At 36.7% G+C, this 144,179-nt stretch overlaps 2 protein-coding genes and 1 pseudogene across 2 annotated transcripts; all 3 read right to left on the bottom strand.

Moving 5' to 3' along the window:
- Positions 1 to 27,912: 27,912 nt before the first annotated feature.
- LOC131052987 (pentatricopeptide repeat-containing protein At2g03880, mitochondrial-like) lies at positions 27,913 to 28,437 on the bottom strand. Its single transcript, XM_057987603.2, has one exon. The coding sequence runs from the start codon at positions 28,435 to 28,437 to the stop codon at positions 27,913 to 27,915; it is 525 nt and encodes a 174-aa protein (XP_057843586.2).
- Positions 28,438 to 57,890: 29,453 nt separating this feature from the next.
- LOC131052735 (origin of replication complex subunit 2) lies at positions 57,891 to 112,998 on the bottom strand. Its single transcript, XM_057987330.2, has 8 exons — positions 112,928 to 112,998; positions 112,411 to 112,643; positions 111,951 to 112,121; positions 111,639 to 111,745; positions 83,958 to 84,090; positions 62,760 to 63,054; positions 58,459 to 58,686; positions 57,891 to 58,352 (listed from the first exon to the last, which is right to left on the bottom strand). The coding sequence occupies exons 2-8, from the start codon at positions 112,537 to 112,539 to the stop codon at positions 58,153 to 58,155; spliced, it is 1,263 nt and encodes a 420-aa protein (XP_057843313.2). The 5' UTR covers positions 112,540 to 112,643; positions 112,928 to 112,998; the 3' UTR covers positions 57,891 to 58,152.
- Positions 112,999 to 130,873: 17,875 nt separating this feature from the next.
- On the bottom strand, positions 130,874 to 131,624 carry LOC131052982 (BTB/POZ domain-containing protein At4g08455-like; annotated as a pseudogene).
- Positions 131,625 to 144,179: the final 12,555 nt, after the last annotated feature.

Below are 144,179 nucleotides of genomic sequence, written 5' to 3'. Positions count from 1 at the left end.
TGAATAGAAGAATGACACAGCATCAGTGAATGGTAAAGACCAAACTCACAATAAGGAGGCACGTTAAAAAGGGGAGACACAAATGTTGGTCAATTTTTAGTGTCTACAGTATTAATAGTAAAATATTAAAAAAATAATACAATATATGAGGAAACAGAGAAGCGATATCAGATTTATACAATTATATCATTTTTTATATACTCACTAATTGGGTTTAATATCTCCTTTCAAACTAATGATATTTCTTAAACTAGTTACAATCTGGACATATTTATCTTAGAGATATGACAATACAAAATACCATTCCAAATGATGGATACACATCTGACTATTAACAAAAAAAATTAGGATTTGTTATGTTTCCCCTTATGTACTACATCGATTCTCTTACAAATCTTGGGAAAACTAAGACTATTTTATGCCATGAAAAAATTGCCTAGAGATAACAAAAATAATCTCCAAAATTTAATCTTTCATAGAGCATCTATGAAATCACTTTAAACCAGAGAAAGACATAAAAGTAAGAAATATTCTATATAAAAGTAATTTTAATCCACCATATTCATGTCCACTATAATATTGGAATCTTACACTTCCTCTTCTTCATCGGTTCCAAAGACAACTTCAAGGCCAAAGGCATGATCATTGTCTACACCCATGTTCTTGAGGGCATCTCCAGCAAATGCATTGGCAAATACATCATTTGGCACACACTCCCCACTACTAAGACCAACATCACCTTTAATACCACAAGCATTTTTATTAACTCCAAGTGCTTCCTCGGCTCTACCTACTACATTGTTCAGGTGGCTATCATGTGTTACATGCAGGTTCTGATTGTTTTGAGGGTTGTTTTTCTTCCTCCTCGTAGAGGAGATTGTAAGGTCCATCTAGAGGGTGGTTGTTGTGGGTAGTGAGAAGAAATAGAGCTTCATACTTGTCAAATACTTTTTTACATAGGCATTCTCTCAATTCCAATTTATGTGTTCATATAGCATCCAAGAGAAGCCTGTCATCCCTAGAAATTAGTGACCTCTTGAGAGTAGTATATACATATAGAAAGCCAAAATTTCTTACAAAATATTTTCTACAAAATAGTCCACACCCACTAATGATTTACCTGAATGTTGGTTGTATCCCTTGATAGGAGAGGCTAAGTGTTTTGTGGGCAGTCCCTTAAGTAGTTGGTGGCCAATTTAGTTACAATAGGAAATGATTGGGTAAGGTCCATGGCATTAGAAACAAACACACTGGCCATCTTGGTAGGATATAGCAGGAAGGGGTAGGCATCAAGAAAATTAACCCAAATTATAACTCTAATGGCACGCTCAACTCTATGGCATTACAAGAAGAAAATTATTAATATATATAATATTTGATATTATAAATGTATCCTTCTCTCTCTCTCTCTCTCTCTCTCTCTCTCTCTCTCTCTCTCTCTCTCTCTCTCTCTCTCTCTCTCTCTCTCTGCCCTTCACTACTTTGGGTATGACTGCTCAGGTTTCAGTCACCCTTTCTAGTTTGCCTCGATTCTTAGTTCTTGTTCACCTCCTCCTAGTCTCACTTGATTTTTATAGGTTTTTGTTTTTTCATTTACCATAGACGATGAAGAAATGGGGGAGATTTTTATACCATGTGTTTCCAATGAGGAAAATACCCTTGATTCTTAAGTAGTGGTTGAAAATCAAAGAAAAAGGAAATCATCATCACATGGTACAAGCAAAAATTTTATCCAAAAATATAGATAGAGCTTGGTCTATTTATAAGTTCCTTAACTATCTTATGGAGTTGGCATTTGAATTATATTTTATAAAAGAATTGGTAGAACTTGATAAAATGAATTTTGTTATAGGCAATTCATCTAAGAACCCTACACATTGTTTCTCCTCTCATAAGCACAAGAAAATAGACTCTATTTCTCTCAAAGCTCTCTCTATCTCTTAGGTATCTCCCTCATGCCCTCTTTCTACCTATATCTCACTCTATCCCTCCCACCTTACCTATGCCTCTCTCTCTCCCCTTCTCTTTGTACTTCTCTCTTAAGTATTGGTCACCCTGTCTAGTTTGTATTGATTCGTATTTATTTCTCACCTTCTCCTAGTATTTGTTGGTCATTTGGAGCAACTGATTATGTGTTGCATTATTTTTTTATCATTGATGTCAACACTAGTTGTTTTGGATGTTTTATCGGCACCCTTTTGGTCCCAGTAGGTTGTGTGGTTTCTGGTTGGTTTGGATACGACATGATCTAGTATGCTTCGGTATGATTTGGTTATGGAATTGTCTTACTCATGTTCATATTCAGTAAGTTAGTTTTGGTCTGGTGATCAAACGCTATCATGTTTGCTTGGAAGCTTGGTTTGTGGTTCCGGCAAGGGTTTCACTGGCAGAGCTTTGATGATATGCATAAGTGGTTTTGGTGTGGATTTTGGTGGGGATTCAGGATGCTGATGGTGATCATGTTCCAGACTTGGCAAATTGGGATCATTTCTTCAGCGTGTGGACCTATATTGGGTCCCGATTGATCTAGGTTATGGACCGGCTTAATGTAACGTGTGGATTGGACCTCTCGATGTGTTTTCAAGATGTCTTATGGGTTGGATATTATTTGTTTGGTCTAAGGATGACATGTTTTGTAATTATGTAATTGGTTTATTGTCTGATGGCCGACCTAATTGCTTATGGTTGAGGGTTTGTATATATATGATATAAGATCTCATTGTAGATCATGGGATATGGATATGTAATGTGTGAATAATGTAATATCATTCAGTTAGAAGATTTGGTTGATCATTACAGATTGAGCTGGGTTTATGTAAGAGGATTTAGTCCTCCGGTATTGAGCTTAACTGGAACTATACTCAGCCATAGGAGATGTTTTCTTTGCAGTTCATTGATTCTTCCAGATTGTAGTTTGGATTTATACTTAGTCAGTGAGACTCCTTTTGTGATGAGCAATGCACTCTGGGTTGTTGGCCTTCCTGCAAGTGCAAGACCCTCAATTGTAATTCACATACTTACTACAGGAGTATTATCTGACTGTGGATAGGCTTCCCACTGTGGTTTTCCCCTTTACCGGGTTTTCCATGTTTAAATATTGGTGTCATGTGGATGGTATCTATTCTCTGATTATTGTTTATGCTTAATTGGTTTAACTATTATTCTGATATTTGGTTTAAGCATTTCGATATTAATGTTTTGGGTTTCGGTATTAAAGTGTTAATTTTTAAATGTTTTGGTAATCTGTGACAACTGATTCACCCCCCCCCCCTCTCAGTTGTCTTTCAGTTATTTGAAATATCTAACAATTGGTATCAGAGCTCTAGTCCTCTCTGTAGAAAGCTTAACCACTTGAGGAAGATCCTATGGTGACTAACAGTTCAAGTTCATCTAGTTCATCTGGAGCTATCTTTCAGAGAGATATTCCTACGCTTGATGGAACAAATTACATAGTATGGAAGATTTGGATGGAGACTCATCTGAGATGTATTGGTAAGGAGATTTGGGAGATCACACAAAATGGTGTTACACCTCATAATCTGGCATCTGGAAATCCTCCTCTGGAAAACTTGGATAAGGAGCTTGAGAATGATCATAGAGAACAAGAAGCCCTCTTGTGTGCACTTTCTGATCAGCAAATAATGGGATTAACTGACAAATCATCTGGAAAGGCTATATGGGATAAGTTGGAGACTCTTAATGAAGGTGGCCATACTGTGAAGATTGCTAAAATTGATGGTTACCGGGTGAGATATGAAAACCTGAAGATGGAAGAAGATGAAAGGATTATTGCATTCATGGAAAGGGTAAATGAGATTGTTATGGGAATTCAATGTTGTGGTGGAACTCTGAGTGAAGATGAAATAATTTCTAAAGTTCTGAGAGCCCTACCACAGGCTTACAAGATGAAGGCTACTGTAATTAATGAATTGACAAAAATGGCTAATACTTATGTCAACGGAGATACCTTGGTTGGGAAATTATCTTCTTTTGAGCTTGAATAATCTGGACCTTCTAGAGTTATGAAGTCTGAACTTGCTTTTCATGAATATTCATCATCAATCGGTAAGCAAGATTGGACAATTTTATATGCAAAGGAACTAGATGATATGAAGAGAGAATATGATGAGTTTGAGCAACTTGAAGCACTATTTGCTAGAAGAGTACCTTAAGGACCGGTAGGAAGTAAGTATGAAGGAAAAGAACCTTTTAGATGTTTTGCATGTAATAAGATTGGTCATTTTGCATCTACATGTACTAAAAGGAATTCAAGATTTGAAGAAAGAGTTAGAAGATCTTTTAAGATTAACCCTGGATATCAGAACAAGTATAAGTATAGAAAAAATAGAGACAATTCATGCTACATAGCGGATGAGGAAGGTGTTACTGATCTGATGATGAACCAGCAGAAGACTCTGCTAATGGTTCTGGCAATGGGAAGGAATGGGTGTTCTTGGCTATCAAGGAAGATGTTCCAGCACTAGAAAAGAATGTACATGAAGAGAAAGCACTTGCTACTAAAATTGAAGACAATGATGAATGGGTAATTAGCAGTGGTTGTTCACATCATATGACTAGAGATAAACGGAAGTTTCTATCTTTGCAAGAATTTGATGGCGATCTGATTAGATTCGGAGATGACAAAGAATTTATGATCAAAGGAAAAGGAACTATATCATTGGATGGTAAGAAAAATAATAATAATTTTTATTTTGTTGAAGGTTTAAGGCATAATCTTTTGAGTGTAGGAAAATTGGTGGATAAGGGATTTCAATTACAGTTCAAGGATGAAAAATACAAAATCATTAACAGATCTAGTTTGGAGATTATAACCGGTACATAAACGAAAGGTAATATATTTCATTTGAATTCTAGTCAGAAGACATGTAGAAATTGATGTGAGTTGGCTATGGCATAAGAGGAGATGTCATGTGAATTTTGATTGCATTGTGAAGATTAGTTCAACTAAGGCAGTTAGAGATATGCCTAAGATTGTGAAGCCCTATAATCCCGTATGTAAAGAATATCAAATGGGTAAATAGGTCAAAACCTCTTTTAGGATTATACAAGATAAATTGAATGATGTTCTTGATCTTCTTCATACTGATTTGTGTGGTCCTGCTAGAGTTAAAAGTTTTCAAGGTGATAGATATTATATGCTAATCATTGATGATTATTCTAGAATGATGTGGGTTACTTTTCTAAGGGAGAAATCAGAGGCTTTTGAAAAGTTTAAAATCTTTAAAGCTAAAGTTGAGACAAAGACAGGATTGAAGATTAAATGTTTGAGGTCAGATCATGGTGGAGGATTCACATCTGGTGAGTTTAATAACTTTTGTGAGAAGCATGGTATAAGGAGACAATTTTCTGCTCCCCAGACACCTCAACAGAATGGATTTGTGGAAAGGCAGAATAGAACTATCTTGGATGTTGCTAGAATAATGATGATGGAAGATAGTCTACCTCATATCTACTAGAGAGAAGCAATGAGAACGGCTATTTATACATTTAACAGAGTACATATCAAAGGAGAAACCAGTAAGACACCTTATGAATTATGGTTTGGCAATACACCTATAGTTAAATATTTCAGAATATTTGGTAGTAAATGTTATATCAGGAGAGATGATATCATTGGCAAATTTAAACCTAGATATGATGAAGGCATATTTATTGGTTATTCTAATGAAAGCAAGCTATATAGATGTCATAACAAGAGATTGCAGAGAATTGTGGAGAGTGCTAATGTCAAGGTGGATGAGTTGAATAGAAGTCAAATTAGAGTTTATGAGCAAGAACCAGTGGTGGAAATGATTATATTTGAACCGGTAGCACCTTTACTGGAACAGAGTGTTGAACCAATTACTCTGGCAGTATCAAAAAATTCAACAGTGACTGAAGATCTGAGAAGAGGAACAGAGAGTCAGAAGACTCCTAGGTATGTGACATTGAATCATTCAGAAGATTAGATCATTGGGGATAAGAACAATTAAGTGATGACAATAAGAAGACTGGCAACTAATGAGGTATGTTTAATTTCTCGAGTTGAACTAGTATCAGTAATTGAAACATGTAAAAATAAATGTTGGTTGAAAGCTATGGAAGAAGAATTAGATCAGATTGAGAAGAATAACACATGGACTTTAGTTTCCCAGCCTAAAAATGAGAATGTTATTGGAACTAAATGGGTTTTTATGAAAAATTGAATGAAGATGGTCAAGTTGTAAGGAATAAGGCTAGATTGGTTTGTAAAGGGTATTCTCATAAGGAAGGAATTGATTATGGTGATACTTTTGCACCTACAGCTAGGATTGAAGCTGTAAGATTATTTCTTACCTATGCTACCCATAAAACTACAAGGTTTATCATATGGATGTTAACTGTACATTTTTGAATGGGGATCTTGATGAGGAAGTTTATATTGATCAACCTGATGGTTTTTCACTTTCAGATGATACAAACATGGTTTGCAGGTTAAGGAAAGCTTTATATGGATTGAAATAGGCAACTAGAGCTTGGTATGAAAGGTTGGATAAATATCTTTTGAAGCTTGGTTTTACTAAGGGTAATGCTGACAGTAATTTATATTATAAGGTCATTGATGATGATATACTGATTATTGAAGTATTTGTTGATGACATCATTTTTGGAGGTGAAGATAAGTTGTGAATGGAATTTATTTGATTTAATTCACTTAACCAAATCCAGACCATTAATCAAATAAATAAATCATATTTATTTAATTAAATCTTCTCTCACATTTAAATAAATTAATATTTATTTAAAATCCCCCAAAATCCCACCTCTCACATTTAAATAAATTAACATTTATTTAAATCACCTTTATCCTCTACCCACTTGCATTTTCCTACAAATGCAAGTTGCACAATTATTTTAAATAAATAATTTATTTAAATCACCTTTATCCTCCACCCACTTGTATTTTCCTACAAAAGCAAGTTGCACAACTATTTTAAATAAATTATTTATTTAAAATCCTATTTATCCTCACCCACTTGAAACCTTTAATGGTTTCCCTTAAAGTATTCAAACTTGATGGCTTTAAAGTCTTCAAACTTGATGGCTTCCTTCTATAGTCTTCTTAAGACTTTAATGGTTTTCCTTAAAGTCTTCAAGCCTTTAATGGTTTCCCTCAAAGTCTTCAAGCATTTTAATGCTTTATCTTCATTTTTCTCATTTAAATAAATTAATATTTATTTGAATATTTATCCAAATGCAAATTACACCATTTAATTGAAATAAATGATTTTATTTTAATTGAAAATACCAAAATTTATCCCACTTGCATTTTCCTACAAAATCCACTTGCATGCCTAAACCCCTTCTAGAATTTTCTAATCACTTCTAAATAACCTAACCCCTTCTCTAAACTTTGTCACATTCCTAAGCAAAAGGGAAGTCACTTCTCAAACCCTCAAAGTCTTTGATAACCATTAAAGGCTTTCAACCTTCAACCACTAAATGGCTCAAAGTCTTTGATAACCATTGAAGGCTTTCAACCTTCAACCACTTAATCCCCAAAGTCTCCAATAACCATTAATGGTTACCTCAAACCCTCCCACATGGTTAAAACATTTGTTTTGACTCAACCTCTACCCAACCCAAAGGTCTCATCAGGCCATTAATGCTTTGAGCATGATTATCTCTTAAACATTTGCACAAAGGTTTATCCTTGGATTAACTCTTAATCCAGTGGGTAATCTTAATTTGGACTTGACCCTTAGCCTCTAGATAACCATGAGGTCTTCTCAGGCCTTTAATGCCTCCAACCTCTTCTCTCAACCCAATCCTATGTTGACACTTGTCACCATTTTATTGGTGCCAATTGTGCACATGGATCCCCAACTTTCAAACTTGGCCCTTGATTAAACCATTCAATCTTAACCCTTCATTTCCCCATTTCTTCTATAAATAGAACCCTTCTCCTCAAGCAAATAGAAGCATTAGAGTATTGTTGTTATACTGGCATTAGCATAGAGCTTTTTCATAGCATCACTATCTACACTTGCATAGCATTTGCTTATCATATTCAACCATCTTGAATCTCCATATGGCATCCATGGCTAGTGCTAAAAGCTGAGAGCTACACTCATTTGGGACTTGGAGAGAAGAGGAACAAGGGAGGAGCAACTATGAGCATCTTGATTAGCTATTTTATTCTATGTTTATATGCTTTTTATTTCATGCTTCATATCTCTCTTGATATGCCTGTTTAGGATAATCTTTTGTTGCTAACAATAACGTTTGTTTCTTGTGCTCTTGTGTGTGTTGCCATCAAACAGATTTTCTAATCCTTTTTGCAGAGCATCATTTGGTGAACCCAACGTGAATCCAAACACCAAAAAGATCAACTTTTTTTTTTTAACCAAGAACATGTTTGAATGTTGAAAATGTCACACAGGTTGCGCTTTTGACACTGTTTTGGTGCGTTTGACATTATTTTGGCACTATTCACCCTGTTTCAGTGTTTTTTCCTTCTCTGTCTTTCCCTTTCTTTTAGTGCGTTTGTGTTAAATAGTGCCTCTGTTCAAACGCAGACTAGCGCTATTGTAATAAAACATTGTACAAATCACCTTGTAACCAAATTAAAAAAAAAAAAAATTAGGCTTGTAGAAGCCCACCAAATAGGTGGATTTTACTAACTATTTTTCTCTTTTGTGCAGATTTAAATTAGATTAAAAAGTAGATTTATATTTTTTACTAACTTGTTTTTTGAAGTTGGTTTTAAAAATGAATTCACTTTTTATTTTGGTTTAAAATTAACTTCACATTTCAAATTTGGGCTTTTAAAAAAGAATCACACATTTGTTTGGGGCTCTTAAAAAGAATTTCATTGTTCCAAGGTAAAAAGAACCACAAACTTATACAAAAACAACTTTATTTTTTTTGCAAGTTAGGAAACAAACTTCGTTTTGGAGCTTAAAATCAACAAGGCAAATTTTATTTCTTGCATCAAGATAAAACTCACAATCCACACTTCCATTTTTGGTGCAAATAAAATTCACAATCAACTTGTCTCATTTTTAAAGCAATTTTACTTCATGCAAACGTTTTTTTCATTAAGTTGACCAGGATTTTCAAATTCTAGTTTACTCAAATATTTTGCCTTTGAAGTTAAAAAGAACACCATGATTGTTGGAGCAACATCTCCAAATAGTTAGATCACATTGCAATGACAGATTAAAAAGAACAAGTGTTTTTCGTGCTTGGCACACTTGTGCAAAGAGTTGGTCGAGTGGTCCTACTTCTAACACACACTATCCTCTCCCTTGGCTTTCGTGGTCCTAGGTGCAAGAGAAAAGTGTTAGTAACACTCAAAATTTTATCTTCTTAAGAGAGGCCTGCCAAGGGATCGATACTCTTGGGAACGACCTTGAGCGGTAAATCCTTCGAGCCGCTATAAAAATCAGGTGAGAGCGAAAGTTGTAGCCTTGGGTATAGCTGTTCCTACAGTGTAACTGGCCGAAAGGACAAATGGGCCCCACCACCAGTTACAAGGCTCTTAAGTGAGTCACTGCAGAATGAACTTATGTCCAAAAACATCGAACATGACTAAACACCTTTAAGTAGTAGCCCACCCGTTCTATTGATTGAGGATATTTGAGATATAATTTAGTGAGATATAATTTAGTTCAAGAAGCACTTGGAGGAAATATAAATGATGAAAACCCAAGTACTCCCACTCCTTCAACAACCGAAAGGGTTCAGCATAACCCTCACTTTAACAGATTGTTTGATGAAATACTCGGGAGCAATGCGGATGCTCACTTCTTAAAACTCGCTCAAGAAGGAGCCAAACTCCCCTCTGACTTTGATCTTGCCCAATTAAGACAAGCATCAGAAAGACAAAGTCACCATGAGGAGGAAAGAGGTAGAGATCCCATCAGATATAACATTCCTAGAGGTAACCCACCACCTCCTCCTCCAAATGAAATAGAGATGTTGCGGCAACAAGTCGAGAATCTCACCCAACAACTTCATAGTGGTGTTAAGACCAATCAATTCTCACTTAACGACATTTGTCCCTATCCTTTTGATAGGAATCTTTATATGCCACCTTTTCCACGTGGGTTCGAAACACCAAAATTCAAAAAATATAGAGGAAAGGGAGATCCTCGTGATCATGTCAGAGAATTTCATTCCGCTTGTCTTGAAGTGGCATATGAAGACACATACCTAATGCGCCTTTTTCCCCAAAGCTTGGGAGGAACAACCACATCATGGTTTTCCCGACTACCAGGTGGCATTAGAACATTTGAGGAACTTATCCAAAAATTCCTCGCTCATTACTCTCATAACATTGAACGCGACATCACCATGGCTGATCTGTGCAACACCAAACAAAAACCAGGTGAACTATTCTCAGTATTCCTGCAACGATGGCGCCAAATGTCTAGCAGACGTTCTCTTCAGTTACCTGAATGAGAACTAGTGGAAATATTCATTTCCAACTTGAACGAAGAAATGGAATTTCACCTGGATGTCAAAGACACAGACTCTTTTAACGATATGATCACCAAGGGTTTGAAGTGTGAACGGGCACTCATCAAGAAAGGACTCATCAAAATCTTTAATGAACCAAAAGATGGTCCTCGCCCGCGCTTCAATAGCGATAAACCGAACTTCTGGAACAAGAACAAGAATATCGTCAACGATGGGGTTGTGGATGCTCGGACTATCCAAAATGCACAACCTGTGGTTCGTTTTGTAGGACAAAATCCTCCACCTCAGAATAACACAAATGTTCCTTCCAATCAAGGTCGCATCACGTCTCATGATGAACCAAGACCTCGTCAGCAAAAACAAAAATGAGCATACACTCCCTTAGGGGAACCCATTGAAACAGTATTGCGACAACTCATTTCTCAAACTTTGATCACTCTACCTAAGCTATCAAACTATGAGCCTCAAGTCAAACCGGCATGGTGGAGAGATACTGAACACTGTGAATTCCATCAAGGAAGAGGACACAAGACAAATAATTGTCACCGATTGAAAGATCTCATTCAGGATCTTATTGATCAAGGAGAAATTGAAATTGAAGGACATGACCCAAAAACAACCAATAATGATCATCTAATGTTCAAAAATCCACTTCCATCATAAGATCAAAGGGGTCCTTTCACTTCCAAGCGAGGCACTGATACCACTGATTATACACAGGCTGCGTATAATTACACTGTAAATCATCTGTATGATGCCAATGAACAAGTTGCAACCATAACCTTCAAAAATCCCAACTCAGATTGCAATGTTGTTATGCGTTGCGGCAAAGTTACCATCAAGGTAGCTCCACAAGGCACCACCTCCACCCCAAAGCAGTACAATCTTGTGGAACAATTAGACAAAAACCCTGCGCTTATATCCATTTTAGAGCTTTTGCGTCTATCGCCATCTCATAAAACTATCTTGGATCAAGCACTCCAAGAGGCGTCAGTCCCTGCAAACCTGAATACAGACCAATTTCAAGCAATGGTTGGAAGTCTAAAGTCATCACCTTGTCTCACTTTTTCTGAAAGTGACAACTGTTCCTTCCAACAACCGCATAACGCCTCACTCCACATCGAAGGATTTATTAACCAGCATCGGATCAAGCGAGTCTTGATCGATAATGGAGCAGGCCTAAATATTTGCACACTACAGTTGGTCATAGCATTGGGATATGTGGTAGAATCAGTGGATCCTCGTCAGAAGATCACAATCAAAGCCTATGACGATGCGGAGCGTTCATCCAAAGGAGTTGTGGTACTACCAATCCGAGTGGGCCCCGTGGTAAAGCACATCATCTGTCAGGTTTTGGACCTTCCTCTGCCATACAATCTATTGTTAGGAAGACCTTGGATACATGCCATGCAAGCCGTTCCATCTACCTACCATCAATGTATCAAGTTCCCACATAATGGTGTAGAGATCACAATCCTGGGTGATGCAAATCCCTTTGCATACTGTCATAATATCAGCCATCAACTAGAGATTACTGTCCCTAATAATAGAGAAGCCATTTCCTCTACATCATATACAAGCCCAACCTCTCTTGCCAGTTCGAACACCACTATACCAAAGCAAGAAAAGCTTAAGATGAAAATCACAGAGGAAGGTCCCGGGGAATATAACTTAAGTCAACTCTTTTGTGTGGGACAAATGCCCACTTCTCCTAGAACACATGGTAAACCACAGCAGTTACTCTAGCAACCACTAATCACGCCAGCATGTGCCTTGATGCCTTTCGTCCTTGGAAAGAGTCAAGAGGAAGAGACACAAGATGAGGACCTAGCGGAATGGATCTATAAAGATCCCATCACCATTGATAAACTGCAAGTTACACTTCCTACGGAAAAGTATGGCAAAGGCCTCCTCATTATGCAAAGAATGGGATATGATGGTCAGAGTGCTTTGGGATACTGCAAACAAGGATGACATGAACCTCTACTACCAGAATTCAATCCCAAAGGTAATACAGGCCTAGGCTTTGAAAAAGAGATCCTTCCTAAACTCAGATTCAAAGGAAAACCCAGCAAACCATTTTGCCCACATACTGCAAAGAGGACACCTTTCATAATCAAAGCACCATCAATCACTATCCCCACTGCCCCATCAAGGCTCACAACTCCACCGCAACCATCACCAATGCCAAACATCCCACCAATCGAACCAATAATCCCATCCGCGGCAGCCATCACATCAATAAAACCATTCGCAGCAACAACTGTATCCGAACCCGCAGCAGCATCTATGGCACCAGCCGTTCTAGCAGAAACCACTGAGTCAACACTGTCGATACTTCCAGTACCAAATCCTTTAATCCCCATCAAAATTCCTGCACCACCGATCACTACAAAGATACATAAACCAATCACACCAATCGTGTTTAACTCCAAAGACATCCCGGTATGGTATAGCAATCGAATGCTGGAAAGTGATTCAGAGACTGACTCACATGAGTGGGAGTTTGATTCTGTACAGCTTAACACTTCAGATGAGGAAGACACATCACCACCTCCGCCACGCAAAGACATCACTGTTTACGGAGAAGCACAGATAAAGATCACTTGGGTACCTGAGCTGGAAACATCTTCCACAAACCCTACGTCTCATCTTACGCCTGATTCTGACAGGGAGAGTACCATCAACGACCTTCACCATAATGTCTTAACCCTCATTGATACATCTAACGCACTTAACCTAATCGATGAAGTAATGCCCATTATCCACCCTGAACTCATCGAATGGAACCAACCAACTCCCCCATGTCTTGACTTCTTCCAAAACGATGAGGCCATCATTGACTTTTTGGAATTAAGGGATAACCTACCAAGCGGAGATCACAAAGCTGGATTCGCCATTGAACTTAATAGCGCAGCATACTTCGGGGCGGATGCCAAACCTTTTAGCTGCAAAAATATAACAATAAAACATGGATCTTCCAGTGAAAACCACACTGTGGCGTTGTTTGATCTGACAAAAGTAAAAAGAAAGAGCGTATACAACGGTGAAAACCTCTCTAAGGCGCCTGAAGATGAAGGGTTTGACATTCTCCCTGCTAATATACAACAAGAACGATCAACGATTCTCATTGAGGAAACCAAAGAATACAATGTGGGGACTCCTAAAAATCCTCATATCATACATCTAGCATCTCTTCATACTCCAGAGGAACAGCCTCAATTTATAGAGTTCTTCCAGAAGCGTCAGATCAACTTTGCATGGTCATATGCAGACATGCCTGGGCTTGATCCTGATTTAGTCATGCATCACCTCACCGTAGCAGAAGGAGCCAAACTTGTCAAGCAGAAGCTTCTTAAGATGCATCCCCAGATTGCAGTGCTAGTCAAAACAGAACTCAAGAAACTCCTAGATGTTGGTTTCATTAGGCCAATTGATTATGCAGAATGAATCTCCAACATTGTGCCTGTCGGCAAACCAAAAGGGGGCATCTGCATTTGTACTGACTTCAGAGATCTGAATAAGGCATGTCCTAAGGATGACTTTCCCCTACCAAATATTGACATCATAGTGGATCTAACCGCAGGACATGCGATGCTTTCACTCATGGATGGCTTTTTCGGCTACAATCAGATAAAGATCACACCCGAAGATCAACATAAAACAGCCTTCACATGTCCATGGGGCACATACTGCTGGAATGTAATGCCTTTTGGTCTAAAGAATGCAGGAGCAACCTATCAAAGAGCGATGACCACCATCTTCCATGACATGATGCATACTATGATGGAAGATTATGTGGATGACTTACTAGCAAAATCACTCACCAGAGAAGGGCATCTCCACATCTTAGATAAAATCTTTGATAGACTGGAACAATACCATGTTTGACTCAACCCAAAGAAATGTGTCTTTGGAGTGACCTCCGGGAAGCTTCTAGGATACATTGTCTCAAGCAAAGGCATTGAGGTTGATCCAGCAAAGGTTAAGGCAATAATGGACATGCCACCACGAAAGAATATCAGTCAACTAAGGACATTACAAGGACGGCTGCAATCCATCCGAAGATTCATTGCACAATTGGCTAATAAGTGTCACCCATTCACACATTTGCTACACAAGAACATCCACTTTCAGTGGGATGCCCGATGCCAGCAAGCATTTGAGGCGCTTAAAGACTATCTCATGAATCCACCATTGTTGATGCCACCAGATCCAAGTAGACCGTTGTTACTTTATATCTCAGCGATAAGTACAGCATTAGGTGTATTACTGGCACAACATAATGCAGAAGGCAAAGAGTGTGTTGTATACTACATCTCTCGTACACTGGTTGGCTATGAACTCAATTACACATCTATTGAGCGAGCTTGCCTAGTAGTAATCTTAGCAGCCACTAAATTGCGGCACTATCTATTGACACACAAGGTACAACTCATCACAAAGATTGATCCACTCAAGTATTTACTCAGCAAAGCAGCATTGACAAACCGCTTGGCTAAATGGGTAACGATTCTAAGTGAATTTGACATTGAGTATGTGGACCGTAAGGCTATCAAAGGGCAAGTTATTTCAGATCAGTTGGCTGATGCACCACTCATAGGCGATCATCCCCTCATTTCCAATTTTTCAGATGAAGAGATATTCATGATCACAAAAGTACAATCATGGAAACTATATTTTGATGGCTCATACACTAGGCATGGCTCGGGGGCAGGCATTCTGTTTATCACACCTCAAGGTGATAGCATCCTGAAGTTTTACAGGCTCACATTTCCATGCACAAACAACATAGCAGAGTATGACGCCTTGATCACAGGACTCGGGTTAGCCGTACAATGGAAATTACAAGAACTACAAGTATATGGCGATTCCCAACTAGTCATTCAACAAGCAACAGATGAATATCAAACCAAAGATGATAAACTCATGCCATATAAGCAAATGGTGGACACTCTAAAGACATCATTTACTACTATCACTTTTGAGCAGATACCAAGAGATCAGAATTGAGCTTCTGACGCTATGGCTACCATCACATCTCTCCTAGATCTTCCACAAAATTCAACACGCTACGAGTTCTTGGTAAAACAGCTTTGGATCCCCGCTTATGATATCCCTGAATCCGAGATGATATGTCACCTTGTCGGTTCTAAATCCTCATGGTACGGTGAGTTCTACACCTATCTCCACGATCACACCCTTCCTCCCAACCAATCAAATAACCAACATAAAACCTTCATTCGCCAAACTGCTCGATATACCATTATTGCCAAAACCCTATACCGACGTGGTCTTGATGGTACTCTCCTTCGATGTCTAGACCAAGATGAGATAACAAAGGCTTTGGAAGAGGTACATGAAGGAATCTGTGGAACCCATGCAAGTGGTCCGTCACTAGCCAAGAAACTCATGCGAGCTGGATATTATTGGCCATCTATGGAAAAGGATTCCTACTACTTTGTCAAAAAATGCAAGAAATGTCAAGTTCATGGTGACCTGATACATGCACCGGCCCAGGAACTGCAACCAATCACGACACCATGGCCTTTCTGTCAATGGGGCCTTGACCTTGTGGGTAAGATTCATCCATCTTCATCCAATGGCCATAAATTCATTATTACCGCCACTGAATATTTCACAAAGTGGATCGAAGCTGTTCCACTTACCCAAGTCACCGGCAAGCAGATCGCCTCATTCGTCCTCAACTACATCATCTACCGGTATGGTGTGCCCATGTCCATCATCACAGGTAATGGTCTTCCTTTCAAAAATCAGGATGTCCGTGAACTTTGTGAGAAATTTCATATCCAACACCGCTTTTCCACTTCCTATTACCCACAAGGAAATGGTCAGGCCGAAGCATCAAATAAGAACATATTAAGAATCCTCAAGAAGACAGTCAATGATGTCGGCCGTGATTGGCATGTTCAACTAAATCCAGTGCTATGGGCATATCGAACTAGCATTCTAACCCCTACAGGTGCAACTCCTTATTCGTTGGTCTATGGTGCAGAAGCTATCTTGCCTATTGAGATCGAGATACCAACATTACGGGTTTCCTTGCACAATCTCATCGATGATGAAGCCTACAGAGTATCCCGTCTTCAGGACTTAGAGTTACTTGATGAGAAGCGACAAGCTGCGTACAATCATCTCAAAGCCTATCAGCAGCACATGAGCAGAAGCTACAATCACCGAGTTAGACCTCGTACATTTGAGGTAGGTGATCTTCTTCTACGAGAGAATCCTCGCAATCAACCAAACAAAGAACATCAGGGCAAGTTTGAATCAAACTGGCTGGGCCCATATGTTGTCACTGCTGTGTTCAGGTCCGGGGCATATCAGTTGGCTACATCAAAAGGAGAACTGCTTGCAGATCCAATCAACAACATGCACCTAAAACGGTTTTATACCTAAGCTGTACAGAGCATCAGGCTCCCCTACATATCAGAAAATATCAAAAACATTCAGAAAATGTCCTAAAGAAAATACAAAAACATTCAAAAAAAGTAAAGAAAAATCATGCATCCAAATGGTGAACAACCACTCCGGTGGCACCTTGGGTAAGTGCGATGGTGAAAACCTGGCAAACAAGCGCCACTCGTAAGGGCTATGGCTCCATTATCTTTTCAGACTTGTTGCGATCACATTTACTTCATACATACATCCATCCATCCAAAGCCATGGCTTGTTATTCATCTGTCATTAAGAAAGTACTCCATGCGTCTAGCATCCCACCTTTTCATAGTCAGGTCTAAAAACTGGGGGCAGTACCCTTAACCTATTGATGGAAGTGGATTCTACATTGTCTTATGTGTCATTACGCTCTTCATTCAGGCAATCATCAAAAATATCAAAAACATTCAAAAATGTCCCAGAAAATATCAAAAACATTCAAAAACAATACAAAATCCAAAAACATTCAAAAATGTTTCACAAAATCCAAAAACATCGGAAAAACCATCGAAAATCACCCAAAAACATGACAACACCTTGTACATATTCATCCGATCAGATACAAAACAAACATTGACAACATACTTAACAAAATGACCATTTATCAATCAAACCAAACAACATCAACACTCAAAACTGTCTTCAACAAGGATGCATCCTTCCTTATCAAAACAAAGACAAGATGACGTTTTCTTTGACAAGAAAATTATGTTAAGCTATCGAATACTTAGTTGATTTATGAGTACAATCATTTGTTTATCCGTATCGGGATCTTTCAGCATTGTTTTGTATCGCTTGCGCATTACTTCCGATGAAGTTCTGGGGCATGTACTAATGGTGTCTACGTGGGAAGTTCACTAAGCTACGTGATCTTATGCAAAATGCAGTCATAGATCACTACGGCTTGCTGACTACAGCGTATACCTCGACCATATGAGCATGAACCATTACCAAGGATCCATATTCTTTATTCTTTATGTATATACTATTTGTTTGTAGGTACAATGCTCTTTCTTTGGTTCCTCCTACCTCAACCAAACTGGATAAAGGTTTTATTCTTATTATGGTATGCACTTATCTCAGGATATGATCAACCTAAGATCAAGGAGGACGATCCAAGTCATGCATGAAAGGAGATAATCCTTGTCTGTTCCACAAGCAATACTCAAGTCAACTTGATCCATTATATCAAGTTGCTTGTATTAACTTGCTATATAAAATCCATGTAAGAAATACTCTGGTCATCTTGAATCTTTATGTCAAGTTGCTTGTATTTTCTTACAACATTTTAAAGCTCAATGATGAAAAATAAAGCACCATGGATCGTCATTCCATCTCATCTGTATATATTGCATTTCGTTGCATTCCACCCAGTCCTACATTCATAATAACTGCATATCATGCATACATAGTCATAATAATGCATACTCTATGTTACTTATCTTCTTCCATAAGACTCGGTCCTAGTCCTCCATATCTTCTATTTAACATCAAATCCCCCCTCACCCTCCCTATCTTGATCATCAACATCATCCTAATCCCTTCATCGCTTCCCATCCTCACTCATCCAAAAAAATTAAGCCAGTTACTCTGTCTACACAGATACATCAACTCACGCACACCTAGACTATCAACAGATACTCTGATCAAGTATCTTTGGGTCTCAACAGGTAATCGATTATGGCAATCCTAGACTACATCAGGCATTTATCATAATGACCTAGTCTCAACGGGGCTGCCATGATTCCCCACAACCATCCATCACATGCACACACTATCAATTGATCAACCAATCAAACACAATCCAACAGACAATTACATCAATTGTCTACATCTCAATGAGTATTTTGCTTCATATACCTTGACTTCATTGGACAATTACATCAATTTTCTAAGTCACCATCAGGTCAGTTTGATTCACTTACTCAGACTTTATCATGTTCAAGCGACCAACTGACATCAACTGTCATGCTTTGACTTGACCGGGGCAATTCAACCGATTGCACCAGATTGTCCAACCAATTTTGATCAATTGTATAGCATCAATCAAAACCCCACACTACATCTGCTATGTATCTCTTGCATGACCTCAGGGTACTCACTGGCTTGTTGTTTCTTCATATTCACTCCATTTTCTCCCATTCTTTCATCATTAGTTCCAATTTCTTCTATTCTACATCCCCTCCACTTTTCATTCTTTTTCGAGAGACCGCCCGATTTTTCACAAAAAATAATAATAAAATTCGGCCCATCTCTCGAGGGGGCATACCACCCATTAAATTTACATTTTATGGGGCATTTCTTCACACCTATTTTTCTTTCTTTGAAACGACGCGATAAACCGCACCGTCTCAAAGAGGGGCAAATGTAATCACATAAATCTGTCCACTTAATTAAATGAATACTTAGTATTTATTTGATTATTTAACCATCAATTAATAATTAATTAAATTAATATTTAATTAATTCATCTTAACCCTCTTCTCCTATTAATTAAATAAATTATTCAATTTATTTGATTTAATTCACTTAACCAAATTCAGACCATTAATCAAATAAATAAATCATATTTATTTAATTAAATCTTCTCTCACATTTAAATAAATTAATATTTATTTAAAATCCCCCAAAATCCCACCTCTCACATTTAAATAAATTAACATTTATTTAAATCACCTTTATCCTCTACCCACTTGCATTTTCCTACAAATGCAAGTTGCACAATTATTTTAAATAAATAATTTATTTAAATCACCTTTATCCTCCACCCACTTGTATTTTCCTACAAAAGCAAGTTGCACAACTATTTTAAATAAATTATTTATTTAAAATCCTATTTATCCTCACCCACTTGAAACCTTTAATGGTTTCCCTTAAAGTATTCAAACTTGATGGCTTTAAAGTCTTCAAACTTGATGGCTTCCTTCTATAGTCTTCTTAAGACTTTAATGGTTTTCCTTAAAGTCTTCAAGCCTTTTAATGGTTTCCCTCAAAGTCTTCAAGCATTTTAATGCTTTATCTTCATTTTTCTCATTTAAATAAATTAATATTTATTTGAATATTTATCCAAATGCAAATTACACCATTTAATTGAAATAAATGATTTTATTTTAATTGAAAATACCAAAATTTCTCCCACTTGCATTTTCCTACAAAATCCACTTGCATGCCTAAATCCCTTCTAGAATTTTCTAATCACTTCTAAATAACCTAACCCCTTCTCTAAACTTTGTCACATTCCTAAGCAAAAGGGAAGTCACTTCTCAAACCCTCAAAGTCTTTGATAACCATTAAAGGCTTTCAACCTTCAACCACTAAATGGCTCAAAGTCTTTGATAACCATTGAAGGCTTTCAACCTTCAACCACTTAATCCCCAAAGTCTCCAATAACCATTAATGGTTACCTCAAACCCTCCCACATGGTTAAAACATTTGTTTTGACTCAACCTCTACCCAACCCAAAGGTCTCATCAGGCCATTAATGCTTTGACCATGATTATCTCTTAAACATTTGCACAAAGGTTTATCCTTGGATTAACTCTTAATCCAGTGGGTAATCTTAATTTGGACTTGACCCTTAGCCTCTAGATAACCATGAGGTCTTCTCAGGCCTTTAATGCCTCCAACCTCTTCTCTCAACCCAATCCTATGTTGACACTTGTCACCATTTTATTGGTGCCAATTGTGCACATGGATCCCCAACTTTCAAACTTGGCCCTTGATTAAACCATTCAATCTTAACCCTTCATTTCCCCATTTCTTCTATAAATAGAACCCTTCTCCTCAAGCAAATAGAAGCATTGGAGTATTGTTGTTATACTGGCATTAGCATAGAGCTTTTTCATAGCATCACTATCTACACTTGCATAGCATTTGCTTATCATATTCAACCATCTTGAATCTCCATATGGCATCCATGGCTAGTGCTAAAAGCTGAGAGCTACACTCATTTGGGACTTGGAGAGAAGAGGAACAAGGGAGGAGCAACTATGAGCATCTTGATTAGCTATTTTATTCTATGTTTATATGCTTTTTATTTCATGCTTCATATCTCTCTTGATATGCCTGTTTAGGATAATCTTTTGTTGCTAACACTAACGTTTGTTTCTTGTGCTCTTGTGTGTGTTGCCATCAAACAAATTTTCTAATCCTTTTTGCAGAGCATCAGGACTATTGGTTGGAAAAATGTGTACATGGAAAGTAGAAGCTAATATAACTGATGATAGATGATGATGGTTTCATGTATCCTATAGGTTCAATTGTTGTTGTTGGAACTTGGTTGCAAACACATATGATTAGAAAGAGTGGCATATCTGCATTTGAAGACTACAAGAAACACAAAACCATTATTCTTTATTTGGACCTTGTTATAACAACAACTATTAAGTTATTGATTCATCATTCCAAACCAAGGACAAAACAATTATACACATTTATTAGTGTCAATCATGAAGCAATACAGGATACTCTGAACCTAAGAGATGACCCTTCTAGTGTACCATATGGGGCAGGTATGATAATTTTCATGTTGTATTCATATTCATGTTTAATTTTAACCAATGTTGAGTGAAAATTATGTTGGATTTTTTGTTTCTCTTATTAATTCTTAACAAATGTAAGTATTTTTGGTGGACAACACTATTGCATCCACATTGTTCTTAAACATTTTAGGTACATTCAATTTGATTCATAAGGAGGTATCTTCTTGATTTATTATATTGCAATTCATTTCAAATAATGATCATTTGACTTTGTTGTTCACATTGTTTATGTTTCTTAACAATTCTTAATGAATGTAGATCTTTTTGGTGGACAATATTATTGCCTCAAAAAATTTCTTGAACATTGTAGATACATTTAATGTAATTCATAAGGAGGTATCTTCTTGATACACTTCTACCTCTTGATTTATTATCTTGCATTTCATTTTAAAGAATGATCATTTTACTTTGTTGTTCATGTTGTTTATAATCCATACTTTTCTAATATATATATGTAGGAAGTGCTCTACACAAGCTTGGTTACAATGGAAATGCATCCAACATTGGATTTCATGTTAATTTCATTGTTCAATTACTTTCAAATAGTCAATAGTTTTTCTTTAATACTAATTTTTTTGGTAATATTACAATGTAAGTGTCTTTGAGAGTAGAAATCGTTAGAGCTCTATGTTAAAAAACAAGGATATAAAAGGCATGTTTATTACTTTTGCATCTAGGATAGCTTGATAGCAGGATGAATTGATTTATTTGTACATGAGGACATGGACAAAATTATATGGCCATTATTAGTTGTATTAATAATATATTTATACATGATGTATATGTACATAAGTACATGAAAAATATGATACATTGGAATTCATAAGGATATATTTATGGTGGATATATGATGTCAATTATGATGATTATGATGAAAATGATGCATAGGCTATCAAATCTTATGCGTATGCACCTACTTATGTATGTTCACAGATGTCACATGTATTTGTAATGTTGATTGTGTCTAGAATGTGTGTAAATTATGATGATTATGATGAAAAGATATATATAATAACAAATCTTATGCATATGCACCTACTTATGTATGTTCATGAATGTCACGTGTATGAGTAATGTTGATTAATTGTCTACAACGTATGTAAATTATGATGATTATGATGAAAAGATGCATAGAATAACAAATTTTGTGTGTATGCACCTACTTATATATGTTCACTAATATCATGTGTATGATATTGAAATTAAGTGTCTAGAATGTATGTAAATTATGTTGATTAGGATTAAAAGATGCATAGACTAACAAATCTTATGTTTACATTCATTAAGGTTGTCATATTTTATTAGGGTGTCCCATTTTCATTAGGATTGTCTTGGGTTCATCCTATATTCATTAGGATTGTCCTATTTTTATTGGGATTATCTTGGGTTCATCCTACACTCATTAGGATTGTCCTATTTTTATTAGGACTGTCTTGGGTTCATCCTAGGATCATTAGGACATTGATTAGGATTGTCATGGGTTCATTAGAATTGTCCTACATTCATTAGGGTTGTCCTAGGTTCATTAGGACTACTCTTTTTTCATTGGGACTATCCTAGGATCATTAGGAAGTTCATTAGGACTATCCTTGGATCATTAGTACAATCCTAGGTTCATTGGAACAATCCTAGGCTCATTAAGACTATCCTTCATTAGTTAGGGTTGTCCTGGGTTCCACAAAACACACTTCTTCCCATCATTGCACTGCTTCCCACTGACATTTTTTATAAGAATGCATTTGATGCTAGAATGCTCAAATGGTGTTCAGTTGATCACAACCAAAAGAGGTTGGTTTGAAGGAATTCAATATCTGCTCATAGATATAGATAAAACATTCTTAAGTGCCACAAGCTTTGAGAATGACTTCATCATAGTTTAAATAAAAGTGGCATCTCCTAGCATTTACCTCCCTATCTCAATGTGTCCACACTGCCCATTTGTCAAAAATATTAAAACTTGTACAATTTTGTACTTCTTTAATCTCAAGTCTCTTTAGAGATGACACCGAATTAGTGCACCTTGGAATGATCGGGTGACTTGGGAAATGAAAAGATACCTTCCCTAGAAGTTACTTACCTGCCTCGACATATCCACGTTGCCCATTTGTCAAAAATACTAACAATATTACAATTGTCCATTTTGGCTCTCAAAGCTCTTTAGAGATGACCCTAGATTAGTGCAACCCAGAATGATCAAGTAACTTGATAGATTAAATGATGAATTCCCTAGCATAAACCCACCCACATAGACGTGTTGGCACTAATAGTTCAGCCCTACGATGAACAGAACAAAAATTAGGCAACATTCCAACTTTTCATTGCATGAACCTTACACTTTTTGCTTCAATAGAAAAATTATTGCCTCGATAAAATGAATTTGAGTATTGAAAATGTGAGAGAGGTTATTGTATATGGACCTCACATAACCCTATAGAATCAAATGATGTATTTGCATGTGTCATGAATTCCAAGAAATGACCTATCAAAGCTTGGCATTATTTTGTGCTTAGGGCTCTTAAGGGAAAGTGTCAGTAAGGAATGAAATAGGATCATTCTTAGCATAAATACACCCACCTAGATGTGTTGGCATCAATGGTTCATGCCTACTATTGGTACCCAAAACCACAAATTGAAAAACCTAAAGACTTGCCAAATCCTCAAGCAGTCCAATCAGCCTTGGCCAACGAACAGGGATAGTCAAAGACTAAATCCCGCTGCACTTTAGGCTCCACTGAACCTAGGTGGGTATACCTCCCCCTCTCAAGCACAACAAGAGTTATTTAAAGTGGATTTAAACTTTTCTAAGACACCTCTTTGCAAGAATGGCAATGATTTCCTGCTACTGCTGAGTGCTTTTATTTGAATGCTTTTGAAATTGAAAACTGAATGTAAAGATAATTGTGTATAAAGATTGTTGTATTTTGGAAATAAAATGCTTTCAAGACATATCAAGAAATATGCAATAGATTAGTTCAAAAAGCTTTAGAATAATGTTTCTCTCTCAAAGACCTTATGCTTATCAAATCAGAATCTCAGAGAATGAATAACAGACCAATGCCTCTATCCAAGAATATATATATGATACTTTGTGGACAAATAACTTTATCAACTCAGGAGACAATGTTAATCATCACTATAAAGGTTCAGTATGTGTCACATAAACAATAAGAACCCAATCTCACATTTAATGTAACAGCATGTGACTCACATTATAGCAAATCCTTAAACGGATTTATCAAGAGGACAAAGAATATTTCATCCACACAAAAGTATACACTATATTTGAAGCAGAAACAACGAACCTTGTATATTAATCTATGAGAAATGACAGCACACAAAAGCTACACTTGGAGATACTTCATTACAATTTGCTTGGACAAAATGATACTTCTTCTTCCTATAGACTTCCCTAATACAAATGACTTTCAGTCCTTACAGCAACATGATGTTCTATGGAAAGTCCCTCCTCTCCCAAACAAAATTACTCCCTATAAGTATGTCCATGAAAAGGCATATATGAAAGGACACACCCTTTCATACACAAGAGGGAGTTACAGACAGTTGCATTCCCAAAGGACACACCCTTTGGTTTGAAAAATAATTACAAGTAATAACCCTAAAATCAAACTAAAAAAATGCTTTAATAATGTTCTTTTATTTTCTTCCTTGATGAAGTTCCTCCGTAAATCTTTAAATATTTATTATCTTCCCAAAATCTCCTGCACATAAGATAAACCAATCAAATCCCTTGGTTTGGAAATTAAATATATCTCACCTTCAATTAGGTTTTAATTTGAAGAATCAATATCTTTATTCCCTTATATAAATACTTGTTTAAAATAATTCATTAAAACCAAAGTATTTACACTTTTAAGAAAATAATTTGCAAACATAACATCCATTGATATAATAATTTACCCTAATAATAGTTTTTTTATTAAATAACATAAGGTAAAATATTTTTATATCAAATATAAAAGAAAATACTTCCTTTAAAAATGATATCCGTGAACAAATATTCCAACCATGTGATAAGAATACATTTTCACATTTTTAGGGCAACTCCAATCCTTGGGGATATATACTTGCAAAAAACCAATCCAACCATTATTATATGAGAAAATAATTTACCCTAATGAACATATTCAATTTATTAACTTAGGGTAAATAACATGAAAATATTATGTTACTCATATAATAATTTTCACCTTAATATGTGTTCAAATAATAACATAAGGTAATGTGATAAAAAATATACTTCCCTTTAAGAAAAATCACCTTGGGTAAAAATTTCAACCCTTCAAGAAAATATATTTTCACCTTTCAATTTGGTTAGAAAATATTGTTTGTAAAATCAATCAAACTCTTATTCATAGGATATAAATAATTTACCCTAAAGAACATTTTAAATATATGGACTTAGGGTAAATAGAATATGAATAGATTTCCTCATAACACTAAATCCATTTTAATAAATGTTACTCGTCATTTTGCCTTCAGTAAAAAGAAAATAAAATACATTTTTTCTTTTAACAAAATAATAATCACATTTTGATTCCTCACATACATTATAAATATTTACCCGGACATGTATTCAATTAAGATTTATGGGTAAAAATATTAATGTAGAAATAATGATAAATAATATATCAAAATGATATTAATTATGTAATACAGTTTCCCTTTTGGCAAAACATATATACCTTTATAATTCCTCAAAGGAAAATAAAATATTATCATAATTATGTCAAATGCTATAAATGATATTTACTTTCCATAATGTTATTGCAAGTAAATAAAGATTGTTAGTGAGAAATACTCTCTCCTCAATATGTGCTTTTAAGAATAAATGTAGACTTTCATATGTGAACATCCTGCACATTAAATAATGTAATCACTTTATTGATTTATCAAAAACTCATATTGCTAGGGATATTTAATAATTTGCTCCTAAGAATAAAATTCCAGGGCAAATGTTCACGTAAATAATAATCCCTAATATTCACATGATTTTCAAATATACTTTTCAAAAGTAACATTAACCACATAAATTTCCCTTTGGAAATAATCACTTTGGAAAAGTATTCCATCTTTGCAATAATATATTTTCACTTTTCAATTTGATTAGGAAAGCATATCATCATAAAAGTGAATCAAACTCTTTATAATTTATCCTAATGTACATATTTTTATTTTAATGAATTAGGGTAAAAAAGATCATTCAAATGAAAATAATATAAGATGAAATGCTAAATATTTAAAGGTCACTCAAGTCAAGTATGTCAAATGCATTTTTCTTTTTTGACAAAATGAACACCTTAGTATTATCTGAAAAGTAATAATATTAAAATATTATTTACATCAAAATATAATAAACAAAGTTACTTTCCAAAATGCTTTTACAAATGATAAAGTTATATCCCAAATCATAATATCAGAACATTATATTAAATCTAGGTAAGAAATACTTCATGTTGTCGTGTTGTCATGATTTCCTTCTTGGCAGAATATATTTCTTAATACTCTCTATAAGGCAATAACATTGAAACATTATCATGACTATGTTATAAATAAATTTTCCTCAAAATATTTTTGCAAATAGTAAACATTATATCCAAAATAGAAATTCAAAACATTATGATTGGATAAGGAATACTCCCTCAGAAAATCTATTTACTTTCGCGTGTAACATCTTCCACTTGATTTCTGTCGGTGTAGCTTTCCACTGTCAGGATAGCATGTTTTTAATTATGTCGATACCCAATGGGTTTTTCTTTTGTTACTTTATCGGTATAATTCACACCGATATCCCTGTAGGCGCTTTTATCTTCATCGGGGGTCGGAATAGCCTTTTTCTATTCCTCCCAAAGTCCTGATGTTTTTTTTTTTAGCTTACACTTTGCAAAGTTTCATCCGAATAGCCACTCCATCAAGATATCGGGGAAATGAGTTTTTAGTCACCCCGATACCCGATAGGGTTAGGGTTAGGGTGTGGCAGTGTGCGTCTGTCAACTTTTGCGATCTCTAACTACGCATGTACAAACACCTTTTGGCTTTTCTATGTCGCATCTTCTCATCAAAATTCAGACAAACTTCAATCTTCGGCTAGCAATTCAAAACATTGCATTCTTAAGGATTGCACTAAGGAAAACAATCTTCCCTATATGCTTGCTAAAACAGTCTCTGCCTCTGTGGACTAGCTAATATTTGGAGAATACGTGACGGCCAGCATTCACGCCTACACTCCAAAGCTATATTAGCAAAGTTAATTTCCCTCTAGAATGGAAGTTAGCAGGCTCTCAAAATCTAGCCAATGTATTTCACATTGTTTTGACATGTTGAATTACATCCAAGTCACTTCCAACGTGGATTTAGGACTATAGAGAGTCATCTAGCCCTCCCATCTTGAACTACTACTACCTGCCTTTCCCTAACCTTTCAGATCTCCTTAGTATGCCATGGATGAATCATTTGATAGCAACACATAAGATGCTAGATCTTCAGAGTCCAATTGAAAAAGGTGTTCTGCTACAAGTTCCCCTAGACCTACATCGGCATGTATTCTACAAGCACCAAGGAAAGACTTCCTTATTGAAGCGTCTGGAATTATTGGCATTTCATTGGTGAATCTTTTAGCCTCAGCCAGATTCCCAGCACGGCCAAGAAGATCAACCATGCAGCCGTAAATCCGCATTGTAGGTGTGATCTGATAATAATCCCTCATGCATTTGAAATAATGCCATCCTTTGTCCACTAGACCTGCATGGCAGCATGCGGGCAGAACACCAACAAAAGTGATATGATCTGGGTCGATGCCAGATTGCTCCATCTGATTGAAAATTTTAAGGGCCTCCATGTCAAAGCCATGCATGGCATATCCCATGATCATTGCATTCCACAAGACCACACCACGATGAGGCATTTTGTCAAATATACTGCGTGCATCCTCTATGTTCCCACATTTAGCATACATGTCTACAAGACCGCTGCTGATAAAAATGCCTACATCGATACCCAATGGGTGAAACCCATCAGGCCCCACTTCGCATTTTTCCTTCAACACATTTTTATAATCATTTATTTAAAATGATTTAAAAGCCTTTTTCTATAGGACTTCTCTTATTTTGCTTTATAATGTTTTAATTCTTTTATTCAAAAGATTTAAATAATATCTCCAAAAGATGCTCTCTAATGCATATTTTAAATCATTTATAAAAATTTGAAAGCCAATAACATATAATTGAAACATCTCTTACCCCTGCAATAACCACACTCAAAGATGTATTAATTTTGAAAAATATCATTTAACCTTTTATAACACAAGATATTTAATGAATATATTATAATATTATGATATCAACCTAAAGGGAATTAACATATAAATTAAGACGTTGAACTTAATATATTGAGGCAAAAAAAATTGAGATAAGATGTAAATAAAAAGGCTGTCATGAACGCATATGGCTTCAACATTTTGTATTAGGTTAGATATAAACATTTTGTAACACGATCTGCTCATTGAAATATTCCTGCACGAATGGAATATCCAACATGTCTTCAAAATATCGTATATTACATTTGGATTTATTCAAAAGACATAGTGAATATTAAAATTGAAATACTTGAATATAAACAAATTTAAAAAGCATCCTACTTTTAGACAAAATAATTAGGGCTTGAGAGCGCGCACCTAGAAATTCAAATTTGTGCAATACATACTTACCTCAAGTTTTGATTGCATAATAGGTTCCTGAGGGCTAATCATAGGTGATACACACAATCGCATGGAAAAATTTGCCTTCTGACTGAATATGGAACTCTAGAATTTTAAAAGTTTATTGTTCCAACACCCACGATGAAAAGAATGAAATTTATGCAATATTATAACTTTTCATTAAATAAAATTGACACTTTTGCAACATTTGAAAATGTGTCATTGTGATCAACTAGATTGATACTTTAACAAGGTCAAGGATAGCCCCACATAAAAAAAAACTAACACCACCTATCTAAAGCCTAAAGGAAAATAGTTCAAAAGTTAGGAAAGAAAAAATATTTATAAGACCTAAGCTCTTTGGCAAAGAAGATAATGGTTTAATTTTCACATAGGTAATGAATCATTCCTTGGAATAATCCCAATCATAGAAAACAATTAATAAAATAATAATTTCCTAACACATTACATTTTTTATCATTAGGTTGGTCAAGGCATGGATCACATGCACTTCTAATATGTTGGAAATCAAGAGCACATCCACAAGGACAAATGAACCACAGTTCTCCATCAGACACATAACATGGTGAATATCCACCAACTTGTAAAAATAATGAAGCTCGTTGTAATAATATATTTATACCATTTAATATTTAATATTCTAGCTTGTAATAATTTTAAATTAACTTGGGTGTTTATTGATATCTAATGTATTATCATTTTGGGTATCAATCGCAAATGTCACAAAATAGTATTATTTCATATATAAATATGATTTATGATGGATGAATGTTATTTTCACCTAAAAAATATATGTTAGTATAAATTTGTGTTTTGCAATTATATTTTGACTTGTATATGATTTATATGATATTGATTTGATAAGAATATCACTTTTGACTAATCTACTATTTGACTTTGCATGTTTTTGTGTGAGGTTCATCCCTAGCATAGGAGAGCATAATAGAAGATATTATCACATCAAAGTAAGGCCAAGGATAGAGACTTGGCCCATATTCAAAGAGTTCATGTAATTTTTCTTTATGATATATGTGTCTTGTATATGATCTTTGGTCATACATATATGAGTATGTATTTTTGTCATCTTATTTTATGATGTACAGTAAGTTATTGTTTTGTTATTTCATCATTTTGGGCTTTTTAGCTGTCTATCTTATTAATGGCTATTCCTTTCAATGGTGAGGTTCTTGATTTATATGTTCATTTATTTGTCTTCATTTATCACTAAGCATTTTATATGTTTTATGAGTGTTAGATGGCACTGTCATTCTACTTAAAAGGCTTTGAATGTTTCAAATAATTAATTTTATTGACCCTCACTATAGGCTTTAAGGAAAGTCATTTGAAATATTATGAGATTAATATAAAAGAAAAATTTGTAAGATGGTTTCATTCTTGACCAACCAAACAGTTATGCCTATTTTTGATTGGCATATTGGCATTACTAACATCACTATCACTAGAATCTATAGTTAACTTATTTAGAAGCCACATTTTTTGCATGCTACATGATTTTGGTTAGCAATTAATGTCTTCTTTGAGTATCATTACATGAAAAAGGTTTGAATAAAAAGTTCTAGTGAGTGTTGTGCAATTGGACTAATGGATTCACTATAATTCTCATCACCTAAAAGTGTGGGTACCATGTTTTATGGAAGTTTGGAATGTATGTATAGGGGGGAATTTTGGTGCCTTTGTCCCCTTGGTTGTTCAACACCACCCTCGGGGATTAAATGGTCAATCTTTTAGTGCAAAAGAAAACCTTGGGCCAAAAGGATAGGCTTTATGTTGAGAATGGTTGTAAAACATATTTTACATCACAATTGTGGTCATTGTGATAATTTTATCAAGCCTTGTAAGATTGTTTTGGCTCTTTGAATTACTTCTAGTCTAGAATGTAATTAAGTCATTAGGAAACCCTTAAATAACAAGTCTATTAAAAGCATGTCACTAGGATTGATTTTTTGAGCATATGTATTGTGTCTTTTAAGTGAAATATGAAAGCTATATTGTGTGTATGAAAATATAAACTAGTTATATATTTTATTGATGTATGTATGTAATATCCAAAGTGTATTTGGAATGAGTTATAGGAATGAAATCAATTGTCACATAGATATGTCATATTAAATATGTACACAAAATTAAATGTTGATTGTATTCAATTTTTGCACATATTTTGATTTGAATGGTGTCTTGTACTTACTATCATATATATGTTATTTTATAGACACTAATGATATGAATGTTGAAAATTTATTTTAATTGTTATCTTGGAATTAAAACTTGTTGTAGGGAACAGTTGTGTGTATACCAACAAAAGTATAACACTTCCTTTCAAAACTACCAATGTTAATACTTGATTTTTCTATGCATTACAAATGTGAAGGCCTGTGTTTAAATCCATGTATTAAAATGGTGAAACTACATATTATTTATATACTTTCTATGTTGCATGTTTGATGGGTTTATAAGAACCTTTATCATTGAACTCATTGATAAAATCATTGTTGGTGACTATCTAATTTATTTACTATCTTGGTACATCTTGGAAAGGGAAATACACCCACTAATTGCATTGACCTCATTTGAATGTTGAGTTTGATCTTGTTTTGAATGTTCTTTTTTGTTATTCTTTTTATTATTTCTATGAATTGAAGTTTGTCGGTAGCAAAGTTGTGTATTCTATGTGGTTGATGTATTAAAAATCACTTTGCTTAGTCTTCATAGTGAGTTGTTTGGAAAACCAGATTATAGAGGGATGTATGGGGGCCTTAGATTTGGTTGAAAAGCTACATGGAGAGGAAGAGTGGTTGAAAATTTATTTTCTTATCCCATTTATATTTTTGGTTTATGGGAAGTAATTAAAGGAAGCTTATGAGGCTCTCAACTAATCTTTTTGGCATAGCCGACTTTAAACAAAGTAGAAAGTGAAACCCAATATTCATTGCAAAGGAAAAACATATGAAAATTATTGGCACCATGTGAGTTCTTTTGCATAGTGAAATGGTAGTCCTATTAGTTGACATGATATGATATATCTTGTCACAATGTGGCAATGTTTTTAATTAAGAAAGCAGCAAGAACAAGGGTGTTGACCCTTTATGCAACAGCCCGAAGGTAGTAAGAGACAACAAAATAGGGGGAAAACCCTGAAAAACATAGTAGAATAGGCCAAAGAAAACCCTATCAAACTAGTAAAAAACCAAAACCCCAATCAAGGAAGGGGAGAGACCCCAAATCTAGGCAAGGAGGGGTTTGGGGGAGGGGAGAAGACTTCCCCTTTTGCCTATGATGTCCCACAGTCCAAGAAATACTATCATTAATACCATCAAAGAATAGATCAAGCAGGGAGGACCCCGTCGAAACACAATGAGAGGTGCCAGTAGAGTGTTGTTGTAGAATAGTAGCAGGTTGCAACAAAACAACAATAGGCTACTGCACAACAAGAGAAGGTTGTTGCAGAGGAACAACATCAAGAGCGGGTTCAACAAGAGTGGAACAAAACTGCAAAACAAGAACAACAAGAGTTGAATCCTTAGGGACAAAAGTAGCAACATCGACAGTGAGCGACACAACTTCATCTCGAGGGGAGGACATATCGTCCTAAAAGGATTCAACTAAGTCAGAAGCATAAACAGTCAAGTGATCAATAGTGGCATCCTTCCACCAAGTATAAGCACCCTTGTGACACGAAAGGGAGCAATCTGACGCCAAATGACCCATAGCGAAGCATTTTTGGCAGTGAAAGGGGAGGCCCTCAAAATCCAACAATTGAGTCCAAGACCTATCCCCGACCATAAGAACCACATCCCCAAGGAGAGGTGAGGAGATGTCAATATACACTAAGATGTGAGAAAAGGTAAAGTGGCCCATGGAAGATTTGGCATCATCAACCTTCAAGAACCGACCAATTGAGTTATCGATGGCCTTGTAGCAAGAGTGCTCCTAGAAATGAAGAGGAAGATTCGGAAAGCAAACCCAAATCGGATGCACTTTAATTTTTTCAATAAGGGGGTTAAAAGAAGTTGTCCAGGGCTTAACAAAAAGGGAGTGAACTCCCGAAGCCCACAACTTGAGGTCATGATCAGATGAAGAAGTAAAAGAAGCAATGAAAAATCCTTTAGCACAAGGAAAGATCTCAATACTAAGAGAAACCAAAGGCTTCTATGAGTCACTCACCTAGCAATGAAGGTTCAGTAATGAAGGCCAAATCTCAGAGAATCTACACACCAAAGCACAATGTTGGTAGAACCCAATGTTGTCTACAAATCACCACAGGGGAGGACTTGGCATAGGGAAGAGGACGAACCCCCTTGGAAGGCTAGGCAGAATATATGGCCACACGAGCAAAGTTATGCTTGCCAACAAAAGAAGAAGGTTTGGACAGAACATTAGCACCCACAGTAGGGTCACCATCAATAGAAGCATCACCAAGTAGAGGAGAAGCACCATTAACTTGAGCATCCATGGCAACAGCAACCCTAGGAAGGGAATCAACACCCAAAGCTGGGGAAAAAACACCAATGGCAGTCACAGCTCAATATGAGAGGGACATTCACCCAACACAGAAGGAGTCACTTCACCAACAACAACACAACCAGTACCAAGACGGGCAACAACGGCATCAAAAGGGGCAACCACTGTACCCACCCCTCCAGTAACTAGTGTAGCAGATGCAAGGGCAAGGATGCAAGGGCACTAACAAAGTCCGACTTTGAAAGGGGCAGACTAGGAGGACTGTTGGAAGCAGCCATCGCACCTACTATTGTTCAATGTGGCAATGTTAACACCATTGATCTATATCAAATAATTGTGAGAATCTTATTTATCTTGGGAAGAGAGAGTTTGTACTTTTTGCAATTATGGGAACATGGAAACTGAACAACATTTTATTTTAGAATGTGATGCTTACAAGGACAGCAAGGACAAATCTGTTAATATTTTATCTGATTGCTCTTAGCATAGCCTATTCAGCGAGGAGTACATTAAAAAGTTGGGAGTGCTCATCGTCAACTTGCACAAGAAAAGAAATGAGCTACTGAAGTTGGTTTAATCTGGCAGACTATCCCATAGGCTATGTTTAGCCTCATGGATGTTAAAATTTATCTATCTATCTATCTTGTAATGAGACAAGTGAATACCTACTTACAATTTTGAAATTTATTAGTTAATGGATTATTTTTATGTAAGTAGTATTATTTTTTAATTACATGGTGGTGGTTCACTACACATTTTTTAGTCTCTTCATATGTGGTACACTCTCGTGACCTTATCTATAAAGGGCACTAGGTTCTACCTTTCAAGGTGGCATAGGAGGGATCTAGACAACTATGTGAATAGTTGTAAAGTACTCACGTGATCCTCTCTTTAATTCATTCAATTTGATGTTTACTATGTTACATGTATGCTAAGTAATCTCAAAAATATTAACTATTAACTTACGCATGTTATTATTCCTTTAATACAAATTGTATGTAAGTAGTGCTTAACCTAAATCATGATTTATAGGTTAAATTAAATCTTCACTATGCACTAATATTAGAAAAAAATGTATCACTATGTTGTATTTTTTGAATAGTGTACTATGCATATATTTTCTGGGTAATTGATATGGATTCATCGTATTAGTTGTACTTAATGGGAAATCAATCCTTGACATAACCAACAAACTGGGATATCAGAAACCTTCAAACTATATGATCCAAATTAGATCTATTTTTGTTGTAACAATTCATTAATAGCAAATAAAAAAGAACATGAAATTATATGCAAATTACATATACATGAGACAAAAAATTAAATGAAAATATCTTTTGAGAAAAACCCACAAACAAGAGGACAACTACAATTGGAATATGATTTAAGACAAACTTCAAATACAAAAAGTCTTTTTACATGTATCTCAATTTGGAAAGTCTAGTGTACAACCTCACAATCATACTTAACAACTTACCCACACCTTCAAGGAACAACACATCATCAATCTAGGGGAAGCGTAACAGTAGCCATTATAGCTAACTTTGTGCACCCACAGATTCTAAATAGTACATCGGATTTTGACAACAAAAAATATTGGTGTATTTGCATGCTACTTAACTACTTAAAGCTATTGTTTTGTCTTATGGGTAGTAACAATGCACACTATGGGATCCGTTATGCGCACAAGGGTCAAAAACTACACTTTTCAAAGTGTCACCCAATACCTACTTAAGGATGCCCCAATAACTGTGCACTTAAAATTGCCAATACTTATGCACAAATACCCTAGTAGTTGTGTGTTATGGGTACCAATAAAGGTGCACAAATGGGCCAATTATGGTCCAAAAAAGCTAAAAAATGAGTGGCTACTAGTATATGTGAAATTTATTAATGAACTTTTAGTTTGTTTGTTTTTTTAAGTTAGTAATTGGGGGGTTGGGTGTGCAAAGAGTGAACAGTTGTTGGAACATGAACAGTAATCGGCGCTCTTCCCCTATTCCATTTGGGTCATAGACAAAAAATTATCTTGAAACTTCCCTAAAATTCCAACCATCTCAATACTTTAACCACTCATGCAATACCAACCATCACACAACCATGTTATGACCTTATCATGACACTCTAGCATGTCACACACCATCTCAAAATGGAATTAACTCAAACAGATAACCACCTCAAATAATTAAATGATGTTGTGCACACATAGTCAAAGGTTATTGACCATAACACACCTAATGGTGAACATGTCTCCCTAAATTGTAGCCAAAACCATAGTATAATTTACAATTGTTGACCATAATACACTTGAATGTGAACATGTCCCTAAATTGTAGCCAAAACCAAAATATGGCTTGTGGTAATGGAGAAAAATTCCTAATTGCTACTTATCACCTAAGGTACCTCAAAATATCCTCTAAGATATCTACATGTCCTAATCTATCACTATATGCACTCTAACACTTCTACATGTGCATTTGTACTATTATAAGTGCTCCAATTCACTTAATTCCTAATGTAGTACTGAGTTGTTTGCCAAATGTTGTGTGGATTTTGTTGTAGCTATGCTAGGATATAACAAACCTTCATGTCATGCAAAAAAATCTAACCCCACTACATTCTTAGCAACATGATTTTACCACATTATATCAATCTATGATCCAACATTTCAATAGGATCTTGAACAACCCAACGTCTTCTCTCACCCAAGAACTCTACAAGTAAATAGCACACCAAAGTTCCAATAGTACTTGTTTTTGTATCTTTCTAGATGTAATTTATTAACTTTTATGAATATGAAAGAAATGAAAATATAAAACATAAATGAGACTTCCATTAGCATGTCTATGAGAATGTGAACATAAATATAAAAAAGAAGATAATTTGATGGTTTTACTTGTGTCCTATTATTGTAGCATGTTCTTATCATTTACATATCGGTTGACTTAAGTAATCTACAAAGCTCTAGCATGATTAAGATAAAAGAATTTTGATGTATAATTTGTGATTGATTTGATATCATTATGTACATATGTTTAAGAAAAATTGAAGGTGAACCTATGGATTGAATTCTCGTGTATTATGTGTTTATATTGTTAGAGCTCAATTCGAATTAGAATAAAATACCATGTAGTTGGGATTGGTCTTTTAATTGAAAAAGTACAACAATTTCTTAATATTCTTCTAATTTTTGAATATACTCCTTAATCAATAAATTAAACCCACATGTAGTGATGGCAAACAAAAATATTAGGTAAAAAGTGTCCCTAAATTAATATATATATATATATATATATATATATATAGGTGAAAATATTAGTAATTTAGCTCACAATCTTTGGGTTGTCACATATGGTATCATAACAACAGGTTCAAATCAACTTAGGAAGTGCTACCCAATTTGCATGCTCATTTGGTAAACTAACCCTTCCTATGCTCATGATTTCAACAAGGGTAGATATATGAAAGAAAAGTGTCATGTGTAAAGAAAGAATTAGGTAGAAAACCAAGTAAACAAGGCAAAATGTTTATTCAATGACTTGAGAATGTGATGCAAGAGAATCCATGGTGTCAAAGAAATCTTGCATCACCAAAAAAATCTCCTTTCATTTTTGTTTCATTTTATAGGTTTTCTAATAATGTTCCATTTATTGCATTTATACCACAAAAAAATTGTTCATACTACAAAGACACGTGTGTCCTAGCCATTTCAACACACCAAATTTCTAGAGAGACATCTTATTGTGTAGCATTACAAATTCATCCTAAAGCCTCGAAATTGATACTAGAGCTCACGATGGTTCGATTTGGAATTTATCTAGTTGATTTCTCAATTTAGTCATTGTTCAATCATATCACTTGTCAACTATCTTACTAAAGAAAACTTAGTTGAATGTGCAATAAAAACACAAGCTTCATGTCAACATTCAAAGATGCATCCAAGCTTATTGATTTGTGGGAGGTTCATGATTAGAACTACATCAATTTTCACTTATTTATATATTACCACATTCTTTCTAGACAAACCCTTTTTATATATTTCATTATGCATTGAGCATTGTACCACCTTTCTAGTCAACACATAACTTCCCATTTGCTTACAAACACTACATAAACAGCATTCCTTCTACATTGGAAAGCAACAAAACCAAGAGATAATTTAAATATCCTAAACAACTAATTGTATAAGAACAAATAAGGTTCAATGGCATATTGTGGAGAGTATAATATAGAGATTGTAATAAACACACTAATTATGCATGTGATTCATTAAAGACTAAAGCTGACAAGATATAAGCCCTTGTGGCAAGATCATGAATGTAATCTTGATTGTGAATCAATAAACCACCTTTCTATTTTATGTCTTGTGTCTTTGAGTTCCATTGTGAGTACACCTGTAATAGGCTACATGGTTGGATGATCCTCAATCTAGACCCTCCATCCATCACTATATTAAAAGGTATCATAATAGGAGAAGACATAAGTTGGTATCAAGCTTTGAATATTACAAATACATGTTATAACTTGATGAGCAATTTATCTTCTAATATTGTATATTGGCTAGAAGGTATTAGAGTTCTACTTGTAAACAAACTACCAAAGTTGAGGCAATTTGTAAAAGAAGTATAAATATATTGTTGAATTTGAGATTTCGTATAAGGAAGTTCACAAAGAAATTGTTTTGATTAGATAAATATAGGAGGGGCCCAAACACTCTACATATAAACCATGGAGGCAAGAGATACAAGTCTCACTAGAGGTCAGACAAGAGAAAACAAACTTACCAAGCGATAGCAAAAAACCAAAAATAGCAAAAAAAAGAGGAAGACGAACCAACTACCAACCAAACTAATTGTCGGTCACCCAATAGCTTCAAGGCTTTGATGGTATGTCATTCTTTGTTCGGAAAATCAAGCTTGTCCTCAAATAACCACTCTTTAGGAACCTTATTCTTGTCTTCTACTAGGATGGAAGGAGAGACAATCTAGCTAGCCACTTTATCTGTACCTTTCTTGTTGGAGCTAGAGGAAGTTGTTGGTAATTTTTCTTGCTACCTTCAATCCTAAGGAGAAACACAGTACCATCATGAGATTGGGAACCTACAACATGTAATCAGTACTATCAACAGACTGAAGACAAGAAAATGCAATGCAACGAACACCACCAAACTCAGGAGGGTATTCTTGATTCACAGATCTGCATACATGATGAACTCATTCATTGCAGATTTATCAAACTCTTTATCTACACTATTTAACGCCTTCCAAAAATCTAGTCAATATGACTAAATAGCGCTGCAGACTGAGTTCCATTTGGGCGTCAGCTTGACACAAATGGCAAATAAGCCTCGCACAGCCTTTACCATTTCAATCAAACGCCCTATCACAAGTTCAAAACCATTGCACAATTTGTTCTTGCCTTTTAGAGCAATGACATCAACCTCTTCAAAAGATCTCATCAAATCTGAAAAACAACTCTTCAGATCAATCAAAGAGTGATCAAAGTAAGGTTCCATCTTTGTAGTTCGAAGGCAGAAAGAAAAACCTTTGGCAAACCATAACACATGCTTTCCGCAAAACGATTCTGGGACTTACCCTGCGCCCCTACAGCACATTTCGATTGCCCTAATTTCTTGCACGGGGGTACGAGGTACACCAAATTTGACTCTCGCTTTTTCCCGCGTGCTCGCGCCTCCCTCATTCCCTTCGATTAGACTTTGGAAAAAAAATTATTTATTTGCTTTGTCCAACTAGTGCCTTGCGTGTCAGCACTGATTTTGGGTTCTCTCGTTATTGTTCCCGAGTATGCGGGGGGCCGCAAGCCCACGGTTCTTTCATGCCCTTCTCCTTTCTTCCGGAGTGTGCGTGAAAGATTTTCACCTTAAGATTATTTGATTTTGAGTAAATTTTAGAGAGTAGAACTTTATAAAATTCCGTTACATTCTATTTCCATGTAATTGCTTTAAAATGTTAATTTAAAAGCCTTTAAAAATACTTTTAATATTTGCAACAAACTATAGAGAAATGGACAAAAATTTATTTCTTATGTAAACTGATATGTAGGGACTTGGAGCCACAAAATATGAACTTCAAAATAACATACCAAACGGATTTGAATTTTGACGAAATCAAAACTGGAGACTCCTGAAACCATTCTCATTTTTTTTAATTTTGCACCTTTTTCAGGACGTCAAATCTAGCTCAAGAGCAGTCAGGAAACAATTAAATGTCATACCAACCTTCACCTATAGACCTCGAAGTTGAGCAGGCATATTCACCTATACCTCTGAAAACACTTCCCCATAGGATTTGTTTGAAGTGGCCCGGGTCACAAAAATTTTAAGCTCAAAGTTGGCCATAGATGCATTTTTTGAAATTGCACATGTCAGAAACCATTTCCACCCACCAAATAGGTGCTCAGAAAAAATATATCTAACTTCATTCTGGAAGGTCGTCACCAGGTGGATGTATTCACTGAAATTCCATGAACATGTATGCCAAACAGATTTTCCCAATTCCATTTTCTATGAAATATATTGACCTCCAAAGTTGGCTTCTCTGCAACTTTCTAAAAACACTATCAACAAACCCTTAAAAATTCCTTGTGATTCTGGCCTTGCAAAAATATCAAACTGACTCATGAAACTTTGTGATCACGCATAGGAGTACATAAAGGAGAATCACTAAAATCAATTCATTTCTCTTGATAGTTGCCCGAGTGTGAAAAAATAATTGAGATAGGAGGCCACTTTGACAGATTTAACACTATTCTTACCACAAATCTAAATAAACTGCATTAGGTTTTGACCTGGTAAAAATATCAAATGAAGTCTCAGGGCTCTAAAAACTGATGCAGGGGTGCATTGAGATGTAGAGAATCATGGGAAATAATTGGTTTGGCATGACAATCAAGTGGTAGCAAAATAAAACTCTTCAAAAATGGCTACTCTGAAAGATTTAACAATGTGCAATCAGCAAACCTTCTTTGAATCTCCAAAATGGGTACTTCGAAAACTCATCAAATCTAATCCTAGGAAGTTGCAAATGAACATGAAAAATCCCTAATAAGAGGTGAATATGATCCCAAGGTGATTTCTCATGACAATCAAGGGATGTCAAATTGTTCACACTCAAAATAAGCTACTTGGAAAGATTTTTAGGGGTGCTTCAGAATGTTACAATCAGTTTTCTTAACATGGGCCCTCAAAAAAAATTGAAAATTTGGAAGTCCCAACCAAAAGTGATGACAAATTGATGCTAAGGAGAAATTTCCTCTAACTTGTATTTAGATTTCATTTTCTCCAATTCATGTTAAAACACCTAAAGAGTAGTGGTTGTGTTCTTGGTAGACCCTTTGCAGTAGGAAATTATCTCCTACATATTTTCAAAAAACTTCAATTGGTTGGCTTAGAGTTTACCAACTTCAATTTCTAACTTCCTCCTATCTTCAATTGAACCAATTACTTGCTTGATGTTCTCAACATCTTTCTCGGGCATTCCTAGTTATCAAAAGTGATGGCAATCTTTTCATAGCATCCTAAATATCTTCATCCACTAACTTGGGTCATTCCAAAGATTTTGACAAAACAAGGCATTCTAATTTATACATTTTCTTTTTAGAAATATGCATTTGGGCAAGCTACCACTTTAGAATGTCACTCTAAAGATTATAAGCTTTATAGAGCTCATTTATCTTTTCCCAAAGGTGGGTACAGAGGTTGCAATAGGTCAAATTAGGGGTATCCAAATGCCCCTAGGGAAGAACATTATCATTAGAAAACACATCATCTAATAAGGGGAGGAGAGGGACTAACCCTAGCATTAGGATAATGTAGAGTCTTCAAGACTGGGGGAATTTGGGGAGTTAGAGTCATCATCTAAAACAAAGTAATAGGAATCTTCAAGGTATCTTCAAAGGAAACATTGTTACCCTTCGAAGAGGATTCAAAATGGTCATTCGCCATATTTTACCCTTTAAAGAGGATTCGAAATGGTCATTCACCACATTTTTTTCCTTTAAAAAAAGGGGGATAATTTGGGTGTCTGGAGTCTTACTAACTTTCCTCTTTTTGGGAAGGGGACCTCTTCTAACTAGTCAAGCGAGGGGTTGATAACCTGTACAAGAAAAAAGTGAATGGGAGTCTTATTTGCTTTCCTCTTTTGGGGAAGGGGACCTCTTCTAACTAGTCAATCGAGGGGTTGATAACATGTACAAGAACAAAGTAAGTGAGGGTTTAAGCAAGATTATAGTAGCAAAGACAATAGATAAGGCTTTGGTGGAGGGACATCATCTTTCTGGTCACAAACTCTTCCAATGAAAAATAAATCTAGAAGACAAATTTCATTTTCAACTTATGACAAAATGATTTAACAAAAGGAAGAGATAGACATGGAACCACTTATAGCGACCCTGCAGAGTGACGTACCTCATTAAGACTTCTTAATCTTTTTCCACACGCCCAGTAGGTCTTCTCTATTGAAGTCATTTTGAAGTTTGTTTAATTTCTCCCCCTTTTTCAAGAACCTCGTCAACGCCTGTTGATAATTTCCTTTAGTCCTTTTTGGAATTCTAGTATGCTCGAGAGGAAGCCCCATTGCAATAGCAATGAGCTCAACAGAGACTTGAATGGAGATGTCATGAACGTAGACAGTGCCATATTTCCAATAATTTGCAAATTCAATCAAAGGAACAGAATCGTAGTCATTCATGGCTTTGATATGCAAACCCATATTTTCCTTTTTCCCAAAATGTTCCACATTGCTGATCATTTTTAAGGTCTTAACAATCCTTCGGCTCCACTTGCACAAGATCACCCCCCATTATAGGCAGACAAAAAGTAATAACAGAGAGATGACTAGAAACAGAGGGATCGAAAATTCAAAAACTTCTTTTAAAGGTTTTAAAGGTTGAAAGGATATTGTAGCAATTTAACCTGCCATAATAAATCAAGAAAGGATGAAAACACGCCTTCCTAAATGGATCGTGATCAGGAGTCCTTTTGTAGTGTGAGCCATCAACTCAACGTAGTGAATCGCCCTTCCTCTGACACTAGGGACTGAAAAATGTCATCTCATTATTAATTATATTAATTATCACATGCCTTGAGACAATATTGACATCAGACATAATTGTTTGAAAATGAGAACCCGAATTCACCAAAAAAACATGTTACCTTCTCTAGACACATGTTGTTTCCATTGACTCGGGGCAGATAATGTTTAGACATGATTACCTTATTGAGTCCTGGAGAGAGCAACTAGGACAGGCTTTACCTTGCATCATATTGATTACATTGCTACAGTCGCCCTCAAGTAGTACCTTGGTTAATCCTTTATCTTTTCCAATTTGAATGCCACAAAAAGTTGTTGTCATCTCAACCAAATTGGGGGATTGAATGCCAAGGTTGTTAGTGTAGGCAAAAAAATCATTTTTGTTGTGTGATCTCTTAGAATGCCACCCCCTCCCAACTGACCCAGATTCCCTTTAACTAATTCATCAAAATTAAAGGTTTAGCCAATCAAGATCAAGGGGGGCCAAAACATAGATTTTCAAGATAAGGACTTTTGAAAATCCACCTTAATGAGTTTAACAAGATGTTCCATTTATGGGCGATCTTTAATTCCAACTCCAAGGGGTTTCATTTGGGCTTTTGGGAAACAACACCTTTGGTGTTTTTCATAATGTTATGAATAATAGACTCGGCAAGAGCCTCTCACAATTTCTTTTTGTCTTTGAATATTTTGTTATTTTGTTATTTTCATGATCCCCAACTAGATTGGAAGAAGGCCTGACATGAGATTTTCACAATTAGGGGATGAGAGAAGGGGTGGTCTAGCTTTCAATTATTCTTTTATCATTGTTCTACTAGGCCCAACTAACAAAGAACATGCTGAGGATTTTTGGGGGTTTTCTCAACCATAGTCACGATGGATAAGGAGGTGATCAATAGTTTTCCTTATTTCTTCACATAGGAAACATATGTTTACCAATTACATGCTTCTTTTGTGAACAAATTGTTGAACCTAAGGTGGTTTGCATCAAATCCAAAAATTTATATGCCTCTACAAAAAGTAAGCAAAGGTCAAGGTATTGTCAATATTATTAAAATGAATAGAGTAAATATTTGAAATGATAAGGAATGTATAGATCTAATTGGATGTTGTAGAAGATAGAATAACAAGTTCAAACATTAGATATGATGAAATTGATGGTAAAGAATTTAAGAGAGGAAGAACTACATGAAAAAAATATACCAAATACCAAACAAGTTGTGGGAAATCAAAAAGAAGAAGATATAAATCAATTAAAGATGTTGAAAGCTATTTCTAAAGTTGCTAAGAGAAAGAACGATATGAAAAAATACACCAACTACCAAACAAGTTGTGGGAGATTGAGAAGGAGACGATACAAATCAATTAAAAGATGTTGGAAGCTATTTCTAAACTTGCTAAGAGACCTAGAGTTGATATTGATAGCTATTGTGATAGTTTATATCTAATAAAATCATTTGATTGGATAAATGATCTTGAAAAATATTTTGAGTATGAGGAAATAATTGATCTTGAGAGAATTAGACTTGCTAAGAAAAAATTGAAAAGACATATTGCAATATGAAGAGAAGTACAATTGGAAAAAAATAGGAGAGGTGAGGTAAATATAGATGGGATAAAATAATTTCGAGTTGAAGAATAGATTTATATCTACATAATACTAGATAGAATTTTTTTGAAGGTTAAAAAATTTGAGACAAAATTAAAGTAAGCGAACGAATGCACTGAGGAAATTTGCAAAATGATCATTAGAACTCGACAGAGTGGAGTTGATCATGAAAAGGTGTCAAGATACATAAAGGATTAAAGGAACCTATCCAAGAAGAATTGAGTACGATAATATTATAAATAATAGAAGAAGACTATCAATTTGCTTTGAAAGAAAAAAAAAGGTTAAATTAAATATTTGAGATCAAATAAAATAGATATAGGAAGAAGAGTAAAATTGTAGAGAGGATGTTAGAAGACCTTATAATGAAGATATAGAGGCAATGGAAGTAGCAACTCATACCCTAGTGAAAAAATAGATGAATACCAAAGAGGTAGAGGTAGTAGCAAATCAATGAAAGGCACTTATTCCATGTGGTGTTTGACAATAATCATTCGAATGATTCCAAAGTCTTGGAAGAGATAGGAAAATACCTAAAGCAAGCACAAAAGTTGCACATGTTTATAGGAATTAAGTGGATCATAAAGTCATGTAGATGAACCAAAGCATGTGAATCATTCATTATGAAAAGAGTTGTGTTGAAAATTGATGGTATAAATAGAGATGAACTAATGTGGAGAAGAAATTTATTTAGAATAGAATGCAAGATGGAAGGTAAGTGTTGTAAAGTTATGATTTATCGTGGTAGTATAAATAATAGTGTCAATTGAAATTGTTGAAAAATTGAAGTTGAAAAGATGTTGGAAAAACCTAGTCCATATAAAATCCCTTGAATATTTTATGTATTTGAGAGCAACTATGATGATCATCCTAGATTGCAATGGTACTATTCAAACAAGAGAATCACATTATGATGTAAAATATATTTCTTCTTATTTTTTATGTGAAACAAGTTTGATTGTCTTTGTTGCTTCTTTAATCAAAAACAAGTTTATTGTGTGGAGGAGGCTCATCATGATAAATTGTATGTTAAGAGGGGGAAGGCAAGTTCCTGTTGTTGAGGAAATTAAGCACCACTAACTTTTGTTCAAATGTAATAATTGTTATACAAAAATTGTAAAAGGAATGATATGTTTTAAGTATGAATTTTCTTGGTTAATTAATATTAGATTTTCCATGAAAATAGTCTAGAGAAGGTGATCAAGAAGTGTCACAAAACTCATTTGAACAACCAATGAATGGAAACAACATGAATAATATTTAACATGTCCAATCGGGGTCATAATACACACATAGTAAGCAATCATAATACATATTGTAAGGCAGATAGGAAAACATCATGAGGCTAGCCTGGCACAACCGAGGTCACAACTTGTATTACCGATAATACCGGTTGGCATAACCAATATATCTTTGCATAGGCATTCAACAATTAGCTTTGTCTAAAAATAGATTTAGTTATTTGTCTCTACCCTGAGAAGCGTGAAATGTCCTTCATTGGTGAGATCTCTAACAAACGATGGTCGGTTATTCTGAAATCTAAAGATGATTTGGTCATACATGCGACCAAAAGGATTTTTGGTGATGAGATTATACTCTCAGAACACAGGAAACGAGTTAATAGCAGCATCCCAGCAGGGTTTGCAGCAATACTACTCACAATGGGAGAAGAAAAAGCAATCATAGTCACATTATGCAAGTTGATTTTCAAAGAAGAATACTTGGTCAACTTGGAAATGGCGATAAAATGTGTGGATGATAATCTTCAAATACTTTACCCGGAAGATTACTCCAAAGTGGCGGAAGCTATAGATAAGGAAGAGGTGCTCAATATAGAGTTCAAAAGGCCTATCCTAAGTAGCAAGGATCATAAACACTGTCATCAAAGACAAACAGAGATTGCAAGGAGAATTGCATTCCTTAAGCAATGGCTTGGAGTGGTAAAAGAACCAAAAGGGGAATAGTGGGTGAATTATATGGTAGAAGAGGGATGGACCCCATTCCGGGTTGATAATCCCACCGAATCACGGGCCTTTGGCATGGAAGTCGCAAATCACAAGGAGGAAGATTAAGGTTTAATTACATAGGTTTGTTTGATATTACTACTATAACTAATCTTATACATAGAGATATAAGATCTGCAATTAGAACAAAGTACATAGTGAACTATATATTTCCTTTGATATAGAATACATAGCAAAGGGTAAGATACCCACTTGATGACAATTGCAAAACATATAGTTATACTAATTAAGTGAAATTTAGAATGAGGATGTTTTATGAAGCAGGGATATACTAAAATACAGTAATAGGGAGTACTTTAGAAGTTCTGGCATATTGGTTTACTTCAGCATCTATACTGAAACATATATAAATCTTGAATATTACGGTAAGAGTCTGAAGTACAGGCAAGATAGGTTGTGTTGGTATCAATCCTTTGTTGACCAGTGTTTACACCTTTAATATTATTGTAGACTGGGTAATCTTTCATAGTATAGCCAGCCATTTATGATGTTCACTTAATATGAAAGAAACCTAGTCTATAATAACAATAGGGGTGAGTATACAGAAATAATATTGGCTCTTATTCTTCTCTTTGGCACTAATAGTTAACAAAGTGGTTTTGCAGAGGGATTGTTTTGAAAATCCGTTTTGCAAGATGTTAGCACCCCCCACAATTTTTCATTCAGAATGTTCAAGCTTGCGGGTTTTCCTTATGGTGTCTTTATTTCTTTCAGGTTTTTTGTACCTCTTTGTTTTGAACCTAAACCGTTGAACTTTAAAAATAGTTCAATAGGTTCAAGGTTCAAGGTGTGTTTTAGCAAAATGTCTTTAGCGGCCTTTATCTCCACTAAAGCAAGTGCGTTATTGTTATGCATTTTGAACTTTGAACCAATGAACCTTTTTGGTTCAAGGTTCAAAACGTCTTTTTGTGAGTCGTGGCTATGTAATGTTGCTTAACAAGCGGGTGTCAATATGTTAAGTCTATTTTCAACTTGAACCTTGAACCTTGAACCAATTGTCTTTACGGTTCAACGGTTCAAAGGTTCAAAGTTCTTGCTTGTTAGTCATGGTTATTGCTCATTCCTGGTATTGTTTTCAGCTGCTAGTTCATTATTGTTCTTCCCAGATTAACTTGAACCATTGAACTCTTTGTAAGATGGTTCAAGGTTCATAAGGTTCACTTCAAGCTGATTCTAAGATTTTGTTAACACTGAAAGCGGTGCGGCAAGAAGGAATATTCTCGGCATCTAATAGTTTAAAATTCTAAATCTGGAAAGTAATCATGAGAACAGTAACTATTTGTGCGGAAGTGATGGGCTATTAAGAAGGTGTCAGGTTTTCAGTCATTTCACTGTTACTTCACATGCTTAACTGAATCATTATGAACCGTGTGTGGTTTTCTTGGGTTTTTTTCCGTCTGTTTAAAAGGACTATGAATTCATCTCCATATTTGTAAGGGCTACAGCTGCTATAATTGAGCAAATTGGAGGCGCCGAAGGTAAATTCAGCTCTACTTTCTTGAGAAGGTTTCCAGATTCATGGTGGTAGAGAGTAAGTTCAAACGATTCCCCTATGTTGTATTTCTTTAGTTTCGAGGATTTATCAGTGTAGGAAGAAAATCTTTAGCTTGTTCGAGTAGAATTCTACCATGTTTTACAATTTCTTGATTAAAAGTATAGATAGGCATTATGAAGCCGGTATTGTCGAAGCTTGGCCGAACGTCATGTTTAGTGAGCATATTACCAAAACTAGATGATACTTCCTTGGCTCATGCCAATCTAGCAGATTTCTTAGAAAGAACCAAGAACCCTCAAGCTAGTTCAATAATGGAGAAAATAGTGAGAAGTGATCTCATTGAAGCCGCTGCATTTCCACTTGTTGCACCATGTCCAGATTTGGTGATAGTTTGCATGAATAGGTATGATGTTGAGAATAGATGCATAAGAACCAGTAATGGTGAGCTGCTAGTCGGTATCAATCGGGAAACAATAATGGCGGCGATGGGAATCCCACACAAGGAATCATATGAGGATTGGTCTATTGGGACCTCATACGCCTTCTTCTCAGAGAAAAAGAGTGTGTATAGAAGTGTAATTGCAATAAATTGGCTTCTTAAGGTTCAAAAGGGAGGTTCACGGTTGTCGAAGCCCCTTACCAGAAACCACTTCATCACAGAAGTATGAGACATTGTTATACTACTAAATAGGCTCAAAGGGAATTCACACTCCTTTTACTAGGAAGATTGGATGTATTTTTACATTCGGGTGCTTTTATCTGGTAACAAACATCTTGATTGGGCCCAGGTAATTGCAGAGAGACTCCATGAAGGTTTTAGTAACTTTGTGGGTATGTCTAGTTTTTATATGTCCTCTTATCTTTTCTACATATTAGCTTGTACCAAAGATTGGTCGGGTTTTCTCAATGAACCATGGGTGGACGGCATGAAGGTTTATGATTACTACCCTTTGTTACAGCAGCAGAAACATGTAGAACATATTGCCAGATGAAATGGTGTCTTTGCAGGGAGGCTTGCTTTTGAACTACAGGGTGATGTGAACAAAAGAATGTCAGTTGAAGCAATGGAGTTAGTAAGTATATACGGCTATGTAATGTTGCTTAGCGAGCGGGTGTCAATATGTTAAGTCTATTTTCAACTTGAACCTTGAACCTTGAACCAATTGTCTTTACGGTTCAACGGTTCAAAGGTTCAAAGTTCTTACTTGTTAGTCATGGTTATTGCTCATTCCCGGTATTGTTTTGAGCCGCTAGTTCATTATTGTTCTTCCCGGATTAACTTGAACCATTGAACTCTTTGTAAGATGGTTCAAGGTTCATAAGGTTCACTTCGAGCTGATTCTAAGATTTTGTTAACACTGAAAGCAGTGCGGCAAGAAGGAATATTCTCGGCATCTAACAGTTTAAAATTCTAAATCTGGAAAGTAATCATGAGAACATTAACTATTTGTGCGGAAGTGATGGGCAATTTAGAAGGTGTCAGGTTTTCGGTCATGCCAATCTAGCGGATTTCTTAGAAAGAACCAAGAACCCTCAAGCTAGTTCAATAATGGAGAAAATAGTGAGAAGTGGTCTCGTTGAAGCTGCTACATTTCCACTTGTTGCACCATGTCCAGATTTGGTGATAGTTTGCATGAATAGGTATGATGTTGAGAATAGATGCATAAGAACCAGTAATGGTGAGCTGCTAGTCGGTATCAATCGGGACACAGTAATGGCGGCGATGGGAATCCCACACAAGGAATCATATGAGGATTGGTCTATTGGGACCTCATACGCCTTCTTCTCAGAGAAAAGAGTGTGTATAGAAGTGTAATTGCAATAAATTGGCTTCTTAAGGTTCAAAAGGGAGGGTCACGGTTGTTGAAGCCCCTTACCAGAAAGCACTTCATCACAGAAGTGTGAGACATTGTTATACTGCTAAATAGGCTCAAAGGGAATTCACACTCCTTTTACTAGGGAACATTGGATGTATTTTTACATTCGGGAGCTTTTATCTAGTAACAAACATCTTGATTGGGCCCAAGTAATTGCAGAGAGACTCCATGAAGGTTTCAGTAACTTTGTGGGTATGTCTAGTTTTTATATGTCCTCTTATCTTTTCTACATATTAGCTTGTACAAAAGATTGGCCTGGTTTGCTCAATGAACAATGGGTGGATGGCATGAAGGTTTATGATTACAACCCTTTGTTACAAAAGCAGAAACATGTAGAACATATTGCCAGATGGAATGGTGTATTTGCAGGGAGGCTTGCTTTTGAACTACAGAGTGATGTGAACAAGAGAATGTCAGTTGAAGCAATGGAGTTAGTAAGTATATACGGCAGCTTCTTCATTCAATTTCCCAGGTTCACCTACCTTCGGGTACGTGGTTTCAAAGGTGAACCATTCAAGCTACCAAGGTATGCCTTCGATAGCTATGTACCCATAGAGGTGAGCAGGCAACTAGCTTGTATTGATTAAAGGTTGGGGGCAAAAGGTGAATCTGGAGTTGCCTTTCCTATTGAACTAGGTTACTACAGTTGTAAGTCCGTATCCAATGCTTTAAATTTGGAATTGGAATTTAAGAGGATGAACCTGCAACCCTATGTTGCTAGATGCAAGTTTGATAGCAGAGGTTATGTCAGGGAAAACCTAAATATGGACGACCACTTCTATCATGAACCCCAGTTGGAAGATTACTGGGAGAATTGCAATGATGAATATGAGGTAAGGAGGAGATTGTGGTCAAGATTCACTCTGCAGCAGATTATCACCATAAAGCTTCCTATCAATATATCCGGAGTATAGGAGGAAACAGGGGAAGATATTCTGGATCCTGAATTCAGCAAGGAGGTTCAAGGAAAGCCAAACCCTGAGATTGACTGGAATAGAAAGGAAGATGATAATATCCAAGCTTAAACTTTTAATGTTGTAAGGAGAACTGAGAAGTCGTTGAAAGACCAAAAATTTAAGAAAGGATCGCTCATATCTTCCCATGAACCAAGAGTTGATTCACATGTTGGGATTCAACTTCCTATTTCTTCCACTAATGAAATTGTTGATGTTGCAGGTGGTTCAAAGCCAATTGTTGAAAAAATCCAACCCAAGAGATCGAAAAGGTCACCATTAGGTTCTACAACATCCCGAGTAACTCGATCAAGGAGCAAGAAAAAGAGTAAAAAGCCAGCATTGAGCCAGATTGTTGTGGACCTAGATCCTAGTGAACAAGTAGAAGTAATAATGGATAATCAGGACTTGGGTGAGCCTACGGTGCAAGAAATGGACATAGGTAAAGGAACAATGAGTGAATTGGACCCCATGAACACTCTAGTTATTGTCAATTCACCAGATACTCAAACAACTCCTCCACCTAAAGAACCTGCAAACACACCACGATGGTTGGAAGTTGTTGTTGGGAAGAAACGAAGTATAGTTCCAATTACAATCCCTATAGAACATATGGTCAGCAAGTGTCTTGGAAAGGTATCTAAGCCGAAAAGACTCAAAACACAGACAATGCTTGAGGTAGATGAAGCAACAGGTCATTGGACAGCCGAGATAGCCAAGCCTATAATAGATAGAGATGCAAACAAAGCTACCGAGGATGACTTCACAGTGGAAAATTTTTCAACATAAAATTCATTGCAAATCATACAAGGAGCTACCCTCTATTGCAGAGGATGGATTTTTAATATGTTCATCCAGCTATTGGTTTATTTGTTTCCTTTCATAAAGGGGTGTACAAGAGTCATATTATCATTCAAAGAAAGCAAACATTATAATTTGAAGAAATACACTATCTCATGTAAATCATAGATGCTACCTATGAAGGGCTCTTTGATCAGCCAGAATGCAGAATCTGTAAAAGTTAATATGTAAATTAAATGTTAGTAGTCTGACTGGACCTATGGTCCCGGGCAAGGCTGGAGGTTTTCTCCTCTCCGCTCTTTCCTACCGGTGCCCTCACTGAGCGGAGATTGTAATACTATTTATTAATAAAATATGGCTTAGGCCTATTCACCGAGCAAAAAAATATATTTAACATGTCCAATGATATGTTGTTTGTATTGTACTAATTATGTAAGATTAACCTTACGATCAATGATGAATTGAAAATGCATAAATCTTTTCCTTGTCCAAAATAGAATGTATCAAACCAAGGTCTAAGGAATATTCTATTAAGGTGCTATAGGACCAATATTTTGTTATTACATGCATCATAAGTTAAGCACCTAATATAAGATTCTCTCATGGTGCAAGGGATCTTCTCTATCATCATACATGTCAAAACATGTACCCAAGGCCCCTCTAGAAGGATGGACTCAGATTTAATAAGAAAGAAAACATTGTGGTAATTATTGGGCATAGTTGGGTTAGAGTTAAGTTATCCAACTGTGCTTGTAGCTCCTTTAGTGTTTTATGCACACAAGTTATGTCTTGAGAAAGTGAAGGAAAATGGGAGGTGTCAATTGGAAAATGTAGTGATGTATCAATGAGAGTATGTAGGTTAGACAAGAGGGTGTAGATCCATGGACATCAAAGAAGCATATGACATAGAGGGGAAAAGGAAAGATAGTTTGAGGGGGAAGAGTTGCCCTTAATGGTAGAGTCGCTAGAGAGAACAACTATGTCCAAGACATTACAATGGTGTAGCTCATCCAATGTCATGTTGAGGAAAGATCTTCAATGGCATACTGTTCAAGGTTTTCTGTTTGATTTTCATTTTGAAGATGAGGGAGTTACAAGAGTGTGAATAAGGTGCGCTATAATAAGAATTAATAATTGTGGGAGGTTAAGATAGTCGCCATAAGAAACATGAATCCCATCTTTTTTTCTAGGAAGAATTGCTAAACGCATCAAAATATACATGACCAATAGAAGTACAAGAACCTTTGAGAGAGAAATTATCGTAGGAAGTGGAAGGGGAGGAAATATCATACTTATTCCACAACAGCTCATGAGTATACAAGGATGCAAGAAAGGCTAAGTGAATATCATATCCTTGAAAAGAAGTATAAACATTGTAAAGCTAATGGTCAAAGGTAGTGAGGGTGTGAATCGAAGACCATAATAAGATACCTTTGATCAAGGTGCAAAGTTCAAGGCAATGCCTAAGAAGAAATCAATATGCTTTTTATGATCAGAAGTGACCAATCCAAGCTAGGAAGACTAAACCACATGCACAACCCCATCTATGAGCTTAAAAATCAGTAAATGCATTTGTAACAACAAAAGATGTGATAATAAATCTCGAATACCGATCCTAAACAGCATTCTACAACTAATCATATATTTTATCTACCTATAATTAATACAAACAAAGCTAAAGCATTTTAACCCTCTCAATTTCATTATGTTTATGAACTCTACTATTTATCTAAATATAATTGATATTTATTGTTTTATATAAATTTATTAGATTTAAACTTTCATTAATTTATTTCCACAAAAAACAGATTACTTTCTATATATTATGATACAATACTGGAGTTAATTGTTATTGAATAATATTAAAACTAATATTAATTTGTTAGAATAAAAACAAAAATAATTTGGATGCTTAAAATAATAAAAATACAAAAATACTACTGATTATTGATCATTCGAAAATTAAGTATTATGATTAAAAATATCAGGTAAATTTATTAGTATGCTCGAGATAGAAAAATGGTCTCCTGGGGTTATAATCAAATTGAAAAACTACGTGATCACTTCATTATATTGTTCATCATGGAGAACATTTGGATGACAAAGCACTTCATGCGAAACAGATTCTATAGGACTATCAGCAATTTAATTGTGTTTTTTGTTCTTATTCTATTATTATTAGAACCCAATAAAGATGCAAGAGCCGGACCAGTACTAGTATCAAATTATTGTTGACATAGGTTAGGAGGCATCTATAAAAGTGACACGGACAATAGATTTTGAGTTGTGAGATCTCCTGTTGTAGTGAATTGTTTCCAGAGATCCAACATTAACAAGCTTATTGTTATATCTGCTGAGAGTTGGTGCTGCACACTGTAGATCGCGTACACAATGACTGATAATTAATGACAACATTCCATTCATATACTTTTTGGTGGTTTTATGGTGTGAGGATGTCATTGCATGAATTCCCATTGAATAGTTTTATTTTCAACTCACTTATTTGTCCCTAAAAATCTTATTGATGAAGGTTGACATTGTGTGACCTCAGCTATCACAAATTGTTTGTTTTTTCGTCAAATGCATATAGATGAAAGATAGGTAAAAGCAACACCACGATGACATTTTTATTTCATTTTCTTAGATACTTGATGTGACAGAATTCCCATTCATTCACCAAGCCTGAGAGCGCTCGTCAAATCTAACCAGCAAGTTCTGAGCCCAGTTTTTTTTCTTAGGCAATGCTTTGGCTTGGTCTCGTGAGCTTCAAGCCATTAGAGTAGAGACCTAAATTGATCTGCAAGTGGATCAGAAAATGAGTAATCAAATTACAACTTCATAATGAATAAGGCACAACTCAATGGACACTAGTGATGAAGTAGGTGTTTCAGGACAGAAAACAAATATATCTCAAGTTTTTTGTGTGAAACCACCAGTTCTGACAGAACAATTATGCAAATGCCAATTTCAAAACCCACAGCCTCGTAACTGTTGATGTGATGAAAGCAACAATTTCTTCCTGTGATAAAGAAGTGCCCTGTGATGTTCCAAATTTCTCAATCTCCCTCTTCCTTACATCTTTTAAACTTCTGTTTAGGCTTTTACGAGCAGAAATAACCATTGTAATTGAGAAATAAACAAGGATGCAATCGGAAGCATCCAAGAGACGTATAGATTGTTATTGAATTTTCAAATCATAGAGAGAGCATTTGTGATCGTGAGTTGGCTGTAATAGAAGAGTAAGAAGTGCAGAAGTTAGCGGCTGATCTTAAGAGCTAAACACTGAATATTCTTGCTTGTATGCTCAAGAGGCCTAATATTGTAATCAGATTGGGGATAAAGAACGAGGTGACCATTAAAGTTCAGTGTCCAATCTTGCTGGAATTTACTTCTCAAATTTGGATTTGTCTAGGGTGAACCCCTGTGCTTTCCATTCTTGTGTAATTTTCTCTTGTTCCTTCGTGCTCAATTGTTTATTTAAATACTGCAATACTTGAATCCTCTTTTTAAAATGTAACTGAAACAGTATGGAATACCCATCCCATAAAAGAAAATATCTTAGGAATTTCTTGACAAACCAAAAGATAAAGATATTTTCAATTTATTGGGAGAAATCAGGAAAAACTAAGTAAACATCAGGCAAAGACTAGCATTTGTACCAAAAGTGCAATGGTTATGCCTATTGTAAAATATAGTTATAGAATATGTTGGGGAGTTTAAAAAAAAGTATAGCCATTGACTTCAGAAAGTCTCTCTTAATTCACATGAATGAATGTGAATGTATCTTAAACATATTAATATTATACTTTAGAACTATCAACTTTGAAAATTCCATCTTGTTGCTTGAAGACTATGCACTTATTTTAAAATTTCAATTCTAACTACATATCTCCAATAATGATATGATTGTTGTATAGGATTGCATTTTTTTAAGTATTGTTGAACTTAAGAATAACTTGGAAAATCACTATACTTGAAATTGGGACTTATAGACAAGCTTCTTCTATCCTATCGTATATTGATTAAATATAAACACTATTTTTTTATAGTCGTAAACAGTGAAAGCATTACAATCCCTTAGCAAGTATTCATCTAAAGTCAGAGTAAAACAAAATAACCTTGAAGTAAAAAGTTAAAAGTAAATAATATAAATATAATAAAATGATTGTTAAATAGTTTTGAATATAATCTTTAAATAAATAAAATAAACACAAATTAAATACAAATTAAATACAATTTAAGTAAATAATATAAATATTAAAAAAATTAGACAACAATCATAATAATGCAACTCACGAAAATGACAATTACACACCAAAATTTCATTTCTGTTGGTTTTAACAAGAATTTAACTTCCAAAAATCACAAAAAATAAATCAAATACAATATATAATAATAAACATATTTATAATATAAATTTTAGATAAATTAAATATATAATTTGAATTGCTTTTCAAATTACATTTTATAAAGAAATTTTATTATTGATCATTAAAATATTATAACATAAAATTTATTATTTATATATTATAATTTTTATATGTTATAAAAAATATTATTAAAATTTTAAAAACATAAATAATGTTTAAAAAATTTAATATATAATTAGTTTATATATTATATTCATTATTTATATTAAAATTGTAATATATTTTTAATAAAATATTTAAATTTATGAAAAAACTAAATCTCTCCATTAATTATTTATTAAAAACCTAAACCATTGTGTATAATTTATGGGCTGAATGAAAGCAAAAACTAATTATAATTTATGCACGTGAAAAGTGGTTCCTTAGTGAATGAAGACATCCGGTAACAGACAGACGGTAAAAATATTTACTTCGAAAATATTTTAGCTCAGCCAAGTAAATTAAATGTGGGATTTTGCAGCCACGTATCTCTTTGGTCTTAGTAAGCATATTGGCGTGGCAAGTTTCCATCTTTACCAAAGGGTGTAAACGTATTGGCGGGGCAAAGCAGCATGTGCCGGTTAATCAAACGAATGCAATAATCTTCATTTAGCAGACAGGAATTTACCGGAGCGTGAGACAAATCAAAGCGGCGAATTTACCGGAGCGTGACTTTTTAGCGGGAAGCGTGAGACACTTCCGGTGGGCTATGCCCACGCTAAAATAGCCTATCCGCTAATAATGTACTCCTATGAATTCAATCCTAATTTACAAATCATGCATCAATGTTCTAGATGTAACTAATAGCTTTAATGGTTTGAAAAGGTTCAAAAAACACTTCTCTAAAAGGGTGTATATAGTTTGGTTCATGTGTTCTAAGTTAAGAGCGGAGTAGTCCTCTGCCAATGAATCTGACTCTTTAATTAGAAAGATCTTTTGGGTGCAAAGGGCATCAATATACAACACCATTCTCATATATACATTTACAAAACTTATGAACCATTATGAAAATACAAATAAAACAAGGGCATAAATACCTCTGTCAATTAAAATTGTCAATCCTGCCAATTGAAGATAAATCACTAATCTCAAAAGTGAGTCAAATTTCTAATCAGTGGTCACAAGACAAGGAAACTCAATATAGTACCTTCAAAATTAGCTGCATGTGTTCTCTGTACCTGGAAACTTCTTAAGTGTTCTCTTACACAATAGAATAAGTACAAGTTTTAGCTGAACAGCTCCAAATACAACAAGTCAAACACAAAATTAACTACGCCTTAATGAACTTGTTATGGTATCTTTAACCAATATTCATACACTTCTGTAGTGGAAGCTATTTCATATACTATCCCTGAAATGCCATATAATCTACAGTAGGGCATATGTTATTTCAGGAACATTGTAGAAATGTCGCATGTTGGCATACTTTTCAGACAGCATTTACACTGGAATCTCATTCCATGTGCAAGTTTATATTCTTCTTCAACAACTTAGCACTTGTTAAACACAAAACCATGTCCATTTACTCATCCAAGGAAATTCTCTGTGGTTTCCACTACTAGATTCTTCTTTCTATATGGAAAGAACCACTAAATGACTTAAACAGCTGGCATGTCATGGCTGTTCAGGTGGGGAGAGGGCCCCACGTAAAGCACAACATTCCATCTGTTTACTTTCGGCCAATCCAACAATAAGCACATGTATAGCAGAAGAAATCTGCTGGAGTAAATATACTTGATTGAGAACTGACCTCTATGTCTTGAGTATAATTTTCTCAAAAGCGTTGACTTAAGTCCAGCTGGACCAAAATTTATCCAAACCACATTGGCCCATTTGGTAGCAGCAGAATCAAACACATTTTACTGGTCTGTTGGAATATGACTCAGGTCTAAATTAGTTTTCTCTCTTCCAATGTAAATGGCATATTACGGGTGTACTGCTACTAGTTCTTCGGATTTATTTTCTTCTCTAAAGTTCCAGAATTGAAAAAAATCTCAAGCAAACTTGTCCTGGTTTATATCGATTGAAGTTCAATTGTGTGCCATACACTTCATAACTCTTTTCTCTAAACATACTTATTCAGACAGTAAGTCTCAGAGAAAATTGTTAATATCTTCTATCATTTCATCAATTCTCTACTATTGAATAGAGCATACCAAAGCACTAGAAAATCAAAATCTCTTTCACAAAAATAAACTATCATATATATACTTAATCAAATTATTCCTTGGGAACAACTTTTCTTACAATGTAGCTCTATGAAGTGATATCTTGAAGGAGCTTAGTAAGTGCCTCTGATGGAAAGGGGATATAGAGGCAGTCTTGCCCATCAGCTCCCCTTCTAGTACGCACTAGCTCATGGTCTTTAAACTCAGTTAAATGGGAGTTAAGAGTCACTTGACTGCTAACCAAAAATTGTTCCCTACACAAGGTATATAAACGCTGAACAGGCAAACCTGCCACATCAAGAAAGTACAGTTGTTTTATTTGTCATGAACAGTGAGTCCGTGGAAAAGCTATTTAATGGATAGCTAAAAACCAAATTATAATTAGAATGGGTACCTTGTTCCTCAGGATGTTCAAGTTGATATTCAGCAAGTACTTTAAAGACGCTCTGGGCATTAGGAGTCAAACTCTGCAAAACAATGGCAGCAGTGCGTGCACTCTGCACAGCTCCTGTACTTGCAAGAATCAAAGGCATGAAGGTCCCTTCAACATTATAAGAAGCATATGTAGGGGTGTGGTACCACCACCAATTAAATTGCGCTCTTGCCATTTGCTTATCCCATACTGAACAAAACAAAAAAACTTAGTTCAGAAAAGGAAAAGATATTAACTCATTTCGCTAGGAAGCAAGTCAGAAATTCGCGACTAAAAAAGAAATTTGAATTTCACTAAAATAGTTTTGGCCTCAAAAAAATTGTACAACCTTACTTTAAATTTCAGAAGATGAGATCCATCCCTATGATCCTTGGTTGACAATAAACAGAAATGAAAGATTCATATGAAAAAAATGCCAAAATTTTCTCATCCAAGTCTTGGCCATGTAGGCATTTCAAACTCTCATCTAGCAGTCACAACTATTTCATTGGTTCCCACTTCCCATAGGTCCAGAATCACCAACTTATATACATTAACCATTGACACTAAACGAGAATGGATGCCATTGAAGTACACAAGATAAATGACACCAAGAAAATTAAGCGTTAATGAGTACAGAATTTCAAGTCTAACATGGTAAAAGCACAAATTGACATGTCATGAGCAGCAACTATAATTAGAGGAGGGCCCCTAGAGGTGGGTGGGAGGAGGCTATGGGGGTTTATTAATTGATGCCCCCTATAATAGTAGGGGCCATAGAATAGCAGGGGCCCAGCTAACAAAATTGCCATTGAGAATAGTAGGGAAATCCCACCCAACCCATGGTAATTAATCAGCTTGCTACAATAGGGGGGGCTACGGTTCTCCCACCCACCCCAGGGGGGCATAGTTATGAACTAATTAAGTATTCTTGCAGGTGGCATTAATGAACGAACTATGATTCCTGACTCTAGCCCCCTACTATTCCAAAGGGCCCCCACCCAATTCTATGGGCGCCAATTACCCTTATAATAGTAGGGGTAGGGATTGACTGATTAATTAAGTCGGGTGGGAACTATAGGCAACTATAGTCAATTTATCAGTGCCCTACTAGTCATTAATTTACTGCTCCCCAAAAAAAACCGGGAGATTCTAGCAGGTTAATTTCAACCATAATCATTGAAGTAGATTAGCACATTCTTGAGAGTTGGTGTAATACGGTATCCAGAAAATTAAGCATTAAGGAGTACTGAATTTTAAGTAACATAGTAAAAGCACAAATTGACATGTCATGATTATCCATTTATTATAATCCTTGAAGTAGCTTAGCACATTCTTGAAAGTCAGTTTAATACATTTAAGTACTGAATTTTTAGTCAACCAAGATAAAAAGCACAATTTGACATGTGATAAGAGCAATCCATCCACCATAGTCATTGAAGTAGCTTAGTGCATTCTCTGTAGTGTAATACAGTGATACCCTCTAGAAGTTATATTCCTTCATTGAACATTTTGGTAAATATTTATGTATTGTCTATTCTCTGCCATATAGCATATCCATCGAATAACAATAGTTGTCATTCTGTGTGTGATCAAAATTTATAAAATGCATATTAAAGTCTGTTCCATGCTCCAGGACATATGTTATGAATCATAATTCACAGACTGCACTAAACCTCATTTGTTTCAGCACGAATTTCATTGTGGCTTCCTCTATTTTAAGATTCCTAGAAAAATTGAATAAACCCAGCCTTTGAATACCCTGATTAATGCATACAAATTCAGAATCCCCATGAGATTTTATGTTCATTAGGATTGCCTGATGTGAATCAGACTTTTGAGCGTTCAGAGTTGTGTCCTTGATTAGGTCCCCACAAATACAAGACATGAGCGGGACCATTTTATTTGCTCAGAGTGTATTGATTTTCTGTCAACAAGCATTTAGACTGGAGCTTTAACAAACCATTTGACATAATACTTTAGTGCTGTGTTAGTTTAATGGCCAAATGTTACTGTGAAAATCATGCATCCTGGGAAGCACAATCTATTCTCTAAGGATGAAAAATTGGTATGTTTTGTGTTCTTCATCATGTGTAGATTAGTCGAGAAGACCAGTTAAAGTGGTAGAGATAAGCGTATATACCAACCCATAAATTCATTCAACAGTTCTGATGATTATTAATTGATTATTTTAATTTTACACCTGGTAACACATAAGGCTGTTCTAAATTATAACAGTAAGAATTGAACTAAGAAGTACACTCTCTGGTGTCCTTTAAACGTCTTGCTCTATTTGTGTTGAAGCCTTCCTGGAGTTTAGAGCAGATCATGTATGTTGGCCTTGCTCGTGGATTGAGTTATTTAAAAGGTCAGATTACCTAAATAACTACATTAATCTTAAAGTGTGAATTCTTATGGCAACCTAACAATAGAATGTATAACAGTGCAATGTAAGTGGCTGCAGTAGCACTGTCATTATCAGAGTTTTCAGCCCATCAATAGGTCACAGGAATGATAATAAGTAGTCATGATTCAAGTTTTCAACCCACACAAAGCCTCAAAAGTATTTTATTTTATTTTTAAAAACTCCTATTATCAACTGAAATAAAATGAAAACTCTTGCATAGTTTACATATTTCCTACTTACAAAACTATGCAATCTAGGTATACCTATATAAGAAAAGTGCTTTTGTTGAGTTGTCAAGAGAGGATCTATTTTAAGCTTACATCACATTTGAGTTATTCTCAGTCCACAAGGCATGACTAAGTTACAAGTATAAGAGCACGTAACTCGAGTCTTTCATAGCTCACTAACTAATCAAAATATGTAGGAATCATTTAATTACCCTAATATCTTAAATACATATTTATTACAATACTTTAGGTGCATAATTAGTCTAAAGTCAGCCAATTATATCTAAAATAAAACTAGGAAATCTAGAACGATAAGGAAAGAATTTCTTATTAAACTTAGAGATAGACAGATAGAAAAACTTAGATTCTACAGCCTCTGTAAGGGATTAAGACTCTTCAAGGGTATAAAACTCTAGAAGAGAAAGATATGACTATTCAAAGCATAGTTGCAAAACTCTCCAAGTACTCACAAGCCAAATTGCTAGGCGAGTTACTCGCCCAATAACTTGCCAATGAGTTTTTGTAGAACTCATGGTGGATTTTCCTTATAAAACTCACGAGTCAATGAATAAAATCATGATTTTTGTGTGAATAACTCATCTGAATCTGTATAAAAACCTTTTTCTTGCCTGCAGTTAAAAAAAACACAATTTTCACTTCATTTTCATAAGGTAAGCCTAATACTCAACAAAATTCTAATGACAAATATTAGATGGTGCCTATCATGATTGCCACAATTTTTGGTGACGGTTATACTACAATTTTCAAACAAAAGGATCAGTAGTATGCCATGCATACCTTTACTACCCTAGAGATTAAGCAGAATTGTTACACACAAACTCCATGTGTCCTCGACCTGTTCATTTGATGACCATTAAATAGTGCCTATTGAGATTGGCACAATAGGTCTGGTAATGGCAATCGAGTAGCATTGCATGCTAACCGTTACATCTTCAATTGTTCATTATCCAAATGTCCCTTGGATGAGACTATATATCTGTTTGTTTCTATATAGCCATATATGTAAAATGTATATTTATATTAATGTGCATGTGTATGTATAATTGTGTGCATGTATTTGAATATGCATTTATGAAACCTAAATTCACCTGGTTTTCTCACTCTGATTGTATTATGTAACTAGCTCTTTCTTGATTTCCTAAGATATTTGCTCCAAAAAATTTGGAACAATTAAAGTAACATTATAATATGCATGAGTATGAACATATGATTATTGGGCTCTAGAAATTTCAAACAAATTTGGAGAGAAATAAGATCAAATTTGATTAAAATGGCTTTTGCACGAGAATGTGATTTACTTTTAGCCTTCTTAGAATGCACAATAAATATTTTTGGTATGCTTTATGGCATTAGATTGAGAAACAATTAAAATGCATTGGTCAAAGTCCATCAAAAATTGTACCAGAAGTCATTAACAATATACAATGATCAGAATACGAAAACCATTTTATTAATTTGGTCTGCACACTAACAAGAAAACCCCTTTCGAAACAAATAAATCATGAATAATAAAGTGAAAAAACAACTGTGGGACTTCAAATTTATCAACCTAAATAATCCTCTATCCATGCATGCAATCCACAACAACATAAAACTATATAAACAAAGGTATATGAAAATTTTCTTACAAAGTGGTGCATTGACATGGTCAATAGATGCCACAAAATGCACTCGTGAGCAAGCTGCAAGGGTAGCAAGATATTGCTGTATTTCATTTTCTCTAAGACTCGGGCCATCAATATTATGCACCAACACATAAACAACACAATCATCCTCGATGCCACTTCCTTCACTAAGAAATATAATAATTTCCTCTAAAGTTTGAGAGCTAAAAGGTGGGGTGCTATTGGACTTGCTTCTTGTCGATGATTTTTTTGTGTGCTCCATCTGATCCCATAAGACTTCTGCTATAGTAGATATAACCTAATAAATGTTTCATCATGTTAGTGAAAGTATAAGGAAACAGCAAAATTAATGAGTTCAAATCTGTAATCATGCAAAAATCCATTTAGAAATCCCAGAGTTCACCATGAAATTAAAAGTCATACAGACCTTGTATAGGTCAATTTTTTTTTCTAGACTAAACTATTTGAATTCTATATTTTGAGAAAGCAAATTTGTAGAGCTTTCCTTGTACAAATTAATTAATTTAAATCTAGAGTAGCCTTTTGAATTCTATATTTTAAGAAAGCGAATTTGTAGAGCTCAGAAATAAGAAATCCAAATTATTACCAGTATTGCCAACTCTTACACAACTGATTAACTATGAAACTGAATCATGATATATTTATTGCTGTTGTACTACAGTTGTTGTCACTGGTGTCATTATCAATATCATTGTTGTTATACTGTTGTCATGTTATATTTATTGCTGTTGTTATAATGCTATCATGTTATATTGTTGTTATGATGATGTCATGATAGATTTAACAGTGAATTTTTTTATGTTATAACGATTTCTTTTTAAAACATTTTAATAAATTGCTTTCCCTCCCGGGATGCCTAGCCTTCCCTGAGACAATTGAGGGACATCTGAGACATCCCCAGATGCCTTGGCTACAGCCATGCGTCCCCTATGTGTTTCCTGCCATCCCCGATTCTAAGGACACGTTCCATAACGTTTCCACATTTTCTTAATTGGGAGGGAGGGAGGTGGGCACAGCCAGGGGACATCCTGCCATCCCTAAAATACCTTAAGGGACGGGGACAAAATTTTGAGGGTTGGGGATGCATCCCTATGTAACACAAAATAAATCCAATCAATTTGAAATTTTTACCCTAGCTTAATAGGCCCTACATTGTACTTCACAAAATATTCTCCAAAAATTTGGTTGATCTGTAGCCTTGACAGTATAGTGGAATCCCTAACTACTTAATAACTCCCTTATATCTTCTCCAACCTCTCCAAATCAGAATTGTAGATGTATAAATGAGCCCTTTGTCAACCCTCAAAAACCCAAGAAGAGATTTGTTGAATTGCAACCTTGAGAGTGAAATTGGTGGAAACCCTAATTCTGCAATAACTCCTTAAATTCTGCTCCAATTTCTTTCAAATTTAGCTTGTAGAAAAATCAAAATGGCCCTCAATAACTCTTTAAAAATCAAGAAAAAAATTGCCAAAAATCAAAGAGATATTCGCTTCCCAAAATGATCAAAAAAATCAAAAAAAGTGTCTTGCCAAGATCATGCTTTGATACCACTTGCAATGAAACAAATTGCATGATAGAAGAATAAAATATTAAATACACAACAAATACTTGGTAATACTATGCCATTTCAAAGGGGCAAGCTCCTATTCTACTTCAAGAGGGATACTTCCAATAGTCTTCAATATAAACCTGTGTTACATGAGGACGCATCCCCGCCACTAAAACCCTCATCTCCATTGCCCCTGCCATTTCAGGGATGGTGGGACATTAGGGTGCATACCCCCTATCGTTCCAGGGATAGCAAGACGTCTCCCTACCATCCCCTCACCCCCATTTTCAGATTTGCCAAAACGTCCAGGGACACGTATCCATTTTTTAAAACAGTTGCAAAAATTAAGGGGATGGCCAAGCATTCCCCTCAATGCCCAAGGTTCATAAAGTCAAAACAATAAAAACATGAATTTTTTTAAAATCTATTGGGTTGTAAAGGGTGTGGGGGTCCGACAAAACCTCCCACGCCCCTTATAGTCCCTATACTCCCTAAATCCCTTCCAAAACGAAAACATATCATTTTTGTTGTTTTCTTCATTTTGCCTAGAGGTGGTTGTTTGATTTTTCAATTTGCACTCACTAGTTCAAGGGTGTTGCAAGGACGAGGAATGGAGTTTGAGAGGTGAGATTGAACACCTCTCCATTGCATTTTGCCACATTTTTCAAAATCTCTGAGTCTAAAAGAAATTAACAATTGCAAATTTGAAGCTACAACAATGTCAACTGTCAAGGTATGCCATTCTTTTTTTTTGGCTTGTTTTCATTATTTTGGTTTCAAACTTTTAGTTTGCCATCATTAAAAAACACCACAAAATGAGCAACAGTAGTAGTACCAGTCATAAGCGTAGTGAAGAAGTTCAAAATGAAGTAACTAGAATATCAGTATACCCTTCTAATAATTCTAAAAAATCCAAATTCAGCTTCTATTCCACAAGACCATTTTGCATGCCCTTCACCCTCGCTTCAAAATTTTGCAAAAGGCCCTTTCAACCCCAAGAAACCATTGCTTGAATTTACCACCAATTTGACTGTCAGCAAGGGTAAAGATGCAAGAGGAAACATGCATTGGCTATGCCATATTTGCAAAACTGATTACCATGGGAGCTATACACACAATAGGGTGAGAGTGGACAAGGGGTGAACAGCAAGTTGAAATGGCAAAGTTGGTTGGAGTGAGTGAAGACAAAATCATTGGTTCTCCTCACAATAAGAGATGGTCATCTATTGATTTGCATGACTATTCCAATGTATCGGTTAGAGAGAGTTGCAATAGAGGGAAGTGGAAGGTCACTTTTGCTAGAGGTGAGAAAAATATAGTGATAGGGCGAATGAATATGCAAAAACGTGAGCAGGCCAATGTTTCAATGGCCAAATTTTTTATGCCCATGTTCCATTTCATTTGGCAAGGTCACCTTATTTCAAAGCTATATTGAGAGATGCAATGGCAGTTGGATCCTCTTATGCTCCCCTTGGAGAACATAGTTGCGTACCTCCTTCCTTGACAAACAATATTCAAAGGTGAACATGTTGATGGAGAAGATGAGACAAACATGGATTAGGACTGGTTGTTCCAATGTCATGGATGGGTGGACTAACTCATTAATATTATTGATAGTAGATACATGCCCTGCTGGTTCATACTTTCTTAGAGCTATTGATTGTTTTGGAAAATGTAAGGATATTGATTACCAATTTCACAATTTGAAGGAGGCCATTGTAATGTCCCCACTTTGAAATAGAATTTAATAATAACTAATAATAATAAAATTTAAATATTGAAAATTAAATTAAAATATAAAAAATATAATTAAAAATAATTAATAAATATTTAATTACAAAAATGAATGGTCAAAAGACATTGAAGGAAAAGCTGTGACTCCTTCAACAATGAGATATAAAAGGGAGAAGAAAACCTCATTTGAAGGGGGAATAATTGGGAATCAGAGGTGCAGATCTGATTTAAATAAAAGTGTAGACTTGATTGTGAAAGGTTATGTCCCTTTCAAAGGGTAGAAATAATGAAGAGTTAGTGATGTTACTGGTGATGCTAGGGCTACTGCTGCTATCTTTGCCAATGATGCTTCTTAAGCTACTGATGCTTCTTAAGTGGATCTACTACTAAAGAAATTGGTACAGTATCTTATACTGGGACAGGAAGGAGCGCTACTCGATCCGCTGATGTTGTTAGTAGTGGTGCTACTGATACGGATGCTGTAGGATCTGCGTATGGATCTGGGTATCAATCCGGAACTAGCTAACTAGCTATAGAAAAAGAACCGGGAGGGACACGACGCGAGGTGGGGAGTTTATTGGGTTTGTATGCAACACTCTTTCAAGGGGTGCTAATGGTGAAATGGTTTGTCTCTTACCAAAGGGCATATATGATGAAGAGGTGTGACCTCTCCCTCTAATTAAGAGATATAAAGGAAATGAATCAAAAGCAATTAGGGACATCACCATCAATCAGATCAGATCAAATCAGATCAGAACTATTATTAAGGTACAGGCAGTAAAATCCTTGCTCTTGGTGTCATGCTTAATGAATGAAACTGAAGGAGAAATCATCGCAGAAGAACATCAGGCCATTTTCATGCTACTATAACCAAACTTAGGCACTCATAGGACTGGTGCGTATACTCATGATCATACAGTTACAGCAATGCACTCACCACACATAAACAGCAGTCGGGTGTACAATACAATGATAACATTAATATATAACATATTGCATATAGCGTTAACCTTATATATATATATATATAAACAGGCATATCCTGCAATAGTCTAGGAATTGGTGATAATCTGAGTAATGATTATTAATTGATTCTATCTGAAATTATTTATTTTCTGAATATTGAATCTTGATACATCTGGATTCTGGTAATTGCCTGATAAATAATCTTATAATGATCTGAATACTTATAAATCAACAAGGGCACCCTACATGGTTACATTCAGTAGGGGGGGACTGTTAAAGACACCCTACCAAATCTTGCACTACAGTTCACCACCATAATTCATGACTTTTACTCTGTTAATGTTACAAGAACTCCTCTTTATGTTATTCATAGCTAATTCTATATGTATATAGTCGTTCATATGATCATTCCTTAATGTAATTTGTAGTACTTCTGACTTTATTTTTACTGGTCATTTGATAACAGCAAAGGCTAAGGTACCTTCTCTCGACCCCTGTACTAAGAACTCAGATCCATAACTAGGATATTTTAAACCAATTTACTAGGGGACATTACAGCCATGGCCCATAGATAATGTTGGGTCTTCTAAAGTTGTACAAGTTGTGATAGATTTAGCTGGTGCTTGTAAGTTAGTTGGTTTGATGCTTGAGAGTGCTTACAAACATATGCTTTGGACTCCATGTTGTGTACATGCTTTGAAAAATGCTCTAGAGACATTGGGAAAATAGATTGTGTGAAGGTTGCACTGGGTGAATCTAAACGACAGAAATGTTTGTATGACTTCACTTGCACCATTCCGGTATTATTCAAAGAAAGAACTCCTCAAACCAATTGAGACTAGATATGCTAGCTATTTTATTTTGTTGGAGAGGATGTTGGAGGTGTTGGATGCTCTACAATCCATGGTAGTTTGTGGAGAGTGGGAAAAATGCTCAATCAAAGATAGAAGGAAGGTGGTGAGAGAAAAAGTGCTTAATGACACATGGTGGTCCAATATAAGGTTAAAAAAATTGCTTGAGTTTGTACTTTGCTTTACTTTTGAGTTCGGTCTAATAGTTTTATATTTTGATCACACTATCAATAGTAGCAATAAATATTATTGACTGTGGCTCTTATAGCCATTGCCGATATTACTAATTGGGACCGAGAATAATTCATTTGCCGATGGCTAATGTAGTGGTGCGACTATTTATCGGATTCCATTGTGTTTGGCGATTTATAGTATGAAGTCAGACTTTGCATATGTGACGGACAATAAATCTGCTGAGCACTGCATATAGTTGGTATTGAAGTCGAATAATTATATGACTTGCCTATTATCGAGGTAATATGGCGTTGAGGCCTAAGGCCAATTTAATTCTCTTTGGGCAATCTCCATTGAAGGAACAATACCGGCAACTTGGGTGCAGCTAGTCTCACATGAGCACAAGTTATCTAGAGTTCGCGGGAGGATGCATATTCATAGCCAAATACCACAGGGAGCTTGGGCAATGGAAGAAGGCAATAATCTTCAAATTGCTGACATAATGCTTTGGAAACATTGGGAAAATTGATTGCATGAAAGTTGCAGTGGCTGAATCTAAAGACATAGAAATGTTTGTACAACTTCACTTGCACTATTCCGGTATTATTCAAAGAAAGAAAGAACTCAAACCAATTGAGACTAGATATGCTAGCTATTTATTTTGTTGGAGAGGATGTTAGAGGTGTCGGATGCTCTACAATCCATGGTGGTTTGTGGATAGAGGGAAAAATGCTCAATCAAAGACAGAAGAAGGAAGGTGGTGAAAGAATGCTTAATGACACATGGTGGTCCAATATCAGGTTAAAAAAATTGCTTGAATTTGTACTTTGCTTTACTTTTGAGTTCAGTCTAATAATTTTATATTTTGATCACACTATCAATAGTAGCAATAAATATTATTGTTTGTGGCTCTTATAGCCATTGCCGATATTATTAATTGGGACCAAGAATAATTCATTTGCTGATGTCTAATGTAGTGGTGCAACTATTTATCGGATTCCACTGTGTTTGGCGATTTATAGTATGAAGTCGGACTTTGCATATGCGACGGACGATAAATCTGCTGAGCACTACATATAGTTGGTATTGAAGTCGAATAATTATATGACTTGCCTATTATCGAGGTAATATGGCGTTGAGGCTTAAGGCCAATTTAATTCTCTTTGGGCAATCTCCATTGAAGGCAGAATACTGACAACTTGGGTGCGGCTAGTCTCACATGAGCACAAGTTATCTAGAGTTCACGAGAGGATGCATATTCATAGCCAAATACCATAAGGAGCTTGGGCAATGAAAGAAGACAATAATCTTCGAATTGCTGAATATCTATGTCATCTCGTGGAATGGTGTCCCTGTGATACAATTCTCCCGTTCGGTGTGCCATGGCTGGTGTTCAATTGTATCTGTAGAACTAGAAGCCGTGAAGGATTGTGAGCTTATATCTATTCTGAGCAGACTGTTGGTGATCGATTGTGCCCTACAAATTCCAACGTAGGCAACAAAAATTTATATCATCCTTCCATTGTAAGAGTAAGCTCCTCTGCAAACTGGTTCAGGCGCAAGTTGACTACTTGTTCTCTATCTCTGATAAAAGTTGTGTAATTACATGGAGTATATATATACAGATATATGCTGACAATCCTGAAACATATGGCATATTGATAGACTATTTCTGGCTATTGAAAGGAAACCCGTCCTACCAGGAGACTGTGAAGTCTGAAAAAGAGTACACCAGCAGCCCACCAAGTCTGAAATGATTGACTTGACATCTGATTTTAGGAAAATCAGCATCCAAGAAGATGAACCACCGCTGCAATATAGGAAATCATCATCCAAAACAACACATATGCTCACGTTCAAGGCTGGAAATATCCTCTCAGGTGACTCCAACTCCACATAGAACCATCCTTTGCTCAGAATATTTTCCCAATCCACTAGTTGATGAGCAAAGGGAACAATCAAATGGCTGGTAAAGAAGGGAACAGTACCATCAAGTCTGGGAATTTGTTCCTTATCCCTCCAAAGATCCTTCTTTCCACATGTAATAAGCTCCATCAGACCATGTTGACGATCTCGAGCCTGGACACCCAACCGACAGTGATCTTCAACATACTGAAAAGAAAACTCCAAACATCCCCAAGTGCTAGTAAGGACCAAGAGAATACTTAAGAAATTGATGTCTCCTCGAGCAAACTCTTGAAGCCTAACCATGAAAGCTTCAACAACATTGGAGTATGGAACAAATGTTGTCCTCAAATCCAACTCCCAAAATACACTGGTATGAGCCTTATTATTGTTCAACCCAAGGATTAGGTTATCAAGCATGCAATCACCATGTTCTGGTCCTTTTTTCTCCCCTACTTCATGAGTAACAAGTCTGAAATCTTCACTCCTTGCTGCTGCAAGGAAACCTTGGACGGCAACTGAACTATGTTTAGACAACACCTTGATACCAAAGATGTTGAAATCATCCATACATTGGAAACCATACTCAGTCTCATGTTCGATCACCTCAACACATGTTTTATCATCCATCACGAAGAGAGGGTTTTCGTAACTTTTCTCAATACCCACTTCAAAGAAAAGGTTATCAAGAACCTGGAAGCCATCACACTCATAAGAATACAGAGATGGTGTACTATTGATGGACTGCAAGAAAAAATCAGAACTTTGTTTCTTGCAATTGCAGCTCCCATAGCTGCTCCAAGACTCTTGTCTAACTCCACCAACTAGTTGAAAATGCTCAATATCATGAATAGGATTAGACTTCACCAATTCTTCGAGCCTTTGATTGCAATCAAAATTTCCATTCTTATCTTCAATTACTCCTTGGTTGTCCCTAGTCTCACACCCCACATCATCCACGTGATGACATTGCTCAACACCAAGATCATGATAAGCACTGTGCACTAATAGATCTGATTTATGTTCAAGAACACCATCAGACCCTTCAATATCAAGAGCCTTATAGACTTTTAAATCTGCTTCCACCCCATTGTCACTTTGATTAAACGAGAAGGCAGTCCCAAGATCAAGTGTAACGTAACCATTGTTTGCTAATATAGAATCCTCATCAAGTTCCATTTCATCATCTGGATCAAAGGGAAATTCATCCCACACGGTCTCCTCATCGTCCTTACCTGCCTTCACACCTAGATCCCAAATACTAAAAGGTTGATTACTTTGCTCAGTTAAGAAGTGCTCACCATAGCTCCAAGTATCATCCAACTTAGATCTTGAATCTTCTCTTGGTTTCCACACATTGTTATTTTCACCAAGTGCCATGCTAGAACCAAGTGATGTTCCATCTTCCCACTCAAAAAGTGGATTGTCATATGTTTTCACTATACCCATCTCAAACAATGGGTTATCAACAATCTGAAAAGTATTTCCTTTTTCCAACTTAGACCAACTATCTTGCTGTCCTAAATCTGAAAATTCCAATTTAGGACACTACTCCAAGTCAAAGACTTTCAGAATTTGGTAAAGCTCATTCTTCAAACTATGAGTCTCAACCCCACTACACACTACACCCCTTGACAACGAATATTCTAGGGTGAGTGGTGATGGAGGATATGAGATAGTGTTGGATTAGGACAAGGTGCTCTATTATCATGGATGAGTGGACCGATATTAGACATCAGCCACTTATCAATATCATAGTCACATGTACAGCCAGTTCATATTTCCTTAAGAGGCATTGATTGTTCTAGGAAGCACAAGGATGGAAAATTCCAATTTCATATTTTGAGAGATGCCATAGACGAGGTTGGGGCAGCCAACATTGTGTAGGTGGTCACTGATCCGGCACGTGTATGTAAATTAGATGGCTTGATGGTTGAGGGAGCTTACAAGCACATCTTTTGGACCTCTTGTTGTGTCCATGAATTGAACAGCGCATTGAAAGACATAGGGAAGATAAACTAGGTGCAATAGGTGGATGTAGAGGCTAGAACATTCAGCTGTTTATTTACAACCATCAAACCTCACTTGCTCTCTTCAGGACATTTTCAAGGAAGGAATTCCTCAAGCCCATAGAGACAAGCTATGCCAGTTATTTTATTTTGTTACAGAGGATGCTTGAGGTACAGGAGGCTTTACAATTGATGATTGTTAATTCAAAGTTGAATAGATTGTCTATGGCAAGCACTACATAAAGGATGAGCATCAAACAAAAATTCTTGATGATAATTGGTGGTCCAATATGAGATTAAAAACATGTTGTTAATATTTTTTAATAATTCACTGATTGCTGATTTTATTTTTTTTAAATCTGATTTTAACTTTCTAAGATCTAACTTGCCTTTTTTCAAATTTTTGTTTGCAATTATATTTGCTCCTTCATTTCACCAATTATGGAGGTCATTAGATATGCTGATACAGACTCTCCAAATCTTGGAGAGGTTTATGAGACATTTGACAACATGCTTGGAAAAATGAAGAAAGTAATTTCTGATAGGGATCCTACTTCGGGATTATAAGAGCAAGAAATTAAATCCATTGTGATGTGGCAGTGGAACACTATGAACGCTTCATATGGCAGCCTTTGCTCTCAATCCCATATGTATCCACCAAGACTTGGAAGAATACCTCCTTGGGATGTCAAAGAGCTGAAAGCAAAGTTTATGAAGGCCCTTGGAAAAAATGTATATAGTTAAGTAGGCGAGCCTACTTCATACACAATGGACTGACTTTTATAATCTTTGTGGCCCATCATTCGACAAACCAAAGGCCAAAGTAGATATAGCTACATTAGCTCAAAAGGATCCTATTTGATGGTGAACATGGCATGGTAATGATGTACCTGTTGTGACCTTTTCACACATCGCCCCATTGCAAACGGGGACTCCCTCTTTCCTACTTTTTGTGTCTTATTAGTCTAGGGTTTTGACAGTAGGCGGCAATTTTGAGCTTTTCAAGTGTCGGAGTCTCAAGTTTTGATATGATCATGCCTAAGTGCTATTAGGGTTTTTGAATTTTGAATAGGATGAAGTGCATGTAAAAATTTAAATGTCTAGGTGATCCTAATTTTGTCTTAAGTCTGGATTTTTTAGCGTAATTGAGTTCAAATGATTTTAAGTTGGTGATATTTATGTGCCTAAGCATCAAAAGGTTCTTTAGGAGTTATTTTCTTGCTCCTAGGAGGTAATTCAAGTCAAAATTGCACTTTATCTCGATGAAATTCCTATTTTCTCGCTCAAATTTAGATGAATTTGGTTAAGTCCCGATGCATAATGTTGAAATTTGACATGTCTAGATGTTTTTGAGTGTGGAAATCCATTAAATTAAGGTCTAAAGGTCAATTATCCTAATGGGGGACGTTTTTCCCCAAGGTTTTAAGCAAATTTCCGATGACCCATGATTTTCCCCATTCAAAATCCTGATGAGGGGCATTTTTCCCCAACTGTCCTAAGTTTTATCCTGATGGACCACGTTTTTTACCGGGAGGCCCAAATTTTGCCCCAAGTGTTGGAATTTATCCCAATGACCCACGTTTTTCCCCCAATAATGAAGTATGAACTTTAATGCGGATAAAATTGACTATCCTGATGAAGGTCAATTTTCCCCAAGTCATTTTGTGAATGAATTTGATGAAGTTAAGTGCAGATAATTGTCCTAATGGGTGCCGTTTTTCCCCAAAATATGACTTATGATGATTTTTTATTTGGATAATCATCCAAATGGGAATCAATTTTCCCCAGGGGTGAATTTTGGACTTAATGAGTAAAATGAAGTGATTTTTATGCATGGATTTTATCCAGATGGAGGTCGATTTTCCCCAAATGCCAAGTATGATGAGTTATTGGGAATTTTGACGTGGATTTTTATCTAGACATGAGGCGATTTTCCCCAATTGGCTCAAAATTGATGAAAGCGAATTAAATTTAATGCAAATGTGGTTGAATTTAATAGTTTTTGCCTTGTAAACAATTATTTAAGGATCAACAACAATTATTTAATGATTTGCAATGATTATTTAATGATTAAAATATTTTCCCAAGGCAAATCGATTTTCCCAGGCAAGTATAAAGAGGCAAGTTTTTATCCCACATTGCTTATGTGGTGAATCAACAAGGTAAAAACTAGTTTAAATACACCCAGCTAGCAATATAATATTATTATATTTGCTGATGTGATTGATTGAAGACATTTTACTAGCTGATTGGAGAGTTTCCCAACTAGGCTATTTTGCCTAAGTGTCCATTGGACACCATTTTTGTGAACTTGAGTTGCAGATTGGAGGGCGATTTTGCCCAATTACACCTGTGCGCCCCATTGAAGGAGTTACAGCAAGCTTAGTGGCTGATTAAGCCACATTTAGCGATTTTGGGAAGTGGCGCCATGACTAGGGAGCTGCGATTTTTGTTTTAAGGCAGATTGCCCTTCATTTTGGGTGATTTTTGGTGATTGTCTTGAGCTCCATTGTTTTTGGGAGGTTGTCATTGCGATCAGATCTGAGTTTGACGCCATTGCTGGAAGTGATTTGGACACCATTGTTAACTAGAACCTCCATTTCCAGACTTAACTTTTCATCTCCAGCCAACACATACTTAGGCAATTTTGTTTGGGAGCCATTTTTGGAGAGTTTTCTGAGCATTTTCTGAGTACACCATTGCTAGTGTAAGTCTGAAACTCCATAGTTGCAGGTTGTCTTCAGACTGATTTTCATTTCCAACTATCTCCATACTTTGGCGATTTCATTTGTGCACCAATTTTAGTGAGTTTAAGGGGTATTTGGTGAAGGTTCCATTGCTGGCGTAAGTCTGAAACACCATTTCCAGATTTGTCTTCAGACTTATTCATTTTTACCAACCACTTGTTTTGCCCAGACTTGGCCATTTTTTCACCTTGGGAAGGTAAAATACATCAAATGCAAATGCTTTACATGGCTGGAACCTCTTCAATCACTGATTTATGAAAGTTGCAGATTGTCTTCAGACTTTGGGTAGCCATTGTTGACCTTGGAAGGGTGTCTTCAGACATTTAAGATTGAAAATCAGAACTTTTGCTCACCTTTTCCAAGTGAAATTTGACTTTTGGTATACTTTTTTGACACTATTGACATTTTTCCAAGTATATCAAATTTGTCTTCAGACTTTGTTTTGAGATCAGACCTATCACCTAACACAAGTCTGAAACTAAGGATTTTATGAGGGTTTTAGACCCTATTCTTGTCAAATTTCCATTCTATTTTCAGAATTCATGATATGCATAAAACTCTTGATTTTAGTTCCTAAACTTGTCTAAATCATAAAAAATCAGAACTTATACAATTCTGAAAATAAATTGTTTTAAGTATTTTTCCATGATATTGACTTCGAGTTTCCTATAGGTACCATGTCTAAATCCAGAATCAGAGAGAGGAAAGATCAATTGAAGATAGTTCAAGAGGAATTTTATCCGGATTCACAGTTGACCTACCGATGGAAGAAAGTTGCAGATACAAATATGGAACTCCTAGACATGGAGCAGATGTGGCAGAGAATGTTCAGAATGAGGAATCAGCTTCCTTCTCCCCTTTCCGCCAATATCATGAAGAGTGGTATATACCACATCGTTGGGTTTCCTCAATCCATACAATGCAATGAACTTATTATGGAGTGTGCAAGGCATTATGATCCAGATTCCAAGATGATCCGATCACCCAAAGGGGCTACTCTTGCCTACCTCACCGAAGATGCAATTGCGGAAGTATTTGGAATTCCAAGGAGTGCAGATATGAAAGAAAGAACTAAGGATGAATATAAAGCCAAATATAAGAAGAAAGCGGATGCGTGTATGACAATTGTGAATAAGGAATGGATGATTGAGCCAAGGCCTCATCATTCCAAGGCACCTAAGAGACTGATGTGTAAAGATTTTAAGGATGAATACAGTGACCTGATATTCCTGCTCAATTTAATGATGGGGATGCCTCAAGGTGCCTTGTTTGAAGGCTGGATGTTTTATTTTATTCAAGATTGTATAAGAGGAACAGTGATCAATTGGGCCAAGATTATGAGTGACAATCTGGATTTTCAATTGAAGAATTTGGTAAAGACTGGGTCATTCGGCATGACTTCCTATCTTGTATACATACTTGCAAGATTTGTTACCTATAAGGGATTGATATGCAAAGCCAAAGTCAAGAATAGACCAAGACAATACAAAAGTTATGAATGTTATCCACAACTTCATATGCATAAAATTGAAGACTACAGGAGGGTGAACGATGCTTTCACCATGTACATTACAAGAATGTTGCAAGGCAAAATCCACAAACGGTTGTCCAAGGAGGCAACCCAGCTGATAGAGAAATATAGATCATGGTACATACAGTTTCCCACCTTCACATACCTACGTATTCAAGGATTCAGATCCGCACCTTACAAACTTCCTAGGTATCCTACAGATAGAATGATCCTACTTGAGGTGATGAGACAATTTCTGGAATTTGATTTCATCCAGAAGGAGAAGAATGGAACAAGGATAACTTTCCCCATTGCAATAAGACTTTGGAGGTGTGCCACACTACAGCTACAAATAGTTCAGCGATTGATGAGCTTGCATTTTATCGCTTTGGAACTTACAAGAGCAAAGATAGATTTGATCCACATAAGAATGTTGAAAGGATCAAGGGAGAAAGATTCATACACAAGATTGATATTGAAGATTACTGGGCTAATCTCGTGGATGAGCATACATTAAGGAGAAGGATGTGGTCCAAAATGTCAATTGATTTCATTAGGAAATGTGAACTTTTTTCCATTCTAGATCAGATAGTTGATGAGAGTGGTCATACTCATCCGCAGTATGAAAATGAAGCGAATAGGCCTATCCTATTGCCTAATTGGTCACAGCCAGAGGTGGTGGATTTGAATGTGCTTATGAGAGGAGTGAATGATTTTTCCAAGGAATGGGTAGATAAATATATGAACTAGTTGAGAGAGATGGCCGTTGCCTTCACCTATGAGAAAATGAAACAAGAGGAGCCTTCTCTTGATGATGATCAAAGAACAATCAGTGATGCCAAGATATATGATTTTGTGGAGAGTCAAGCTCCTAAACGAACGAAGGGTATGTCTGGAGAATCCCAGATGAAGGGGAAGGAGACAATTAGTCAGCAATTAAAGAAGAAGAAACATAAACCTAGCACTCCTTTGTCCACCCCTAGTTCCTCATAAATGAAGGAGATAGATATGCCAAAGAGGAGCAAAGAGTTTGAACAATGCTCCAATACAGCGATTTACAAAAGAATATTTAAGAATTACATGCTACAGCAACATCAGTGACACAGCATGAGGATGAAGAGCAACCAAGGTCTCCCACTATCCAATTGGAGGTTAGCTTGGGCAACAATGTTTATGATTTGACCAAGGACAAGGAGGAAGATGATGATGTTACCTCAGCATTGAGGGGACTTGATCGGGATATGTGTCTTGATGATGGGATGGAGATTTCCACCATTCCCTATTGGTTGTTGCAGAGCATGGCGAAAAGGAAGATGGCAGAAACAGCCTATTGAGAATATTGATGATGTCTTCACAAAGACAAACAAAGAGAAAGAGCAGAAGAAGGCTAATAAATTTTCCAATATAGCTAGAGATGAAACAGGTGTGTGGATTGCACAAGTGGCTATCCCGATGGGTGATTTAACCAAAAATGTGGCTACTCCCATGGATTACCAGATTACTTCGGTTGCCCTTCGACAAACTACAAAGACGCAGGAATTCTAGGAACTCAATGATACAATCCCAGCAATCAATGCAAGATTGGATAGGGAGATCGAGAAGAAGAATATGTATAAGGAATATATTGCAGGCATAAGGCGTGAAGATCCAACTTTTGTCTCACCTATCGCAGTGGATCGTGGATTCCACTTTGATCATGAGGCAGCAAGGAATACACATGCAGAATTTGGGAAGTTGATTGAGGATGTGACAAAGCAAGTGGATGATTTCCTAACTCAATTTGTCCAAGTATTTGACAAGTCGTCAATGCTCGCATTCAGGATAGAATATTTGGAAGGAGTTTGGGATGATTTCTAGCCTATACAGGAGAAGACCATTCCCCGCCTCGGGATGTTGAAGTGAATTCCGATGCCCACGTTGATCCATGAAGGAGTTGTGCATGAGGGAGATATCTATGATTTCCAGGGTTGGTACTGTTCATTGGCCATGCGGAAGTCTACTTATGAGCATGCAAGGAAAGATTGTGCAGAGATGGAAGGATTGATTCAAGAGATTCAATCCAAAATCCTTAAATCCATTGAAGAATTGTTAGGCATAGATGTCAGTGCTTCCAACGGTCTACACGTAGAAGAATTGAGAGAAAAGATGAAGTTCATGTACTTCAACAAATTGGATTCTTTGAAGAAGAATCAAATTGATGATTTGGTCCCCCTGTTGATCCATGTCCATAGTTCACATAAGCTTATGCCAGCTTTGAAGATTGTTTTCGATGCTTGTTCCAATGCGTTGGATGTGATTGATTCACAGCAGGAGGCTTTGCCCAACATCACCATGGAGGAGCTAGATTCAGTTTTGGCCAAATTCTTGGAGTATACTATTAAAGAGAGGAATGCAAGCAAGAATCTTCTAAAAGATTCCCTATTTGATGACTAGGCGTCATTCCATTGGATTGCATGTTGGTGATTCCTTTTTTGATGTAAACCCTAATTAGGGCAACTTTAGTGTTGTGTTGCAATGATCTTGGCCCTTGATTCTAAATGAATCTTGGTCATTCATTTCTTTTGAGACTCTATATATACCCCAATGCCTCTCATTTGTAAGGTGATTTTGTTTAAGTGTTGTATGGATTTGTGGTTCTCATTGCCTCTAAGTTAGATTAGAATGTTAGATTTAGAATTTGTTTTCAAGCATTTTAGATTGAATGAAGGAGTTGTTGAATGCATTTGTGTGGAATCCATTTAATCCATACCACTAGCTTATTGCTGATTGTAAGTTTGCCTTGTGTAGTAAACTGGAGTTTTATTGAACTTAACTTCAATTATTGCACGTTCGTTGGTATGCATTGTCTTGATGGTATTAACATTTGATGGTGATAATTTGAACATCAATGAGATTTACCTTAGATGATTGCATTAAGCTTGTGTCAAATTGTTCATTGATGGTGAGACCTTGCCTAGTAGGATTCCATTGAATTATTCATCGCCTTGTCATGTCCCCAACTAGACTCCATCCAGTATTGTTAACATTAAGAAAGCTCCTTGTATTATCTTTATAAATGATAGACTACATGGATAAGCTATTACAAAGACTACATATGGAGTTTATCAAGTATTATGTGTTAACATCATAAGTGCACTGCCAACCTTTGAAGTTGTCAAATACCATAGCCACACAAGGGGATAAACACTTCATAAAGATGACTATACATCATATATGCTTTGCCAGAAGTGCTTGAGGTCGATGTCCCCAAATACGATGGCTAACTATAGTGATTACACAAGTGGAAGTCAGTGAAAGGGAACTAGATTATGTGACACATCAACAATACCCTTGTGAAATGGTAATGAATATTCGTAGATAAGAAATGATGATAAGATGAGACTTACAACTAGAACTAGCGTCTAATCTAATTTGGTGCGATCACATTAATAGAAAGTAACTAAGGGAGTGACTAAAATAAGGTATCAAACATGATAAACGAGTGATATATAAGAGAGATGCGATTAGGTTAACAAAGGAACATGTCTCATAATTCCAAGGGACACATCCACCCGATGGAGCAAGTATATAATTGCATTAATAGAAAGAAACGTAAGGGGAGGAGGATAGGATTGGAAATAGTGAAATATGGAGGCACATAATCTGAAAACACATATAGAACAGTATCAACATCATTTGTATATGCATAAAGTAGAATCCGACGCGGAATGAGAATATGTAATTCCAATCAGTGGAATTCATATCACACCCGCGTCGGTGAAGATGTTAGGAACACCAACGGTGCATTCTTGTATTCAATCAATATATTATATCTCTTACATTGTTTAATATTTGGCCAATGCAAATTCATAACCTCTGCGAGTTGGATAAAATGTATCAGCTTATTCGAATCAATCTTCTTTCATTAGCAATTGTCTTGTATTTTGTCAACAAAATACATTCGATTTATTTAGGATGTCCCATACATCACATAACCAACACTATGATATTCACGAGAGAATTCATATACATTGATCAGTTTACGTAAAGTAATTGGACTTAAGATTTATATAGTTGACACGAAGAGGTGCATCTCTCTCTCACATCGAGGGATACAAAGAAAAGAAATCAAAGCATCTGGTGAGATCAAAATCGGTCACATCAAAACTATTATTAAGTTACAGGCAGTAGCCTCTTGACCTTGGTGGCATGCCAGGTGTTGAGACATGGACCAGCTAGGACACGAACCTAGGACCTTCCATATGTTGTTGGAGTGCTCTACCACTGAGCTACTAGCCCCTCTTGGACCAGTCCATTGTTGGTCCGGGTGTGGCTTATTTCCAATACCAACACCCCCCTTAAGCCACACCTCTCGTGTGCTTGGGGCTCCTAGCCTTGACCTAGCTCTGATACCATGTTGAGACATGGACCAGCTAGGACACGAACCTAGGACCTTCCATACGTTGTTGGAGTGCTCTACCACTGAGCTATCGGCCCCTCTTGGACCAGTCCATCATTGGTCCGGGTGTGGCCTATTTCCAACACCAACGCCAGGGGAACCTCAAATTCCCTTTGTCAAATCAGAGAAAGATATGTTTTGCCCTCCGAACTATTGTTCAATTTTATAGTGAAATATATTTAATTACTAAAAATTGTGTTTATTAATAAATCACAGCTCTAATTTAAAGTTAGAATTGTTGTTTCAGGATTAAATCATGGTATATCTCGAATGGGGACATTACACGCTTCTTGCATTCTAGGTTTTAGAATAGAATTCCTAAACCCCTATTCCTTTTGTCCTTATATTTTGAAAATCCTTGTTAGAATAGATTGAGCTCAAATTGCAAAATCCTAAGTCATCAGCATAACCTATTCTAATTCCAAATCCATGAAAAGATTTCCAAGTTTGAACAATTACGTAAGTCCCCAAGTGAAAACAGCATATTACATCAAACCATTGAGTTACACACATGTCAAGAACTGACCATAGGAACCTTGGAATCATCTTAGTTGATCAGATATTTAGCATGTGAGGTGATTTTGTTTGACAGAGGGTAAAACACTTTCGTATTTTATTTTGTGTTCATATGTGCATAAAACACACATCAACGGTACCAAAGTTGATAGAGCTTGCTATTAGCCTCCTTTCACAAGTAATGCATTAACATTTAGCAATTTAACATTTAATTAGTGTAGAACATTTATAATTTTATATAATCTGATAATCATTAAATATTTAAAATTAGTAATTTATTTTTCACCTCCTTTCACAGGAGGCTAGTTCCTCTACTGCAAAGAGGAATTGGTCAACATACAGCTTTGTTCAATCTGTCAAGAGAAATAGGCTGAACTCCAGACATGCAGAGACATGCATACTGCTTTGCGACTCCAAGATTGACAGACTTTGGAGTATCGACAAACACCAGCCTCACAATGGGATGTTGATCCAGAGGACACCACCCAGATTGATGAGGAGACACAGGAGGGATTGCTTGGAGTTCCATTAGATGAGCCAGCCTTTCCTACTCATAGTGGCAGTGCCTCAGACTCTGATTTTGATGACATATTGGCAGATGCCGAGTAGAGGCAGCCATCATACTTTCTATTACTACGTTTTGGACATTTGTGGCTTTGCCATTTTGACATTTATAGTGAAAACTTGTAGTCATTGGGCATTTTGGTGTATGCAGTATTGTTTATATCATATGCACATTGACTGTTTGACATGAATTATGGAAGCAATTAAGTAGTACTATTAATTTGTTTGACTCTCATCACTCATGTGAACTTTATTTGTTGTGTTTTACTAAGTACTTTTGAATCTTTGATACTATAATGTATAAGTCAATATGATAACATTTTCTGATTTAGAACTTTATCAATGTTATAATGTTATCATATGAATATCTGAAATTTCCGTATATTTTTAAATATATATAGCCATCCTCGTCCCAGTCCCACCTGTCCTATATATTTTTACTGATAGGACAGGTGATTAGGCAAGCTGGAGATGTCGAACTGGCATCAGGTAAGATAGACTAGCAATCATGGATGCCATTTGATGCTGAATTTTACACCTGCCCATCAGCCTCCCATTACAGTTATTGAAGATACTCCAGCATGTTGATGGATAACTTCCCACAGGGGCAGGAGACTTCCCCAAGTAACTGTGGGAATGACATATTGTCTCCTTTAGCAAAACTTCATCTTTTGTATGCACCATGCAGTGTGCCTTTTTCACACAAATTCCTACACCATCAAAACTCCACCAGCAGCTTTTCTTAACCTGTAGCAGGAGGAAGAAGAAGGCCACAATCTACTAGTTGACTACATGGACAAACCATAAATTGCAAATTTCTATTTCTTATCAGTTATCCTTCAAAACTAAGAAATTCTGTCTTAATTCTACAAAATTGAACCTTGGTAGTGAAAGATAAAGGGATGGAAAAAGGGAATAAAATGAATGGAAAGAATGAAAAGAATGCATGCTAGATATGTAGTGACTCCAAGTTCCTCAGATGGTATTTTCGCCAATATTAGCCTAGTTTTGTTGTGGATGTGCATAGACAATAGAGGCCTCTATTAGTTAACAAGCCTGCAAATTTTTTGACAGGCATTCATATTTTCATCGTTTTACATAAAGACCACTGGCTGGCTGGCTGGCTGGTTTTAGAAGCCACGATGTAAATACCTTTTCTTGCTAATATGATTTTCTTCAACATGATCAAAAGAAAAAGTTAAAATGGATTTCTTTTAGTGTCATGAGAGTTTTGTTGTGCTCCTAGATATATGGGAGGGATGGAGATTCTTTATCCACAAATCCATATTCAAGCTTTGTGCTCTACAAAGATAACTATATCTATTAAAATGAAGCGAGGAAGGTGCTTACTCCACCTTAAAGCTTTTTGAGGAAAGACATGTCATGTACCATCATACCATAAATATTGTTCATGGATGATCTATAAGGTTGGGCCTTATCAGTACACACACTCACAAATTCTTATAAAGGAAAAATCCTACAATATTACAATGCATCATTGTATCATTTACATAAATATACGTATCGATAGCATGTTTGGATTAGTTATGAAAGTAAGAATTTATCCAGGTTACCTTGTGAGAAGTCACATATGATGGTTTTTTGCACTGCATTGGCTTATTGATTCTACACAAAATGGAGGCTGTAAAAGGTTGCTTCTTGGCTCAAACTAGCATTGCTATCTTCATGTCCCTTTTCATACCTATTCTAACCACCCTTAGTAGCACATTTTGGCATGGCACTGCTTAACTTGTTGGCATTTCCAAAGAAGACTCCAAGAGTGTTGATAGTGAGAAATTCCAAGTCCACTTGGATATTAGGTTTGAGTGTCCTTTGGTAACTCAGAATTTTGATAAACTCATTGTCTCAAATGTCAAATTCAACAGCTACGATATATTCCATTAGCATAGTCTTGTATAGATCAGTCACATCTATAACACAATTGCTTTCTTGCAGATAAAAACAAAAATGCAATGACATTGCTGCAACTAAAGACTATTCTAAATATCTTTCTTATTGATGTAAGAAACATTAGTTTGGGATCATTTTTGGTTGTGATGCACTAACATTTACCTTGCCCAAGATGGCATACTGAAAATTTGAGCAGGTTAAAATGTTATCAAATTGAAATTTTGTACATAAGCAACGATGGATGATGTCTTATCTTTAAAATGAGAAAAAACTACAGGCAAAAACCAATCTTCTAAAACTCACATGTTTAATGTTGATTGATGGCAAGTACCCATTTATAACTACTACTCCACCATCAGTAAGAGTTGAAGAAGCAAAATCTTCAAGTAAGTTCCTTTTTGAACCAAATCCATACATAAGAAGTCCAAATCCACACCTGGAAATATTGCAGCAAACAAAGAATGTAGAAGCTGAACAAAAGAGAAAAATTCAAAAGAGTGAGAAGCATATAACAAAGGGAAAAATCAATATCAAGAAGCGCAAAATGAAACAAAATTGAGTATTAGACAAAAGACATTGGTGTCCAACACAATATGATCAGAAGCTAAATGATGAAATATTTATCATCAAAAATCTACATGGATTGAAACAAGAAATTAGCAAATTTCTTTAAAAGTGAATTAATGTTGTTCAATACTATAAGATTTAGTTAACTGTTGTGAAAAACACCTGTCCTTTTCTTTCAGTTGGAGGAATTTCTTTGATGTCAAACCCAGATTGCTTTTGATACCACCACAGGAGCACAATTCTAAGCTGATACCTCTTTAGCTTAAAGCCAAGAACTAAGAGGTATCCATTCAAAGTCATAAGGCACATCCCTAGCCTTATCCCTTATTATTGCATCTCTGGGAAATTCGAATCTTAGTGGATGTTGTAATCAAGGAACATACCATCATATTTGCCAATTGTGCTCAACCAAATGAGCTACAACTCTTTGGTATATCTTTCATTTTTATCTATTCAAAGTGTCAAAATTTCTCTAGACTGATCTATAAACCATCTTTGAAGAGCTTCCTTGAAAAGTGAGACCATAAACATTTCCTGTAGGATTAGACATTTATGGCAGACACAGTGCAGTCAATCAAAAGCATAAAAACATAATTCTTCACAACAAATGTCCACTTGTGTGCCAGTAAACAAATCACTTTGTTGTCCTACATTGTGATGCAAAACAAATACATCTAACGTATGTTGCTATGATATGTTGAATTTACAAAGACTAAATTCATGTCAAGAAAAAAAAAAGTTAAGATCCAACATTAACTCTACAAATTCTTGGCACTGTTCAAATCACGGGGTTGAAATCATGTCATTTAACAACATAACTGTAAAATTTTAAGAGCTAGTGATGGATCTCACATTAGAGATTTCCTAATCACAGATATATTTATTATAACCTATGTTACCGGTCCTGGTTCTGGTTTAGCCTTTAGGGTCAGGTTAGCCAGTTCAGTTCACGGATTCAACAAACAAAAAAAAATTGGGGTTGGGTTCATCAGTAACAATATATATAAACATCATTAATATTATTACCTTATAATCAAGAATATTAAACAAATATACATAATTTTACTATATAAAAATATTTATAAGCCTTATACAATAGTACTAAAGTTCATATAAGGGTTGGGGACTGTTGATGTGTTTTTTATGCACCTCAAACACAGAATAAAATATCAAGGTATCTTATCCTCTCTTGAACAAAATAATCCCAAATGCTAAATTATGTGATCAATTGGAAGACTCCAAGGTTCCTAATGTCGGGTCTCAACGTATGGATAAGCTCAATGGTTTGATGCGATAATGCTGGAATCACAAGGGGACTTATGTTGCACACGAATGCTTGAATGTTTGAACGTTACTAGAACTTGGGACTAACTCATCTAACAAAAAAAGAACAAAAGGAAAGGGTTTGGAGAATCTAATCTAATCCTAGGTATGTAGGATGTAGTGGATGATTTGGTGAGACTCTACTAGACTTTTCTTTGACATCAATGAACAACTCCACAAAGCTAGTGCAACCTTCTAAGGTAAATATATTTTGTTCAAATTACCACCAACACCATAGACACCATCAAGGCAATGCATATCAATGTGTGAATAGCAATTGAAGTTAAGCTTGAATAAGGATTCCAGTTGACCACGCAAAGCAAGTTTACAATCAGCAAACTGCTAGTAGTATGGATATGCGAATTTCACCATTAATCATCCACTAAATCTTCCATTCATCTAATCAACACTAAAGCAAATGAGAAGTAGAAACCATACAACTTGTTGAAACAACACATTTCACCATATCTTTAATGAAAAGAGTATATTCATTTACAAGTCTTAGCAGCAATTTCTCCTTTTCTCCTAATCAACTTCTACTATAACTTCTAATTCCTAATTGCCTTGGCGAAAATTCATCTACTCTTCTAACATTAGCCTATTACAAATGAAAGAGCCAAGCCTTATATAGTGGTCTCATTACAATTAATGGCTCATATTGATTCACAATCAATGGCCAAAATCGAAAGATAGAAACCCTAATTAGGGTTTGTTAAAACCACCATTACATTGGCCAATGAGAGATGAGGATAGGTAAGATAAATAATATTTGATGTAGTGCCACGTATCACGTATTCCCTCCTTGAATAAATGTTGACTTGGTACCCTTTTGATTGGACGAATGGTGACTAGAATGCCATCTCAGCATGCATTGTAGACTTAATCAATTTGCCTTGAACATTCTTCAAGATGTTTGGAATTCCCTTTGATACTCTGCATTTCATCCTTATGTTAGGGAATTCACCTTGAACTATTTCCTCTTTAGCATTCTTTGGCTTTGAGATCCCTTAATCTAGTTCCTACTTCATAATGTGGAATCCCTTTTGCTCATGTCTTGGATTTGTCTTTCCTTCATTTGTTCACCATCATGGTGAAGTTTTCTTCATATTTGAGCTAGTCCCCATCTTTGCTTTTTGAAATCCTTGTCTAGAAATCCTCTTCCCATCCTTGAAATGTTGATCCTCCTCATTCACATTTGTGATGTTGTCCTTGCAATATGCTTGTAGAGTCTTTTCTCCAGATCGTACCTTTATCTTTTCTTGAATTTGAACCTTGATTCGTCCTCATAGCAATGTTTGAGTTTATTCAATCTTGCATTTCACTTGCTTGTCATCTTGGAGATGATCCTTCATCATTTGATGCTAAGCCCTTGGTATCCATGCAAGCTGCATCCTCTTTCACTTCAAGCCCTGATCATCATGCTTCCCTTCCTTGTAGCAGACCTGCAAACAAACAAATATTGAATCAAACACCTATGGGATAAACCTTGTTTCAACCTTGGTGGGAAATTGATCCTTGTAGGGACTAATTCAGTCTTTGAAATTTATCACAGTCTTCATGTCATGATGGAAATTCGAAGGTCATAGGAACTCCTTGCTCTTAACAAATTTCACTTCATTTTGATGCCTTGCCCTTGGCGTGGAGATTCAATCTCCATAGGGACTCCTCATTCCTCATAACTTATGCTCTTCCTTTGTAATTCTGCCCTCAAGTGGAAATCTGAACCTCATCGGGACTAATTGGCCTCGAAAATTTTGTGTTGATTTGATCACCATTTGATAGAGTGGAAATTCAAACCCCATCAGGATACTTCAATGTTCCTTACTTTGTCCTCGTTCCCAATGGGTAAGTTGATTGTTATTCCTGAGTGGAAAATCGAACCTCATAGGGACTTTGGTCCCAACTTGTGGTAGGTAATTTGAACAATCAATATTCCAGAATTAACTTAGGTTCAGATTATGATCAGAAAATTGGAACTATGTAACACCGATTCTGGAAAATGTGAAGTTCTCAATCTAAATTTGGAAATTTTGCCTTAAGGAAACCTGATTTTTCAGACTTAGGAAAGGTCTGATTTTAAGTTGTAAGTCTAAAAATGTCCTTCAAACTCAGAAAATTGAATGATGTTACAATCCAGTTCGCTGTCCAAGTATGATTTCTGAGTATAAAAGTCTGAAAATGTCTAAAAATGTCTCAGAAATCTGAAACTACCTCCTTAGCACTGAAAGTGGAATGATAAATCTGCAAAGCTCAGTCATCTGGGTCTGATTTCTGAGTCTCAAAGGTTTGAGACAAAGTCTGAAAATCATCCTTTATCATCAAATGCTATTCTCTTCCTTGTGCATTTCAAGTGGCTGATGCAATCTGCATTTGTATGACTGGGACAGATGCAATTTTCCCTTGGGATGATAGCTGGAAATGGTGTTGGAGATTATACGTTTTCAGCTAACAATGTCGCCTTCAGCTGTGCTGCAAAACTTCCTTAATGGTGACATTCTTATGCTTGAGGTCTTAGACAATTTCACTTCCTCTCTTCCCTCACTGAGTTAGGCAATTCTAATCTCCTTTTCTTCCAGCTCACTTGACCTTGAATCAGCAACTTAATGGTTATTATGTTACTTGCTGGTATGTGCTTTATCCAGTATTTCACCTCTTGTTTTCACCACACAGCGAATGTGGGACAATTAAAATGTTAGACCAGCAATATGCATAGGGAAAAATTTACAATTAAAATGTTAGACCAGCAATATGCATAGGGAAAAATTTATCCTTAAAACACTTACATTGCTTTTGCTCACCCACTTGCATGTTATTCTTTCTTACCTCATTTTGTTCCACTCCGAATGTGAATTTAAATGTCATATCAACTTTGTGGAAAATCAAGGTCCATTGGGACACTTCATTCCTTCTAAAAATTTGCTTGATTTGTCCTTGAGTAGAGAATCAGTGGTCATAGGGACTAATCAATACTTGTATTACCTTCACTCATTCACCCACTTGCAGCTTTCTTCACTTTTCCTCCACTTCCTACAACATAGTGATGCATGAGGGACAAAATATTGCTTGAAGTGGAAAATCAAAGCCCATAGGGACTTTTTGCTTTTAAGGTGGAAATTCCAAGGTCCTCGGGACTCTCCACATTCCACTCACTTTACCTCCTTGTAATCTGTGTCCCTGGAGTGGAAATCCGACCTCCATTAGGACTCTTTGTCCTTATGAGCTCATTGCTCTGTCCTGAGTGGAAAATCCAAGGTCATTGGGACTTTCCATCTGGACATCTTCATTCCTTTATTAACTAAGTCCCAAGAGTGGAAAAATATGGGTCATCGGGACTAATGTATTTTTTGCCTTGTAAACTTTCTTTCCAAGTGCAAAAACAACCCTCATCAGGACTAAACATTCCAAACACGTCCCAAACTCAAAATTGGTAATTTGGTGCTCAAAATGTTGGGGAAAAACGACCTCCATCGAGACTGATTGATTTTCATCTTGATTGCTCAGTGGAGAAACGCATTCCATCGGGACTTTGCCAATTACAACTAACTACAAAGTGGAAAAACGTTTTCCATCGGGACTTAGCTGATTTTCATGCTTTTAAAGTCCAAACTTACCCAATTTCATCAATTTATGCAATGGAAATTCTATTTCCATCAGGACTTTATGAATTTTCCCAAGATTTCAAGGGTGAAAAATTGAATTCCATCAAGACTTTGTGCTTTTTTGGGTTCATTTCACCACTTTGGAGTTGAAAAATGACTCCTATAGGGACTTTTAGCATTTTCACACAAAACTTGCATTAGTAAGCAACATTTTCACCATTTTTCACTCAAATTTTAAGGCAAATTGAAACTCAACACTTAAAAAAATTGACAAGCTAAGGCAACTTGACACTTAAAATAATTTCCTTGTAATTTTAACACCCTTTTGTAGTTTGACATGACAGCCCCTCATAAGCAAAGGCCAAAACTAGGAAGCTACTGCTAAACCAAGACAATCTAAGCAAAACAACTACCCTTAAAAGCAAAAAAGTGGGGGTCCCCATTTGTAATGGGGCGATGTGTGAAAAGGTCACAACAAGGACCCGGCTCAATTGGAAAAAGCTTCCTATGGTAGTGTTGACGTGTATTTTGTACACAATCAAACACAGAATAAAATACCTAAGGGTACCTTATCCTCTCTTGAATAAAGCCTCTGATTGCTGAAGATATCGCGAAAAAGGATCAATCAGGATGACTCCAAGGTTCTTGTATGTAGGGTCTCTACGTGTGGATAAGCTCTCTGTGGTATGATGTGATTTGCTGGAATCACAAGGGGACTTACATTTGATGATTGAACGTCTGATCTGCTTTGAATATTGCTGGAACATAGGCTCTTACTGGCTTTGACTTGAAAAAAGGGAAAAAAGATGAGGGCGAAGAGAGGATCTAATCCTAATACTAAGAATGTAGGAGCAATGATTGATCTTTGATGAAACTCTAACTAGGTCTTGTTTTGACATCGCAGGACCATCTCCACAAGGCTAGTGCGATCTTCGAAGGGAAGCTTTATGATGTTCAAATCACCACTGCAGGCATAGACACCATCAGGTTGATGCATATCAATGAAGAAGCGACAATTGAAGTTAAGCTTAAGCTGAACGATTCCAGTTGACTACACAAGGCAAGTCTACAATCAACAAACTGCTAGTAGTATGGATATGCGAATTTCACCATCAATCAAGCATATTTCTTCCACTCATCTAATAACATGAAATCAAATATGAGAAGTATAAAGACCATGCAAATTGTCGAATTGACCCATAAATTTCACCATTTCTTCAATGAAGTTACAAGTCTTTTACAACAACCTCTTGGCAACAATCTTTGCCTTCTCTCTCTACTCTACTCTAATTGCTATTCTAATCACCTTCTAACTACTTTCTATCTTCTAACTGCTTCAACTATTTACATACTATCTCTAATTTTTTTTACAAAATGAAGAGTCGGGGTTTATATAGTGCCCTCAATACAATTCGATGGCTAAGATCAATTCGAGATCAATGGCCAAGATTCAACAATGAAAACCCTAATTAGGGTTTGTTACAACCATTACATAACATTTAATGCTTGACCAATGATAAAATTGTATTGCTTGGACACATGTCCTCTCTAGAAAATTCCACCAATGGATAGCTGGGGTAGGTACATCGGAGTTTGTGCCACCTTCCATGAGTTAGGTACATTGAATCTGGAAATGCTGAGGTGGACCACACTGACTGGAGAAGTGATGACTAGGATGCCACCTCGTCTGACACTTGTAACTTGGTAAATATTCAACTTGATGTTGTTGAGAAGCTAGCTTTAATTAACTCTTCTGAAATTATCTGCTTCTTCAACGAACCCTTGTTCTAACTTCTTGTGTCCTTGATGTGCAAGATGATTGATGTACCTCGCCTTGGAATACTGGATTGGAGAAGTCGCCCTTGATGACATTAGTCCAAAGAATGTCGTCCTTGTCGATGCTAGGCTGGATCGAAGAAGGTCGTCCTTGTCCTTGCTTGATCGTCCTTGATTTGGCTTGATTTTCCTTGAGGAGAGTCTTCCGACTTGTAGATCTTTAGAGCTTGGAGTCGCCATCTTGATACCTACACAACATTTCAAAATTAGTAATATATCTTGAAATTTAAAAATTAAACTTTAAAAGGAAGATTCAAGATTTTAATTTAGGAAACCTCATGATAAATCTTGAGTTATCATTTCCTAATTAACCATGTAATACTTAGATTTTTCCAAAAAATGTCTAAAAAATCAAACCTTGAATAAGGGTGTCAAGATGATTTCGCCATACCTCCTCTTGAGTTTTAAACTCTAAGAAATGATGTAAAAATAGATGAATTTTGCTAGGCAAAGTGTAGATCAAAGCTCTCCCTTGGATAAAATGCACCTCCTTTAGCTTGGAAAAGAACTCCACCTTCCTCTTCAAAAATCTAGAAATTCGCCTTCAAATGTCTTCAAAAATCTGGAAATTATCCTCCAAACTAGCAAGAAATACGCCTCTCCAATAGCCTTCAAGATGAATTTCGCCCTCCTCAAATTGCTCTTCAAGTTCGCATGAGAGATAATGCAAGAATGATTTGAATTTGCTAAAGAACCTCTCCCATTATATAGAGCACTCACCTTCTACTTACCCATGAGGCCGACCTAGCAAATAAAAGGTGAAATAATAAATAAAACCTTAAAAGGAGTAAGCCGACTTGCCAAATAAAGGCAAAATAATGCCTTGTGCGCTCCACATTTAATTTTTTATTTCACAAAAAATTAATTTTAAATGCCTTTATAATAGAAATTCGATTTTTTTTTAGGCCCAAAATTAATTTATTAAATGCCAATTTAATTAATTTTTTCAAATATTTCGAAGTTGATGATTTTGGCATCTAGTGCGATTTGCTAAAATAAGGCAAAAAATAATGAATTTTGATAACTTCGCTCTGGTCCCTTGGAGAGGGACAGGAGCGCCTTTTCACTTTTGTCCTCAATCCTTCATTTTTTACATTCAAAACCTCGTTCCTGACGTTCAAAATGGCATTTTATCTGGAACTTTAAGTTCAATTCATGTGATCTTTGGAAGAAGCGTGCCTTAGAACATTTTCGCCCTGGTCCCTTGGTGAGGGACAGGAGCGATTTTGCAATTATAAGCTCACTTGTGCTTTGCTAGTCTTCGAAATTATCTCCAATGGACCGATTATGCCTTTCTTCATTCACCTCAAACTTGAAATTCGCTTTACCTTTGCCAGAAATTTGTCCTATGAGAAAATCGCTCTGGTCCCTTGGACAGGGACGGGAGCGCCTATTGCAACTTGGGTTGATTCTCTCCTTTGTAGGCCACTCAAGTTATATTCAACGAATAAAACACACTTCCCTTGACCTCTTCAAATCGTGAAATCACTTAAATCTTGCAAGGATAATGCAAATTTGGAATTCAAGCTCCGGTCCTTCAGTGAGGGACAAGAGCGAATTTGACCTTCTAGGCAAAAAACTTCATCATTTCATTGTCAAGTCTGGATGCTCTATCATGCTCATTTCATCCTTCATTGTGTCTTTGATGTTTCAATTTGACCAAACAAGGTCAGGAATGACTCAAATAAGCCTCTTCGCCCTGGACCCTTGGTGAGGGACAGGAGCGCTTTGCCTTGGTCCCTGGGAGAGGGACAGGAGCGAAATTCGCTCTGGATCCTCAATGAAGGACAGGAGCGAAATTTGACTTTTTGAACTCTCTATCAGGATAATTTTTATGGAATATAACATTTAAGTATAAGAAAGAAGAAATTCTTATACTTTAAGTTATATTCCATATATACTTTCAGGATGTTTGAGAGTGGTTTCAGACCTCCAGGAGTTATATTGCAAAATCTAGTTTTTTGAGGTTTTTCAGTTTCCAGACTTAGCCAAATTTCAGGATCAGGACTTTCAGACTTAGCCAAATTTCGGGATCAGGACTTCACTCCAGCAGGACCTGCTATCCTATTGATCTCCCCGACAGCACTCAAAATGCAAAGGCTAACTAACAAAACCCTAAAAGACCTAGAAAACAAACCCTAAAAAGCAAAAAAAGCAAGGGTCCCCATTTGTAATGGGGCGATGTGTGAAAACGTCACAACAGGTAGGCACGAGGTCACAAGGTTCAATCTCCCCCCAACTCACATACCCAAGAGCATGTCGCACCAACATCACCAATCACATTAAAAAGTTTTAACTATATATGATTAGGTTTGTAATTGTTATTACTAAAAAAATAAAAAAAAATATGAAACTTAGTAATTAGAACACTTAATTATAGTTTTTACTTAATTTTAATATTATATAATTATGACACTTCCAATTATTACCCTTAAGAATCACACACTTAACCATATACATTCTTTAAAATACCTATTAAAATACAGTGTTTGTGATATTTATAGATGTTGCGATATTTACAAACCCCATGGAAATAGAAAGAAAAAAAAAAGAGGGGCTGATGAATTCAAACAACAAAGAGGTCATTGAAGGGTAGACCCCTTGGTGAAATGGTGGGGCTCCTTGCCTGTAGAGCCAACAACCAAGGTTCAAACCTCACGGGGTCACTCTACCATGTCAACAATGGAGAATTGCTTACCTTAACCCTTGGTAAAATAGTGGGGCCTCTTGCCTTTTAAGCTAACAACCAAGGTTAAAAAATTTTAACACTAGCAACATATTAGTATATTAATTCGATATTGATGGCTCCTGCTCATAGGATGGTTTTGAATAGGCCCACTTCTACAACAGTTATTGTTATTGCCTCTGCTTTGGCTCTCTTCACCGATACAAGGTCTCCTCTGGCGCTCGTCTCTCATGTGGAAGTTGTTGCGCCTTTGATTGGATCTAGGTTGCTAGCTTCTTCCTTGACTGTGGTGAATCCTATGGTTTCGGTGCAGCTCTACATGGTGGCTATCTGTTGATATGTTTTTATGCACAATCAAACACATAATAAAATACCAAGGTATCTTATCCTCTCTTGAATAATGTCTCTCAAATGCTATGCTTCACGATCAAATGAGACAACTCCAAGGTTTCTATTGTCGGGTCTTGACTTGTGGATAAGCTCAATGGTTGATGTGATTGTTGGTAATCCAAGGGGACTTACATTGAATACTTGAATGTTGAACGTTTAGATATTGTTGGAACTTAGATTCTAACTATTTGCTTGGAGAATAAAAAAGAGCAAAAGAGATAGGTTTGAGGAAACTACACTACTCCTAAGAATGCAAGAGACAATGAATAATCTTTGGTAAAACTCCACTAAGCCTAGTTTGACATGCAAAGCAACAACTCTACAAAGCTTAGTGCGATCTTCTAAGGAAATTAGATGGTTTTCAAATCATTACCAAACATAGACACCATTAATTGAATGCATATCAATGATTGAATAACAATTGAACTTAAGCTCATTCAAGTATTCCAGTTGACCACACAAGGCCAATTTGCAATCAATAAACTGCTAGTGGTATGGATTAGGAGTTTCACCATGAATCATGCACCACGCTCTATCATTCAACTAATCAACATGAAAGCAAATGAGAAGTAGAAACCATGTAGCTTGTTGAAATAACAGATTTCACCATATCTTCAATGAAAAGAGTATATCCATTTACAAGCCTTAGCAACAATTTCCTCTTCTCCTACTCTATTCTAACTTCTAACTTCTACTAAACTATTCTTGAGCTACTAACTATTAACCTACTATTCGCTATTAACCTTTACAAATGAGAGAGAGAAGCCATTTATAGTGCTCCCTTTACAAATGAATGGCCTGGATTGAATCCATATCAATGGCCGAGATTGCAAGATGAAAACCCTAATTAGGGTTTGTTACAACAAACTCTTCTCAACGAATGAAATAATTACAATATTCGGACACATGTCTTCTCTTGAATATTTGACCAATAGATAGTGGGGGTAGGTACATTGGAGTTTGTGCCTCCATATGATGCGTCAGGTGTATTGTATCCGGACATGCCGATGTGGAACCTTCTGATTGGGTGAGTAGTGACTGGAATGCCACCTCAATTTGCACTTGTAGATTTAATTCAACATCATGAAGGGATGTTGATACTTCGGGTAATATCTCTTGATACTCAACATCTAAAGCTCGCTCAATGTGGTGATGGTGATGGTGATGGAAAGCATCGTTATGGTCAAGCCAATCCTCTATCTTTGCTTGCTTATCTTGCCTTGAGATGATTGTATGATCTCTCCTTTACACTTCGGGATCTTGACCCTTTTCATGTCATCACGATGCAATGAGAGTTCTTGAATACCTCAAAATCCTTCTTGTGAAGTCACCTTCCTTGATACCCTTGTGCTTGTCGATGAAATCCTTCCTCTTGAAGACATCTATTTCCATGTTTGACTTCAAAGTTGTGAAGATTGTTGATAAACTTTATAGTATAGACCTTCATGCAGTAGAATTCTAATCTTCCTTGTATCTTGGACATTGACCTTGATGTGGAAATTTCCTCCTTGGAGTACTGTTCTGATCTTCCTACAATCTGGCCCCCTTTGATTTCCACCTTTGCTATCTACAAAACAAACAAGTAGGTATCAAACACACATAACATGTGCTAAATTCCGTCCATCTTTTATTCCTTATAGCTCTGATTTTGTCTGATTTGTGTTTGCTACAGCTCTGATAACATATGGAAAGTTCACTTAGCTCTACCCAGGCTGCCATGCTGAAGATGAATTTGCTGCCATTATGATTAAACTCGCTGCTCTTAGATTAAATTCGCTGCTCTGCTCTCAAATTTGCTGTTTGGAGAAGGAATTCGCTTTGCTTTTGCATTCACATGACTGATTTCAACTTGACATTTATAGGCATTTGAAGGAAAAGATGTGTCCATTTAGTTATAGGCCGACTTCATTTATTCCAATAAAATTTATAGTCTCCTTAAGGTGGCCGGCTTGGTTGGCATTAAACTTTTTCCTTTTGAATTCAAACTTTGGTGCCAAAAATACCCCTTCAATCGCTGTTGGGCGTGGATAGGAAGTTCGCTCCCTTCCATTGGCAAAGGAAGTGCATTGAATTCGCCATCCAGCTTGCTCTTAGCAACTTTTTCATCAATTTGTCCCTTTTCATCAATTCATGCCTTAAGGTTTTGTTCTCCATGTGTGTAAATTCATCAAATTATCTTCAAAGAATGCCTTGGAAGCCATGTCGCTCCTTTCCATTGACAAAGGAAGTAGGTTTGCTCCCTTCCACTGGCAAAGGAAGAGAATTTGCTGCAATGAGAGAGCAAGGGAAATGACTTAAACTTCAAACTTTCCAGCATCATTCCATCATGTCTTCATCAATTTGTTCCTTCATTTATTCAAGTTCACCAAATCACCTCTTAGAATGCAATGGAAGTTATGTCGCTCCCCTCAAGTATCAAAGGAAGGGAGGTCACTCCTTCAAGAGAGCAAAGGAAGTCACTTTGCTCCTTTGGAGGAGCAAAGGAAGTAAATTCACTCCAATTGAAGAGAAAAGGAAATTTGCACATACTATGCCAAATTTTCAGGTTGCTGGTTGAAAAACCAAATTCATTGCTTGACCAAGGTTCCATATTGGAATTCAAGGCATCTTGGACCTCCTTGGTGGCAAGGGAAGGAAGTTCACTCCTTTGAAGGAGCAATGGAAGTGCAGCCGCTCCAGCAAGAGAGCAAAGGAAATTTTCATACACTTAAACAAATTTTGCCCTTGCAACCTGCCCCTAAATGAAGTGCGATCAGACCTCTTGGATGATGAAGAAAACTTTGTATAGCCGGTGAAACTTCATCCAAGGGATGCATCTATCAAACCTCCTCGCTTGTCATGGTCAAATTGACCTTACTTGACACATCATCTCACATCACCTCATTTCACATCTCACAGGAAGGGCAAAGGAAGGCAATCAATGCCAAGGAAGGGCAAAGGAAGTGACTGTTAATGCCATGAAAGAGCAAAGGAAGTCACTGGTAGTGCCTTAGTCATTCATTTCATTCCTAGCCCTGCAAGCAAAAGATGAGTCATCCATTCCAAAAGCCTTGATAACTGGTTGTCTTCATTCCATCCTAAGGAGACAATCCTGACTTGATTAACTTTTGACTCACCAGCTTCTTCAACACAAAGGTTAATAGCAAAAGACTCTACCTCTATACTACAAAGCAGAAAAAGTGGGGGTCCCCATTTGCAATGGGGTGACGAGTGAAAACGTTACAACACTATCCTACAACAATTCTCACTGCCACTGGTGAGAGGATTTTGCCCCTTATGCATTCTCCTAGTAGACGTACTCCTTTGGGCTTTGGCTGTTGTCAAAGTTGCATGGACACGGATACGGATACAGTATCGAATACGGATACAGATACATGCATTTTTTAAGACCCCCAATATAGATACAGTTGGATACATCATTCATAAAAACACATACACATATATTTAACACGATTTTTTAAGTTATTAGAGTAGATTTTCATTACTTCAAAAGCAATATAGACACATTATTGCTACATAAATAATTATAAATATAAGCTGATTTAACATTTTACAATATGCAAAAATTGCAAAGTTGCATTGGAAGATTACCCAAAAAATGGGTCACTAAAGTAGAAAAACATTTCATTTGTCCTCATTTGGTGTAGGTTTTGTTTATACCAATTTTATTTTTTTTAAATGCATTAAGTTTTTTAAAATTAAATTTAGAAAGATTTACGTCAAATTTTTAAAAAACCAAATCACATAGTATCTGGCACGGTTGGAAAATCAAGGTTTTTTGGGCATGCGTGGGTACAATATTTGACGTTTATCCGAATTGTATCTAATAGGAGTTTCCGGCTACTCTAACTGTTGTGTGTGTTGAGGTCCCCCCTCCAAGGTCCTTTTCCACTGTCAGTGGGCGGAGCTTTGCTCATGTTGCTAGATCCATTGTTGCTCATCCTCCCAAGGGGAAATCTCATCCTCTTCCTTATGCCAAGACCTCCCCTATTGTGGTTCGTGGCCAAGATGTGGTAGAAAATGTGGATTTCTACCAATGTTGCGGGTTGGTGTGTAGATTTGTTGTTCTTTGGCCTTCTCTCTCGGATCTACATCACTGGGTGATGGATTCTCGGAAGCCCTTGGTTGCTGGTAACATTGGGCTCTTCCCTTGTGCTAAAGGTTTTTTTATTGCTTCTTCTAATGATTGTGACTTCATGTTGAGCAAGCCATGGGTTTGGGAAGTTAACTCTCTCTCGGTCAAGCCCTGGACAACTTCTTTTAACCTTCTTACTGAACCTTCCCCTTCATTTTTGGGAGAATTCTTCTTATGAGGCCATTGGCAGCTCTATTAGCCACTTCTTGAAGGTTGATGATACCACTTCTTTCATGGGTCATTCTACTTTTGCTCGCATTTTGATCAACACTGACATCTCTACACCTCTCCCTAAGGATGTGTTTCTTATGGTTGGGGATAGGCCAAGGACTCAATCACTATATTATGAGGGCATCCCCTTTCGTTGTTGTAGATGTTTCTCAATCAATCACTTAGCTACGGATTGTTCTCTCTCACGCTATAAAGGCACTGCTCCTTGGTGAAAGGATGTTATTGGTTATCAGCTGACTGTCCAGGCTTCCGATTCTTCTTTTGATGACTCTTCATAGGTTGATGATGTTAATTTTAGCAATCAGACTGAAAGTAAAAAACAGAAAGCACACATAACACAGTGATACCATGGGAAAACCTCCCTCTTGGAGGTGAAAAACCCAGCTATAAATCTCAGATCTTATTATGCAATAATCAGTCAGTATCTTTACAATTCGGCTTCAACACTTGAAGCATTTAGAATCAGAAGGCTATGCACAGTAGTAATATGTCTCCAAACTAGGGCATACACAATAATGAAGGAACTTATCTGTGATACACTTATTTGGAGATCAAGAGAAGGTGTTTGCTGCCACAAGGAAGTTCGCTGTCTCCAAAAGCAGTTCGCTGTCTCTATAAGGTGATTCGGTGCACCTTGATTCAGGTTCGCTGACTCTAGAACAAGGTTCGCTGACCTTGGAATATAGTTCGCTATGCATAGAAGTGAATTTGCTGTCCTTAGGAGATATTCGCTGACTGTAGATGGTGTTTGCTGATCTCTGCTGATGGAGAATGTATTCGCTGTGTGTATGATTGTATTCCCTGATTGTGTGTGATTGTATTCGCTGATGTGTGTTCTTGAATGACAATTCGTCTCCTTTATATAGGAGGTAGACACTTATTATAGCATGTCGGCCAGGCACCTATTCACAATAGGTCGGCCTTATAGAAATAACAATAATGATATAATGCTACACGTTGCAAGTTACAAATTCCATATAGGGTGTGACTAAGGCCAAAGGCCAATTAGTCACATAGACGTGCTAGGTCGGCCCAAGAAGGGATCCGACCTAGCTATAACATCAACAGATGATGAATCCTCCCAGGATGATGTTGAGCCTCTTGCTGCTTGTGTGGCCTCCTCAGGCCCCATGGATCCTACTCTAGCTCTTGCTACTAATGTGGTTTCCTCTAGCCTTGTGGAACTTACTCATCCTATTGCTCTTGTTCTACTCCAGGTGCTAACAAACCCTCTAAGTGGATTTCCCCTCATGATCCCCCTTGTAATGATGATCTAAACAATAGTATTGCCTGAGAACTGTTGTTAATTGTAGGTGGAAAGGTAGTTCTTCCTCCTCCCAAACTCTTCCCCAAGTTGTGGGCAAAATTTCTACCCACCCTTGAGGTGGGTTCCTAGTTGTACTGCTAGTGTGTTGTAAGTGGTTTGTTGTGGCCTTTGTTTTGCTGACAATGGTATGTTTGTGACCTGCTGTAAGTGGCCTGTTTGGCCTGAGTTTGTATAGGGTCAGCATCCTTGTTTTGCTGCTTTTATAATAAAAAACAAAAAGGTTTTTGAATATTTTAAATGCTATTCATAATGGAAATGTGGCGCATTTGCAGTGGTGACAGCAAAAAATATCACAAAATTCGTGGCAAGGTTCATCTAGGTTCGTTCCCAATGAATCCTCAATGTTTTTTCAGAACCCTGGATGGATCCCCTTGCGATCTGAACCTGGATCCACATCTGGGCCAGATCAGACCCAAACCTACAGGTTCAAGAGATCGAACCTTAACATAGATTATAACCAATAACAACCAATAAAATTGATAGCAAGTATATTACATAGTCCTTTGCAGATAGACATAAACCTCAGTATGAGTTAATTATACCATTTATGTTTTTGCTACTATGTTTTGGTGTGCAATTCGCCTTCCCTGTTTACAGGCTTCACTCTCAAAGCATCATTTTCTCCTTGGTTGATGTCCAATACGTTTATTGAAAGCCTGGCCTTCTGGCTTGCTAGCAAATAGCCAGAATTACACATTTTTCTGTGGTAGACACAGAGGTTACAACTAATAGAAGAATTTGAAAGTGGTGGGAAGGAGCAGAGCCAACAATGCAATTCTATTCATTATTTAAAGCAAAAGTCATACACAAGTGTTCCAGGCTTAACATAACAATAGCAGAATTCCTTAACCAGTCAGTGCCAAGGATGCATCAAAATTTATAACCAAAGAAAGTATTTAGAAGTTGAAAGTAAATAATCCCCTGTCATGATGCTCCAATTTGGCTGTTGAAAGCAAATAGTTATGGAAGCTGCCACAATCAATCAGAATAGATATTGAGGGATAGTCTAGTGTTTTATTGTGTGCATTGCTTGTTGCTGGCTTCAGAAATAAATTCATAGCTTTTTCTTATTAGGATTTTATGTCCAGCAGCAATTTTACAGCCAGTAGTAGTCTGTTTGACATTAATGGAATGTGGGGTCCACTCCTCTAATCTGTAGCATTGAATAAATGGCTGACAGCATAGGAATACCAAAAAGATAAGTTGTAGTCACATAAATTAGGAGCAAGTAATCTAATGGAATAAGGCAGTTGAGTTGAAATGGGCTTTCCTTGCTAAAACTGACAGTTACTTAAGTCACATTTAGTTATCTCAGACTAGTTAGTTAATCAGACTGCCTACAGTTAAGGAATGGATCGGATTTAGTTATCTTAAGACTTCTTAGTTAACTGACTGGGATTGCCTATGATGGAAGCGTTAATTTTTGTGCCCTAGATCAGTAATCAGATTTATGTCTTTTAATTATGCCCTAGTTTGTTAATCAGATTTGTAACATTTTAGTAAACCATAATTCAGTAAACTCAGAAATGAAATAAGTAAACAAGTGACAAACACAAATACCCTGGGAAAACCTCCAAGGAGGAAAAACCCAGCATTAAAGGCCCACAGGTCAGATTATATATTCTCTCTTAATTGGACAAATACAATACTTAGCTTGCTTCTCCAGATCTGATCCTTTTTGTATGTCATATCTGCACTTCTAAGCACTTCAAGTCTGCACCAAAAAAGGCCTATGTCCTCTTGGACAAGTTCGCACAATCCTTGACAAGTTCGCACAATCCTTGGGTAAATTCACACCTTTTATTTGCAGAAATAGTTTGCTGATTGCATGAATGAATGTAGTAATTGATTGTGTTTGCACTTTATCTTTATTTATATGGATCTTTGACCTAGGTCAGCCTTAATCCTTTTGGCGCCAATTTATATTATTGTGGCGTGAGGCTTTTTTAGTGTAGCGTGGAGGATGGGGCCGGACTTGCCTTGGGGGCACACTACCCCTTAAAGATAGGACCCAGTCCTAAATGGGTTCAGATGTTGCCTTAAGGCAATCCGAACCCATCTTCCCTAGTTATAAACAACACTCCCTCTTAACTAGAGAAGAAGATAATACATAATCTGAACCTTTAGAGTTCCATCTAGCACACAAGCATAGAATGGATCTAGCACACAAGCATAGAATTACATCTTCCACCTAGCACACAAGCATAGGATGGTTCTAGCACACAAGCATAGGAAGTGTAATACACAAGTGGGTCTTTACATAATTACAATTTTCCATCTAGCACACAAGCATAGATTGAATACTTTTCATTCTTGCACACAAGCAAGGAATGATCAAAGCGCAGCAGATAGTCACTGAGATTGGAGCTCCCTCTCAACCAGGGTTTCAATTTCCACAATACCAAGTCTGTCTCTGAAGTATTCGAACTTCACTCTGGATAAGGGTTTGGTAAGGATATCCACAACCTGTTCATCTGTGCTAATATACTTTAACTGAATGGCGCCTCTTTGCACCATATCCCGAATGAAGTGATAGTGCGTTTCCACATGTTTGGACCGGTCATGGAACACAGGATTTACTGACATCTTTATACAGCTTTGATTATCACAATGAATGGTGGTAGGACCACTAGCTTGACCAAATAACCCAACAAGGAGTTTGTGAAGCCACATTGCTTCTCTAGATGCAACGGATGTTGCAATGTACTCAGCTTTTGCAGTGGTTAATGCTACGGAAGATTGTTTTCTACATGCCCAAGAGATCACTGCAGAGCCCAAATTGAAGCAGATACCTGAAGTACTTTTCCTGTCCTTGACACTTCCTACCCAATCTGAATCTGAATAGCCTTCCAAGAAGATTGAGGTATTAAGTGAATACTTCAGCCCATAACCAATAGTGCCACGCAGGTATCTTAGAATGTGCTTGGCAGCCACCAGGTGAACAAGTTTAGGCAAGCTCATGAACTGACTGAGGGCATTCACAGCATAACAGATATCTGACCTTGTATTGACTAGATACATCAAGGTTCCAATCAACTGCCTGTACTCGGATGGATCTGCAAAATCAGAGTTAGTTGCAAAAACACTTAATTTCTTTAAGTTAGATTCCATAGGAGTATGCATGGGTTTACAATCCATCATTCTAAATCTTTTCAGAATATCAATAGTATATTTTCCTTGACTTAGAAAAATTTCATTGGAATTTTGTCATACTTCTAACCCTAGGAAGTAATGCATTAGACCTAAATCCTTCATTTCAAATTTTGAGGCTAATTCTTTCTTACATCTTATGATTAGTTTATTTTCACCAATGAGAAATAAATCATCCACATACACAACCAAAATAAGCATATCATCATTATAAACCTTTAAGTAAATGTTAGCATCAGCATCATTCTTATGAAATCCTAAGCTTAGTAAGTACTTATCAATTCTTTCATACCAAGCACCAGGAGTCTGTTGAGCCCATATAAGGCTTTCTTCAACTTGCAAACATGAGAATCTCTTTTATGGATTACATAACCTTCTGGTTGCTCAATATAGACTTCCTCCTCAATGACACCATTGAGGAAGGTTGTCTTAACATCCATTTGATGCAGTGCCCAACTTTTGGCTACAGCAATAGCTATTATAGATCTAATAGAAATATATCTAACAACAGGAGCAAAATTTTCTTCATAATCTATTCCTTCCTTTTGAGAGAAACCACGAGCTACAAACCTAGCTTTGTATTTTTCAATACTACCATCAGCATTATGCTTAATTTTAAACAACCATTTAGAAGAAACAACAGACTTACCTTTGGGTCTGGGTACAATGTCCCAGACATCATTCTTGATGATAGACCCATACTCTTCATCCATGGCTGATTTTTAAGCATGATGGGACATAGCTTCTTCAACATTGTGAGGTTCAAACTCAATGATATTACACATCACAGAAATGTAGTTGGCGTGGATTTGGAATCTCCTGCTATCTCTAAAGGTTCCTCTGGGAGCAACAAATCCTTCAGCATCTTGAATCGTGTTTCTAACCCAAAGTGGTCTCTTCTTGCAGACCACAATGTCCTGAGGTATATCGGTAGAGACCATGGGTTTTGTTGGGTCATTCTGAACTTCCAGATTCGGAAGGTCAATGGACTCCTCTTGTATCTTAGGGTTAGCATCAACTATTGAATCTTGATTTTCATACACCATATCGTTATTGTCAGATAATGAACCTTTAGATCTTTTGAAAGCAATATCTTCTTCAAAAGTTACATCTCTACTTACCTCAACATACCTTTGACCTGAAATGTAGATCCTGAAGGCTTTGGAAGATTCACTGTATCCCACTAGGATGTCTTTCTTTCCAGAGGGATCCAACTTGGTTCGTTTTTCTTTAGGCGTGTGAACATACACCAGACTCCCGAATATCCTTAGGTGGCTGATGTCAGGTTTGATTCCTGTAAAGGCTTCTTCAGGAGTTACATTCTTTAGAGCACGATGAGGGCATCTATTCTGAATGTAAACTACTGTTTTGGATGCTTCCGCCCATAGAAAAGGTTGCAGGTCTTGATCATGAATCATGGCTCTTGCAGCTTCAACAATGGCCCTGTTCTTTTTTTCAGCAACTCCATTTTGCTGAGGATTGTAGGGAACATAGAACTCCCTCTTAATTCCTACCTTAACACAGAAGTCATAGAAACTACCTGAGGTGTACTCACCTCCATTGTCAGACCTTAAACATTTAATTCGATTTCCTGTAGTGTTTTCAACTAAGGCTTTAAATTCTTTAAATCTGTTTAGGACTTCTTCAAACTCTTTAGATTTAAGAAAGTAAATCCATGTTTTCCTAGAGAAATCATCTATGAAGATAACATAATACAAGAAACCGCTAGGAGATGCTACAGACATAGGACCACATAAATCTGAATGAATAAGTTCTAACTTTTCTTTAGCCCTACTATCGCTTTTATGAAAATGATTCTTTACATTCTTACCCATTGCACAACCTTTACAAGCATCATCATGAGATAAACTAAGTTTAGGTATACCTTTAACCATTTTACCGAGAGTGGGGAGAGCTTGAAAGTGTAGATGTCCAAGTCTTCTATGCCATAGCTCACATGATTCAGGGGCCTCATGGATGAGAGCTTGAATTGGATTAGCTGCAAGCTTATATAAACTATCACATCTATTTCCAATAACACGAGCAGTTTTGAAATTAGATTTCTTAGACCAAGCAAGTACTTTCCCTTCAGAAAATGCTATTTGCAAACCCTTATCTTCTAAGGCAGAAATGGAAATAAGATTTCTTTTAATACCAGGTACAAAAAGAATATCACAGAGTTGTAAGGAAATACCAAAATCTAGTTTTAAAGAGGTAGTACTAGAACCTTTTACCGAGTATCGAGCGTCATCATCGATTACCACATGAAGGTTGGTGTCTTTTTCAATTAGATCTGAAAGATGCTCACGAAAACCTGAGATGTGTCTGGAGGCAACACTGTCAATTATCCAAGTATTACTGTCCATAGGAATATCGCTAGATAGAGCAGAGATAAGAAGATAGTCCTCACTTTGATCGGCAACTTCATTTAAATTGACTTCCCTTTCCTTGGGATCATTTTGACAATCTCTGGCATAGTGACCATACTTATTGCATCTGAAGCAACGAATGTGAGAGGAATCTCTTGACTTCTTCCTTGGATCATAGGAGGAGGATCTAAAATCTTTGCTTCTCTTTTCTTTTTTCCAATGTCCACCTTTCCTAGATTTAGCTAAGAGAACATGATTATCATCTTTGTGAGAGTTCTTGAGTTTTCCTCTTACCTCAATTCGAAATTCCTCTTCAATGCAATCAAATTGAAGACGCTCAAAGTTGGGACGATCAGCTCTTCCACCAATGCTACGAATGAATGGTTTCCATTCATCAGGTAGACCATTTAATGCAATCTTAACAAGATCTTTATCAGAAATTTGGCAATCAAGAGTGCATAGTTTGTCCTTCAATTCATTGATCTTCATGAAGTAGGCTATGATTGAGTCTTCTTCTTTCATTTTCATGTGAAGAAGTTGTTGCCTTAGAGCAAAAGCCCTGCTGAGGTTGTTGACTTCATACATCCCTTCCAAGTGTTTGATCATTTCCCTGGCAGATGCAAATTTTGATATGACAATGACAAGATGATTCTTAACGGATTCAATTATGATCTTCCTAGCCTTGAGGGAGTCTTTCTTGAACTACTTCAGCTCTTCAACATCTTCCGGAGGGGACAGCCTTTCTTCTTCTACGAATTTCAGCAGATCATTCTCTTCAAGGATCAATAGAATACAGACTTTCCAAGCAGCAAAATCAAGGGCTCCATCAAGTCTATCTTCAGCCCTCAAACCTGACATTTTAATCTGAAAACAAACAACAACTATATGTAGTAAATGATTTACTAAAATCTGAAGTTAGTGACACCTTAGCTCTGATACCATGTTAATTTTTGTGCCCTAGATCAGTAGTCAGATTTATATCTTTTAATTATGCCCTAGTTTGTTAATCAGATTTATGTCTTTTAATTATGCCCTAGTTTGTTAATCAAATTTGTAACATTTTAGTAAACCATAATTCAGTAAACTCAGAAATGAAACAAGTAAACAAGAGACAAACACAAATACCCTGAGAAAACCTCCAAGGAGGAGAAACCCAGCATTAAAGACCCACAGGTCAGATTATATATTCTCTCTTAATTGGACAAATACAATACTTAGCTTGCTTCTCCAGATCTAATCCTTTTTGTATGTCAGATCTGCACTTCTAAGCACTTCAAGTCTGCACCAAAAAAGGCCTATGTCCTCTTGGACAAGTTCGCACAATCCTTGACAAGTTCGCACAATCTTTGGGTAAATTTGCACCTTTTATTTGCAGAGCTAGTTTGCTGATTGCATGAATGAATGTAGTAATTGATTGTGTTTGTACTTTATCTTTATTTATATGGATCTTTGACCTAGGTCAGCCTTAATCCTTTTGGCGCCAATTTATATTATTGTGGCGTGAGGCTTTTTTAGTGTAGCGTGGAGGATGGGGCCGGAATTGTCTTGGGGGCACGCTACCCCTTTAAGATAGGACCCAGTCCTAAATGGGTTCGGATGTTGCCTTAAGGCAATCCAAACCCATCTTCCCTAGTTATAAACAACGGGAGGAATATAAAAAGTAAAGCATCAAATATAAGAAGCTTTGGGGAAAAGGACAGGCACTTTCTCAGATTAAATCAAGAAACCAATTTAATTTCCAGTATGTGGGGACTTGGGGGAAGCGTCCCCTTGCCGCACCACCACCTCCACCAAGTTTTTTATGGTTTGGCCTAAAAGAAACCATGCCAAAATGAATATGTTTCATGTTTTAACAAGAGGTGTGAATCACTTATGATTGTGCCAGCTAGGAAGTACAATGGTCCACCTAGCACACGTTACATCTAGGTGATGCTCATAGGGGTTAAGGATTGGGACTTCCTAGGGGGTCACCCAACCCAATACTACTCCAACTCAAGCATGCTTCACCATGGAGTTTCCCCCAAGATCAAGCCTACTTAGCTTAAACATCATTTATAGGTATAAAGAACCCTGGTTCCTAGATTATAATCCTTTTACAAGAAATTTCATAGTTGTTGCAATTTGGGTGAGATTGAATGGTCCACCTAGCACACATTGCAATTTTTATGAGCATGAATAGTCCACCTAGCACACATTGCATCTAGGTGATGCTCACAAGGTTAAGGATTCAGGCTTCCTAGGAGGTCGCCCATCCCAATACTACTCCAACTCAAGCATGCTTCACAATGGAGATTCCCCCAAGATCAAGCCTACTTAGCTTAAACACCATTTATAGATATAAAGAACCCTAGTTCCCAGATTATAATCCTTTTACAGGAAATTTCATCATTGTTGCAATTTGGGTGAGATTGCCTAATTTGCCCTTGCACTTTGGGCTTCCTTCTACCTCAGAATGCATTGGCAACTCTTTGGTAATTTTGTTTCCATATCTCCTAAAACCCTAAGGTGCTCCCATTATACTTACACACATTTTTTGGTAGAACTGGATTTATATTTGGGTCTTCTCTAGCTAAACATTGGGTTGATGTTTGGAAGCAACCTCTTGATTATGAGATGTTGGCTTTCAAATGTAGGAAGTGTTTTGATATAAGTCAATTGTTGGGAGCCTGTCTGGAGAAAAAATGTAAAGCTGGTAAGGTGACCTGGTGGCAGGATGCAGAACCACAGCACCAAATAGTTGGCTGCGCCCTGCCATCTGCTTCTCTCATGAGCTGGTTGGTGTCACCAATTGGAACCTTTATGACTGAAAGGAAAAATGGTGAAAGTTAGATGACATAGTAGATATTAGTATAGTTCAGTGCTGGAAGTAGCTTTGCAGCCCTCGATAGTACTTCTGCAGTCAATTAAGCTTTTAGCTCTGATTCAATGCATTCTCCCTGTAGGGTGGTTTTGACAGAAAAGAATCCATTTCTTGAGAAGGCACCGGAGGCAGAAATGATGGTACCTAAGGAGGAACTTCGAAAGGGCAATAATGCAGTTTGTTCTGAACTGCTATGAGAAGAGGTGTTAAAGCCATTGATAGTATCACTGGCCAATGATGCTAAATGTTCAGAAATGTTTCAGGAAATTGAATATTTGTTTCACTTTCTTTAGAAGAGGATTTTTCCTCTGATGCGAGTATTTTGGTTAAAAAGTATGTTGACTTATAGATTGTAAGTCCCAAGAATTAAGATTAGACAACTATTGCCAACTGAAAAGCAAAATTGAAGAAATGATGGTACCCAAGGAACCATAGGCAGAAATGATGGTACCCAAAGGGTTGCCTCTAAAGGAATATAATGCAATTCGTTTCAAACTGTTATGAGAGGGTGTGTTGAAGCTATTGAAAGTATCTTTAGCCAATGATGCTGAATGTTCAGAAATGTTTCAAGAAATTCAATAATTCGTTTCTCTTTCTTCTAAAGAGGCTACAATGCAGGTATCATGGGAGAGAAGTATGTTGACTTGGAGATTTATATGCCAAGAATGGAGGTTAGACAACAATTGCCAACAGGAAACAAAAATCAAAGAATAAAACTTCTTCCCAAACGATTTAAATATCTCATATTAAAATAAGAAGTTGGACAAAATGTAGCATTGTTTGTTTTGTTTTTTCAATAGCAGGGACTCCAGTAGAACCACCAATTAATTAACTCCAATAAAACCTCAACTAATTAATCTAAAAAAATAACAAACATGATGCTAAGCCTTGCATATTACAAGAAACGATGGCTGTAAACTTCAACAAAACAATCATCCAACTTAACTCTTAGAAGGACTAATCTGATGTTTATTTTTGAGAATCATGAGACACGGCTATTGTAGACTTGAACCCAACAAAAAAACTTTGAAAAGGATATACTTTCCTTGTAGCTCAGAGAGTACAAAATGTCGACATTTAAGACACAGAGATATCCTTAATAATTTTTTTGCCTCCAAAAAACCACAAACTACAAGACTGCAGCTCAAGAACCTAACAAAGGTGGTGTCTGAATGTCTTACAGCACATCATTGTCCAAAAGGACCAAAACTAAATAAAAAAATTCAATAAAACTTAAGTCAAGGGCCATAGCTAGAGACCTTCTAATATGTAAGACCCAACGATGTACAAAACTACGCTAGATGAGTTCAAGAGAGGAAAATGGGACAGCTGTCCCCTTGTTCATAAGCTTCAGACTCACTCTGATTGGTGACAAGCTTAAAGCTCTATCGAGGCTATTGCTCTGAAAACAAAATAGTGGAAATCAGTACTAAATTCTGAAATGATGACTATACCACCAACCATTGCCACTCAATCCAATTCACATCATCCTACACAGAACTTCTTGACAAATTAGTCATTTTCATGATAAGAGAAGAGTCAATCCCATTCCACCATCCATTTCCAAACATAGATTTGGAATCCCAGCAATAGTCAGGGTCATTTATTAAGAACAGTAAATTATATAATCAGCTAACATTTGTACGAAAGGATTTCAAAAGAATACTTCTAGTGCTCAAATCTTCCTCTCAATTAGACAGAAATTTCAGTAGCATTTCCAATTAAACTGGAAACATTTCCTAGAGCAGATGGCATTTGCCATTCCTACAGTTTTTGGAGGCTTATATCTAAAACTCTGATATTTGATTCAAAAAAATTTGTTTAAGTTTCAGATGCCTTGTCTTGTCATTTTCTACTGCTTCCCAGTGCCTCCAAATTTTTTATGGTAAATCAAAAGTTTATGTCACTCTTGACCTAGCTTTCAGTAGACATCTTGGCATGGGATTCAGATCTCATTGTGCTTTTGTTTAAATGGAACTGGTGGGTGCCGATTGGCATAGAGGATGTGTTATGGTACCTTGTGATGCAGTCAGGGTGGCAGAAAATGTCCTATATAATGAATTCCTATCATATGACACTAATTGGGTTAGTTGGAAGTGGAACCGCAGTAACCAAAAAAACAAATTTTTATTGCAAAAAATCACAACTTGGCAGAAATGTCATTTTTTATTTGAAGAACCTGCAAAATTTTTAAACCAGTTAACTAATCTTTGACCTAGAAAATCACAATTAAATTATGTGTTTTTCACTGCCCAGTTTGAATCATGTTTTTCCATAAGCTTTGGCAGTTTTCCCCATTTTTGGTCAAATATTGGGGTTCCTGGGTGGGTTTTTTTCTGATTTATGAGGCAACTTATTTAATTTTTCCCTAACCCCTAAATCTTATCTGATATTTTCCAGGGCAGTTGAAAAAATCTTTATCTTTTGGTTTGCCAAAGTATTGCCAAGAAAGATTTTTGCTAATATGGTTGAAGTAGTAACTTCTGGCATTTTGCACATGTTTCATAATTATTGGGCAGCCAATTCAGCACGTACTAAAACAAGTCGACCCTTACACAAGTTTTATTGGCTTCTTCTCATATGTGTGTCTCTTTGTGTGATGAAAAGAGTAAACAGATACAATAATTTTATTTTCATTAAAAAGGTTATGTATATATTGCATCTCTTCTATGACCAAACCTTAAACACGCTTTGCTGCTGTTTGAAATGATGCTTCATACAGTTCCCACTTTGATTATGCCAATACATAGTTGCACATATATCTTTATTCTAGATTACAATTGTGCTAACTAGGTATGGTATTAAAATACTAACATTATATCATGAAATCCTGGCAACGTTAGTTTCATTGCCTTACAATAAGAACATTTATCTAGGATCTGTAAAGTTGTTGAGATGCCATAAGTTGTGACAATCGGAGAATTGCATTAATGAAGTGAAGAAATGCTGCATTATTTCCAAGTACAAAGTAACAAACAATTTGGGTATCATAAGTTGAAACAGAAGATTTATTTTACTTTAAATCACATTTGACATTGTCTCCGGCACTCCCTGGAAACTAAGTTGATGTCTGATCATGATGTGCCAAAAATCAAACAACAAACAAAAACAGGTCATAAAGCATGAATGACATGTGGGAAAGAGAAGGATGAATATGAAATGAAAACTGGGTCCTGAGGCTATCAACAGAGGACATTGCGACACTATTGATTGTGACACTGCAAGCAGAGGGTCATGTTGTGACGTTGCTAATATCAGAACTCATATTGTTGTTGAATTTGTCAACTCAAATATAATACCCCTACAAGATGCCATTAGAACACCAAACAATTTGAGACCTTGTTAATATCAGAAGTCATATTGTTGTTGTTGTTGATTACTGTCACTAAAGCATAATACCCCTCTAAGAAGCCATTTGGAACAACCAATATTTTGAGACATTGAGCAGATCTGAGCTGCATTAGATGAGATAAGCTTAAGATTAGTGTGCAGAGCAAAAGCGTGACCAAACCTCAATTGAAAATGCCATTTTGAGTACAAGGATTTATAACTGTCCACCAAAGCTGCTTGTTCTTTTTCATGTTTCGGGACTAGTGCCAAAAGCGCAGCTCTCAGTTCCTGTTTTCGAGATTGTCAGATGAAAGGCAAGTTAAAACTTGAGCGATGGGCAGAAATTAATCTTGCAAACCAAGCAATACAGTAAGAAGTAAGGCCAAAAAAGAATTGCAGTGCAGATGGGGATGAATATGTATAGTGACAAGCATTTAGATCGATTTCTTGATTTAGTGCAACTATTTTGACTGAATGCTTATGTACCACTCACCTGTTCATCAACTAGATCAATATCCGCTATTTTCTTCCTAGATTTGTTCCCTAAACCATTTGCTTCCTTTGCAATAAAATAATTTCGAGAGAAACCCAGGTCTTCTTCTTCGCCATCGCTTACTCCAAGGCCTTCAACGGCCTCTAAAATGCGAGCATCTAATTCACCTTCCTGTTCTTCATTAGAATGGATGATACTCATTAGACCCATCATACCAAGCAAGTTCTCGATATGCCTTAATTTATTCATAAGATTGGTCACGAGGTCCAAACTCAGGGAGCAAAATTCAAACAATATATAAGGTAAATGAGAAGAAAACCTTATATAGGGCCTCATTCCCTAATTGCAAGAACTAAATGATAACCTTTTCAAGTGCATATCAGCTTTCTGCATATGTAAATGCATTGAACAAATGAAAAACCAACGTGATATACTAAAAAGGGGTATGCTAATCACATACCTCGTCAGTAGCAGTGGCAGTGGGATGTGCACCTTTCGAGGTCTTCAACTTTTTTGAAGTGGACAGCGTCTCAGGAGACGACACAAACTTTGCTTTTCTCTGTTTCCGCTTTGCTGTTTTGGGAGCCATTAATTTCTGCTCCAACTAGATCGAGTTTGCTTTGTTAATTTTTCTGGGTCTTTTTACAGTTTTTTCTTCAGCAACTCTCTCCTCTTTTGATTCGCCTTCTCAAGCTGTGCAAAAGCATACCGCGTATGCTTCAGACCTCCCCCTTCATATCCAAAGCCTCGTGGCGGGAAAACAAGGTTCTTTTTATTAATTGATAAAAGCATTAAGCCTAAAGTCATTTAAATCTCCCTTGCACTAATTTCAGTTTTCTTGCATTAGATCCCAACAATCTGGTTCCTCATCTCATAAAATGGCAGCGAATGTGCATTAAAGGAGCTAATAACATTTGCAGACTGCATTCCAATTAAAAAAATTAAAAACATTGCTGGGCAGTCAATTTCCAAATTACCGCTACCAAAGACGCCTCATCCCAACCGCTGCGGTAGTAGGTTATAGTGTTTATTTTTAATGAAGGGTTTATATTGCTTACACATTATTATTTTAAAAAAAAAATAGAAATAGTCATATATTAAAGGTCAAAGATTCTAGTTTAATTAAGACAGTATCATAAAAACAAGTGCACATAGTGTACTTGCTTGTTAATTTGTAGTTGAAATAGTAATTTATTAATTTTAATTAATATATTATTTTATTTTATTTAATTTATTTTATATTATTTATCTATTTTGTTAATTTGTAGTTGAAATAGTAATTTATTAATTGTAACTAATATATTGTTTAATGTAATTTATTTTGTTTTATATTATTTATCTTTCTACAATTGTGTTCTCTTAAATGTATAATTATAAAATATTTTGTGAATAACACATTAATAACTATATTTTAATTATGGTATGTGAAGGTTTTGTTGATCAAGAAAATATGTAATTACATCTTAGCGGCATTAACTCTAATCATAATATTAACCATAACCTTAATACTAATTAAACCCTAACCCTATAATCCCATTTTAAATCTTAGGAACACTAGAGATAATATAATAAATAATTTTCTATTGTAATAATTAAAATTGCATTGTTATTAATATACTATTTTATATTATTATTAAATTATTATTAGTATATTATCATTTTTATATTATTAAATTATAGTTAGTGTATTGTTACTTTAATTTGTATTATTATATTATTATGAAAATATAAATATTAAAGTTTTTTTATGTTGAAGATAAATTAAAAAATATGTCAAAATATATTATAGTGTAAAAATTTAAGACCTTTTAATGAATAATAATAATAATAATAATAGCAATCTAAAAATAATCACTCAATCAAACAATTAATAGCTTTATTAATATATAAATAATAAACAATTAATAATTTTGAATAAAGAAAATCTTATTAAATATTAAAATCCATCTACATTCCAAATACGTTTTTTTATAAGTTCTTGTTTATAATATATTTTTTTTAAGTGACAAATAACTAAGTAAAATTAATGATAAAATGTATACACATTTTAATTATTCTTTGGTACCCATTACAATAGTATTGCCTAACGGCAAGTACTAATAACAAGTGTTATTGTAATTTAGTTATCTAATGGAATATAAGTTTAGCAGAGTTATGGATATAAATTTTGTATATGAATATGGTTTCTTACTGATATAAATTTTGTATAGTTATTCTACTATGTGGAAGTCTCAACTTATTCTCACCTACAAGTATATGGTCTTTGAGGTATTTCTTAATGTAATATATATTATCATCTTCTATATTAAAATTATTATATTTATAATTACTTAACCCAATTTAATATGATTATATTCACAACAATTTTTTTTTAAGAATTATTTTATTTTTCATTTTAAATTATTAAAATATAAAAGAATGGTTTTAAACATTAAAATTACTTATGTCATTTTTAAAAATTGAATAGTTTTTAAACAACAATTATTTGTTTAAGAATTATTTTATTTTTCATTTTAAATTATTAAAATATATAAGAATGGTTTCTTGAGTTATTTAATTTAGGTAAAAATTATTGTACAATTATTTTAAACATTAAAATTACTTATGTCATTTTTTAAAATTGAATAGTTTTTAAACATATAAATATTAATATGTATTGAAATAGTATTAAAAAAATTATTTAATTATTGAACGATGATCATAATTATTATCTAATTTAATAATTAATAACTAAAATTATAATTATAGTTTAATTATAATAGAAAAATAAGAAATGATTAATCTAATAATTAATAACTAAACTTATAATTATAGTTTAATTATAATAGAAAAATAAGAATAACAAATCATTAAGCAACGAGCATAAGAGGAGGATGGATTGTCCATACATCAAACATCAACAATTCTTAAAGTTTTTATAAGAAGGTTTCATCTAATGCAAATTTATATAATAAGTGGTTGTACTTATAAGAGGTTCAAAGCATACGCTGATAGAAAATTAAAGGTAAAATTAATTAAAAAATTATTATGAAAAAAAAATTAATAGAAACACATTTTTTATAATGCAATAATAAGATTAATGACACGGATTATTTTAATGGTAACTTTTCAATCATATTTTAGAATAAAGAACATTGTAATGATTAATAGTTTAGGAAATATAAAATTGGTAAGAGAATATTTAACAATGAAAGCAAGAGACGCAATGTGTCAAGTTTTTGTCCATGGTGTGGTTAGTTTAAAGTAGAAAATAGAAAAGAAGGAAGAAGGCATATGAAGAGATAGAGGGGCAAGAGATATAGATATAGAGGTCTAGGAAGGGAGAGTGGGAGAGAGAGAGAAGGGGGAGACATGTCTAGAGATAGAGGGGAGAGAGGAAGATAGAGGGAGATAGGTAGATAGAGAGGAAGAGATTGAAAGGTATAGAGGAAGAGTGAGAGGAATATATATATAAAAAGATATAGATGGTGAGATGGGGTATAAGAGAGAGAGGATATAAAATGGGAGAGAGGAAGAGAGAGAGAGACAAAGAGATAAACACACATACAAGTAAATAGAGAGTAAAGATATATAAATAGATATGGAAAGAGGGAGATGTAGAGGGAAATAGGAGATAGGGAGAGAGATATATGGGAAGATAAAGAGAGAGAACATTTTAAGTCAATTTTTGTAAGTCTTACTACCTTCTCACTAAATATAGTAGATTACACTCAATGTACTTTGTGGAAAATTATCATATCGTAATTATTAATTGTAGGTTGCTATTTGCGAAGAAAATTATTTGTTTAGTACGATGATGTTCAAATTGTAAGAATTGCTCCATTTTGATATCTCTACATCACCCTTGAACCTGTCTACATATGCTTCCCACCTTTATCTTTTGCCAACTCTTTTTCTCTATTGAATTGTCTTTAAAGGTGCATACTTAGTCAATATGATTGGTGAACCGAGATTAGGGGCTTAATCAAACATAGCTAATTTTTATGATCCATTTTGGAGCACTAGCTCATGCTCAAACTGTAAGAATTGCATGCCATATTTAGGGGATAATTGCATTAACACATCAAACTTGTGAAAATATTAGAAGTCTATTTGTTGACATTCTTTGAAAAATAGCTAGTTATGTAATAGGTGTCATCTCTAATTATTTGCAATTATTATAGTTCAAACTATCTAAACCTTTTCACTTTGCTTTGTATATATGGGTGCAATATGAAATAATAATGATGTTCATTATGCTTTGGTGTTGAGTATTGTTAATCCAATGATCATTATTCATCATGAGCCCACTATTAATAATATATATATATATATATATATATATATATATATATATATATATATATATATATATATATATATATATATATATATATATATATATATATATATATATGTATATATAATTAGATTTTTTAAACATATATCTTATCATAAAATTAATTAATATTAATTAAATAATTTTAATAGTATAAAATATAAAGACTAATATTAATTAATTTTTATTGTAATATAATTAATAAAAAATTATTTTATAAAATTTATGTAATTTAATTAAAAATAAGAGTTAGTCAATATATATATATATTACCAACTTAAATAAGTGTACTTGCCTTTTTAAATGAGTTAAACAAGCTTACTTTAAAATAGTTCTTTGAAAAAAACAAGAATATTTTAAATAGACTTTTTTAATAGTTTTAGTTTCTTTTAGACGTCTTAAAATTTTTACATAAAAGATTAATTATTTTCGCATCTTACAAAGTTAATTTATTTAAATGTATTTTTTTTAAAATAGTATTTATTTCAAAGAAAAGTTTTGGTCTAAAAAGTGTTGATTTCAATGTTCCACTTTGATGAAGAAATGGGATATACTATTTTGAGATCACATTTTTCATTTTATAGTGTTTTCATATATGTCATCTATGTTTTTGTTTTTATGTGCATTACAACATGATGTTCCATGTCTTATTACTATTATAAAACACCTCTTAACATAACTTTTATCCCAATTATTACCTTCAAGTGTAATTATAGGGACAACAAGAAAATAACGTAACTCTTTAAGTTATCAAAATTATTGGGGAATGCATATCTACGGTCACCTACTCTGTGCTTCTCAACAGGATCCCCTTGGAGAAGTTCAGGGCCTCCAGAGGTCTATGACAAGGGGATCCTCTCTCCCCTTACCTTTTCATCATCCTTGCTGAAGTGTTGGCTTCTAATTTGAACTCCATGGTTCGTAGGGGAGCTCTCCTGGGCATCAAACCTACCTCTACGATGCCTCATAAAGTTCTGCAGCAGTTTGTCGACGACACCATTCTCTTTGGTGTCTCCTTTGTGTGGGAAGCTAAGGCTTGGAAATCCTTTCTCAACTATTATACTTTGGCCTCTAGCCAACATATTAACTATGAGAAGAGCAACATTTACTTCTTTCACACTCATGTCCAACTCCAAGATAAAGTCTGCAGAATCTTTGGCTGTCAAAGGGCCTCCCTCCCTGGCACCTACTTTGGTCTCCCTTTGATTGTCAAAGATGTCTTTAATTCCTTTGGGATCTCTATCCTCGAAAGAATGTAGAAGAAGTTGGTTGGTTGGAAAGGTAGATTCCTGAGTAGTGCTGGGAAATTGCAGCTACTCTCCTCCTCCCTCCAAGGGATCCTTGTGTACTTCCTCTCCCTTTTTAAGATTTTTGTGGCTATGGTTGTTGAGCTGGAGAATATCCAAAAGACTTTCGTTTGGACAAGAATGGAAGAAAAAAAGAGGCTTGCCTTGGTGGGCTAGGATAGAGTTTGTCTTCTGAAGGCCATGGGTGGGTTGGGAACCCGCAAGATCTCCAGGTTCAATAAAGCCCTTATGACCAAAATTGCCTCAAAGCTTTTGAATAAGGATGCAAATTGGAGCAGGATCATTAGGGCCAAATATCTCGGTAATGGGGACTTTTCCTATGTTCTGAAAGAGGAGGGCCTTCTTAGGGGTTCCAAAGTTTGGAAAAACATCTTGAGTTACAAGGACCCTTTATCCCATGGTACGAGGTATCTTATTGGAAATGGAAGGAATATTCTCTTTTGGGAGGATTATTGGTTGGGAGAGAAGCCCCTTGCTTCTTCCCCCTCCCTTAGAAGGCTCCAGGATGCTGCCAAAAGCTTCTTTGGAGAAATGGTCAGTGATTATTTCAGCAACTGCACTTGGAGGGCTTTGGAGGACTGCTACATTGATCATCCCTTCCTCCTCCCTACTACTAGAGAGCTCTAGAAACTTTTGGCTGGTACGTTCCTCCCCCTTTTTCCTAAGGAAGATAGATTCATTTGGAAGTGGGACCCTTCTAGAGACTTCTCTGTCAGAACTGCCTACAACAACTTGCTGAGAGAACTTGATTACACCTCTATCTGGAAATAGGTTTGGAATCCGCAACTCATTCCCAAGGTTAATTTCTTTTGATGGACTGCTCTCCTCAACAAAATCTTGACCCAAGACAATTTGGTCAAGAGGGGATTCCAATTCCCTAATAGATGCATCCCCTGCAAAAATGATGAGGAAAGTCCTGCTCATCTCTTCCTCCACTGTGTCTTTACACGAGAGCTCTAGGGGATGGTCTACAACAAGCTCAATATCTGTTGGATTATGAATGACAATTTGTTAAGTTTTTCCCAGGAGTTTCGGGGGCCCTCTTCCAACCCCCTTATCCAACAATTGTGGAAGCAGATCCCCCCTCATGTGAGCTAGAGTATCTGGAAGGAAAGGAATGACAGGATATTCAGAGACAAAGAGGCCTCTGTGGAAACTGTGTTTGCTCGATTCCTTGAGTTGATTCTTGATAATATCTTTGTTTCTAAAACCCGACTGGCCTCCAAGCCCCCTCTACCTGAGACTGGGAAATTGCCAGATGTTGGAACATCCTCCCCTTGTTCTCTCTTGTTGACTGCTCTAAGAGACTCCTAAGACAAAGCATGGTTTGGTCCCCTCTGACTATACTTTTTAAACTCAATTTTGATGGGGTTGCCAGGGGGGTCTGGCTGCTAGTGGAGGGGTTATTAGAACCCATTTGGGGGCCCTTGTTGCTACTTATGCGAGTAACCTAAATGGGCATTCCTCTAATTAGGCTGAAGCTATGGCCTTAGCCTGGGGAATTCATCTTGCCCTCACCATGGGAATCAGGATTATGGACATTGAGGGTGACTCCAAGCTCATCACTGATGTTGTCAAAGGACAGAATAGGCTCAATTGGACCATTGAGGGAACCATCAAGGACACCCTGAGGCTCATCTTTGGGCTTGATTCATTATGCATGTCTACAAAGAAGGCAACTGAGTGGCCAATGGCTGCAATGCCCTAGCAGCCATTGGCCTAAATCTTTCAAGCTTGAGATGTTAGAGGAGCCATAAATCCCTCCCGGATCATGTTAACTTCCTTTGTTAGGAAGAGAAATATAAAATTCTTACTAATGATTGAGTTGTTGTCAAGTGTTTTCCTTACTCTCCTCTCTTTCCTTGGGGTCGTCTGGAGGAGTTGGTTCCACAATTCAAATCATGAGAATATCCCTTTGATTTATGTCGATGTGGTGGTGACTCATTCAGCTAGGTTGGCGATGATGGATGTGTTGCTTTATTGGCATTTCCTTCGGGTTTGCAGCGTCATGATGAGGTACGGTTGGATTGGTAATGTGTTGTCGTCGGTATTTGTTGGCTCTTCATGCCTTGTAACCAAGAAATCATTTCTAAAATTGATTTCAATTTTTCCCATGTGCCCAACCTCATGTCTCATTTAATCACGTTGGGCTCGCACACTTCCCATTGTCTTTTCTCGGCTTGCTTCTCGAAGGGTCTCTGCAACTTTCTCTGTGAAATTTTTTCATGACTAAAGAATCTCTTTTGGCGGAGGATATGGGGGGTGATAGAGTTAGATACGAACCGAACAATTCGAATGATTTAAAAAATGACCCCCTGGTTTGGAATTTTTGTGTTCAAGGTGGAGTTGCCAATTTTTTGGAATGTCTGCAGGGCCACGATGAGCAACTCTCGGCTACTTTTGCCTCCTCCTGGTCTAGGAGGCATGTCTTGGTGGGCGACATTTCTTTTGATGTCTCTAAGGAGACTATTGCCCAAGCTAAAAAGTTGGCCCTTGATGACAAACGCTGGAAGCGCACCAGCCATGTTGCCAACAGTGAAGGTTTGAAATGCTTATTCCACAACCGCGAGGAACTTGTCAAACTCCAAGGTGGGTTTGCTTGAGAGAATATCAAACACTCATCGAACATGATCTGCCTTATGATCATGAAGTACTTCACTCTCGAGGCCAGGCACAAGGTATTTTACTATATCATTTGCCCCTCTTGAATCATTTTTGCAATAATGATTTGCTCTGTCTGCCCTTTTATTTACTGGATTCCATTGAAAGCTCTGTTTAAAGACACCATGGATCCCAAGCATGGGGATAAGCCGCCCTACCTCCTTCACCAAGGCCTCATTTAGAAGTTGTACAAATTTCATGAGGCCCTTTGCCCCCCCCCCGGAACCTCTCTCTCTCTCAGCCCCCCATGCCTACTCCTCAGCAACTTGTCGCCCTGTCTATGGCCTTCCCCAGATTTTTCAAGTATCCTCATGAAGGCTTTGCTACAACCAACTTCTCCATGTCTATGCCTACTTATGGCTATGTTGTTTCCTTATCTACGGTCTCCCCCAGTTTGACTCTGTCTCCCTCTCCTAGCGCTTCCCACCCCCTATCCAAGGGCAAAGGAAAAACCCCTATTAAATGCAAACGTATTGTCTTTGATGACAATTCATCCTCTGAGGATGCTAAGAATGACAATCCTTCCCTTGATTTTAAGGTTAAAAGGAGATCCTCTAGATTGGCCTCCAAAAGCTTGTGCAAAAAGAAGACCCCTGTGATAAAAAATATTGACTCAGAGGAGGACCTTATTGGGGACAAAGAGGGAGAGGACCCTAATACCACTATGGGGGGCCCTAATGGGGATGTTGTGGATGTCGATATGACTAGGGACCCCATGGTTCTGATCAATGTTGATGTCACCGACACGAGCAATTCGAAGATGCAAACCCAGGACTCTGTTGATGCTAAGGATATGACCCCTATGAACATGGGCACTGAGGGTGTCATGGGTGAGGAAAATTATGATAACAAAGCCCTAGACTCTGGTAACTTGGACCCAGATTTAAAGATGGTGGAACAGGTGATGAACTCTCTCCCCTTGATGGGCCTGGGCAATGATATTGACGGTTCCCCTGCTGAAGATGTGGCCAAGGAGATGGATAAGACTATGGATGACATGGCTACCATGAACCCCCAGGGTGTCCCTACTCTGGAGCAAATAGAAAAGTTGAGCACGGACGTGTTGGACATCACGCAGAGGATTGAGAACCTGGGCCATGTGCTTGAACTACAAGCTATCATGGACAATGTTAATCAACTCAAGAGCAAGATGGAGGTCTGGGATGCCCAAATTGCAGGCCTTAACAAATTTCATCTACGGGTTTTACATAGCTCGACCCTCACCCTGTCTTTGTTGAGGGAATGTATTGCAGACACATAGGAGGATAAACAGGAGGCTAGGGACCTATACAAGTTCTTGTCCAATGAATGGAACAATGTCATTAATACCATTGGGGTGCGAAAGGTGCCCCTGTAGTTTGTTTTTGTGTTTTCGGTTGTTGTTTTTTATTTTCTAAGACTTGGTCTCTTTTTGCTGTTAGTTGTTAATGTTGTTATGGTGTTGTTTTTGCACTATGGTCTCGTTAATAGTTCTAGTATGTAAAGGGTTAGTGCCCTTGTTCTCGTTGCTTTTTTAATAAAAAAACATAGCTCTTTAAGTAAATAAAATATATATAAAACAATGTTCAGGTAAATTAAAATAACTCACTAACTAAATAACTCTTAAATACATAAAAAGTAATTTTAAATATACTAATCCAAATACAATTGTAATAAACAATGTAACTAGAATAAATAATAATATAATAATTTTTTTTTTTAAATCCAATTTTAGAATAACTCTTAAATACATTAAAAAAATATTTTAAATATACAGATCCAAATAATATTGTAATAAACAATGTAACTAAAATAAATAACTCTTCAATAAATTTATTAATTTTTTAAAAAATCTCAACATTATTAATAAATACAATTTACAATATAATTATTAATTTTATAGTCAATATGTAAGATATATAAAAAGCAATATTTTATTCTAATTATGAAGCTCATAGAAAAAATCAAGTGTGATAAAATATCATATTTGTCATTAATATTTTAAAAAATAATTTACAAGAAAATTTAAAGATTCAAGCAAAGTATATTCCAAATTTATTTACTAGTAGTATAATATAAACTACTTGATCTAGCACTCTTTGTTTTTGATAATAAAAGCATCCAAAAACGAGGGGGCTGACCCATGGGTACAATTAAGAGAACAATGGAAGGACCATTGTCCGCAAACCATTGTCCGCAAACAATCAGCACAGAAGCAGCCTTTTACCTCTATCAAAAACAAAAACCATCTTACGAGAGTTTATCAATAATAAAATACTACCAGTCAGAGTATTCAAGTGCCACGCAGGGCTATAAGCATTAAAATATAAACATAAGCTGAAACTAGACCTATCCAACCTACTACACTGCATAAACAAAAAACTTCTCCACATGCAGAAAATTAATTCTTTTTCCCTCGGCTCTTCTCGGGGAGCAGTTTCTTAGCCCATTCCTTAGTGAGGAACTTGAATAGGCCTTTAAAGTCCTCGTCTTCCTTGCCTTTACCTTTGTCTGTGTTATCCTGCAAAAGGCACAAAGTAGTAGTCGAGCATCTCATGACATTCAGAGTGAATTTAGACACATCATGCATCTTGGACTATGTCGCCTCCAGTCTGCTGGTCATCACCTGCAGGTTGTCAGAGAGGGCTTCTATCTTTTTCTTGATCTCTGCCAGGTTGGGATCTTCTTCCTTCACACTACTGGCCTCTTCAACAACCAGCATTTTCTCAGTCCTAAAGGTTGGGGAAGGGAAATTGGCTGGCTAGCTCCAGACTCATAGAGGCGGTCGGGCTTTCGAAAACATGGGTTGAGCTCACAGAAAGGGGGGAATGTTTGTGCTCGGCATAGGGGATTTTATTAGTCGGGATGGAGTTGCCCATGTCGTGCGAGGAGGAAGGGTCTCTTAGGGATTTATCGGAGGGTTTAGAGGCCAATCTGTTGGAGCGGTGGGGTGTGTTGGCGTCTTCGGTAATGTCCAGGTTGGAATCAATTTCTTGGATTTTAACTTTTTTAGGGGTTCTGACCTCCTTCAGGGAATGATTCTTGGTTTTCTTGCTGGAGGAGCCAAGTTCCGTGCAACGGGGGCTTGCATCATTAATGGCTAAAGGTTGGGTCGAGGGGCCGACATTCTGCACAGAAATGGACCAGGGCGGGCAGAGGGCGAGGTGGAAGTTGAAAAGGCAAAGCATAAGGCCCTGGTGCAGGATAGGAAAGTCTTTTCCTTTCTTTTTAGCTTTAGCTATATCTTTAATGTTAGCATCCATCGAGTGCAATAAAAAGAACGGAATGGAAATGAGTTCTTTGTTCCTCAAATGGTTCAGGAAGGGGAGGTGGTAGTAGTAGAAAATTCCATACCTACCTTCAAGCGTAAAATACTTCATCACTATGTAGCAGACTTTGTCCCAAGGGTGCAAGAGTTCCTCTCTGTTAAAGCCTCTGGCCCTCTTGACAGGGTTCTCACCATGGCGGAAAAACTGGTTAAGGCTAGTAGAGTTCGCAATGCGGCTCTATTTTTTCCATTTTCTGCCCTCCATTGAGAGGCCCGTAGCCTGGGCAATGACCTCTTCATTTATTTTGAAGGAGATTCCCCCCACAGTCACCCTTTTGTCCTCCTAGGAGGACACGAATTGTTTAGAGAGTCTCTCGTCGTTGCCCTTCATGTTCTCCATAAATTTGTCAATGCCTCCTTCGGTGCACACGAACCAGGCTGCGGGTTTGGCTTTGAACTCCTCAACTTTGTTGGGTTCCAGTCTGAGCCTGTCCCCCCCATTTTAGAATCCTCCAACTTCTCAGTTTGAAAATGACAAAAAGCCAGAACGTAGAGTCGAAGCAAGCTCAAGACGGAATAGTTAGGGAAAATGTGCTAGACTTGGGTTAAACGGTCGTAATAATCATAGTGATTATTATCCCTTAAAGTCTCGTAGATATCACTGGTCGGAGATCTACTCAAAGCGTGCGAGCCTTTACTCGGGCCAATGTGAGTTGACAGTTCCCCAACGCCGCCTTTGAAGTCGCCAGTTGGCACCGTCCGAGTCATGATTGAATGGTAATCATTCTTGATGTCAGTCCTTTCTTTATAAATTTGTCCCCTGTGATAGTGATGACTATGCATACCTCTGCTACATGTCGGTCTATGGTAGAAATTGGCGGGATCTCCCCGCCAATTTGAAAAAATTAACACATTTTCCTTCATCATTGGGCGGAAGGATTAGTCCTTTCCTGGCACAAGGCTTTTCCTTATCCAGGATTTCCTTAACAATGATTGGCAGCAGATTGGGGTCCCTCCAGCATCGTAAGCCCATCTATAGCCTTCCTTGAGCCGCCATGGAATTTGCCGCTCTATTTCCTTCTCTGAAGATGTGGTCTATGGTGAAGTCCTCCATTTTGACCAGCAAGCACCTGATATCCCTCAGAATGGGTTCCACTCTCCATCCTGCTGAAGCATTCCCTTTGATAGAGTCAATAATAACTTGAGAGTCTCCTTCGATTTCTAGATGCTTTATTCCTATGTCGTTAGCCATTTTCAGCCCCCAGAGGAGGGCCATTCCCTCAGCTTGAGAGACTGAACTTTCACTGAGGTTGCTAGCATAGGCTGCAACCATGTTCCCTAGATGATCCCTAATGACTCCACCACCAGCCTGCCTGTCACATTGAGCCGAGCCATCAAAATTCAATTTAAACCAGTGAATTCTAGGGGAAGACCACCTAGTCATCTATCTCTTTTTCTTGGTGTTGTTGTTGAAGTGATCGAAGCCAGGGGGAGCTTCCAGCCACAAGTGATCTTCTTATCCATCTCATAAGGAGGATAGGGGGGATTTTCCATTTTGTAGCTTCTAGATTCTCAGACATCAACTTAAAGCAAGTGAGAGCTACAAAGTCTGGAGGGGTCTCAGTGTCTCTGAAAATTTTGTTGTTTCTCTCCTTCCACAAAGCCCAGCAGATGTGCAGAGGAATTTGTTTCCAAAGTTGAATGATGAGGGGATGATGGGAAGGGGGGATACAATCAAACAAACAAAAAAATTATATTCTTGTGGAAGACCCAACACAGACCACATTTCTGAAGAGTGACAGACCAAATGTGAGCTGCAAAGGGACATAGAATAAAAAGGTGCTCAATAGATTCCTCATCCTTTTTACATAAGCTGCATCTATTGGGGAGATGGAATCCCCTCTTTTTCAAGTTATCAAGCGTGGGGGTTTTGCCGTGCATGAGGGACCACCAAAAGAAATTAATTTTGGGAATTAACTGAGGGTTCCAGACTTTCTTCTGACCTTCTGCATCCACATGGTGCTTTAGGAGCTAATTGTAAGCAGATTTGATCGAGAACTGGCTTGATTGTGTCTCTTTCCAGATGAAGATGTCTTCGTTCGTGGTCATGGGAATTCTAGTTTTCAATAATAAGAGTTGCAACTCCTGAGCCAGGGGGACCAGGTTCGGTTGATTGATGCAGATGGGGACTAAGTCCTTCTAGCCATTTCCTGGGACCAAATAATCCATAGCATAATCCCCCAGGATAGCCTTGAAATGGTTCCTGATTTGATGGAAGCGAGTGTTGATTAGCGGTCTGTCCTCCATCCAAAAGTCCTCCCAGAATCTCACCTTTTTGCCATCTCCAAGCTACCACTTCAGACCTTCTCTGACCATCACTCTATTCTTTAGGATGTTGTTCCATAATTTGGAGCCTTGGGGAAGGTCAGTAGTATTTAGATTATAACAGAAATGCTCCCGGTCCAAATACTTAGCTTTAACGATGTTGCACCAGTCCGCCTCCCCTTTAGCCAAGGTCCGTCCCACCTTGGCAATAAGTGCCTTATTGAGGGCATTGATCTTTCGTATACCCAAACCTCCCAGAGATTTGGGTAAACAAATAGTATCCCAGTTGACCAAAGGCAAGCATTTTTTTTCCTCTAAGCCAGTCCATAAAAAGTTTTTTTGAATTTTTTCAAGTTTTTCTCCCATGATCCCTGATATTTTGAACATGGAGAGGAAGTAGACTGGAATTCCCTATAGGGAGGTTGCGAGGAGTTGGAGCTTCCCCGCACTACTAAGAAATTTCTCTTTCCATCTGGCAAGCTTTTTCTACATTCTTTCCAAGATAGAGTTCCAGAAGGTGGGGGTGACTTCCTTGACCGTGAGAGGGAGCCCCAGGTAGGTTCCTGGGAGAGTATCCACTTTGCATCCGAGGATGGAGAGAATTCTGAGTTGGAGGTCATTTGGAGTGCTGAAGAAGTAGAGATTATTCTTCTCATAGTTGATGCATTGTCCCGACGCCTTGGCATAGTCCTCCAGAAGGATCTTCCATCCTTTAGCCTCCATGACAGAATATCTGCCAAAAAGGAAAGTGTCATCCACGAACTGCTGGTTATTAGTAGGAGGAGCATGGAGGTCACTTTGAATCCTTGGAGCCTACCATTGGTGACTAGATGAGTCACATTTATGTTTAGGACTTCAGCTATCATGATAAAAAGATAAGGGGATAAGGGGTCGCCCTGCTGGATACCCTTCTCAGCTTTGAAGCCTCCCCTAGGAGTCCCATTTATCAGGACTGAGAATTGGACCATGGTAACACATTCATGAATCATACTCACCATTTTTTGGTTAAATCCCAGTTTTAGAAGCACTTTGAAAAGAAATTCCCAATTAACTTTGTCACAAGCTTTTGATATATCAAGTTTAAAGGCCATGCCTGGCAATTTGCACCTATCCATGGAATGGATTATCTCATGAGTTGTAATGGCGGCATCCAGAATTTGCCATCCCGAGACAAAGCCTTTCTGAGACGGGCTGATAAATTTTTCCAGGAAGGGTTTAATCCTGTTTACAAGGACCTTGGAGAGAATCTTGTAAATAGTATTGCAGAGGCTTATGGGCTAATACTCCTTTAGGCAGCTCGGAGTGGCGGTCTTGGGGATGAGGACTATGAATGTGTTGTTGATCTTTTTTAGCAATCTCCCCATTTTGAAGAAATCTTGGACAGCTTTAGTAACATCATAGCTAACAATATCCCAAAAGTCCTAGAAGAAGGCCGGGGGGAAACCATCCGGGCCCGGTTTTTTAAAGCACCCATAGCAAAGACCACCCTATGAACTTCCTCAATAGAGACGGGGGACAAAATTTTTTGGTTGTCGTCCTCCTTAATGGCCATCGACAGTTTACTAATGAGGCAGTCTTGGAGCCGTGAAGCCATTCCACCATCCACATACGGACTAGTGAAGAAGTCCACCGCGTTCTGTCCAATCAAAGAGTCATCAGAAATCTCCTGGCTTGTTTCATCTTCAATACTTTTGATGTAGTTCCTCCTCTTGTGGTTAGAAGCCGATCTATGGAAGAAAGCAAAATTTTTGTCCCCTTCTTTCAACCACTAGATCCTGAATCTTTGCTTCCAGTACACTTCCTCCCTAACAAGGATATTTTCTAGCTTTTGCGACAGTCTTCCTCCTCCTTCAAAATAGGGTCTGGGGGGTTACCAGTAGCCATTAAAGTTTTAAGTTGTTCCAGTATGGATCCCAGGTCCTTTTTTTCTTTTAAAGATGTCTCCAAAGGTGGTCTTGTTCCACCCTTTGACTTCCCTGCTGATTAACTTTAGTTTCTCCATAATTCTAAACATGGCAGTCCCTTGGATTGGGGTGGACCACCAGCCTCTAACCAAATCCCTAAAGTTAGGATGGGAGGCCTACATGATTTCATAGCAGAAGGGGGGGGGGCCTGGTAGGGTCTATCTTTCTAATGGAGAAGAAGGGGGTTGTGATCAGACGCCGTCCTTGGGAGGGATTTCAGGAAGGAGCTTGTTCCCAAATCCCAGTTGGTGGAGATCAAGAATCTATCCAACCTAACTTGGATGAGGTGTTTGCCTTTCCTGTTATTCGACCAAGTGAAGGGGGCACCCTTAAGGTCAATATCCACAAGGTTTGAAGCATTGATGAAGCTGGCTAGGTCGCTCATGCTGTTAGAGAAATCCTCCAGGCCACCACACTTCTCGGAAGGGTAGAGGGGGGCATTGAAATCCCTCGCAAGCATAAACAGGTCCTTCTGATTAGTCATAATGATATTAGAGATTTCCTCCCACAGGATCCGTCTTCCCACCCTAGAGTTGGGAGCATAGATGTTGAACATCTGCTAGCAAAGATCACCATAGTGGAGAGAAACCACTAGGAAATTTTGGGAGCTAGCGAATAACTTGCCTTTTATTTTACTAGGATTCCACAGGGTGGCAATACCACCAGATGCACCCAAGGTGTCAACATACAGGTAGTCCACTCTAGGCCAAAGTTTACTAGCAATCCCAGTGAAGGTTTGGGAAGGCATCTTAACTTCTTGAATTAGACAGATGTCGATTTTCATCTCAAGAATGAGTTGTTTTATGGTGAACTGCTTCTGGGGGTTGTTCAGACCCCTTATGTTCCAAGAGAGGAACTTCATTTCTTACTTTTGCTAAGTCCGTCCTGGGTCAGTTATCTGCCCTTTGCAATGTCCCTTGCCATAACCTTATGTCTCAAGACTCTTACTGAGGGTCTCCCAGCTTTACTTTTGTTTCCCCCCACATCCGCTTTCTTGGTTTTGACTTTCTTCTTCTAGGTTATCTATTCTTCATTATTTGTCCGAGGAGAACTCGGGGGGGACACTTTCAGCAGAGTTGCTAGGGAGTTTCCAGAGTACTCCTCTCCCTCCCTAGCTGTAGGGGAGGAAGGGGTTGAAGTGGTGGGCAAGATACTTCCAATATTGAGAGGTTTAACCACAGCTGGGGTGGGGTCAAGGAGGACATGGGGTGAGGGAGAAGCAGAAGGGCGGGGGATGGGGGACATGATGTGGGCTATCGCTTGAGAGATCTCCCCCTCTTCCAGGGGGTAGTTAGAGTTTTGACTGGGTCCGCTGGGGATTTTAAGATCTCAAAGATCTTGTCTGTGTGCTGGTAATCTTCAGGAATAGCATTCTCAGTAGTCAGCTCAGGAGGGGCCGAGGATGAAGGGTCCCCAGGGTCGATGGGTTCAACCCAGATGGCTTTATCTTTGATCTTGGGTTCTGCTACCACAGGGGCTTTACAATTAGTATAGGAATGCCCTTGAGTATTACACTTCTGGCAATACAGGGTGGCATTTTCGTAAACAATGGTCTGGGACCATTTTCCCCATTTGGACTTTAGGGAGATAAAGTTTGGGAGGGCTTTGTTAATCATAACATTGACACAGAAGCAAGCATACACCAACCTAGACTTGTTGAGAGTGACTGAGTCCGCTGCAACAAAGCAACCAAATGAGTTTCCTATCCAGCGGAATATTTGTTCGTCCTAGAACTCCAAAAGGAGTCCAGGTAGCCTAACCCAAACTGGGGCCATGTGGTTTAGTTCTGCAGAGGGGTCAAAACCAGGTTTCCATTTAGCCATGGTTAGGAAGTGCTTTCCGTAAGCCCAGGACCCTGATTGGACATAAACCAGATCCTCCTCAGTGTTAAATTTGAATAGAAAGAGTCCCCCCGGCATCGCTGAAACCTCCAGGCTTCCTTTAAGCTTCCAGTGTGATTTTGCCCATTGCCTGACCATGTCGATAGAAGGTCGGAAGGAGAAGAAATGACCAACTATAGCCAGGTGAAGGGAGGAGGCGATTCTGTCCATCAAGTTGTCCAGGAGTTTGATCTCTGTTCCATCTTCCATTTGGGAGAAGGAGGCCACAACATCACGAGGGATTGATTTTGTTGACCCAAGGAGGGCATTTTTCCAGCTAGACTTGGGATTCTTCTCCACAGTATCCTTATCCGTCTGACCGGCAGAAGTTTCTGGTTCGGGATGAGGTATATTCCTTTCCTCCCCTTTCGATCCAGAATCAGCCAGACCTAGAGGAGTGGAAAGGGTGTGAAGACTGTCATTTTCTTCCGTATGGTCCGCAAAACGTGGGGACCCCGCAATAGGCCCAGACGCATGCACACCGATAGTGGAATCAGGCATTGGGTCCAGCAGGGGAGGGGGGACCTCCCCAGAGGGGGCGGACATCCAGGCACACAGATTCAAACTCAAAATGGGTGGGAGAGTTGGAGAGCTCGGGCGGGATATTGCGCTCTTTGTTAAAGTAGAGGTGACAATTTATTTGAGGGCAATATAATATAAATCAAACTGACATATATAATTACAAGTTAACCAAAAGTTGGACAAAGATCATGGATTACTTGGAATAAAAGTGGAAAGCATGTAAAAATAGGTGGTTGCAATATTTTTCAACTCTGTTTTTTAATAGCCACACATTCCAGCATTAAGTATATATGTGAGTATGATCAGAAGTGTAATAAATGATATAGTAGCATAATAATGTGTATTTTTGGTAAAAAAAATTGAATTTCACATTTATCCAAATCAATTAGAATAGAGAAAAATAGCATTTTCATAATCATTTAAAATAAAAATTTAATTGAAACTATTGTTTTTTTTGAAAAAAATTTAATTCTATGTATTCATTGGTTAAAATAATTAAAGCACATAATTCAATGAATACAATAGTATCCTATCTTGACAAAACTAACAATTAATATTCTAATAAGCAATTTATACCAACATCAATCATTTTTCCATCTTGTTTAGAAGGTCTTGGTTTGTGAAGAACTTCAATCTTTGAAGATTGGATTGGATCCTAATCGAACAGATTGGATTAGATCCTAATCCAACTATATCCATTTATCTTGAACTTTTTTTTTTTGAATAAAAGGCAAACCTGAACATCATATTAATATACTTAAAATATTTACATTCATTTTTAAGAAATATTCTAGGACTGATCTTATCAGAATGATATTTAAGTAACAAAATTGTCATAAAGGCGTAGATTTCAAAAACCAGTCTTAGGTCCTTGTCAACCAAGAGATGGTACTCCTCTCTTGTCATCAAAGTATGCATATTCTAGATAATTAATGAAAGTGCAACATCACGTAGATGTTTGGCATTATGTTGATGGGAAAAGGCAAAGGTCATGATGGCATTGTCTTTGATCACCTTGCACATTAGGAATTTCTCAGATACAGTTTTAACATGCTTAACCTGATATTTTTTTGCTAGTACTAACAAGTCAAAGGCCATATGTTCATCTGGAAAAGTCTCAGTTGTGTATAGGTATTGTTCAAAAGCATGAAGTACTTCATAGCTAAAATCTTTAATCTTGATGGTGCCACTCCTGCTCTCCTCCATTTTGTTCTCTAGCATTGCTTTGAAAACAAGTGACTTGTTGATCAAGACAAATATGTGAGCTTTTATCTTACAACCATCTCCAACTTCAAAAACAATGTCAGTATATTGATCAAGCATTGTCTCAGGTGCCCATGTGTTTTAGGAAAGCAATTTGTGCTTTCAACTCTTCAATCTCTTTCTTGAGTTCTTCCTCGGTTTCACTTGGCTCTTCATAACATTCTTTGTCGATTCCCACATAATCCATATTATATTCATGTTTGCAAGAAAGGCATGACATTCTCAACATACTCTATCTCCATTGTTCACCATATTCCCTTGCCATTGTAAGTAAAAAAGCAATCATATGGAGGTATCCATAGTGTCATAGTCCAAGACAACAATGAAGGAAAGCTCTAGTCAGATGCTAAGCACCAATACAAGTGGTCAATCCTAAACCCCTCTTAGCACAACGCTGCAAACTTGGAACACTTTGTCAAGCTGCAAAACCATCAGATCCCATCCCCATAAAAGATCTGGAGACCATTGAAAGGTTCTGTTATGTACAAAAAAATAAATTTTGAGATGTTGTGTTCACACCAAATTTTAATCCTAAACTATTGGTAGCATAAACCATTCCATTATGTGTATACACCAATCAATAAAACAAAATATGACAATGGTCTTAGTAATTCGCATTTAAAATGTGGCTACAAAAGCCTTTCCAATATGTGTTTGCACCATTACATTAATGGTCACAAGATCATTAAAAACAGAAGCATTCATGAGGTTGATCCATTCCTTTACTATTATATGCATCTATATTGATATATTCTAACGATTCAACTACCTCAACCATCTTGGGTCTCATTTCATGATATTTAACCCAACATTTTTCATAACATTTGCAAGAGGCGTGGGACAACGCCTTGGAATTTTTGGCCTCAAATTCTGACTCATAGTGGCAGATGTAAACTATGCAAAACTGAGAAGAACACAAGGCATTTGATAGCAATAGACCACCCATATGCACAACCCAAAGTTGAAAACATCACACTTCCTATTGAATGGCGTCCCATCCAGAACCTCTAGTGCCATGTAACCAAGAATACCAGACTTACTAGTCATGTCCCTTAGATTCTCAGCCTCAAAGCAAGCCACACCAAAGTTTGTTATCTTCACACTCCCACTACTGTCTAGTAGCATGATTGTTGTTATGACTTCCCTATGAACTAACTTTTGTGATTGAAGATATCATAGACCTCTTAAAATATCCAATGCTAACTTGATCACAACAACAAAACCAAGCTTTCTCTCCTATACTTTATAAGGAAGTTTTACAGTGTACCTCCAACAAGATACTCAAGAAAAATACGACACGCACTGTGACAGGGTGAAATTTAAGTAGCCACAATAAATTATACTATTGAGGAGATTTCATTGGTATCATCTTTTGCTTTGTTGGTTATTTGTGTACACAAACCAAATTCTACCAGGCTGCATAGTGCTACGAGAAGTAGACATGAATTGGGTGTCAAAATTCACATAGACCCTGCAAGCAAAAGAATATTAGTGAGCTATATTTAATTTACCTGAATCCAATGTTATCCTCCTTTTTAGTTCCACAAAGCATTCTGGAATGGGAACAAACATTTGAATTTCCCCTACAAAAAGTTGAAGTCCAATGCTTGCCAGTTCATCAGCCACTGAGTTACCCTCCCTAAAGCAGTAGGAGAGATGGTAATAATCCCAATTACCCCAAAATAAGAATGCTTATTTTAAGATGTAATTAATGGCCCAATTTGAAGACTAGAAGTTTTTACAAGCATTTATAATGTTCAAAGAATCCCCCTCCATGAGATTTTTTTTGAATCCCAGTTGTTTAGCAAGATTTAATCCAGCCAGAAGAGCTTGAGCCTCGACATGGTTATTAGTCCCAAGAGGAAGTTTAAGGAAAAGCGCTTTGATAATAAAACTTGAATGATCCTGAATAATGCAACCTGCACCAGATGGACCAGGGTTACCATGAGAGGCCCCATCAAAATTCAATTTGCAAATGCTTGGGGGTGGAGCAAACCAGGAGATATTTGATCTAATAATTTTTTCTTTTTGGGGCCAACACCCAAGATTGGGAAAATAGAGTTCTTTCCACTCATTTAAACATTAAGAATCCTTATTTGTGAACATATTAGATGAGCCTTATTTGAAAACTTTAGCCATAACCACTTTTGATATAAACTGCTCAATCCGATTGATAACAAGTGGAAGTGGAAGGGAATCATTTCTAAAAATACATTTGTTTCTTGCCCACCAAATATTTGTATGAGGATGGAAGGGCCTGTGACCTAAATAGAGGAGAACAAGGAGTCTTGGTGGAGTAAAGGCCAAGAAAGAAATATTTCCATCAGGGTGTTTGGAAGAGCAGAATACCATTGGAGTTTGCATTGAAGCCAAGACCAAAACTAATGTGCAAAATTATACATTAGTAATAAATGGTTTGTTATCTCTTCTTGGTGTCCATACATGAGACAATTAAAAGGGGGAGAAATTCCCATATTAGTTATCCTATCAGATGTTAGGATGCAATCATTCAGTGCTAACCATGAGAACATGCCCACCTTTGGAAGGACTACATCAATCCAACAAAGCTTATGAGGCCAATGATTTGAGGCGGAGATGAAATTACCTTGTTGAGTGAGAGATAAGTATCCAATTTTGACTATGTATTTGCCTGCATTGGAAGTGGCCCAAACTAGAGTGTCCAGTTTATCAGAGAAGAAGATTTTCTTTAACAAATTAGCATGGTTAACTAATCCTTTTGGTTACCTAGAAAGGGGCAACCCTCGAGGATCTTAAGGTGAACATTTGAAAGGAGGGAATCCGCATGAATAAAGTAATCCTTCACTTTGTTATCCTAGTGTTGTTGAAGGTAAATTCTAGCTTCACCAAGCTCTACGAATCTAGCAAGGGGAGGGAAACCACCCCAAGAATCTTCCCAAAAATTTGCCTTCTCCCCATCATTGATAATCCACGTGAGATGTGGGGTGATGATATCTCTACAAGAGACAATGAAATTCCATATTTTAGATCCACTTGGTGGATTTAACGTAGTGAAGATTCGTTCTACATTTGAAGAGTCCATGTATTTATCCTTTAGAATTCAGGCCCATTTAGTTGAGGGTTTAACTTACATGTTCCAAGCAATCTTGGCACCCAAGGCAATATTTCTTGCTTATAGGTTGTGCATGCCTACACCACCATTATGTTTTATTTCTCACATCCTTTCCCAATAAATTAATGGAATTTTCCCTTTGCTATTATGCTCTATATTACACTATCACAAGAATTTTTTGATGCTCTTTTCCATAGTAATTTTAACTGAAAGTGGCAAATGAAGAACTGGCATGATGTAGTTTGGTAAGGCAGTGAATATCGATTTGGCCAAAGTTAGCTTACCAGCTAAGGTTAGCCACCGACCTTTCTAAGAATTAACTCTATTTTGAATTTGAGTTAGAATCTTATTCCAAAATTCAGATTTATTGGGGTCAGTAAATAAAGGAATACTAAGATATTGGTTAGGCAAGAATTCCCACTTAAGTCAAGAAATTTCATGATCCGAGCAGAGATGGTTGGAGATGCATTCAAAAAGAAAATATTGGACTTGCTTGGATTGATTTCTTGGCCCAAAACACCATAGTAATTAGACAAAACTTTTTTATAGGCCTTGGCCTCGATGATCGAAGATATGCCAAACATCAACAAATAGTGAATGGGTCATATTTATTCTAGAATTTGGGATATTTATACCAAGCCACTTGGATTGAGAGTTATAGGTTGAAATAGATTTGCTCAAAGATTTTGCCATTAGTATAAAAAGAAAGGGAGATAAAGGATCCCCTTACCTGACCCCTTGAGAAGAAATAAAAAAACCTCGTGGAGAGCCATTTAACAATGCTAAAAATTTTGCTTGAGAAATATACGATCTAATCCATTTACACCATTTGTAAGCAAAGACAAGTTTACCTAGGACCTTGATCATGAAATCCCAGTTCAATCTATCGTTAGACTTCACCATGTCCAATTTGATCATCATTGTTGAGATATTGTTTTCTTTAATAGAATGAATAGTTTCATGGGCTATAATTGCACCTTTTGTCGTCTCCTTGCCTGGAACAAAGTCCCCATGTTCATCTGAAACTATACGAGGAATAACCTTTACTAATCTCCACAATATTGCTTTAGAGAAGATTTTGTATATGATGTTACAAAGAGAGATGGGTCTAAAATCTACGAATGAAGATGGAATTAGCTTTTTAGGAATAAGCATGATGAAGGTAGTGTCTATTTCCTTAAGAATGGTTTTGTTTCTTCTAGACTCTTCCAAGGCCAACCATATCTCTCTTCCCATAAAATCCCAGGCATTTTGGAACGAAGATGCAATGAAGCCATCTGGGCCCGACACTTTGTCAGGGGGCATGGAAAAGACCACATTTTTTACTTCATGCAATGAGAATGGATGAAGGAGAAAAATGTTGTCTTCATGAGAGATCAAGTTTGGAATGTGTTGAGTTATATCTTCCAACATGTTGTCACGAAGAGTGGGTTATTGTGGTGTTGATAGTAGCTTGGAGAAATAATCTACTACCTCTAGATCAATTGAATATTTATCGGATAATAGAACACCGGTGGAGGATTAAATAGAGAAAAAGTGCATTTCCTTGTTGCCTGATTTTGGATGAGAGATGAAAGAAATTAGTGTTTTTATCACCATATTTAAGCCAAGTTTCTCTTGATTTTTGCCTCCAAAAAACCTCTTCTTTAGAAATAATTTCTTCCAACTCCCATTGAAGATTACATTGTATGCTAAACAAGAAATATTCATCTTGTTTCTAATGATTTTTTCATTGATCTCATCTAGTTTTGCTTGTATGCTTGCTTTTTGTAAGAATATATTTTTGAAATGGTCCTCATTCCACTTTTTGATTTGGAGTTTGACATATGATAACTTTTTTATGAGTTAGAACATTCTTGAGCCCACTTCAAAAGGGGCCTTTTCCCACCAAAATTTCAAGAGGGGGAGGAATTTTGGGTCCCTCGGCCACATTCCTTGAAATTTGAAGGAAGATTTGGGATGATAGGGTTGCACTTGAAATTCCAATTGAATGGGGAAGTGATCTGACCCTAAGAAGGGAAGAATTTTTTATTGTAAAGGTGTAATCTGGGTAGCCCAATCAGAAAATATGAGGAATCTGTCAAGCCTTTCTATGATTAGACAAACGTCCTTGCGTTTGTTGGTCCAAGTAAAACTACCATTTTGAGGAGGGCAGTCTAATAAATCATTGTCTGGGAAAAAGTCTTGAAAATCCTCAATGACCTTGGAAGGTGGAATGATTCCTCCATGTTTCTCAACATGGTTAAGAACTGCATTAAAGTCTCCACCTAATAAGACATTTTCCTCCCATTAGTGAGATAGCACTATAAAAATAGTGTCCCACACCATTTTTTTCCAATCGTTGATGAGGAAGCATACACATTGAAGATCCATAAGGAAAGATCATAGGAAGAGACTTTAACAAGCATCCAATTATGCTTTGAAGCAATAAGTTCCACCTGGGAAATATTTTTATTCCAGAGTATTGCTATCCCACTTGATGCTCCTAGAGTTAGAATTTGAAGAGATTGTCATTTATTCCATTTAGAGAATATTTCTAGTCCTTGTTGTTTTGAGAAATTTTTTTCTTGGAGGAGGAGGATGTTATTATCTTTTACCTCAAGCTAGCACTTGATCAATCACCTTTTGTTAAGGGCATTTAATCCCCTAACACTCCAAGATAGGATTCTCATTGTTCTCGAGAAGAGCAACATGCTCTTCCCGCACCAATTTTTGTTTGAAAAGAGACTTGAGTGAAATTTTTGGATTTGAAACTATGTTCCAATGTTGTTTGGATGCCTGCTACAATTTATGCTTGAGTTTTCTTGCTTTTAGTGGGTTTGCCTCTTATTGCAGATGAGGAAACTAGTGGGAGGAGTTCTTCGCGAGCAGTTTGGGAAATAGATAAATTTTGAGAGAAATCATACTCCAGATTTTGATTGATATTTCTCACCGATAATTGATTAACAAGGTTTGAATCCCCTTGTTTTAAAGGTTGAGCCATCTCTTCATCTTGTTGAAGCCTTGAAATACTATTGTTGGAAAGCCGAAGTGTGTGAGAAAGATGGTGGTCTTCAACTGGAGATTGTGTTGGACTATCTCCAAAAGGGGATAAGGGAGTGATCATATTATTTGGTGGAGTATAAATGGCCTTTCTTACAACAAAATTTTTGTGCCTTGGAGTGGGTAGCCTAAAATATTTTCCTACTACCCTCCTTTGATTTTTAACCATTAGCTTTTTTAGCTAGAACTTTCAGAGAGTTTTCTTTAGATTTGACCTTTCTAACAACTCTACCTTCTTATGGAAGAGAGGGGGAAAACATTGCTAAAGGATAGCATGAAGCAACATGATGTTGTGGAGACCCTGAAATTCCTTCAAGAGGTTGCACAACCCCCACAAAATTTGTAACAAATTGAGGCTAAGACAAAAGAGTGAAGTTCTGAAGGGGACCAATTATAGGGCTCGCATTAGAAATTTCATCAACAATGTCTTTAATTAATTTTTTTCCCAATCTTTGTGAGGAGATCATTAGACATGTGAACTAAATTGTTTTCCTCAAAAAATGATGGGAGATTTTATGGGAAGCCTCTTGAAGGTCTCAAATCTAATTCTGACTAAATCTCTAAATCAAAAACGTAACCTCTGAAACTCATATCTAATGGGCCAATAGGGGCATGAGATGCTGCATGAAAGTTGATTTTTAGGTAAGATCTGTAGCAAATGGGAGAGGAGGAAAAAATGAGAGTCAAATGGAGAATTTCTTAGCTCACACAAGGGGTGGATAGACGGCAACTTGGGATTTGGAGAAACAAACTTGTCAAGCTTAATAGAGCGGAGGGCCCATAGTCATTAAGGATAAATGGAGACTTCAGAGACACAAGGCAAATTTACTAGAGCATAACAAACATAATGGGGTTCTAATGGAGAAGAATGCAAAACATCTAACAATGCTACTGGTTGTTGAAGACCTGAAGGCTGAAGGTCCTGATGAGGAAGACCCTTTGAGTGAGAGTGACGAGAGGCTCTACACTAAGTATTAAGATCCAAAACCACAAGGTTCTCTGGTGATATTGTTATGGCTCAACTTTCCTCCAAGGTGATATCAAACCCATTGGTGTTTGCTTATGCTAGCAAGGCCAAACAATCAAAGCTTTCCAAGCCCCCACAATTTTGAGTAATAGTATTATTCTTGTTGTGACTATATTGGTTTTTCCATAAATTTATTTCTGGAAAGACGTCGAGAAACCCCTAGCCGGGGATAGTGACTAAAAGAGTTGAACTAAAATAGGGGGATGTTGCAGATGACAATGCAACATCATGCAAAGGGCACTCTTTAGCAAGGTGGGCCTGTGAATGGCATACAAAAAAAACCGCTTCTAGAGATTCGATAAGAATCTGTTGATCCCAGGTGCCATTGTTTGAGGAGATTATAAGATATTTTGGAAAAACTTTGGATATATCCAAGAGGACACATAGATGCACAAGCATGTCCAAATTCTTGAAGAAATAAGAGTCCATTTTAAGGAAAATCCTAATTTGGTTTCCCAAGGCTTCCACCAGGTGAGGTTCCCTTTATTCCAAAGGTAGGAGGGTAACTGAACCTAGAAAGGAACAAATCTCACCATAGACTCAGAAGGATAAAAATTTGGGCACTAGATCTAAGTGAAGAGGTTAGCGCCATCTAAAAACCAGGATTTAATCCTATGGGCATTGTCTCTAGCTTCTTTATTACAGAATATTATAATAAAAAAACCCATTCATATGATCTAACTAGGAAACTTGAATAACTTCATCCAAAATACTCTATCCTATCCAATAGAGTTGATAAAGTTGGGGATGAGTTCTAGAACTTACCAAATAATGCCTTATCTCCAAGGTTTGTAGTTTATTCCAATAAGGATTCAGACGAGAAATTCACCCTGAGAGAGGCATCATAACTCTATTTACTAGTGTTTGGAAAGAGTGTGGGCCTTTTCAAAAAGTAGGGGATTAGTCGGTGGCTTTCAAGCCCATTTTTTTAGAACATCTTTCTTATCTAAGTGAGAATGAGGTTGATATCTTGCTCTCCGATTATGCTTCTTAGCTCTTCTGAAACTAACTTTGGTTTTGGAGACCTTTAGCGGGATCTAGATCTCTTGGGCCCCAGGAATGGATCCCTGTTCTGGAACTGCCGGGTTAGACCATGAAAATTTACATTATGGATAAATGGAGAACCGCCAATGGGAACATTATTAAGTTACAATGCAGGAAAGATTGGAGATAGAGTTGAGAGAGTGACCGTGATGGATTTGGGATATGACAAAGGGTTTGATTGTCCTCTCCACTTAATTGGCCATTTGACCCCACCCTCTAGATGCCCGTCAGAATAGCGGTGATGAGAAACCCTCAAGCCAAAGTGTCAACCATGTACAAATGTCGTAGGGGCCCCCAAAAAATCTTGAACATTGTTATCAAGTTGTTTTTTTGTTTTTACTCATTTCTATTAGATAATATTACAATATCACCAAATCAATTTTTGCTTAAGAGGGAAAGAATTTCCTTTACATTAAAAAGAGGGGAGAAATCCACTAGATTTGATCATAAATTAGATAAGGACTGAATACTAAGTGGATTCATTGGTTATGATGAGTTTTTCCCTCTTTTGTAAGTTGAAATGCTGATTTAGGGTAAAGTGTTGAAATTGAAGACAAAACTGAGAAAATACTGAGCTATAGGTTCAAGATTTTGTCATGCACTTGGATCTAAATATTATAAGTTGATTCGGACCTGCCTTGTGAAAATGCCCCGAAAAAGCAGGGACCATGGTGCAACCCCTTGGTCCTTCAAATGTTTCGCATGCTGAAAATGATTTTTCCATCTCTACAAATAAAGCTTAATCTGAGAAGAACAGTTGCACACCTATTTCTTTCACACAAAAAGAAAGGGAAATAGGTTGAAGATAGGGGCTTGTCTAAGTCAAACCTTGGTTGAGGAATCAACCTTGAATGGAATATTGTAAATGGTTGAAATAAATGATGGAAAGGTAGACCTTCAAATCTGCAATGAATGATGATGATGCTTTGCTTCTTGAATGTAATCACATATGTTGTATGAAATGACATGAACATTACAAAACCCTAACACACACACATTCTTGCCAATGAATGATGCAAAGTTACTCCACAATTGATGAATAAAGAATATACAACCTTGAAGATCTCTACAGATTCTTGATGATGAATGCTTGGATGCTTGATTGTTGGACTATAGTTCTCCTTGCCTTATCTTGTTATCATGTTCTTATATTATGTCCAAATGAGATGGGAAGACATCCTTATATACTTGTCTGTCATCAAACATGTTAATTTTCCAACATAGGCCGACATGGAGAAGCAAATCCCGCTCAAATTTGAAAGGGGACTTAAGGTCCAAATTAGGTCCCAATCGGGGAGGACCATGGCATGGCGCCATGGTCCCAATGAGGACCAAGGTTCCACGCCCTAGTCCTACCCCAAATTAGGCCGGGGTTAAGGGGTCTCAGCTAGGCATAAGATGAAAATATGATGTTTATTGCATTGCAAAGGCATAAATAGGTCTAGATCAAGCGTGAGGATGAGAACACTAAGGCGAGGGCCCCAAATACCGTCAACATTACAAAGGGTGCACTTTTAGGATGCTACATTTAGCTCCCATTTTAGTGAGAGTATGAGCTTACGCAAATACTTACGGTAAAGTAGGAGAAAGAGAGATGAAGAAGATGAAGAATGCGGAGAAAAATCACAAGGAGTATAAGATATTGCTAATATCGAGGAACCAAGCCCCCAATCTTAGGATCTTAACTCACTCAAACATATGTAAGGGCACACCAAAAATAAGACAAACAAAAAGGAAAACAAAGAGAAAATGACAAACAAATGCAAAAGACACAAAAAGACATACAACAAAAGCTAAAGACCAAAACAAGACCTCAAATCAACTAGCTGAAGAGACCTTGATATCAAAATGTCTCAACAACTAATATCATTCTTGAAAAACGCCATCTCACGAACACAAGTGATTGCATAAAAGAGAAAATAAAGCATCATCCATGAATTATCAATAACAAAGCTACAAATTCATGAGAGGAAGAAGAGAGAGCATGGATACACGCTAGATGTGTTTATCCAGATGATCCATGAGAAGAATGATGACAAAGGGCATGAAATGCTCACCCCTAGATGTTTTTATCTAGGTGATCCATGATGATAAAGGAAATGGAATAATTGTCCCTAGATGTTTTTATCTAGGTGATCCATGTTGAGGAGGAGAGTAAGAATAGTCTAGTTGTTTTTAGCTAGTTCCACTCATCCTCATGCATGTGTGCAAGTGATGTCTGGTTTCAAGTGTATAGCACCTCATTTAAGAGTTTGTTTCCTCTGGTTTTGAGTGTGATTTAACCTATTTAAGACATGTAATGTAAATGCAATTTCCAAGGGGAAATTGTGTGTGCAAATGCCAAGGGGCAAATGATAGATACATTCCTAGTTTCGAGGACATCCCGTGTAAGAGATTTGCTTTGGTTTTGGTGATGTGTAACCCTGTCTAAGACATATATAAAATGTTGTGTCTATTTTCAAGTGTGAAGCATCTCACTCTAAGAGTTTGTTTACTCTGGTTCTAAGAATGAACACCCCGCTCAAGACATGGAAAAAGTATAGTACAATATGATACAAAAGGAGCGATATGGGTGCCCCCCCCCCCTTAAGATGTCAACATAGCCCTATGTTGATGTCTTAAGGAAGCTAGAAACAAGGATATTGTACTAAACCAAGGGAAAACTTTCATGCAAGGTTAGCATGTTAGTTTAAATCCAAATAAGCATAAAAAGTCAAATAAGAGAAATAAACTAACTAATCTATACCTTGCAAGAGAAGATTTCTCTTGTTCTTTTGATTGAGCTTGATGAAGGAGAGGTGCCCTTGTGCTCCACTTGTTTGGATGTGCTCTTCTTGATGGATGTGGAATGTTCTCCAAATGCTTAACAAGATTGGTGGATTAGGATTGGATTTGGATTATGATGGGTGAGGAATGGATAGATTTGGATGAAAAAGGGATTTGTCTTGGATGAGGGATTATTTGGATATGATAGAAGAAAATAGAGGAATAAAGGGGCAACATAAGATTAGAGAAAGATTCCATGTAGTGATTTGTGAGGAAATAAAACTCCAATTTATAGATTGGAGGAGGCCAATGGAGGGCCAAGATTGATATTAGTATGAAGGGTTGAGAATGGATTGGGATGGAAGACATGGATCAAGGTGTATTGGGAGAATAAAAAGGAATATACAATTCCTTGGGGAAAGGAGAGAGGAATTAAAAATTCCAAAATAAAGGATGTGTGGGAAGACTAAATGGATAAAGAAATTAAAAATTCCTTGGGAAGAGGATGCATGGGGAGATTCAAGGAAATTGAATTTCCTTGAAAGGATTAAAAGTGATGTGACATGGGTGGAGGAATATAAAATTGGAGAATAATGATAAGTATGGCTAAGAAATAATTAATTAGGCTAAGTGGGGATTAGGAAAAGTGATTTGTAGGAATCACACGATTTAATAGAATTAATTAACTAAGAGGAATTGAGAAGACTTAATGATTTGGTTGACTTTAGAAGAATAGATAAATAAATAATTTATTTGACAAATTAATTATTAGAATATAGTGACAAGATTGATTAAATTTGATTTAATTAAACTTAAGAAGAAGGGAATTAACACAATTAAATTGGTTAATTATGATTTCGAGCTTAAATTAATTAAACATTAATTTAACATTAATTTTAGGTGTCTATGTTTTGCCCCTCTTTGATATAGCGTCATGAGGTGATGTTATATCAAATAAGAGTAAAACATAGTGGGTGGTGAGGACAAGGACTAGTATCTTGATGCCCTAGTCATGAGATGAAGAAGAATGATGAGGAGGAAGGATGACGAGGAAGTAGTGGTATGCCCCCTCGAGAGGACAGGCGGGTTCAAGGAACACAAGTGTGCTCTCGAAATGGATTAGAAGACTAAATAATGAAAGAATGAAGATGATGAAAGAGGGAATAAATGAATTGGAGCCTTTGAGATGGATGAACAAAATGAAGTGGATAGGAATTCTTGTTGTACAAATATGGAGAGAAAACCTAGTTTTTGATATTGCCATGGATTATCTACACCACTGATTATAGGAATCATGATGTTTTGAATATCTGAGGCATGGACTAGACTCTCAAACAATAGGTATCTCTGTGTACACGGGTTTGAAAACATCGATGATGATGTAAATGTGAGACTGTAGGATCATACAAGAGAAACCATCTAGCATGCCATACCACAAAAACAATGCCCCATTATACACCAGCCAAGACATGTCGAGATATAGGATGATCAGGGCAACCCTAAACTAGTATAGTCCTAGGACACAAGATGAAAATCAAAGTGACAAGATCAATCATGACATCTCTTTCCAAGAGTGGGACATGGGTTTGGTTAGGCTGCTAGATGTGGGAAGGATACATCTCGATGGGTAGGAAGATGGATTTGGATAAACTGCTAGACATGGGAAGGATGCATCTCAATGGGCAGGGTACAGGTATATTTATAGATGCAAGAGACAAGATGGTGTGTAGGATCTCTAGGTGAGAGGATTTCTGTTTGGATTTGATTAACAC

This window comes from Cryptomeria japonica, chromosome 8, assembly GCF_030272615.1.
Source record: "Cryptomeria japonica chromosome 8, Sugi_1.0, whole genome shotgun sequence".
NCBI classification, from domain to species: domain Eukaryota; kingdom Viridiplantae; phylum Streptophyta; class Pinopsida; order Cupressales; family Cupressaceae; genus Cryptomeria; species Cryptomeria japonica.
This window is presented reverse-complemented; position numbering and strand designations above follow the sequence as displayed.

What these genes read in the sequence shown, in the direction of transcription:
- LOC131052987 (XM_057987603.2), bottom strand. Translation starts at nt 28,437, where the DNA reads ATGTATGCTAAATGTGGGAACATAGAGGATGCACGCAGTATATTTGAC.
- LOC131052735 (XM_057987330.2), bottom strand. Translation starts at nt 112,539, where the DNA reads ATGGCTCCCAAAACAGCAAAGCGGAAACAGAGAAAAGCAAAGTTTGTG. An exon ending in CATCAATCAACATTAAACAT is followed by an intron (nt 63,055 to 83,957) that starts GTGAGTTTTAGA and finishes AACATTTATTAG; the next exon opens with GTTATATCTACTATAGCAGA. An exon ending in TGAACATCCTGAGGAACAAG is followed by an intron (nt 58,353 to 58,458) that starts GTACCCATTCTA and finishes TTGATGTGGCAG; the next exon opens with GTTTGCCTGTTCAGCGTTTA.